Source organism: Uloborus diversus, chromosome 4 (assembly GCF_026930045.1).
Source record: "Uloborus diversus isolate 005 chromosome 4, Udiv.v.3.1, whole genome shotgun sequence".
Lineage (NCBI taxonomy): Eukaryota > Metazoa > Arthropoda > Arachnida > Araneae > Uloboridae > Uloborus > Uloborus diversus.
In genome coordinates, this window is record NC_072734.1 from 119030988 (window position 1) to 119143313 (window position 112326).

Consider the following 112326-nt stretch of genomic DNA (forward strand, 5'->3'; position numbering starts at 1 on the left):
TCAATAGTTTTTTCGTAACAAGTATACTGATGACGCAGACTAAAATATTTTATTGAGTTCTACCGGTAGAATTTTCGGAAAGGGAGAGAGGGGGGAATCCACGTGGCGCCTCGTTGGAAGAGTATTTCTGTGTTTTAGTGCAGATAGGAAGAAATAACTGAAATGGAATTTGGTTTCCGTATTGCCTTTTTCCTCTCGCTCATTTCTACCGCAAAAAGAATTTTAATTTGTGGATGGTGAATTTTTATGCAGTTAGTAAATTAACTTGTAAATCGATTGAATTTGTGTTTGTACTATATGCCTATTAATTAAACTCTGCGTTTCCTTGATGTGTTATGATAACTAAACATCAAAGTAGACTCAACGACTTATTCTGCGATAACGCGTGTTAAATAATACTTTGCGGCGCTCGTACGCCGAAGCTATTTATTTTACGAAAGAATTGTTGTGACATAAATTGTAGGAAATTTTCTCTAGTTTAATTTTGTAAATTATGTTTTTATGGTAAAATAAGTCAGAACGGAGATATCATCAAAATACCGCTTTTAGACGCCATTTTTTCAATATGGCGGAGCGAGCGGCAAAGATACGAGGTGGCAAAGTGGAAATTCGAAAAGAGCACATCAAAATCTATAAAATTATCAATTTTCAAAACTCCCGGAAAACTTTCCAGGTAACCCCTTTTTTTTCGACCAAATGACTGGACTAAATTCAGATTGCTAAAATATTCATCCAAATTATTAATTCGGAAATATTCATCATTAAATATTCTTGCACTTACAAGAATATTTTAATCTATTATTATTCTCTAAATAATAATTTAAACGCTGTATTTCCCTTCACTTGATGTGTCCCAAATGGTATGGTGGTCAGCAAAGCCTGCTCACACGAAGATCCTGAGATTGAACCTGCTGCTCGCCAGTTGCATTTTTTGACTCTCGTTCATTCTCCCATAAAATGTTATCGTAAGCTTTACCGTAAAATAGGACTTTACGATAACAGTTACTGGCAACATGGATGCCAGTAACTTTTACCGTACAATTTCAGGATTTTCTTTACAGTGTAGATAAAGAGATTCCTTGAAACTCCGAAACACGTGTCGGCAATCAGTAGCTATTTTGTGCTGTATAGCGTTATGTTTCCTAATGTTATAATGTTACTAAAAATGTCTGGTATAAATTAGTAGAAGCGTTAAAAAAAAACCATACATAATACAACTTTCACAAGTTAATTTATTCTTATACTATCTCTACAGCATTCATTCCAAATCTTGTTTGATCTAATTTGCAAGGGTCAAAATAAACATAGTCAAACGAATTCGCTATACTTTTCAGAAATGAATACACCGAGATCCGTTAACCAAATACTTGAACATCATAAGATTAATTGTGTAAACATGTCGTCTCTTTCCATTGTGTTTGAAGTTGCAAATGTTGCTTTCTCGCTCACAGCATACTAGATCTTTCAAGCTACTTACATTCTCATCAAAACTGCACACCTAAGAAAATCGAACATTTTTCGGAACAGCAAAACAGAAAGTGACCGGTGATCGTTTCTTGAACTATTAATCAGTTTCGGATACGAGAAGACCCTTGAGCTAATGCATTTGTGATTGGTTGTTTCACTAAGCAACAATGATGACGTCATACCAAGCGCGGATACAGAAGGGAGGGGTCATGAGGGGGAGGTCCGCTTAAGCTACCAAAGTTTGCCTAAAGCTGCGTTTTTGAGACTTACATTTTGAAAAAATGTCCCAGACTCCCCCTTTTACATCCAATGTACCGACAGAACTATCATCACATCCAGAGACTGCAATTTAGGCCTTGTTGTGGACTCATCAGTCTGGAGTAGTGAGTAACTGAGCTGGGGAAGATGTCATCTCCTCCTTAATTCGCTCATCTCCTATTTTACTTGAATATTTCACTTATTATGCCCTTTCCCGAAAATGATCACCTTCAAAATCAGGAGCAGCGTCATACAAACTGATTATCATGCTTATATAAGCCATCAACTCCAATTAGTCCTAGTATAAGAATCATATACGGAATCGAAGCTTAAATGATAAGCAATGTTTATTGATTTAAAAAAAAAATTGTAGATCGTTTATGAAATTCTAGCATCTAGATCAATTATGAACTAAAAATTTATAAATAGTCTACAAGAATTTAACTTGTCCCCTTATAGATCTCCCGTGATAGAAAAAGGATGTGAATACTATAATTTGAATAAATACCTAAGTTGGTAATATTTGCTTCTGGCTAAATTCATTTCGTTTATCCTTCGAAAAGGAGTTTTTTTTTTCTAGCTATCCCAACACAATAGCATGACTCCTGTGTTCTTGCTTGCAAAATTTAAAGTCCAGCATAAATAAAGACAAAATTCAGCCAGAGTGAATTTTGTTTGACCGATTTAGCAAATCGAGATTGCTTGTATGCCAGGAAATTTGGCGCTCTTTAAAACTTCAATTAGCAACTAACTTGCACATTTTTATCACTTCTCGTTGAGGTCGTTAAAAAAGAATAAAATTTTCATAAAATAACTTCCTGCCGTATACATTTAAATAGCAAACTAAAAGTTGTGACTGAGCTGTTTAAATGTATAAAATGGTAACACAAGTGATGTTCAGCAAAGCAACCAATCACAGACGCCTCAACTCATTCCGAGTTCTTGTCAATATGAGGAAAGGATATACGCGTGTTGACCGCGACCGACATCTTCATAGCTTCAATTAAATCCATGTTTCGTGAGTCCTGCGTGTATTATACTTGTAGGGGCATCTGTGTTCGAAGAATCATTTCCGTGTTCGAAGTTGAAATCTTGGTGTTGAGAGTATAGTGCTTGGTGCAAAATTCTTTGATACGCTCGCAAGCTTCTGCCATCAGCTCATCGGGAACCGTCAGGACGATGCGGAAATAGTTCGGAAAATCAAAAGCCTGAAAAGTAAGTAAAACTTTTGTCAACGTGATAAAAATGAATCGCAACATAAACTGAAACTATGAAGGATAGATTGCATTAAATATGGGAAACTTCAAAAACATTAGGTTTTTACAGCAACAAAAATTACAAAATGTCTACAAATCGCAGCTTGAAAAGAATAGTGACACAACTCAAAAAAGCAGTTTTTTTAGGAAATATATTTTTTTTAATTGCTGCGATTTGTGATTTATTGTTTCATTCATAACAATTCCAAATTATTGTAATGCCCCTTAAAAATGGTTAATTATTTCACGTAGTTTTTGTGCTAGCCTTTAAGGTTTTCTAGAAGTTTTAATCAAGTTTAGGTCAAATTAGGTTTTAATCGAAATTGTCCGTCTACCGACAACTTTGCTATCTACGACTTGTGTCTTTAATCCGTATAAAATCCGTATGAATTTTTTTATACTATTTTCAGATCAAAATCTCATTTTCGGTATTTTTTTGAGTTCACTATTCTTTTCAAGTGACGAAATATAGAAATAATTTTTTTTTTTTTTTGTACTTAGGGGTCATTCACTAAATACGTAAGGATGATTTGGGCAATTTTGGCTCTCCTCTGATATTCCCCCCTCTTGGCGAGATTTTAATTTTTCGCTCGATACGAAAATCGCCAATAAGGCGATAACTTGGCAACCCTGGTTTTGCAACTTGAACGCTGGAAAGTAGTTTCTCGAAGTCTGTCTTTTTGCACGTGTCTGTGTGGTAGGAGGTAGGTGCTCATATGTTCCGCTCTTAGGGAGATTTTAAGTTGAATACTCTAAAATAAAGTTTCAATTCAAACTTTATTTTAGAGTATTCTTTTTCTTGTTGTTTTTTAATGTTAATTTAGTTGAATTTTCTATTTTAATTATGAGTTCGGTTTGTGATGTTGTCCAAATGTATCAATTGAAATTTTTGAATGAATCTTCTTTTTCTTTTTCGTCAGGTCGTCCAACGTTTGGACGTACCGGAGTCCTAAATAGATTTTTTATATTTAAACTAATTGAAAATAAAGAGGTTTTTTTAGAATTTTTAAGGGAAATTGGTTTACTTAAGAATGAAATGTTATGTTCTAGATGTAATTCTGTTATGAAAATTAAAAAAACTAAAAAATGTTCAGATGGGTTAATTTTTTTTTTGTAGAAAGGTTATTGGGGGTGTTGTTTGTGGAAAAGAAGCAACGATCAGGAGTGGGTCATGGTTTAGTTCTAGCAAGTTGAAAATAGAGGAGATTTTTTTGATAACATATGAGATTTTAATTGGGACCAAAACTGCTGATATTGAAAGTCAATATTTTTTTTCATCACAAACTTTAGCCGATTGGCGAAATTATATTAATGAAGAAATATTAAATTACATTGAATTAAAATCCGAACAAATAGGGGGGTTTGGGAAAGTTATTGAAGTTGATGAATCTAAATTTGGGAAAAGAAAATATAATCGGGGACATGCAGTTGAGGGACAATGGGTTTTTGGGGGGGTTGAACGGGGTTCGGGGAAAACTTTTTTGGTTGCTGTTGGGGATAGGGGTAGGGAAAACTCTATTTTTGGCAATTAAGCAGTGGATACTACCAGGCACGACGGTGCACTCCGATTGTTGGAGGGCATATGATACATTGGGGGAGGAGGGGTATGAGCATTTAACAGTCAACCATAAACTTAATTTTGTAGATCCAGAAACTAAATGTCACACTAACACAATTGAATCCACATGGAGACACGTTAAAAGTACTCTACCAACATATAATAGATTAGGGGATTTTAAATTTTATTTAGCTTATTATTTATACAAAAAAAATTGTGAATACAAAAATGAGGATATGTTTGTAAAGTTTTTGGAAATAATTCGCGAAATTAATTGGGTGGAGTACAAAATACAAGTAAAATAAGGTTGTTTTTTTTGGAATTTTTTTTTGTCAAAACAAACATAATTTAAATATTTTTGTAAAGTAATGATAATAAAAAATGGGATAATTTCCCTAAGAGCGGAACATATGTGCACTGCCTCACGTGAGGAAGTAAAAGAAAAGTAAAAAAGGTAAGTGAACATATTTTGAATTATTGTGTTTTTAGTGTGTTTCTGGTAGTTTGTATTTTGGTCTGGTTGGCATTTTTGTAGCACAAAAATGGTGTTAATTTCACATAAAATCTGTGACTTTATTGTATACTGAACGGAGGAGATCTGTGACTTATATCCGACTGTGATGTATATTAAAAGTCGGAGGGATAACGGACCGAGCGGCAGCGAGGTCCTGGCGAGCCCGAGGTCTCATAGTACTTTCGTAATGAGACCGAGGCAGGGCCGGCGAGCCGAGGTCTCATTACGAAAGTACTATGAGACCGAGGGCTCGTATCCCGGAGAAAACAACGGAAAAAAATTAATGCATTAATTTCATTAAATAATTAATGACATAATTTGAATTTTTCCTGTTGGCGCTAAAAAAGCATCGCTAAGAACGATGTATGACATATGACGTCATACATAGTTTTCTTGGCGACGCTTTTTTGGCGCCAACAGGAAAAAGTCGCCAAGAGGGGGGTATATCAGATTTGTTCCGCAATTTTTGCCCCCCCCCCTCCCCCCTACTTTATGAAAGGGTACGTAAGATTTTTTTCAAACCCCTCTCCCCTATTCTTAAGTAAGATTCCATTTCGTTTTTCAAAACAATAAAAAGTTCTTAGAAAAGGATCAGTTACACTTAAACTCCCAGTTTGAGGTAAATCAGCAAATTTTCGTCAAGGGTGCTATACTAAAAAAATATTTTTATTTTTCAACTGATGAGTTATAATATTTTATTTCAGTCAACTACATATTACCATTGCATTAGATAAATATCCAGTCTTTGGAATGCTATTTTATCAGCAGTTAAAAGTAAGTTTTTAAATAATCTTAAACATAAATCAGTTAAACAATCTGCAAACCAATAACAGTTTTAAAATAATGATCGACTAGTTTTTAATTAATTTCAAAGAAAATCAATTAATTCTGTTAATAGAGATCAATTCAGATCACCTAAACTGAATGTTTTCTCGACTTTTTTTTTTTTTTTTTTTTGTCGCCTATGATGCGACATTAACAAAAAATAAAAACATGCCATACATGATTCGATTCTTAATTATATTTTACAGTATTCATTCTTTGTAAAGCACAACTCTTCCTAATACGTTTTTACCTCTTAGACGCAAATGAAATATAATCCCTGCTTCAACTCATTTGACAACGTGATTACTATTATAAAATATAGACTTGAAAAATGTTAAGTACGAATGGGTTTGACGCCCCACCCCCCTCCGCCAAAGTAAGAGCATATAGAGATTTCCCTAATCCCCCTTCCACCTCGGGACCTTTACGTAATTGATGAATGGATCCTTATGTAATGTATGATGGGTGTGTGTGGAATCGTGCTAACGCTCACCGTTCTTAGATTTTACCCATGTTTGCATCTGTTGAGTCTTTCTACATCTTAAGACTTTTTTGTGAGTGACCCGGTCACATACATTCAGGAACATTGAAAATAGCGCCCCAAGAAAAAAGAAGGTACAATCGCGAAATTTTGCATATAAGAAGAGTGACATCTAATAGACAAATGATCCAAGTTTGGTGCCAATGCGCATAACCGTTTACCCTACAGTGTTGGTGAAATCGGGAAAAAAGTGCTATAAAAACCAGTGCATAATTTAAGATTTATAAATGTTAAGATTACATCCAGATTGTCAGAGAACCTTAATGAGTGAAGGATGTCAGGTAGATGAGAAAGCGTTTCTCACGCAGTTAAGCGAGTTTGAGGGAGGTTTGATAATCAGCATGAAAATTGCAGGCTGGTCGACGAGCTGTGTTACTGCACATCTGAACCGTTCAGAGTGTTCCGTTAGAAACTTTTGGAGGCAGTAGACACGAGATAATACCAACATGCAAAAAACCGGATCTGGAGCGACCGGGAAGACCACGTGGAGAGAGGACGGAAGGATCGTCTGGCAAGCACTCGTGGATCCCACAGTAACTCATTTCACCATACCAGCAGACGTAGGGGTAGCAGTTGTTCTCCGAAGCATTTCTAAACGTCTTGCGAAAAGTAAATCTGCCGTCCAAGCGTCCTTTTAGTGTACGCCCTTTAACACCAAAACATGGTCACTCCGTCTGCAATGGTGCGATGCCAGAGCGATGTGGGATGTCACTGATTGGCAAAAGGGGGTGCTCAGTGATGAATCCCGATTCGTTTAGGGGTCAGATAGTATTCGCGCACGGATGTGGAGGTGCCCTGTAGAAAGCTACCACTCCACCAATTGTATCGCACGACACACTGCCCGCATAGCGGGCATAGGGGTCTGGGAGGGTATAGCCTATGACAACCGGTCCATTCTAGTTGTGGTACGTGGAACCTTGACAGGTCCCAAGTCACGTGACAGATTTTAATGCAAAGCATTGTGGGAAAAAATCAGGTTTCTCCAGTTTCACGCAAAACCATTCGTAGTTGTTGAGTCACATGACTTGGCGTCTTTGCCCCAACTTGCTAAGCCAATGATTGGACTTTCCCCCCATTTAATAATTCCTACTTCACCAAAGGCTACTTCACCTGAAAGCTACTTCACCATAGCAGACATCGAAGAATCATTTAGCCCCAAGATGGTGAACGTGTCGTTACTTTATTCTACCATTCAAGGCTTAAGTCAGCACTCCAGTGAGCATGCGCTGACATGGTAGAACTGAATCTGCTGGCAAACAAATCAATGCGCTGTCCGGGAAATGGGAGGATTGTGCATTGAGTCGACTTCTACCGGTCGAGTCGTTTCTGCCATCCATCAGGCCCCCTGAGCTACCCTCGAATTTCAATGGTTCGTAAGAAGTTTAAGTCGATGCTTACCGATCCTGGCAGGCAAAAGACTGATTGTTCCGACATCAGGCATTCGACGAAATCCAGATCGTGCTTGAAGGACGGGAAGAAAGTTTTTTGTATTCCTACCTGAAATTTAAAACACCATTATTCCATACTCTTATTTTGACTGAATGTACGAATAAAGGGAGCTATAACCTAACCAAAGCTGATAATTTAGAAGTAATAAAATTAATGCTTAAATATTTCAATCGTAATGAAATTGTAAAGATTTCATTTGCTCACCATCATGTACATAGCTCCTGATGGCATTATCGGACACAAACCTGGAACCTCTGCAAGTATAGAATAGGACAGCACGGCATTTCTCTGAAACAGAAATTATTTTTGACTGGGCACATCATCGTTTCAGCGTCAAACAGCAGTAACTACATAATCAAGAGACGTACAGAATTACTTTTGATTGTCTGTTTTGGCTAATACCTTTAAAACTAGTAAATGCATACGTGGATTAATGGATGTGGCTTTACTATCAATTTACTAGTTGAACCGCGCCAGGCTGCAAGCTCTCGCTGGTGAAATAAATACGTGCCTATCTTTCCCGAGCGAAAAGTGAAAGTTAATAAACTTTATTAGAGTAACTAAATACTCCTTAAAGGCAGAAATAAAAACCAAGAAATTGAAGTTTTATTCATTTGTTTCAAATAAATACACAACGCAAAATAAACACAATCTAATTACAAAGCTGCTTTAATTTCTTCTTGATGCAAACAATCCACATGATTTCATTAAGCACAAAGATTGACTGTTAGATTGAAAAGCTAAAATATTAAAAATATATCTACTAACTACGAAACAAGATGCACTTGAGAAACATTGTGCATTTGCTGCAAACATTTAGTAAAACAATAAAAGTTACAAGAGGAAGAAGAAACGTGTCCTCGCGGGAATCGAAATTCAATTTTCTTTAAAAAGTATGATTCGCTCCATATTTTTATCACTTGAATAACAAATATCGGACACACGTTTATATATATATATATATATATATATATATATATATATATATATATATATATATATATATATATATATATATATATATATATATATATATGAATCAAGAAAAGGAACCAATATTTTTTTTTTCCTTTTCTCCATGTTTTTTTTTTTTTTTTTTTTTTAATTCATTTAAATATACAAAATCCATATTCTCATCAATGGAAAATATACAAATATTGGTCGACTACGCTAAATTTAATTTTTTTATCTTTGGACAGTTTCAATTTCAATCCTTTTATCAAATTTTCATCCGTACCATTTTTGAAATACATCGGTCCGGACAATCCGAAGGACAATGTCCGATAGATATTGCCTTTCCGGCAAGGTGTTACACAAATACGCCTTGAAAATTCAATCGTCGAACACTCGAATACCGACGTATTTTAAAAATGCTATCGATGGAAATTCATAAAAAGATTGAAATTGAAACTGTACAACGGTGAAAATTTTAATTTTAGCGTAGTCGACGAATATTTGTATATTTTCTGTTGATGTGAATATGTTTTTTGCATATTTTAATGAATAACAAAAAAAAAAAAAAAATAGTGGAGAAAAGCACAAAAAATATTGGTTCCTTTTCTTAATTTTTATTATTTTTAATATAAATATATGTCCAATATTGGTTATTTAAGTGGTATAAAAATATGGAGTGAGTCATACCTTTTAAAGAAAACTGAATTTCAATTCCCACGAGGACACGTTTCTTCTTTCACTTTTAATTTCTTTTGTTTTTCTAAATGTTTGCAGCAAATTCACCATGCTTTTCAAGCGCATCTTGTTTCGTAGTTAGTAGATATAATATTTTTAATATTTGAGCTTTTCAATCTAACAGTTAATCTTTGTGCTTAGTTAAATCATGTGGATTGTTTGCATCAAGAGGAAATTAAAGCACCTTTGTAATTTGATTGTGTTTATTCTGTGTTGTATACTGTATTTGAAACATGAATAAAACTCTAATTTCTTGACTTTAATGTGTGGATTTAAGGAGTATTTGGTTACTGTAATCAAGTTGATTAACTTTCGCTTTTCGCTCGGGAAAGATATAAGTACGTGCACTCGCGTTAGTTTATCAGATCCTATCAAACTTTTTTTTTTTCTTTGTGTGTTTGCGACTTAAGCCACCAGTTTGTTGGCACTCTCTGCTTCAATGCACTGACATCTGCATCCAGCTCAGTTAATCACTATTTCAGACTGGTGAGTCCACAACAAAGACGAAACAGCAGTCCCTAGAAGTGGTAATCGGGCTGTCGGTATATTGAATATAGTTCTGCCCAGGCCCTGGTTCTGTCTTAGCCCTGGTTTAAGGGCGGTGACTATCTGTCTAATAACGACTAAGTTCTTATAGATCAGATTCCACTTTTTGGAAAGATAGACGCACAGAATTTGCACTTAGCGCTTGGCGGCTTGTCTACTATTTTTTTTTTTTTAATCTCGGGTGCAGTAATAAACTTTGTACATATTTGTTTGGAATTTTTTACATATAATGTAACTTTTAGTGTTGTTTAATGTTTTGTTTAATTTGGTTGCTGGATTATTTCAAATTTTAATGGAGCTTCAAACGTTTTAATGGTTTAATACGGTTACTTTTAGCACATCGTCAATTTTTAATGACTATTTTGCGAATTATTTAGTTAATATTTCAAACATTAATGGAGCTTTTGATGTTATTTAATGGCTTATTTTACTTAATTGACGCATTTGGGACACTATACTAGAGCAGTAAGTATACTGTTGAGCGCATTTGGGCTACAAAATAAGAAGTTCGTGTTACGTAGTATAAATAGATAAATAGCTGTGCAAAAATGATGTCGCAAATGCGTCAATTAAAAAAAAACTAATAGTTTTGTTAAAAGACAAAATAATGTATGACATTACCAAATAAGCAGTTTCTATTACATTTTGACGCAACATAGCAGCGAATTTTGGGGTCGTATGCAATTGTGGGATGTGGCCAGAGTAGGAATTTATTTTTTCAAAGAGACAGATCCAGTATATTGGGAGGTTGATTATTGACTTAAAACATCAGAAACTTCAAAAATTTCTTGTTAATGTGAAACATTAATCAATGTTTGATTTTTCACAACAGTAACAATTTCTACAACATTTTAGTGTATATGAAGCTCAATTTTCATAACAATAAATAGTTGATGTAAAACATCAACAACCATAGTTGCTGATGAGAGAAACATGAATAAGTATGATTAAGTACCTGGACTGTTTCGATGTTATTGTCAAAGAACGACTCAGGCGTGTCTTTCAATATATTTGGGAGAGCCCCTTGCACGATTGTGTTGCTGCCGATGATTCTTTGACTTAGCGCTTGGAGACCACGACGAACCTGAAAAATTTTAGTCATGCATAGTCTGATAATCTGAAACATATCGGGAGGCACGGCAGTGCCCCCACCAAGTCGAGCGCGAAGCAAACACTGCCGTACCATCCTTTACTGGAACCATTTCGCCGCATTTTCAGGCCCCTATTTGAGAACCTTCTGATGAGACCAGAACGCAGAAATTTTCGTCATCCAGTAAGCTATAATCACATACTTAAAATCCGAAATTTCAAGTCTGTAGGTCATTTAGTTCCGAAGTCAAGCGAAAGCAAAGTTTCGCATTTATGACACTCACTCACTCACTCACTCATGATCATCAAAATAGAACTAGTACTTCCCATAAACTCAGAGAGGTGAAATTTGGTACAGAGTTAGGGTTTAATGGCCACATAAAGGGAAACTATAAAAACTAGGCTAATCGAAGATCTGGAGTGACCCTGATTAGAAAACACAAGAGCCCAACCAAACTATTAGAGATCGACATACCGCCTTTACAAAAAATATTCAACTTGGTGGGCTACTTCATTTGATGTCAAAAATCGAGTCTGAAGTATCTAATGAAGAACCCTCAGCTGTATTAGAGATATGGTAATGCCCCCTTCTACTATTGGTGCATTAAAAAATCGACTGTCATTGCAAAAGTCCAACGTAGTGGGACACATTTTCTAATTTAATCTAGCCTAACTTTAATCTACTCGAACATTACACAAATTAAATGTTTCTACAAAAAGAAGTGAAATCCCACCAAAAACATTCTGTAAAAAACTAGCCAAGTCTCGATGGAGCTGCTTGTTTATCTCTAAAAAGTAATGAAATCTAGACAAAGTCATGACAAGTCAAAGGTTCCTTACTGCGATTTCTTTATTATTATAGTTAATGTTGTGTGACTTTTCCGTTAAAGGGTACACAAGGGTACAAAACCAGGTGCTCCATGACACCATTGCACCAATCTGTCGCCAGAACCGCTACCCGTTGCAGATGGAAAATTGCCACTTGGAAAATGTGTATAAACAAAATTGACTTGTATCCACTAACGTATAAAGAATATTTAACGGCCAAGTCACACAACATTAACTATAATAATAAAGAAATCGCAGTAAAGAACCTTAGAGTAGTCATGGCTTTGTCTAGATTTCATTACTTTTTAGAGATAAACAAGCAGCTCCATCGAGACTTGGCTAGTTTTTTACAGAATGTTTTTGGCGGTAGACTTTACGGATTACGTTTGACTTCTGCCAAAAAGAAAGCCTGATGTTTTTATAGATTAAGTGTGAATTTGTTACTTCTCTGGCGTCACTCCTCTGGCAATTTGAAAGCCGATAGTGTAGCCCCCTGAAGGAATATTTTCCCCAGGTGCCTATAAAACTCAAAAAGTTCAAACATAATCTGGCTTATATCTTTGCAATTACAAAAATAACGACAAGTAGTGAAATTGTGAATATTAAACTAAACAGAAAATTTTTCTTTGGGAACGCAAAAAATTAATTTACCGTATATTCACCCGTACAGTACTTCTTTTCGGAAATATGATGACTTAATGTAAATGTTATTAAACTACCATTTCTAAATTTATTTAATTAGAAGTGTTTGTCTTTTTTCAAACAAAAATGTTCAACAAAAGTGAAACATTCTATTTTTCTCAAATTTGCAGTTTTTGTACTCAGCCGAAGATATGATACGCATCCACTTTGCCACCGGAAGAGGAATATTGAATTAGAAATGTTCTACCTGTGGGTACGACAAAAGCAATGCAACAAAAATATTTCTTCTTACCTCTTTGGCAAAGATGCCTTGACGGTCGTGTATTAAGATCCATCCCATTCTCCATCCGGGGACTAAAAATCTGTTAGGAACACAACACAATGACGTCATAAATTGATAAGAAAAACCAAAGAAGCTAAAATACAATTATTTTAAACATTTTCAGGAAGTAATAAATGTTAGTCTGATAGCATACCACCAAAAATTAAAATTAGAGCAATCATTCAGGGCAATTTTGAGTAATGTCGATTAACTTTGCGCTACTTAAAAAATTTTTAGCATTTTCACTTTTTTTTTTAAACCAAAAGACCTAGTGTTGCACTCCCTTGGCAAATCTATAAAAATAAATGTTCTACTCTTTACCAGTGGGGTCGGTTCCGGAAGCGGGGGTTGGTCCGCCCGGATGTTACCCGTCTGCGGGGCACACCCAAAGTGGAATTGCAAGTTTTTGAAAGAAACTAAAATGCATTTTTAAGACTACAAATTTAAAAATTTGCGGTGCAAAACCCCGGACCCCCTTCTTTTCACCCCACATCATGGTACACACATGGGGCTCGAGGGTTTCTCCCCCGGAGAAAATTTTGAAAAATAAATATAAAATTCTGCATTTTGAAGCCGTATAATATGTAGTTGGAACTAAAATAATATCAAGACAGAAATAGGCAAGCAAAACTTTTTTAAAGTTATATGCTCTTTCGAAAATTAAGATAATACACAGTAAAAATTATTTATGACAGGAGAGAAAGAGCACGAGAAGAGAAAAGACAATTGTTATTTGCTCACATTGGCTTTCGGTGCAATCAGGGTTTTTAATCACCCCTCCAACAACCCACCGACAAATACAACAATGAATTAGATTGTAGATGATCAATAGTAAAAAATGCTTTAAAATAAATGGTGTATAGTTTTAGAAAATATGTAACAAGCGAGTAACATATTGCCCATTTGAGCAATTCATAATGTTATACACTGGATAAGAAATAAAATTGCAGTCCACTTTGCTTAAGATTTTCAAGGACTTATTTAATTATTTTCAAGGACTTGGGAACAACTAAAATTATTTACCGCACTTCATTTGTATTTTCCAGTTTCTGAAATTTTAGAACTTGATTGTACATTTTTACAGTCTAGGTCTAACTTTGTTTGAAAAGCTATTTTAAATTTAAAAGAAAAAAGAAACTATAGATTTCTTATGACAACAACTTCGCTTCAGTTGCAAGTGGGGCAGAAAATGAAAAGGAATAGAAGTAGTGTTTTTTTTCCCCCGTGCTGGAACAAATTAACAATATACAGAAGTAAGCTGAAAGAAAGCAATACTAAAAGAATTTCCAAAAATACTGCATTCGGCGTTATATAAATAGCAAGATATGAAACATTGTGAGTCACAAAAATTTGTAATTTGTTTCAGAAACGTGAGAACCGTAGTTTTTACATTTTTGGTGCAGGATGTAGCAAGGAGCTGAATTTGACATATATTGGCATTTCTTCTCCCTACCCCTCCAATTTGTGGTTTGTAGTAACTTTTCAAAATTTTCAAGCACACGAAAATAAAATTTATTTTTTCAAGTACTTTTTTTTACGAATCATGCTAATTTCTGGGAGTTGGAGGCCCCTAACCAAGCGGGGGCGCTAAGCTATAGCTTGCTTAGCTTGTACGTAAATCCAGGCCTGCTCCCGGCTAACAATAAAACCATTACATGAAATACACCGCCAGCTCAGTCAATTCCAGTCGAGGACTGCAGTTTCGTGCTTATTAGCACTCATCATCAGCCCGGCATGGGAGTGACTGAGCTGGAGGTGGAAAACCTCTTAAGGAAGCAATTGCTTCCTTAAGGAATTGACTGAGCTGGCGGTGTATTTCATGTACTTCTGCCTTAGACACTGGATATAGGGCGGTAACTTACCGAACAATAAAACCATTAGACTACTTGAAAATCGCCCGTCATAGTATGACGGGTGAAAATTGCTTCTACATTTGAACGAAGAATTACCTGTTTGGTGGTATTTTGATAGTTTAAATTTTAACCCTAACTCCAGTAGGTTAAGCCTTATGCCCAGTAGATGGCGTTCATTGTTGGACCAATTTTTTTGTTTCTTCATTCTCTTAAAATGAGTCTTACCAGTAAAACAGTTAAGTAACCGGATCTAGTTGAGCCTTGTCAAAATAAAACATTTCCCTGCATGTGAAATTTTGCTAAAAAAGTACTATCAAATTTTAAATAACTTACTGAATTTTTGGTGCTTTAACAATGAAATAATGCTGTCACGCATGCTATGGCGCAAGTTTCATTGTTGATGACGTCAACGTGTTTACTCGATCAGCGAAGAGGCTATTATATATATGAGGACGAGTGGTGCAATTAATGTAGAGGAATTGTAGCTCAAAATCGCCCTGAATGACTGTACCCAAGTTTTAGAAACTTTTTTTAAAAGTCTTTAGCAGTAATAAGTTGAAGAGATTAACTTACTTTTTTGTTAACCCTCCACAAGAAAGGATGGGCACTTGGGTTGATAAAGTAGCTATGGGATGAAATGTCTCCCCCTTGAATACCTGAGGAGAATAGAACACTTTTGATGAAACAGAATTTCCTTTTACCGGTGAATTATAAACTGATTTACACTTTTTCATAACTCTAAGAATGCTTGAAAATGAGTGAATGTCTCATAAGCTTAAAACCAAATAATTAATAATTTCTTTTGAATTTATCTAAGGAACCTAAAGAAAGTTGCAAAAAAAGGTCTACACAGTAGACCCTCGTTTTACGCGGGGGCTAAGTTTCATGGAAATGCCGTGTAAATCGAAACCACGTAAATTGAGATCTAATGCTAGTGTTAAAATAGGGGTTTGGTTCCGTAGATAACAAAATACTTCATTCTAGTAATAACTAATTGTATAATAAGTTTAATGTGTACTTATATCGACTTTTATGCACAACATGTATAAAGAAAACATAAATTAATTTCGTGCCCTGTTTATAAAGAGGAGCTAACTGTGATAGTCTTTTGGCAGTCATTAAGAATTTTTTTCTGTAATTTTTTTGCAGAGCATTAACGCATCCATGATCACTTGCATCATTTCCATAATAGAATCTTCCTTCACTAACAAATCAGAAAGATCATTTCTATTGTCTAGGAATCAGGGTTGGCCGGATTGGACCCAATTGGGTTGGACCCAATGGGTTTTTTTGAAAAAACCCATTTAAAAAAACCCATTATTTAGCCCACTTTTGGGTTTTTTTAAATTTTTTGAGAAGTTTCTTAAAAAAATAATTAATTTAAATACTTTTACAATTTAAACTTCTATTTTATTTGTTCTTCACCACAGACAATGGACATAAAAAATGAATTTTGAACTTTAATAGTATTTCTTAACTCTTAACGGCATTAAAAATACTTCAAAGATTTAAAAAATATATATTTAACTTTTATCTTTAACTGGTCAATAAATAACTCAAATTATCTTGACTAAGTCCTGTCACGTCTGGTTTTCTCAATATTTGTAGATTGTACAGAGGAAACTACTCTAGCTAAAAGGCTTTCATGTGAATTATTTTCTGCAACCCGACACGTCACAAATTTTGAATTAACAAGTTATATTTTTTTTAGAAATTAACAGGTTTTACAAATGGTCGGACAGAAAACAGAATAGGATGTACAGTATTTTCATTATCTTACAAAAAATTTTAATATTTCTTAATCTGTACACAGAAATAGAAAAACAGGCAACATAAAATTCAAAGAAATGTCTTGATTAAGCTGGAATTCAGTAAATAGGGATTTAAACTACTTGAGGTTCTACAGTAGTTTTGCATAAAAAAATGAAATACAATAAAGTAAAATGCAAAAAAAATAGTAGTAATTAAAAAAGAACAATAGATTTTATCACTCGAGAAGTAATTTTGCCTTAACTGTTGGTAATCATGGAAACTAAAAAATCTGAAACTTCACCATTCTTGGGTTTCGTCGTCTTTCATACTCTTCTTCAGAAAACGCTGAATTTTAACTAGTTTTCCAGCTTTTTTTACCCCAAGACAATTCTTGTGCTTTGTTCATATACTTATGCTACAATATGCTACAAGTACCCTACATTTTCCCTAAAAAAAGACAAAAAAAACCCACATTTCTTTAAAAAAACCCAGCTTTAGTTGGTTTTTTTTGGGTTTTATTTAAAAAAACCCAAAAAACCCTGGGTCCATGGGCTTTTTTAAAAAAACCCGGGTTTTTGCCAACCCTGCTAGGAATGGCTCAAAATTTTCAATGTGAACGTTTTTGGTTGTGCGTCACCGACGTCGGTATCCTCGTAGGTTTTGGCCTCCTTTGTCACTCCTAAAAGCTCTTCTTCCAGTGAGTTCTAAACTGTGTGAGTTTAATAACTTTACTTCTCGAAAGAGCTGTGGAACCAATCGCATAAAAGGTCTCCAGTGGCCCAAGCTCGATTATTAGTACGCAAAAATGCAATTGATTACGCGTAATCTGCAATCTTTAGGAGTTTGGATTTTGAAAGAGGGGAAAAATTTATCTCTTTGCATTGCCGCATCCGCGTAAAACCGAAACTCATCCGCGTAAAATAAAATAAAGGTGTCAAATCTTAAACCGCGTATAATCGAAACCGCGTAAAATGAGGGTCTAGTGTGCTGACTATTCTACTGCTTTTGAATTTTCTTCTGTCTCTGTTATGCCTCCTTTTGAAAATGGATGTGAAAATTCAGTAAGAGCATGAAACTTAATGACGTTGAAAATTTTGAATTGAAGAAATTCTTGCTTTTGACTGAATGTTTCTCAAAACATGAATGCTTTTTGGTCGATGTAATTGTGCAGGGTGCGACAAAAAAAAAAAAAAAAAAAAAAACACGGACTAAGGTTCAATCACCGAATAATGTGCGTTCATTTCTTTTTATCACTTTAATAAAGAGATATTTTATAACGTATCTAAGAGTATTGGTTTATATAATGATTTTTGAATTTTTTACAGTGACTTTTTTAAACAATTCAAAGGATCTATCCTCATTGGTGAGGAGTTGGTGATGGGGGCAGGCTTTAGCGAAAGTAGTTGTAATGAAAGAGGAAAACACAGGGAGGATGTAGTTTGGCAGATACTTGGCAGGAAAATTGAATGTCATAATTTTTTAAGGCAGAAGGTTTTTGGGTTTAGGATGTGTGAAGATGAAGGCCTTCTTTTTTGTGGGGAAGAATTAAAAATTTTTATAACAGGGTTGTTTTTGGTGATATATTTTAGAGAACGAATCTTACGCTTGTTGCAAAAAGGATCACTGAGAATAACTCAACTCACAAAGTCTTCGTATATTTCGTCTGCGATGATGGGCACGCAGTTGCGGTTGGCAAGCTCCACGATGGCTCTCAGGTGTCGTTTGGAAAACACCGACCCACAGGGATTGGATGGGTTGTTGATGATGACCGCTGCAGTTTGACTATCGATCTGTGACTCCAGATTTTCCAAGTCTATCTGCCAATCGAGGTTGGGCTGTTTGAAAAAGAAAAGAAGGAAAATAACTCACTGGAATATGACTCAATGATGATTTTTAAATTATGTAACAATTCAACGTCGGTTAGTATAATTAATCAACTCTTCTAAAAGCATTTTCTTAAACAAAATTAAATGTTAGAATTCACATTTATAAAATTTATAAAGGCATCTGAAGTTCTTACGGTCAAAATTTCAATATGACAGCAACAGGGTTGGTGAGCAGGGGGCGTTGCCACCTAGTAATTTTTGAAGCTATGCTTCTTTTGACACGACGCGACGGTGGAAAATTTTTAATGTAGAACAGAAGTTTGCGCCAAAGTAGGAAATGACAAAGTCTAGTGTCATCTCAGCTATATTGGCAGTATTTATCGAGATTCCAAAAGTTACCAGCAATAAAAAAAAATTTAGGTATCTCTGTCGATACAAAAATGCTTAAACTTCGCTGATTTCTTAATTTATTAATGAAACCTTTAAAAGTAGTTTAATTATAAAAATCTTTATTGTGTTTTCTTAATTTTTAAAAGAAAAATATATATACATATATATTTTTTAAAACAACCGAATCCGAAAGTTTTCCCATGCGGTAGATACACCTCTAATAGCAAGACACTGAGGTGAAACGAAACTTAAATTTATAGTACAGATTTCTTTCAGACTTCCCATCCGATCTCAAAAGACCGTACACTTGAAATAAGTCACTTGTCTATATTGACAGCCATAATCATAAAACGTGAGCATACCAGTAGGTTATAAGACCTAGTTTCAATTCCGAAGGATTCGGCAATTGTCTTGTATATTGAAAAACCAGGTCTTGGAATCAAAATATTTTGTCCTGGATTCGCTAATACCATAATACTCATCTCCAAAGCGTGGGAACAGCCGCTCGTCAGAATCACATCCTAAAGAGAAGGAGAAAGGACATTATAACATGACACGTACAATTTATAACTTTTTGATCTTATTGCAACTATTAAAGAATAAATTCAAGGAATGTTTTTCATGTGTTATTTATTGTTCAAATCCAATCCCTCCAGTGAGTTTTTTTTTTTTTTTTTTTTTTTTTTTTTGATGAAACTGCATAACTACAGTATTTGAAAATTCCAGAGCAAGTCCAATTAATTACTTTTATAAATTGTTTTGAACATCATCAAGAAACTGAGCTTGATGATTTTTTTTTACTTCACCATATTATAACTATTCTAATGCTTCAATTCTAACTTTGCTCCTAGTTTCAGTGCATCAAACCTATCACCGCAAAAACATTTAACAAAACGTGTGAACCAACATTTTGGCATTCTGCGAAGGAGATGAGCGAGCAAAGGCAAGTTAAAGCATATTTTCAAAAAGCAAAAATGTTGATAAAAGGCGAAATGTTTCGATGTTAATGTGCTTATAAATAGAAAAGTAGGCTTTTTAGCTTTTTACAGAATGAGTTTATGAAAAAACACAGTTTAAAATACCTTCTGAAAATGTATTAAAAATGTTTATTTTCACATCATTTGTATCATTTATTAGTACTTTCCCCATCATAGTTAAAATTAGATTTTCTTCTCAGAGAAAAAATACTTTCTCTGGCGCAATTCCTTTGAGTTTTGTGGGGTAAGAAGTGTTACTTCACATAAACACCAGGTAACTTTTTCTAATTAAATTAGTTTATCAAAACCGGGAAATGAGGTTCATAAAATTGCCAAAATCTACTCCTGTATATGAAATACCATGTTTCTAGGAAGTCTTCATGTTTTACCGGGTCTCCAGTCACGAACTTATTGTATGTACAGATCACCAAACTTGATTATGTGTACAGATTTGCAATAAAACTTAAATACGCGTAGTGTATGAAATGTATAGTTTTATATTTCGGTTAACATCAGTAAGGTGTAAAAAGATTTACCATCTTTAAAATAAATAAAACTAAAAAAAAAGGATTTATTGCCTGCAAAAAAGAAAAGCAAATGAATCATTAAGATGCAAAAAGATTACAATAACTAAATGGAACGGATAAAAGAAACAAAAATATAGTTTGCTAAAATATTAAGTTAATCCCTGTTTTTGCTCTAAATCTCATTCTAAACCATTGTACCCATTTTACCCCACCTATAGGTCCTAATGAATATAAAGCAGGTTTTGGAGCAGTAGATTTTTTATCAAGAAATACTAACCCTTAAACGCATAATTTTACTATTTCCCAACATACTTAATTTAGTCTTCTGAAACGCTATAAGAACAAATGGAAACTCTGTAATTGCCAATAACCAAGAAAATACTCACTGAAAGTGCTATTAAATAAATTTTAAACTTGTAAATACCACCGAAGTGATGAAAAACAAAAATTGATTTCCATTTCCGAAATTCGCAAATGTGGGACTTTTTTTCTTTCTTAATTTAGTGCGCTTGAAAATGCTTACTTATATTTCTATGACGAATAAATTTTCTACAACTTGAATACAGGGCCTGATTAGGCCTGGGCCTGCGGGGGGGGGGTATTTTTCAAACACTTATGCATAGCATTAAAAAATTATAATTTTTTGTTAAAATAACAAAAATTAATGATTTATTAATTGAAGACACCCCTCTTTATTGCTACACATTATTTTAATATTATTTTTCGTAGACTTAAAGGGGTAGAATACAGAGGGGGCTTCCAAAGCACTGTGGGTCGTTTGCCTCACTTTCAGTTAGTCGGGCCTAGCTTAAATAGTAAAACACTTTTTCAATTTTACTCATGTTTTGGGACGTTTCATGGTAAATTATTTGCTGTTTTTTCCTGTTCAAACACGATGTTGCCAAGTGGTTGTTTAACCATAAATCATTCTTAAATTAAACTATGAATTTTTTAAGTATTTTTCTCATGACTTGTACAGAAATTCAAAGTCGAAGAATATAATTTAAAGTGTTTTTAAAATTTTATGCCTTTGAAGTTAGTTATTATAACTATGTGAAGAGGATCATTCAAACATAAAAACATACTAATTGAGTTTTGCTTGAGGGATATCAAATTCAAACAGTTTAATATCAATTTGAAGAATACCTATTTTTGAGTTTATTTCACCCACCTGACTCTCCAAAACTTAAAAAAAAACATGCATTTAATTTTTATGAATCCTTTAATATTCGTCTCAGTAGATATCCTCTTCTTATGCTTCAGACATCAGGTAACGCTATTTTTGAATTAATCTCCAAACCTGAATGTTTTTCCTTCACGACGCCGCACGTTGGAGTATTTGGCCAATAAAACCGGTCAAAAACCAAAATTCAAAAGTTCGATGAAAGTTGTCTTAAATCTATTTTACTTCAAGTCAGATAACTATTCCATCAGAGGATAATAGTAAAAATCTCACCTGATGCATTTCCGTTGCTGTACGCTAGTCGGAACTTAGACATTATTGGAATCTCTCGCTTTTGTTTTCGACGCTTTTCATGCTAAGTCTTCGTTTTCTTGTTATTGTATTTGAGTGTGATGGGATGTAGTAAAACAAACTTTTTAATATGAAAGAGGGAGATATGTAGCTCAATCTAAAATCTTGTTTCGTTGAATTACTTTAACATTTGTCATTTTTTTAATGTGCGAAATTAAGTCAAAATTGGATGTTTATTTTTCACTAAAATTTTTTGACATTAAGATTTTTTTTTAATTTCCGGGACGAGTCGGGCTATACTTTTGCTATGGGCATAAAATTTAGACTGTCTGCTATGATATTCTGTGAAAACATCTTCCGCCTATTTCCGCCATTTTGTTTTTTTAGGAGTTTAAAGTTGGTGAGTAAAAAATGCTTCATAATTTCAAGTTCGGAGTTTTTTCTTATTTCTTTATAAAATCTTCTGAAACTGTTAAGTATTTTACCAGAATAGGATTATATGGTATCATGAAAGAATTCAAAGCCATGGTACGTGGGAAGTAATAAAAATAATAACAAAATCAATAACCCCTAGATGTTCCATTGCAGAAAATGTTTAGAAGGAATGTTACCTAGATGAGGATTCAGTATACGAGTAACAGATACCTTCCCTGAAATTCAGCTTCATGTACTGCTGGACCACAATGGGTTGAGAGTGCATAAATATATATATTACAGGGTGTAGGAATGTCTTCAAAGGTAAAAATACAAAATATGGTACTGATATATAAAAAGGGCTATGATGGATAACAGCATACACAGTATAAACAAAAAATTTTAAAACATTACCGAAGACGATGAAATAAACACAGAGCTGCTTTGTTCCTTTAGTATACTAGTTGTAATTATTGATGGTGAAGGAAACAAAACTACAAAATACTATTCCTTTCTCTCTTAGATTTTTCGACCCATACGAATATGGGTATCATCTTATGCCTACAAGTATATATAATTTTTTAATGCCGGGTGCTGAAGTTTACCTCTCTAGCAATCTAACCAATTGTTCAGTTTTCAGAGAAGGCAGCTGTAACTCGCAATAAACCCTTCAACATTATCGATTACATTTTCATGATAATTTTCACGAGTAGATTGTACACAGACTTACTACATAGACACTTAACAAATTCTAACCCCTACTTAAGAAGTGGTAGTAGACCACGCAACTCTAAAAAACAAAGTCGTTTTCCCTAGAAGCAGTAAATATAATGATCGCAAGACGCAAGCACGCAGTAATAAATACCACAACGAGCAATTATTTAATTGCAATAAGTGTGTAAAAGAGAAAAATGAAAATGATTTTCTAATAAATGTCTCTTTTTCTTGAAATAAACACCTTATTTTGATCGAGTAGCACGTTTCAAAACATTATATGACAAAAAATCGCATCAAATAATTTTGTCCGGTTTTTGGATACAAATACTCCTATGTGCGATGCCAAGCGAGAGGGAATTAAGCCAATTTTTTTTCATTTGTAGTATAAAATTAATTGAATTAATAACAAGGGGGAAAAAATTAGACGCCAAGTGATCATGACGACAAGTGAAAATAATGCATTCAAACTCCATTTATCGACTCCTTCATTCTAAACGACCCAAATTTAAAATCAACATAAATAATTATATGCGGTTTTTATAACTAAACACTTTTCTGTGGATTGACCCCAAAGGAAATTTTGCAATCGGTGAAGGCGATAAAGATCACAAAATAATCAAACATCATTGGTCTCTACAAAACTCAATTCCTTCCATAGGAGATCTATATCGATTAGATGTATATTGATGACTGAGAATCGATGAGAGATAACGGCTAAAGGTCTCGAATATTATCGACGATTAAGGCAGATAATTTTTCAGACGACTCATATTTCCTTCAGCTGAAAGGACACAAGACATGTCATAGTGTGACCTTGGTAAACGTTCAGCACTTAAAACCAGTATATACCCTTGCAGAAATTTTTATCATCATTTATTTTTTAAAAAATCCCGTTTTATTATGTTTCTGAATTGGTAACATAATTTTGAAATTAGTTTAATACTACCATTCAAAGTCATGGATAAACACAATATTTCGATGAGATGCTTTCACATTGAAGCATCAATCAAAAACACCTCTTTAAGAAAGTGATTGAGATACAGGACTTTCATATCTTAGATTAAATACTTAAGACAAACTTAGAATATTTACTAAAAATTCTTAGTTGAGACTATTTGTATTCTTATAATCGATTTCTTCCTTTAACAAGCTCTAACGTCGTTCAAGTCAAATTTGAGCAAAAAATGAACCTGAAGTCACCACCTACAACATTTTTTTCTATGATTCTACATGGTTCGAAGTTCTGACGCAATTCAAAAATGAAATCTTTACTAATAATAAAGCTGAAAGTCTGGATATCTGGATCTCTGGATGCCTGTTACGTACATAGCGCCTAGACAGCTCGGCTGATTTTCATGAAATTTTGCATAAAATTAGTTCGTAGCACAGGAGTGAGCACCTCGAAGCGATTTTTCAAAAATTCGATTTTGTTCTTCTTCTATTCCAATTTTAAGAACATTTTATTGAGCAAATTATCGTAACATGGACGAGTAAGTTATCATAACGTGGGCGAGCAAATTACCATAACATGAGCGAGCAAATTAACGTAGCAAATTAGCCAGAAATTCATCATCCATTATATTTAAATACACAGGCAAACCAAATGGCCTTTTAATTTTCTACTACGGGCAAAGCCGTGTGGGTACTGCTAGTGGAAAAATAAAATAACATTTTGTACTATAATAAACCGCATGTCAGCAGTAGTTGGTTTAATAAAACTATAATGTTTAACGACATAAAAAAATTTCCTGTGTTGGTAGTCGTGAAGGCATATTCTGCTTATTACTACCACAATCACAAAAGCTTATTTCGGATGCCTTTTCATCCATAATCACCCTATTTTTGCATCGAAAACGGAGTTTCTTGTAACCCCGAAACACGTTATGCAGAAATCTGCAATTTTGTGCAATTAATCTTAGTTATTTTACCCTCATAGATGTTTGAGCAAACTTGACGCCTACGAAACTGCACCACTCACAATTGTCTTGCGCTGTTTTCAAATTAATTTTGTGCTCTGATAAACTTCAAAACTGTCATAGCAGCGAATGGCACAATCTCATAATCAGGTCCGAATCTGCGTGTCCGCAGACCTCGCGTTAGGGGTAAATATATGGAAATGGCTTTTCTGGGTCAGAATAGACAATTTAAGTACTCCTGTAGTTTTAAAAAATTCCAAGAAAATGACACCGCAAAAAAAAGAAAAGTGTGGCTCAAGTTATGAAGAGAATTTCTTATTATTATCTAGCTTTCAATTACAACATGCATATTTTTGCATTAAACATTATTGGGAAGGTTTGGTTTGAAATGATTAGAAACGCATATTTCTTCGTTTGTGGTGTCATTTTCTTGGAATTTTTGAAATCTACAGGAATACTTAAATTGTCCTTTCTGACCGAGAAATGTTATTTAGTCCTTTTGAGTGCATTGTGAATAGTGCTTGGTATTTTTTAAAAAATCCTGTTATTTTATTCGTTTTAGCATATTTCAGAAATAGATGTTACTATCACGAAACTTCGCCTTATTTTTTCATATAAATGCTCCGTACTAAAGGGAAAAAAAACCTATATACGTGTCTAAAACTTTAAGCAGTTGGCACTGAATATTAATCCTTATTCCTCACTAGGATTTATTTGTTTGCTAATTTAACTAAAACCATTTAAATATTAAAGATTTCCCAAACTAATTTATGTTTCAAAACATACAAGTTACTCGTAATAAGATCCTAATTATTGGCATAGAAGAGAGGGAATACATTTCATGCTTGCTCCAGACAAGCCTTGTTTCCAAATTTTCATTATGATTACTATTAACATTACTGTTGCAAGGCAACAAAATTTGTAACAAAGTGTTTTATGTATTTAAACATTTAATTGGGAAATTACATGAAATTTGCTGTTTTCCATCCCAACCGAAGTAATTATTTTATTTTAGAATTTTAATTTTGCAGCGTTAAGTTGTACCATAAGGTTAAGCAAATCATATAGTGAAATACCGAAGTCTATAAGTGGTCTAGTTGCTGAAAAATAAGCAAAAGCAGGCTTCAGATTTTTTCCGTGACTATTGGGCCAAATATAATAAAAGTGCTTTAAAAACTAGCACTAACACTTATTAACGTTGCAAATATGCACTGTTGGCCTCTGGGGAGGGACCCTGCAGATTTTGTTGCAGGGAGGGCCAAAGTTTATAGATCCAGGCCTGCTTATAACTCAAATTTTCGTTTCCTTGAAAACCATGACGCCGCTTTTGTATCATGCAATATGCAATTCAATATTGGTCTTGTTTTAAATTCTAATTCAAATGTAGAATAAAAATTAGTTTCGTTCATAGTCATTTTAATGTTGTTTTGAACTCTATTAGGTAAATAAAATGAATATTCTGGCATAAAATAAATATATGTACTTTATTGCAAGTGTTTTCACTTAAAAATTTTCATTGAAAAAATAAAGAACTGACTTTGAAATGAGTCGATTTGGATTTTGAGGAACATATAAATTCAAATCTTAATACATAAAAATCAATGTCCTGAGATAATATATATATATATATATATATATATATATATATATATATATATATATATATATATATATATATATATATATATATATATATATATATATATATATATATATATATATATCAACGTACAGCCAATACCGCTGAAGCCTCTGACTTGAAATTTGGCAGGCATGTCCATATGATTACGAAAGTATCCACTAAGAAAGGATTTTTAGAAATATCAATTAGTTCGGGAGAAATTAATTAAAACCCCTTAATATCTGTGAAATTAAAACCTGTCATTGAAATTTAAATCCCTTATTTTCAGAGTCTTTCCTCCATTCAAATCATTATTCAGTACTTCATCTCAGCTTTTGGTTGATAGCGAATTTTGAATTCGATATTGTTTTTGTTTCTCACGTGATTCTTCGAGGCTTTTCTCAAGTCAAATAATAATGTTTCTGTCTTTTGCTTTTATTTTTTCAAAACTCGAAGCGAAGTTTTTAAGAACATCATCATAGGCGGACTATCCTTTTGAATTTAGAAGAGCCAGTTTCCTGTAAAAGTTTGCTTTGCAGTAACCGTTAATAAGTCACAAGGACAGACATTAAAAGTAGCAGGGATCAATTTAAGAGAAGACTTCTTTTCACACGGGCAATTTTATGTAGCTTGCTCCAAAGTCAGTTCATCAAGCAGCTTAATAATTTTAGTACCACAAAAAAAAAAAACTAAAAATGTTGTATACAAAGTTCTTGATTAAACATAGGTATAACAAAAAAATGTGGATGGCCTGTGTTTGCAAAGATAATCAATACTTTAAAAGGATCGTTAATAACAGTTAAAGATGATCGGTTAAGGACAAGGGCATATATATAAGGTGTCCAGAGGCCCCGGGATCCTCCCAAAATTAGAAAAAAAATATAGGTAATAAGTAATTATTACAGGGGATTTTCGAAACTAGGTGCACCAAGCACTGTTAACCCCTGCTAATTCCATTACCCGAGCAATGCCGGGTACGGGAATGCTAGTATGATATATCAACTTATATTTGTCTTTTTCCTCTTACAGTACGTTGAGCATTTTGTGAAAACACAGCAATATCGTTATCAGCCTGACCAGATCAAGTTTTATTCAACAACTAGCTGCGTCGCCCGGCTTTGCACGGTCCACCTCGAAAATAAAAGTTATGTCAAGTGACGTGAATTCAACACACAGGCTTGAACCAAAAAAAAAAGTCAGTGGAATTTTGCGGCAGATTGCGGAAAACCCCCAAAAAGTAAACATTTTAAATCCCCTGATTACAGGAAAAGCCTCAAATCAAAAACAAGAATTTTAACTGTTCATATTCGAGAAAAAAAAGGCAACAGATCTTTCATCTCAATGATTTTCTTCACCGCTATACATTTTAATAAAAGCGTTGTTGCAAAAAGTTGAGATGAAGCACTGAATAATAATTTGAATGTAGGAAAGTCTTCGAAAAATAGGGATTTTATGTCGAAATCCAAGCTTCATAATTAATTCGCAACTCCAACAAACTATAGGGGGCGCTGCAGCCACTGTCTAATGGCCGATGAAAAAACTAAAACAAACGCACGCTGTAACATATAAATTGCTTCTAAACTTAGGAAATGATAGATATTTTTGTTCGCATGTATGATTTTTTGTTTTTTATTTATTTGAAAAGATATTTCAAAGTCTTTTGGTTATTCTGATCCATGTAGAAAGAGATTAGAAATCAAAAAGTATTACGAAAGTAAAAAGTTATGCAGAACACACAGTAAGTTGTTCTGAAGCAGCCATTTTCACGATGTTGAATTCGGAATTCATAAATTTTTGGTTCGCTTCGAACGGCATTTTCATTTTGTACCGTTTTTTCTATACATTAGTACATATTAAGTTCAGTTTCGTAATATTTCCGGCATTTGTTGACATTTTTGTCACATAGTGCACATTAGGGTGGGGCGAAAAATTAAAAGTTTTTCCGATCAACTAGTAATAGTTGCCAAAAGTTGTCTTATGTGATAGTTAGCTAATGTGCAAAATTTGACGAAAATCGGTTAATATCTTCAGGGGGCGCTGCGATCGCAAAGTTTTAACATTGTTTTTTTCCTATAATATCATGGTTTCAATGTAAAAATCATGCTTTTTTCTAACTTTAATTTCACCTTTTTTAATTCTAAAGGACATGTATGTATTAAGAACATATAGAATAGCTTCCAAAAGAAATTTGGTCACTAAACGTTAGCATTAAAAGAATCAATGCATGGTTTTGTTGTAAAAACTCCGTAATTTGAAGAGACACTGCCGTCGAGCTCTTAGAATCATGTGAAATGCCATTTAAATACGTCATACAACCTTTAACCGAGAAAAGTTCCAGACGCATTTCTACAGCATCGAGTGCACAGCACAGTGTATGTTTATATTTTCAGTGCATTGAAACGCCATCTCTAACACCATAATGAGCGGAAAACATTCGAAGGATTATTGTGCTGGATCGAAAGTAAAAACAAGGAAAATGTTAAAAGATTCCATTTTCGGAACACCAAAAAATTTGTCTGATTCTGTGTTACCTACGTATGAAGATGTATTTAAGTATTATTTATTTCTTGCACACGAAAAGAAACAGTTTAGTTCTTCCAAAGAGCCCACAGTGACTGAGATAGCAGAAGACGTAGCCACGAAGTTAGAAGAGATATGGCATCGTTCCTCTATTCCTATAGTTTCACGTAAACGAATCGTTCAAATGATTCGACATTTTCACGGCAAATATAAAAACCTGAAGAAAACTATGAACAAAAAATCTGTTAAAACAAATGCGTTTAACGCAAAGATGCAGTTATTTTCATCCGAAGCTCGAGAAAAACTTTTCGACATCGCTTGTTGTAAATGCCGTTTCAGTGCGTGTAACTGCGACAAGACTCGCAAAGTTCCTTCCAAAGAACAACTTTTTCTTTTTGATCAGCGTGGTGATAGAAAAATGTTTATTGGAAACATTGATATTCAAACCACAAGAAAATTAAAACTGAGTTTTGAACGAAAAAAGAAAGAAGAATCAAGAGCGAAGAGGGAAAGCATAGTTAATACCCGTGAAGAAGGTTCTGAAGAAACAGAAATTGATAAAGAATATTCAATAGAAGGTACGGACGAAAAGGATCCTGAATTTATAGTTATAAATTATAAAGCAAGCACTTCGCAAGCAAGAGTCAGTCTGAACAAATTTTCTAAAACGTGTGACCGATACGGTGTTTCGAATAGATCAGCGGCCGCGTTGGCATCATCCATATTAGAAGACGTGGGCTTAATTTCTCCTGAAACATCTTCAAATATAATCGATCCAAGCAAAGTGAAACGAGAACGTAAAAAAGTGAGAAAAAATCTGCAAGCTCATCACCAAGGGCCAAAAATGTGCTGATGTACAAGGTCTGTACTTTGATGGCCGAAAGGATAGTACATTGTTCTTGGAACAATCTGTGTCCGGCAGTTATCATCGAAAAATAATTATTGAAGAACATGTAACACTGGTTATGCTGCCAGATAATAAATACTTAGGACATATTTCGCCAAATCGATCAAACGCAGAAGGAATTGCAAACGGCATACTGGATTTCATTGTCGAAAACAAAATTGATATTACTCAGTTGTGCGCCGTCGGATGTGACGGTACTGCAGTAAATACCGGAAGAAAAAGTGGCGTGATTTTACGCCTTGAAACATTCTTTCACAGACCATTGAAGTGGTTAATATGCCAGCTTCATGGCAACGAATTGCTGCTTCGCCATTTAGTAGAATACTTGGATGGACCAAGTACTAATCCCCGAGGATTCAGCGGTCCTATTGGCAAAATGTTGATAGGCTACGAATCACTACCGATAGTGAAATATAAAGCCGTTGAGTGCAATATTCAAAACATGCCAACTATCGACCGAGGGGACCTAAGTACTGACCAGAAATATCTACTGGAAATATTTGAAGCCGTTATTAGTGGCAACTGCTCCGTACACCTTTCTGAAAGAGTACCTGGTTCCTTGAGTCATTCTAGATGGCTCACGACAGCCAGTCGGATTTTGCGCTTGTACATCGGCACAGAATATCCAACAGCAAATTTAAAAATGCTTGTTTCATTCGTTATTAAAGTTTATACACCTTGCTGGTTTCTAATTAAGTGCAACTCAGCATGCAAGGATGGTGCACGAAACTTGTGGCACGTTATTCATCAGTCGCGTTATTTGCCAGACGACCTGTTACATGTCATCGATCCAGTCATTCAGCGGAACGCCTTTTTTGCACATCCTGAAAACATCTTGCTGGCGATGTTAAATGATGATCGAAGGCATGTACGGCAGTTAGCTGCTCGTCGGATTTTGAGAGTACGAGACACTAATTCTGTGAACAATAATGATATCCGTACTTTTACCATCCCTGAGCTTAACTTTTCTTCTTCCGACTATGTCTACTTGATCAATTGGCAGTGTGAAGAAGTGCTTATAACAAAACCTCCTATAACAAATATACTAACTGAGGACGAGCTACATGACTTAGTGAAAACCGGAGATGTTCCTCATTTTCTTCAAAACATGTGCAAATTTCCTTGTCATACTCAATCTGTGGAGCGCTGCGTAAAGTTGGTGACGGATGCATCTCTGGCCGTAAGTGGAATAGAAGCCAGGGATGGTTTCATTCGTGCACGTTTAGAGGCTCGAAAGGAACTGCCTTTCTTTGAAAGTAAAAAAGACTATTTTCGTAAAAGCTCTAACTGTGACACATAAATTTGTATCACGTATGTAGTGTAAATTTTTACAGATTTTTAAAATTGTTTATTATTGTTTCAATAGTGCTGTTTAATTTTATTTGTCTAATATATTTGCATTTTCATAATTTTTGTGTCACATTTTGTAAAATTCATCAGTTTTTACTTAGTATTGTCCTAAAAGTCACTATTTTTTACTTTTTTGTTTCTTTTTAAGATGCTGGAAATATAAATAAATAACATAAAAGAACTTTTATGGGTTATTTCATATGCTTTCAGTGCATAAATAAATCTTATGAAAAAAAAAATGCAATGATATAAGTTAACAGCATTATTTTTCGTATTTTAACCATGAAATCCGGGAAAAAATCTATAATAAAACTTTGTGACCACAGCGCCCCCTGAAGATATTATCCGATCTTCATCAAATTTTGCACTTTTGCTAACTATCCCCAAAGACAACTTTTGGCTACTATTACTAGTTGATCGGAAAAACTTTTTATTTTTCGCCCCACCCTAGTGCACATACGTGGCAGACTGTCAAGAGTAACATTTAACACTAGATAATTTATTTCTATGACTATATGATTGGATATCAAAAGAAATCATGCATTTAATTCATTCGTCATGGAAATGATTTACCTGATATGCGAAATCTTGACAAGATACATTATTCTTTCACACAATTTTAAAACCATAACCCTATAAACAGATTTTTGGCGAACCTTTATTTTTTATTGTTCAAATTCTTAACGTTCTCTTTCTGGATTTTTCAATCTGTTCTGCGATAAATATTTTCAAGAAAATTTATTTGCATACTGTCTATTTCAGTAGGATACTGTAGTAACAAAGGTTATTTAAATCATTTATGTGGAATTAGGTTAAGGAAAAGTGTCCAGTCAATGTTGTTAAGTTCGTTTTTTTTTTCATCGAATTGAAAAACTGATATTTATTCAAATTCACTCAGAACAAGATAAATAAAATATGTACTCACAGTTTGTATCAGATTTTTTGATGTTACGCTGTTGCGGATGACGATTCCAAATGATGAATTACGCAAATAAAAAAAATACACATAACAAACTATTCGGAACTCCAGCGCTCGAATACGCTACGTTGCGGTGATTTACAAAACTGCCGATGAAACTAAAACATTGCCACGTTGCGTTCCACGTGTGTCTGTTGACGTAAACACAGGCAGTTTGTTCTGAGTATTTATTAACGCAATCGATGAGTCTTAGTTTGCTTTCAGCTACAGAAATTAATTCGTCCCTTAGTAGTATTCTCGAGCTTCTCAAAATAATGTTAGTTTTCCTTATTTCCTTCTAAAATATGAGTTGATTGAAAATGGTGAAAGCGAAAACTGGATTAACAAACTTGGATAACGTTATACAAGGTAAAAATTTTTATTGTTTTGTATGACTTTGTAAGAATATGAGTTTTTTTTAATCTTAAATTAATTTAACTAACCATCTTTTACAGCAGCATTTAGTTGGAATGAACGGTATGCAAAATATTTTCTTGAATATATTATCGTAGAAAAAAATGAAAAATGTTTCACCAAGAAAGAATTTACTTTATTCCTTTTATTCTCAGCTGAAAGGTTTCGCCAAATTTGTTTAGGGTTATAGTTTTAGTATTGTGCGAGCAAAGTAGCCTTGGCGAGATTTCGCGTTTTTAGTTAAACCATTTTTAATTTTTATCATGAGTGGAATAAAATGGTAGTAAGATTACAGAATTCGATAAGTAAAAAGAAATAATGGTCAATCAAGTGAAAAGAAAACTACCACCATATATCCGTAAGAATTCTGTAGATGATTTGCATAACTTGACATAATTAAATCGTAACTCAGAAAAAAAAAAGTCGAAACAGAAAAATTTTAAATTAACCGATTCGGGAATTCGAGAGAAATAACTCAGCAACAAATGCAAAACAATAAGCGCTACCCAAGCAAGGCAAAGAAGTATCATCTTCTCTCGATAATAATTTGTAATGTCATATTGAATTTTCTAGCATTAATTGTTGTTCTTGTCAGGCTACAATTATTATTTAGTTTTATCAAGAATTGATAAATATCGAATTCAACATCGTGGAAATAGCTGCTTAGAACTACGAACTACGTAGTTTGCATTAATCTTTGACGTTTAGTAATGCTTCTTGAATTCTCATTTCTTTCTACGTGGGCCAGAATATCCACAAGACTTTGAAAATTAATTTAAAAAGAATAAAGCGAAAAATATCATACATACGAACAAAAATCACAACACTTTTAGCATTTTCTTCGTTACCACATGCGTTTGTTTTAGTTTTTAAGTCGGCCATTAGACAGTGAATGCAGTGCCCCCTATAGTTCGTTGGAGTTGCGAATTTGTTTTGCCCAAAATGAATACATGGAACGCAATGTTTTAGTTTTGTCGGCAGTTTTGTAAATCTCCGCAAGGTAGCGTCGTATTCGAGCGCTGGAGTTGCGAATAGTTTTTAATTGATGTCTCCGCTAATTATTATCGGAGGATTATGTTAAATAGCCAAACATGAAGACGGGAAGATAACGAATCCATCGATACCTAGTTAGATGGTCAGTTCACTGTCGTTCGGGAGAAGAAGCTTGGACATACATAGATACACACAGTTTTTAATTATATAAGAGATATTACAGTAATATACAGTGTCTCCCAAAAGTGTTCGTACACCTTGAAATTTTGTAGTAAAACCAAAATAACGCAAAATTGAATTCGAATATGAAGTTCAATTTTTTTTTCAAACCATTCCTATGCCATTTTGAATAAAACCTAGTAGTTTTTTTTTAAAATATTGCCAAATTTTATTTTTGAAATTTGTCAAAAAACGACGAAACAGAGAAAAAATACGCCACAAAAGCCATCGTACACTGAAATATTTTCGAATAAATTCATGATTAAAATTACCATCTGTGTTTTTTTTTTATTATATTTGCATTGTAATGACACTGTAAAGTCATTTGCCTTTAATTTTTTGTTTATTTATTCCCTAATATTCTGCTTATTAATGGCAGGTATGCGTAGAAAACAAACACGATTCGAAATTTAATTTTTTTCCTTCACACTAGCCATAAATTGGTTTGAAATGTCTCTAAATTAGTTAATCTATAACATTCTATAGTCAAGTGCTAAGACAAAAATCGGATCGAAAACAAGGTAAGTAAAGGTCAACTGGCAAGGTTAACAAAGCGTGATCGGAGGTTTACAGTTAAAAAAATTACGAAAAATGCACATTTGAGCGCTGAAAAAGTTTCTTCAGAATTGAATGAAACATTTCACCTAAAATTGTTCGCCAAGTTCTCTGATTAGCTGGATTAAAGGAGACCTCTTCCCGCAGAAATTTTCTTGTAACAGTAAACTTACGTTTTCCATCGTAAAATCAATGATAAATAAGCTCAAAACTTTTGGAATTACGTCTTACTTATAGATGAAAATAAATTCAGTATTTTGGGTTAAATTGTTGTATAAATGTCAATCGAAGAAAAAATGAGGAATTCAATCTTAAGAACTTAGCTGGATCAGTTAATCAGGACGGTGAAGGTGTTCTTGTGTGAGGGTGCATAACAGCATCAGGACTTAGAAATTTGAAATTTTTTGATGAAATAATGAATTATGATGTTCAGTTAAATATTTCAAAAAACAATTTTAAACTATTAGCCCAAAATTTGTCAATCGGAAACAACTTTGTTTTTTTTATCAAAATAACGATAAGAAGTACACGTTTGCGTTTGGTGCCTCAAAAATTGTCCTTAAACTTAGAAATATCTCCTCAATCTCCAGATTTAAACTTAATGGAACATATTTGGAGATATCTGGTGACTAGATTACGAAAATACACCATTGAAACGAAAAGCGAACTAGAAACAGTAAGATAAAAAAAGAAACAAAAAACAATGAAATCTATTTCCAGATGTTTAAAAGCTGTTGTTGATACTGCATAATATTCTACTAAATAATAATTTTGTAAAAAATTAGATTATTTACTAATTTTTTGGCTTTTTTTTTCAAAGTGTACGAAGACTTTTGTGAGATAAAATTTCCAGCGCTTTTTGGTATTTGATTTTTAAAAAATTAAGTTTTAATGTTTTATTAAAAATTTTCGTGTAGTTTTGTTAAAAATAGATCATAGATTTTATAATTAAATACCTATTCCGAAATATTAATTCTAATCAATGCATAGGGGCCTATTTAATTGAAAGTCGTAAGTGTACGAACACTTTTGGGAGCCACTGTATTAGGGGAAAACATTAAGTTTTCCCTATCGATGTTGCTTGGGTCAATGTTTTTCCGACTCCGATGTTTTGTATTTCAACCAAAAACAAAAACATCAAAGCAAAAGAAACTTTAAATATGCTTAAGAAGGTACAGTTCTGATGAATGTTATATCAATAACCAGTGACGGAAACATGTCACTGGAAACGCCATGTTTGTACTGCTGGTTTAATATGAATTGCAATTAAAAACTAATTGTGCGGTGCATTTATTTAAAAAAAATGTTTTGATAAGGCATAGTAAGGATAAGTTTTACCTCGGCTTCTAAAGGTGCTTCATCACGATAGGAATATTCGGCAACAGCTTGCCGCGCTTCTCGGTATCCTAGAAAGGAAAAGGATAGCATCAAAATGTTGTCTGGAGTAAAAACTATATATATATATATATATATTTTTTTTTTCCCCTCATTCGTGAGGCAGTGTTATTCGGGAAAACGTAAAGGGAAACATGGTTATAAACTATTAAGAAATGTAACCTTAATGTTTATCATCATAATTATTATTAGTATTATTTTCTGGAATTGTTAATAAGACATGTTCCTTTCCTCAATCAGCTATCAGTCGTTGGGGACTTAAAAGACCGGTGACATGTGCTCAAGTCTTGACCGTTCACGAATTGTTAAAGTCGGACAGTTCCGGCTCATGTGGAAATCTTTCATTACTAAAATTTACAATGATCGTTTATTACTGTTACAATGATTTCAGCATTCAAACTTTTGCCTGCGTTGATTTCCAACTGTCATAACCTGAGTGTGTTAACCACCTTATTTTACTGATTCCAAATAAAATACTCGTGTGCCCAGCTGACAAATCCCTTTCTTTGTTTTCTCGTGGAAAGTTCCTATTAAAGCTCAGTCGATTTCCTCAAAATTGAATTTCCTTTTTCGTTTTCTTCCAAGCGTCCAATATTGCATCACACTTCTTCAAATTGTTCCGCTTTTTATATTTTTTTCTTTTAATTCTTCGGTTCTTTCTTTAGTTAATTATTTTTCTGTTTTTAATTTTCATGATTAGTGCAAAAAGTTTCGACTCTTTACTGATTTTAGTTTTTGTTTTTCCAATCTTCATTTCCACCAAACCTTTGAGTTGGCACACAAACTTAAATCTTTCGTTTTTTTATGCCATTTTTTTTTACTTCTCCTAACTAAAATGGAAGCCCAAAACAAGCCAGCATCGAGCTACGATGCTTAAACTGCATTTCCATAATCTTAAGTAGTGTTTGATTGGTCAAAGTAAAATCTCATCAAAAAAAAAAAAAAAAATGCTTTAATCAAGATCTCCAATATTTTTTGTTTGCTTTAAGACAATCTTCGGCTTACGTTATTTATTTATTCATTGGAAATACGCACAGTACTCCAGCTAATATTTATATATCGTTTCTTCTGTATTGCAAGCTCATTCATTTATTGGGCGATTCTCGAAAACATTTCTCGTGCGTAACGCTAAGTTTTTTATTTTATTCAAGTAACTATTAATTTATTGTGGCATTAACTGTTATGCTTTGATAGTACATTAAAGCATGTATTATTCCAAAACAGTATTATTTTTTGAAGGCTTTGGTTAGCAGAAAAAAATAAAAAACTTAGCGTTACACACGGGACATTTTTTCGAGAATCGCCCGATTAATCTGTTTTCATAGTATGCTGTTAAAATGCTGATAAAGGAGCTTACCTGTGGAAGGAGCATATCCGTTATGTTGCAGGGACAGAACACTTTCTACAACAGCGGAAGTGGTTTCGTCTGAAGCATTTAAATTGCCGAAGACAGTAGGGTCGCCTAGAAATAAAAGAGGAACCTTAAGGCTACAGTGGAGTATGATAATCATTTTTTTTTTTTTTTTTTTTTGAGCAATCACGATTGCTTATTGTTCTCACTTAACTGTTTTGATGTCCTATCATTTTATTTTCAAACCGCCACCCTCCGCACCATCACCGTCGACCGGCTCCTCACGATGCTGCTCCTATAGCGAAAGCCGTTTCCAGGTTGCATCCATGTCCTACACACACACGCATACATACACAACTACACACACACACGCACACATACACACAAATACATACAGACACCTACACATACACACATACGCACAAATACATACAGACACCTACACATACACACACACAAATACATACACACAACTACCCACACATTCATGCTTTCACGCATACACAAACACATATGCCTACACACACTTACACATACCCCCCACACACATTCATACACACAACTACCAGCACACAGCACAAACACACATACCCCCCCCCACACACACACACCACATACACACACTCGTGATTGCGAAAAACATAATTCGAATTCAAAATGTCAAAATTTAATTTTTTTTTTTCAATTTTGAAGATATAGTTCTGAAAATTTTATGAGTTATAGACCTTTATGAAGAGAAGTAATATGTAATATTTTGTTGAAAAATTCTGAATAGAGTTTTTAAAATACAGTGGATATTGTACTTTTTTATTGTAAATATTTGAGCCACAAAAATCACTCCATGAGCACCATTTTTTTAAATTGATTTTCTCTATTTCTCTTGACGCAAATTTCATACTTAAAGAAAACTTGGGGAGCAAAACTTCATTAACCACAATATTTTGTACAAAAAGTGTCAAAAACAGAGTCTTAGTTAAAATTTCGAATTTTTCTGAAAAAAAGTCAATAAAATTAAGATTTAAACCTAATTCTAAAAAAGCAAAATGATGGTATTGAAAATTTGCTCCCTAATTTTTTAAATTTGTATCTCATTATCAATCTGAAAAAAACGCAAAGTAATGGAACAAATCCTCATCTGCAGGGAGCATTTGAAAGATACACATGAATTGCAATTTTACGATTATGAGATATTTGCATTTAAATGAAACATTTGTTCACGAAAAAAAAAAAAAAAAACACTGACAGAACAGCTTATAACTTCTACAAAAAAAAGTTATCATTAATAATCCACAGTTCAAAGATTAATTTTCAGAAAAAAATAAATATAATTATAAAAATTTTTGTATGGTTTTTCGCATTTTAAGACTCCATTATTACCTTAAGGAATTAGAACTATCACTCATAACATCCGTCGAACGGTGATGCATGACGGTAAGACTAGAGTACAGGAAGCTGCATGTAATTTCTCGATAGATGAGAGATCATTCATTTTTTTAAATAAAATTATCCATTTTGATTGGTTCTAATTCCGAATCTTTGGACCAAGAATCAATTTGGATTTCAGATAAATTTTCAGTGCTGAGGAAGTTAAAGAATGTAGCTATGTTTAATGTATAGTTCAGAATAAATTAAGTTTAAATGATTCCTGAGTTATCCACACACAGTGATGTAAGATGGATAAAAATGACACATAAAAGAAAACAAGCATTTTATTAAATTCTTTTGTGCAAATAGAAAATTGAACATTGTGCGCAAAAAAAGGTATAATGTCTTAATAAGAAATATATTTCATTGGAGGAGAGAGGTTCTTATTTCCTCTAACGGTCAGAGCAACTGTGAAAAAGAACATCTATTAAGCATGGAGTGTTTATCAGTAAACAATGAACGGCTTAGGAAATCGGCTAAACTGTTCCCGAAAAAATATTTTCAGTTATAGAACCGGTTTTTCAGGAGATGGACTCTTGGCAGTTTGTCAGCCAAAATTTTCCGTCCATGTTGGATCGTTTGCATGTTGAGGGTACATGTTGGCACATAATTTCTTAAACCTTTTCCAGTGGAGGATTTACACATTTGGGGACCCGTCGTAATGATTTTTGAGAACCCCTTTGTCTAACAAGCAGTTTTCATCTGCAGTTCTGGATTCCTTTCGGGGTTCTTAGGGAGTGAGTCCCTTGCAATTGCGACATTAGTGACAGAATAAATTTGCCACTGATGCTTTCCTTGAAAGGGAAATGGTGGCTAATTCGCGTAATCTGATCCGCCCCATTAAAACTAAACTAGCTTCCATCATTCCAGTGCAAGATATTACAGAAGACATACTTTTTGTAATATTTTACCTAGTCTCCATACTTTATAAAGTGGACGTCGGTGAGAACGGTAATGGATGGAGGTATCACTCCAGATTTGCACACCAGCCACTCCAAATGCAACACTTATTTGCACAAATGCAGGAATGTCTTTTGCCTTAAGTCGTAGGATCCTTCCGGATGAGAAAGAGGCTAAGATGGCCTGAAAAACGAGACTCTCTGCAGAATGTGACTTTGCTCCTTTCATGTCTTCTCTAACAGATATGCTGTAATGCCCCTCACGCTTCGTACCATTGTGGGAAGCACCGTAAGTAAAGGATAGTGCAAAACAACAATAAGAAATGAATCTCGTAAGTTACGACGTGAGACTTTTATGCTAGTAGAACGAAGGTATTGCTGGAGAAGCATTTAGATTTTTTTTTTTTTTTGTCATCAGCTTTAAATATTCTTCATAATCAGAGCTGATAACAAATTAAGAAAAGATTGGTTTACTAAATGCCGATTTACTGACACTGAAATTAACCACAGGTGGGCAACTAAATTACAAAAATTGCCATCAACAAAAAAATAAAAGACAAAAATCATTCCACGGACTACTCAAAGAATTTCAACAGTTCTAGTTTATGAAAGAGTACGAAGGAAGATTTGCAGATCATGAAAAACTTCTATTTTTTTGATGCGAAGAAATCGTCAGAGATTAAGAGGTAGGTGTAAATGACGATGCTGAGTATTTTAAATGTAAATAGTATGAAGAAATTTACTTTAAAAAAAGGAAGAGCACAACTAAAATTACGAAAATTTGTTGACAGCTCTAAATATAATTTACGTTCCGAGAAACAAGGAAACATTTTTTTTATACTTATGTTCGTTTCAAAAATAAATGTGTGACTTTGAGGTCAGATGATGAAAATACTGCTGCATGCCATTAGTGAAAATATACACATTGTAAGCATTTGGTGGCGTGTTACCACCGAAATTGGAGGTAACATTTCCCCAAATACAGGGTGCGGAGCAAAAAACCAGGACAACCAATTTTCCACGTAACTTTTTAAAAAAAAAAATAAATTATTAGCAAAACAAAAAATAATAATATGAGTAGACCTTTAGCATTAAATAAATTTAATTAGTTTCAAACTAACCGTCTTTTGCACTGATACAGAGGTGCAACTGTTTATTGAAATTTTAAGCCAAGGGCCGCAAATCTTTTACCTTTAATCAATCCTATTCCCTTTAAAGCAGTTGGTTTAGAGAGTCTCTAAGGTAGACCTTTGACTCTAAAGTAGGCCATAGAGTGTAATAAATGGGATTGAGGTCTAGCGGGTAGAGTGTCCACTCTACAGATGATATCATGTCAAAAACAATGTGTCTTGAACCACTCTTGACTTTTTAGCCATATGAACTGGTGTGGAGTCTAATTGAAATGTCCAGTCAACATTTCTGAAGTGCTCTTTTGCCCACAGAAGTACGACAGCTTCTAAAATGTCCTTCTGGTACACTTTGTGATTCATTTCACTGCCATCATCCCCCAAAAAAAAAACGAATATTTATCGCTTGTGCTGTTCCATCACAGACTAAGCCTGACTTCAGATTTTGGAGATGTTTAATATTTTGTAAGGTGCTTGTCGAGTGTCTGCAGACCAAATAATATCGTTTTGTGGGGTTATGAGTTGGCTGAATGGTAAATCAGTGAAAGGTATCTCTTCCAGCTCGGATTTGAGGCCCGCCACAAAAAGTTTCTGGAATCTTTGGAGTCATACGAATTTGTTTTCTTAAGAAATAGGTTGAACTTTTTGGAACTGGTAAAGCTTCTGTCAGAGCTCTAGTTTTGCCCTTAGTCGCACTTATCGGTCACAAATTCCCCCGTCTTATGAACGACTTCTTTCGTGGAAAGCCAAGGATTTTTCTTAAACTCACTTTTAAATCGTCTGATGATTAACGGAAATGTTCACTGTTCGTTTTTGTACACTTCCTGGACGTCGACTATCATTTCCAAGCGACTTGAAATGGCATACTGCATCAAATACTGTTTGCCGAGGCACAACAAGCACACGAACTGTGATTCTTCTTGATTAAACAACTCTAAAATATCAGGTGTTTTGATTAAAATTGTAAGAAAACCGAAAAAACAATGCATAAACTAGAAGATATATTGTAAATTATTTTCTAATAAACTGAGAGACAAAAATAAATAAAGGCACTCATTAAAAAAAAATTAGTTTACTTCCATTCGATGATGCAAATTTTGTCGAGCTTTTTTGCCGCAACCTGTATACCATTACCCATGTGCCTCAAAAAATGGTTTTTAATTGAGCATATTGCACCAAAATGTAGCAAAATTAAGTACCATCCTTTGTAAATCGACACCATTTTTGGTAGAACAAACCATCGAATTTTCCTCTATTGTCTTGACTATGTGTCTCAAATTTATGAGTATCAATTAAAATGTACATCAGGCGATCATTCGGGAATTCGTTCCATTTAGATACCATCATAGATTGTTGCTGTGATTTGCACCTCCTTTAAAGCAATTCGAAGCATTTCGCCTCAAAGGATGTTTTTTAACTGATAGATGTGGGATAAAATAAACCCGATGGTCTAGCTTTATCTCTTTTGATCTCACTTGTTTATGCATAGAAAAGGGTTGCATATTCCGCGATAATCCTTCCTTGAAAGGATGATGGAACGCGGTTTCCGTGTCAGTTGAGGGGAGCACATGGCAACGAGACTGATTGAATTTCATATGATTTGGCCACATTATCGTAAACTGTTGTGTGTACAGAGTGTATTGGTAAATACATACAACTGTATTAGTTTTAAGCCGAAAGTGCTTTGTGAAATTTCAATAACCGAATAATGATTGGTAAGACTGGACATCACAATATATGCTTATTTTACGTTTACCCATCATGTTTTATAAACTTTTTTTTTTCCAAACAAACACATACGCTCTCCTCCTCTGTCGCACACAGACACATATTTTTCTTCGTATACTCATACAAGGAATAATCATGAAAATCTAAATAAATATGAACAGTAGATACTTACAACAAGGTTTTATATTAAATACTTAGCGCTCTTTTTTTTTCTGCATCATTAACTGGAAATAGCACGTTTATTATTCTAAAACAGCAGGCTAATATGAAAACTGGTGTCTTGCTTTCTACTTCTAGTAGGATCCGGCCCCTGCTCGCAACCGCTCATCGACCCTCCGAAGATTGCTTCGCAATCTTGCTTGACTCACGAAGATTTAAAGCGCCTGTTAAGAATCATATTGAAATGCGCAATACGATTAGAACAAAATAAAAATCGCGCTCCTTACCCTGTAGAAAATTGAGTTTCAGCAAAGAGCTCATTAAGTTTAATTAAACCTCACTCCAACCGGGAGACAAAAATAGAACTTGATAAAAATACGAAGAACAATATTATTTTTAAAACGTTTCAAAGAATACCCCTCCCCTGGGGTCCAAACTGACTTGTACCAAATTTCACAACTCAGCTGTATGTGTTAAGGGATTCCCGAACATTGAAAATCGGCCGCCTTGTACGTTTGAAAAGTCGCGTTCAAATTCGTGGTCTCTAGCAGTATGTTACTCTTCAGCTCCGGGCTTGATTTGAGTTGAGCCAAAGAGTTTCGCTAAATTAGAAACCCCTATCCATGCTGCTCTAATTAATTGAAAAATAAAAAAAAAACAAGCTTTATCTGATGGGCTAGTCTCGAAAAAATGTCCCGTGTGTAACGCTAAGTTTTTATTTTATTCAAGTAACTATTAATTAAATATGGTATTAACAGTTATGCTTTGATAACATATGAAAGCATGTATTATTTCCAAACAGCATTATTTTTTAAAGGCTTTGGTTAGCTGAAAAATACATTTTTTTTTACTTCCTTTTACGAAGTAAAGGAAGTATTGTATTCGCGAAAAAATTTTCACCCGAAAATCGGCTTTAATTTCCATTTTGTTCGCCCCTGAATGAATATTGATTCTTTTTTTCAACTCGACCATACGTGGATGTATGCCTAAAAACATATAAACACCCGAAATATCCATTTTGACTATCCCCGAATTAATTAAGAGTTTTCTCGTGACGTCTGTATGTACGTATTATGTGCGTATATATCTCGCATAACTCAAAAATGCTAAATCCTAGAAAGTTAAAATTTAGTACGCAGACTCCTAGTGGGATCTAGCTGTGCACCTCCCCTTTTGGTTGCATTCGAGTGTTTCTAAAGGGATCTTTTGCCCCTTTTTAAGGGGAAATCATTGTTCATTTCGATGCAAACTCAAGTGGTGTTATAATTTGGCGAACACTTGTCGATATATCGCCAGTCTTTTGGTCGCCAAGTTTTGTCGCCAACTTGGCGAAAAATTTGGTGTTTTTTTTTTTAATCTGGCTTCAATTTGGCCACTGTTGGTGATATTTAGAGAGTTAACTATTGAATCACATTAAAATTGACAACAATGGTTAAATAACATTTAAATTGGTATAAGAGGAAGTCATGTGATCCAAACATCAGCTTGTTTTTAGGTTAGTTTATAGTTAGGTAGGGCACATATTTGCTGTTGGTTTTTAAGTGTGCACCTATTTTTGGAGATAACAGCTACTCTTAGAAAGAGATAGAGAAAACAAAAGACCCTTAATTATTTCATTTTCAGCTATTCGATCAGATACTACTTTGTTTTATCAAGACTTATCTCGTTGATGAAATCGATCCATGGAGAAAATCTAATGGATATGCCTGGTACCTCCATGGTAAATAACAATCTAAGTACTAGACTCACCAATGGATAAAGAAATGACTGGTTTGTCAGGATTGGGGGTCACGTGCAGGTTTTCCACTATGGACCGAATTGGGTTGACCGTGTTTGCTGCTATCTTTGATGCTCGCACATTCCAGCTCCGTTTCGTTTTCATGGCCCAGCAGCTTTCAGGCAGGGGAGGAAGAGAGAACCTTAGAATTCAAAAAGAACACCTGCAATAAAGAAAACAATAAATAGATAAATAATAAATAGCTCTTCTTTTTTACTTCATAACCTTACAAGATTTCTGTCATTACGTGATAATATTGCAAGCAGCATCATCTTACAGAAGGAATGATTTCGACAACTTCAAAAATTATCTTTTAAACAGTAATTTTAGAATTTTTTGTCGATGTAACTAACTGCATGCAATGCTGACAACGTTTTGTTTTTGTAAAATAAAGAGTAGAAATCTTGTTTCATCACCTTGCCAGAAGCGTGCACTAAAAAAAATAATAAAGTGTCACAAAGTTAACCGAAATGGTTTAAATTTACTCTAAGTGAATGTAGTTCCACTCCATTGCCCCAAAATTGTTTTTCCACTCTCGATAGATTATGTGTTAAAAATTCAAAAAGTGAATAAATAAATAAAAATTATTAAATTGGATGGGGTTTTTCCTCGCTCACGGGCGGGACAATTTGGACTAAATTTTCCTCGTGATTTGATATCTGTACTATTAATTTCTGTGCCTCTCTTGTGGGTTTGTAACCCTATCTCTTTCGGATTGGCAATGTCTACCAGGTGAATAATAGTACTGTTGGATACAGTACATCCAAGGGAAACCATTTTGCTCTGTCTCATCCCTCTAAACCTTAAAGTGTTGGAGACGACGGCCGGACATCTAGTACTGAACATGTACTCAGGACATCCAGGAATATCCCGACACCCCTGGATGTCTTCAGGATATTCAGGGTTGAAAGCATGAAAATCCTCATTTGTCACCCGCAGCAGACGGAATAGAGCCACCGTAGGTGGTTAACAAGCATTGGCGAGCGAAGCGAGGAGGGGCGGAGTCCCCTAGTATATACAAATTAATATGTGTTAAAGGGTTAAAGTTTTGTCGGCCTGGTAAAAGAACTTCATACATGTGATTTGTTAAGCAAAACAATCAGGAAAGGATAAAATAAAGGGAGTGAAGACTATCATTCGAAAAGCAAAGACACCAAGTCACGTGATGGATTTTAAAGCGAAGCATTGGAAGAAAACGGGTTTCTTTTGCCAGTTTCACGCAAAACGTGTCAGCTATTCGTCGTTGTTAAGTCACGTGACTTGATCTCTTTGCCTAAGCTTTTACTGAGCCAATAATTGGACTAGCTGCCGCCGTTTACTAATTCCTGCTCTAAAAGCAAAACTTTTTTTGCTCACTTCTTTTTTAATTGCTATAATTTTAATGCAGTTTACCTGTCACTTGTAGAACTCACTTTTGGAGATCAGCTTAAATTTTTTTGAAATTAATTATCGCTCTGTCATTTGATGAACACAGTGTTTCCTTTTTCGTGGAATGGCTAAAATATATACTTTCAAATCAAGGTTTATCCTAATAATCTCGGTGATTGAATTTAGTCCAATCATATTATACAAAAAAAGGGCTAAAATCGCAAAGCACGATGTAGTTCTGATTTTTTAATATGTTGTTTGGGTCAGTTGAGGTAGTGTAAATCTATGTTTGCAGTTTTCCTAAATCTATGCTCGCTGCGTAATTCGCGGAAAACTGCGAAATTTTCGGACTTTTTTTAGTTTTTCCTTTTTAACTCCGAAACTATGCATCTTTTGACAGTAAATATACATACCTGTTTCGAAGTGCATTAAATTTCGAACAATTTAAGCTCAAATAGCACTCTGTACGATCAATAGTTTAGAATATATCGTCTTCAAAAATTGGCCATTTTTGGCAAAAAATAAAAAAAATCATAATTCGATCACATTTTAGGCCAATAATCGACATAAATTCCTACTCAACAAGAAGAAACTTGATATGCTGTTACAGTAAATTGGCTTTCATTTAAACCAAAAACAAAGCCTGTAGATTCAATAGTTCTTTTACAATTGCAAAACAAACAAATAATCGGAAAATTCGATTTTTTAAGAAATGAAGCAATTTATTTTTCAAGACATTATGAAAGATCCTATTCTAAAAAAAGGGGGCAAAGAATGATATAATAAGACTCTAGTGTGTGTTTATGTAAAAATATTTATCTGTGTTGGGGAAATATGCCGGTTAGGAAGAAGAAGAAAAATAGGCCAATAGTTGACAGCCCTAAGCGGGTAACGCAAACATTCTTTCCTCTACGTATCCATACCTTTCACATTGATGAATTTTAGACCGCATTCTGTTTATCGACTGGAAAGTTACCTATCGAGTTTTATTTTAAATAGAGAACATTTTTGATATTAGACGAATTTGTAATGGGATTAATTATCTGAAGACGGACGAGCAGAGAAACAAAGAATAAATGAAAATGAGAGTTCACTCATTCTTTTTGCAAAAAAAAAGGGGAAACTGTTCAGGTTCATCATATAAAACGTAAAGCTTCTGTGGGAAACCTAGACTGAAAAGGACCTCCCTGTGCATTTTGAGTGCAACATTATCAAATGACTGTACTTACTGAAAACATCATTCAAGCTGAAAGAATGAAAAATAGGGGTTACAAACATTTTTATTAAACATCAACCAAAATGCTTCGTTTTTTCACCAGCAGGTCTCAATTTCTAAGTAAAAAATGCTCGCCTTTATTTACAACAGATCTGAAAAAGGTAAAGTATCAAAAGATTTTTTATGTACATGTAAAAGAAACTTCACGGATTTTGCAAATCAATCAATTTTCGCCTAGTTTGTAAGCATACTTGTGTAATGAGCAGATTCTAATGAATCTAATGGAGAGCCTGGAAGAACTAATCCGTAGTTGTAATGTGTTAAGCAATTCAGCTGTGTGCTTTTTTTGGTGAATTTAATGAATTGCATTCATGTTAAACTTGATAAGAGAACTGGAATGACTCTGGGACGTTTGTACTGCCTTTGGATGTACCAGAACGACTGCGCGCTAGAGCAATATGATTATATTTGGCTTCAGAGTGCTTCAGAAGAAGCGGTTTTCCAAATCGTGTAATAAACGACACCTCAATAATGAATTGCTCTCTAAGTTTGGACTTGAAAGCATTGAAAAAAAAAATTAAAAAGCAACAAGAGAAACAAATTGAAACATTATCCCATCTGCCATCGAAAATAATACATATCAACTGATCGTGATCGTTAATGGAGAGCATGTGGATCTCTACCTTTTTTTTTTTTTAATCTTAAACATTCAAAATATTTACTTCCCGGAAAGTGACAAAGTCCAGCTAATTTGTATTTATAGCTATACAGTGAAGCACCGTTTATACGTTTCTCTTTTATACGTTTTTATTAATTATACGTTTTTAAAATTGGTCCTTGCAAAGTCTAATAACATTAACCTATACCTATTATACGTTTTTTCGTTTGTACGCTTTTTTCATATAAAAACGTATAAACTTCAAAACGTATACCCTTCAAAAACGTATAAACGGTGCTTCACTGTATATATATTTTTTTTTTCAACCGTGGAAAAATGGAATAGCTCTTAGATTCGTATTTTTTCTTCACGCAGCTAGTGGATGTGATAAAATATCTTCCAATGTCTGGCTAAGAAAAACAAAACTAAGCAGTGTTTTTCAAACGAACTGGTGTTGGATTGACTGGGCCACCATAGCTTTCCTTCTTGAAGTGAGTCACGAAGCTTTAGCCGAAACTGTAGAGATGGAGCTAGTTGATCTGTATGGAAATGAGGCATCCACTGACATCCTGCAACAGTATTCAATTCCATCTGTTCGTCAAAGTAGCATGTAAGCATGTAAAGCAACTGTGAATCGTCTTTGTTAGCCTTCAACAAAAAGAGTAGCTTCTTTTCGTATCGCAGGTACTGACAAGTAAAAAATTGGTTGGCAGAGGAGAAGGGTGCTTCAGAGTGGAGTTGGTCAAGGACCAACATACATTTTGATATTGGTTCGTCACCAATCACAGCACTAAACGAAACGGCTTCATCAGTCTTTTTCAGATTTCTCTCATGTTTGTGCAAGAAGGGATATATGGGAGTATGCTGTTGTTGCAGAGCTGTCCTTAGCTGCTCAGCTTTGTGCAATCTGCTCTTTGAAAAGAATTCCCACAACATCTTTGCCATTCTAATCGACAAAAATGGAAAAAAAGAAAAATAACAAAATGGAAAAAATCATCCAATCACTATCTTTTTTTTCAGTTCAGGGGTAAGATCGTACCCATCAAGGACACATTAAAAACCAAGACATTAAGTGTAGTTAATTATTGAGATACGTTTTAATGATAAAACTAACATGGAAATACTGTTTCACCCTTTCGAAATCATTCAGTTTTCTTTCTTTTGTCCAGATCTCTCTTATTCTGATGGGAAGTTTTTAATTTGTTTGTTCAAAAACATTATCCATTCAAAATCAAACATGGTAGGTAACATTCAAGTCGAAAAACGAAGTACGGCCAAAAAATTTTCATTGTGAATGGTATATAGATACGTGGGGGAAGGAATGTTGCGTTACCTGTGGATAGAGCTGTCTATTGACGTATTTTATTTTTTCATAGCCGCAGTGTTTTTCCAACACACATAACTTACATAAACACACATTAAAGTCTTATTATATAATTCGTGACCCCTTTTTTTGGAATAGGATCCTCAATATTGTCTTGAAAGTTGTTTTGTCTCATTTCTTCAAAAATCGAATTTTACGATTTTTTTTTTTTTTTTTTTTTTTTTTTTTTTTTTTTGCGATTGTAAAAGAACTATTGAATCTACAGGCTTCGTTTTTGGCTTAAATGAAAGCCAATTAAATTTACTGTAACAGTATGTCAAGTTTTTTTCTTGTTGAGTAGGAATTTATGTCAATATTTGACCTAAAAGATGATCAAAGCACGATTTTTTTTTTTTTTTTTTTTGCCAAAGATGGCCATTTTTTAAGTGCGATATCTCCTAAACTATTGGTCGTACAGAGTGCTATTTTAGCTTAAATTGTTCGAAATTTAATGAACTTTAAAACGGGTATATTTAAAATGGGTGTATACTTACCATCAAAAGTTGCATAGTTTCGGAGTTAGAAAGGAAAAACTAGAAACAGTCTAAAAAATTTCGCAGTTTTTCGCGAATTACGCAGCGAGCACAGGTTTTTGAAAACTGCAAACTTAGATTTACGCTACCCTAAATGACCCAAACAACATATTAAAAAATTAAAACTATATAGCACTTTGCGGTTTTAATGAATGGACTATTTGCTTATTTATCAAAACTAAAAATTAAAAGAAAATATAGAGAAACATGGGGCAAAGTGAAAAGATGAAATATTTAATCTGCTTTTAGTTCCACCTATCTGGTATTATTTTAACTATATACTGCCATATGTAGTCTATTCCAGTCAGGAAAAAAATACTGCCGAAGATAAAAGCATTTGGTAATACAGGAAATTTTAAAAAATTGATACTCATATTGTAATATTTTGTTGTAAGTCAAAAAAAAAAATCTTACTATATAATGATAAAGTTCTCGTTATTATCATTTGAACTACTAATTGAGACCTCCTAATATTCAATGCAGCAAAAATTTAGTTAATATCGAGCTTATTTGTATTTTAAATAATTGTGCAGCTAGTCAAGTACATATGGGGCAAAGTGGATGGGGCAAAATGAAATAGTTTGTTTCATCACTTCATCATTTAATCTAAATCACTTACATTTCATTAATTAATTCAATTACATTCCTTCATTTAGTAATTCACTTATTTATTCATCCATTCACTTATTTTCTTATTCATTCATTCTTTTTCTCGCTCATTTATTTTTCTTCATGTACCAATTGATTTATTCATTTCATTATTCGTTTTTTGTTTTATTATCTTTTCATTAATTCATTCAACCTTTTATTCACTGATTCTTTTGATCAATAACATGTTTTATAATCAAATGGAAAATATTTCATTAGAAAAATATTTTATTTTTCACTTTGCCCCATAAAAAAAAATGAAAATTTTCCACTTTTTTTTTTTTTTTTTTTTTAACTTAAATTTACTGCCAAAAATAAAAAGTATTGTTTCAACGCAAGTTTTATTATAAAATACAATGTTCTTTCTTCATGTACTGTAATTTTCAAAACAAATTTTCGATTTGTTCATTTTGAAAAAACTTAGTCCTCTTAACCATTTCACTTTGCCCCACATTCTCCTACTTGGAAAAAGGTTTTCACTACAAAATCGCAAATTTGGATACAATACAATTTAAAATCAATCCTTTTCTAGTATTACAAGTTCCGGTTTTTTTTTAATTGGGAGGGGGTCCCTTTTCTACCTTATCCTCGGCAACTGACCCCGATTTGCATTGTCTGTTATCGAACAGCTGAACAGCTTTTCTAAGACAAATTGGTAGGCTGCCTGAATGTGAGATGAAGAAATGATGAAAAGTAATATACCACATTTATGTTACTTTAACTGATTAAAAGTAATATTTAATTATGAACAGATTTTACGTCTAATTTTCGCAAAACTGACAAAAATTAGGAAGTATGGATTAAGTAGAAACTTATGTTTTTTATTGTAAATAATTATTACCTGAAAAAGTTAAGATTAAGAGGGGGGGGGGGGGCAATTTAGCAAAAAGATTGCGCCGACTAAAAACTAGTTTAAAATTTTAAGAGCTTTTTTTTCCTCTCTCTCCTTTCCCAACAGGACTGCTATTTTTATTCTACAAGGCCATAGTTGTGGGTGGTTAACAGCGCCATAACTTCTTAAAAGTTTTCAAACCTTGTGATAAGAATCTTATCATTGTTTGTTGCATGAAAACATCTACTTGAATGTAGACACCCACTTTCATCACTTGGAAAAATGCATGGCTCAATATTCGAAATGTGCAGATTTGGAGTTTTTATCGACACGAAATTTTCTTGGCGCATGACAAGAAGCGCTGCGACTTTGAATTTCAGCTCGAAAGATCTCTTGACCGTGACCATGATTGAGTGATGCCTTGGTTGCGCTTGAAGCAAAGTGTAAACAAAAGATTTTCTAAAATTATATTTTAAAACAACTTTGAAGCTCATGACATGGAACTTTTTTTCAGCCCTCCTCAGAACAATGGTGGAAAAATAAAAAAATTGCAATAAGTCTTCGTCTTTTTTTTTTTCTCTCTCTCTCTCTTTTAACACAACATTCAGAACACACATTTTCTAAAACAGTTCTCACTAAGTTTCACACAACCAAGTTTCATATAAAGTTGTTCTAAGTTAAGAGAGAAAGCTGACTCGTCATTTCAAATTTTACAGGTGAAGGAGACGATGAGTAGGAATTTAATGCGTATATGAGGGGTTTGTTGACAGATTTTGTAATATGTTTCTCACTTTTTAGCATACTTTCCCAGTAAAACTCAGAGAAAGAAGTAAAATGCATGATAGAAGGCTTAATGCATCTTAAAAATATCGCGAAAAACAAAAGAAATCAATAATAAATAAAAAAATTAAATAATTGTCGAAAAGTTATAAAATTGGAAAGTAGGGTACTGAGATGGGGGAAAGTGCCTGCCTGTCTGTCAGTCGGTCTGTCAGCTCACCCCCCCCCCCCCCCGCCCCTAATAACTTTTAAGTTAATTGTAAGCTTCGAACTTTTTTTTTTGGAAGATCTCGGCGAGGAAACCTCATTACCATATTTCATTTTTTGACTTGAATACTTTTCCATTCAGTTTTGAACAGTTCAAATTCTTTAACATTAGCGCCTACGGCGAAACTATAAGTCAATATAGAGCCTGATCTTAAAGGCGGATTTACTTCAAACGAATTTTGTTGGAAAGAGCTCTTGATGACCAACTTCCGGCTCCGACACCTAAAATTTTAGGGCAATTTACTCCGACTCTTATACCCGAAAATAAATCGGACTCTGACTCCGAAGCTTTGGCAAAAATTTAAAAACAGAGGGAAAATGACTGGCTCTGACTCTGGGAAGTTCAAAGTTTTCGACTCCGACTCCTTTATCTCAAAAGAAGTCCCACTCCGATTCTGCAAACATTGGCAGAGCTGCGGACTTTGAGGGAAAATGAACGACTCCGAGTCTCTGAACTAAAAACCTTCGACTCCCGACTTTGACTCTTTTACCCGAAACTGAGATTGACTCCAACTCCACAGTCATGGATTTACAGTGAAATAATTATTGCTGATAAGATTTGTTTTTATTTTCGCTCTGAAGTTTTAAATTCATGTATTAAGTTTTTGGCGGAGAAATTCGGAATCCTTTATGTTTCTACATAATGATATGCTCACTACGCAGCCGATTTGTTTTTTCTTAATAATAAAAATTATTTCTTTTAAGTTTACAATATGCTGATTTTTATTTATTTTTGAAAGTACATTTAATCACTTAAAAAAAAAAAAATTGGCAGCAGGGGGAAAAAAACTTTTTTTTTTTGGTGAATTTATTTTAATGAGTTTTTTCCTTTTGAATGCGATTAAACATTTTTTTAATGAAAAAAATAGTTGCTCGTGAAAGGTGCTACTACTTTGTCTGATCTTTTATTTACTTTTTGCGCATTTTTCTTCAGATAAGCAAAGCATATTTTATTTCTAAATATCAGCTTGAAAAGGTATGCTTGAAATAATCTGCGATTTTAGCTAATTTTGAGTATATTGATCAGAAACTAGAAATTTGATACGGTAAAGTAGTAGGCTCGTTTAGGTCTAGACAGAACTTCTTGTTGGTTATTATCATTGCTCTTGTGAGACAGAAACTGCAAAATTATGTCATAGTTGTCCTGGTCTGTTCAGACTACTCACTATGTATACTATATTGGAGCACTTCGCTGCTTTTCGCATGTCGATTTGTCGATCGAACCTTTTTGTACAATGCACGATATTTTTGAGCAATCAAGATTGCTTATTGCTTTCATTTGACTGTTTTTTTTTTTTTTTTTTGGCGTCCTATCATTTTATTTTCCCACCGCCACCCTCCGCACCATCACCGTCGACCGGCTCCTCACGAAGCTGCTCCTATAGCGAAAGCCGTCTCCAGGTTGCATCCATGTCCTACACATACGCGCATACATACACGCACGTACACACACACACATATATACACATACACCTACACACACAAACACACACATACACAAACACATACACACACACAGATGCATACAGACACCTACACATACACACACAAAAAGACATACACACTCACATACACACAACTACCCACACATTCAAGCCTGCACACAGACACAAACACATATGCCTACACACACATACACATACCCCCCCCCCACACATTCATACACAAAACTACCCACACACTTATGCTAGCACACAGACACAAACACACATGTCTACACACACATACACATACCCCCTACACACAAACACACATACCCCCAACACACAAACACACACGCCTACATACACACACTCGTGATTGCGAAAAACATAATTTGAATTCAAGATGTCAAAATTCAAATTAATTTTTCTTTTTCTTTATTTTATTTTTCTCATTTGATTGATAGCTATTGTTACATTTTATAAATTAACATCAGTTTTTTGAGTACTAACTCAACAATATGCTGCTAAAATCTCGTATAGAGAAGAACAAGTTTTGAACGAGAGAAAAAAATCTTTTACTAATTCATACATAAAATAAGCTGTAATTTTGTTTATAAAAATTTTTGCCTATTAAACTTTTAATGAATTAAAATATTTTAAAAGCATGCATATAAATTCAATTTTTTTAAAACTTTAATTACACATTCGCATTAAAAATTGCTGAAAACGAACTGTTTACATCATATTTCTGATACTTGCATTGGAAGATGTTAAGTATATAAAAATGCGTTAGATAAATGAAACTATGTTTCAAAAACATCGATAGAGAACTTTTGCAACGAGTTATCACACTTCAGTCATCGATCACAAGGGAATCCACATACGTACGGAGCATGTGATTTCTTACGAAATTCGCGGTCATTTTGTGCACTGGCCTACGGTGATCTGGCGGAAAACAATTAAGGATCGCCCTCAGCCTTCACCAAACGATAACCATCAGCATCTCATGATAACAGGGAATCAATGAAGATGACATTTGGAATAAGAAAAATTTAAGACACAGTAACGTGGCGCAGTGAAAAAAATGTCTTTTTTTTTTCGAGGGAGGGGTGAGGGGGTTCTCATAACGCGTACATACTGGGCCTGCGCCGTCCATGTTTTCATTACAACATCTGTGTTTTAAAGTCGATGTTTCTCAAAACATACAGCCGCTTTGCTATGCCCAGGAGCCAGGCACGACGAAAGGCCATGTCAGCCTTGTCGGAAACTAGGGTCCGGCGCCTTAATGGGGGCCCGGCGAAACTGACGAAAAAAAGAAGGAAAGAGAAAAGAAAAAGGGGGACTCCAAATAAGAGAACACGTAAAGATTAAGTAAAATTTATTCTTTTGGTATTTATTGTTATGGTACATAAAATCGAGTTAATTGTTTTTTAGTAAGCAGTTTTGATTTTTTTCTCCCCCCCCCCTCTCCTTTTTCGTTTTTACATTTTCTTTTATCCCCTCCTCCTTTTTCCCCATTTCTCTTCTTTTTTCTTCTTCCTTTTCTCTTGGGGGGCGGGAGGGGCTCTGCGACATAACTGAAAAGGGGCCCCCTTGGCTCTCAGCAACACTGCCAGGAGCCCCCTTAACACTTGCAACCTTATCTTTTTCCTCCCAGTAGAAGATGGGGCGCTCCGATGGGAAGTCACTGTGACCTTCCAAAAATTCCTTTATTCGGCAAATTGTGCCTAACGATTCGGAAACATTATCATCGTTCGGCAAAATTTGGAGTTCTATTTGGCAAAAATATCGTCATTCGGCGAAGTTTGGAGTTCCGTTCAATAAATTGAGAATTTCCGCATTCCCAAAAATTTCACTTCGGGGCGTCCCTGAGTGGGAACAGGATTTTCATAATGGTCTAATTTTAATTAGTGCTTTATTTAAGTTATATTTTCCACTGAAGGCGGAAGAGAATTTTCACTTTATTAGTGCTTTATCTTACTACTATTATATATGCGAAAGTTTGTCTGTATGGATGTATGGATGTTTGTTACTCTTTCACGCAAAAACTACTGAACGGATTTTGATGAAACTTTACAATAATATAGTTTATGCATCAGAATAACACATAGGGTAGTTTTCGTCCCGTTATGGGCTTCAAAACCCCCTTAGAGGGGCAATAAAATACAATTTTCGTATAAATTCTCTAATATGGGGATGAAAAAATACTTGCACATATTTACATTATATGTCCATCGAAAGCTCTGATTTTTCTGCTGAAGACGGCACCTATTCGAAATTTCTAAGTAGAATAAAAAACGAGCTATGAGCTATTTAGTTCCATGTTCGAAGGCTTTCCTCAACTCAATACAGTATTTAGTGTATCATCTCAACTCCCTGTCGATAGCGGCAATTGTTGTATTGTTGACTATCTTTGCTTTTTGTGACTGTTCAAGGCTTTTCTCAAGTCAAATCTTGAAGTAAGATTTTTGCACAAGATTGGCAAATAATACATGATTTGGCTGATCATTTTCCATTTAAACGGAACTTTAATGTAATTAATGGTTTTTAATATTATTTATGCTGATTGAACACTTACTCCTTATCCAATCAATCAGCAGATCGCCAAAATTTTTGCAGAAAGATTTCCGTAGCTGATGCATTTGGCAGTTTTTTTTTTTTTTTTCAACGTCGCTGTTTTTGAAGCCGAAGACTACGTCATAATGTTTCTCAGCTTTCACCATGTAAACAAAATATCGCCAATCAAAGAATCTTTAAAAAAACTTTTTTTTTACTGTGTTAAATAATCCAGCAACTAAATTAGGCAAATCCACAAACAGCACAAAAAAATTCCTTAATTTTCCTTTTTGCATAATGTCAAACAATCCCCAAATTTTATTACTTATTTTGGAAAAATTTCGGATGAAACTCTTTAGCGCCATTTTATGGTGACCAAAAGTATTTCAGCACCTGGCGATAATATCTCAATGAAAATTAATATATCGTTTTACAAAGTAAGGAAAGAAGAGGGGAGCATCATCGAAGGTATTCCAAAACGATTCAAGCAAATTCGGCAAAATCGCACCAAGAGCCCACAATGATTCAAATTTCCCAAAATAACTAAAGCAAGTATAAGGGGATTACGAGCGCGGCTGTATTTTTTTTTAAACTTCGTACTTCAATAGTTATACAGAAAAGGTTTTAAACTCCATGTTAAAAAAAAAGTATCAAGAGATTAATCTTTTTAAACATGAGAAGATTAATTTCATGTTTTGGAAATTTGTGTATATGCTTAAATATAGTGATTTCGTTTCTAAATCAGTACTATTTTGTTCTTTATACTTATTGCTATTTTAGTTTTATGGGTAAGGAAGAAACTCGATTTTTAATCACGGCAAAAAGATGTGTTTTAAATTTTTTCACTTAAAACAAAAGCAAGTAACGATTTTTTCTCATTATTACTGACCCAGGCAACGCCGGGTATTTTTGCTAGTTAGAAATGTAAATTTCCAAGTATCAAATGAACGAACTCTATTCGTGTCAACATATAACTGTCCATTCAAAAACACTGGGCGTCGTAATAATAGTACGATTTTCAAAAAAGGTAGACTTTGTGATTTGTTTATGGTTAAGGGCGGTGCATAACTGATGTCACACTTTTCAATATTTTCGACTCTCTCCCCCTTTTGTCACAATGTTTTGTACTTCACTATACCCCCTCATCCCTTTGCAACATATCACTATGTTTTTCATAAACGTTCCTATTAAAAAAAAGGCTTGTTTAAGTTATATTTTCGGAAAAGAATTTTCATTTTGTTCTAATCATATCGCATGTTTTAATCAAATTCTTCTTACCAAACAATTTATCTGTTCGCGAACCAAATAAGATTGCAGCACTATCTTCGGGGGCCAGTCAGCGCTAGCGAGTAGGAGGCGGAGACTCCTAGTAATTTAAAAGAAAACGATATTTTAATGAAATATGAAATATTTCCTGGAGTTCTAGAACACATTACTTCCGTATAACCATATTTACTCTATTGTAATTTTCTGTTTAGTTTATAAAATTAAGCATTTTGTAAACTGCTTATTATACCTGTTATTTCAAAGATGGGCTCCCAAATTAACCAAATTAACTGCTTCGACTCTTTTCTTTTTTAAGGTCAGCATTGTTGTTGGTGTTCCTTTTGGTGATTTGCTTTGCAGTTCAAGTGTCCGCATGTTTGCAGGTTAGTTATTTTATTCAATTTTGTTCAATTAATTCTTAAAGCATCTCGGGAGGAGAGCATGTTTTTGGGACTTTCCCTCGTGCTAACCTCGAGGACTAAGAGATTGGTTCTCCCCCGATGACGTATTAGTCTCTTGTTCACGTTTTTCACTTTTTCTCCTTTGGTGTGGCTTTTAATTTTTGTATTTTGCATTTTTTATTACTTGTTTTTTCTTGAATATATCAGGGTGAGTTTGATCGAATCTGCCATACGAAATGGAGTGATAGAAGAGTCCAAGCGGAGCATAGAACCACCCATTATCGTGTCCAATCCTTAACCGTAACCGATTTGTGGTAGATATTAGGAAAATGAGTACAAAAAACAAAATTCTGAGAAAACGACCTATTTCTGAAGTTTTTGTAGAACCTACACATAAAATATGTACATATTTAGAAAGAGCAGACTAAATCCTACAAAATTACACTTTTCCCATCGAGATAGTCCCATTTTACACCGAGCTACAAGACTTGAAACATTGGATACACGCAGAATTGAAATGGTACCAAAGTTTTCAATCGACACTTTCAGAAACATCCATATGAGCTAAATCGAGCAAATCCACAAAAAACAGACCCATTTCACTAGCTTTCAAATGATGCAACAAAAATTCATATTGGGCTTCAAGTTCAGCAGACATTTAGGCTTTTTTTTTTTTTTTTTTTTTTTGAAACAGTGTAAAAATCAGAATTCGTTGAAAAAGGAAAACCAGCGAAGAGTCAAACTTTTCTGTTTTACATTTTCTGTTTCACGTAAGTATGTTGCATTATTTTTTGAAGAAAATGATATTTTTATATCGAAATAATAGCTTTAGCACTTAATTAAGTGAAAAAACACAAGAGATAGTAATAAGTAGAAATAAAGGAAGCATTACTTTCCCGTGCTTTTCACAAAGAAAAAATCAATAATATAAAAGTTACACTGAAATCACAATGAATACATTTAATCAATCTTCAAAATTGACATTCGATGCTGAAATTGGTCGCGGCTAGACCTGATATATATCCTTACCTTTCTGGGAACGGCAACAACCGTTGCTCTAAGTGAAACTTACATTTCTTAGTTTCACCACTGTTCCATCAAGCCGGTTGCTCAATTCCTGCAAACTGGCTACTTCTGCTTTGTAAACTTCTTGCTTTAAGAATCCTCAAACAAAGAAATTCACTGGAGTCAGGTCTGGTGGGCTAAGTGGCCAAGGAATGAGGCCCGTACGACCAATAAATTGGGGATACTGTTCAGTCAGAAAATCACGAACGGCATTTGAAGAATGTGTAGGGGCTCCATTGTATTGGAAAACTATTTCTGCTCTCTCTGGAACAGAAAAGTATCAAGTAAGTCAGACAAATGATGTTTAATGAACTCTAAATATGTGTTTCCTGTTAGGCTACTTTGAAACACATACGGACCAATCGAATGATCTCCGATTGCACCAAACCAAACATTTAAGCTGAATTGAGTTTGGAACAGTGAGCTTCTGATTAAAAAAGGATTATACACAGCGTAATAACGCCAGTTTTGCATTTTATGACGCCCCCATCTAGTAAAAAATGACTCATCTGTCTACAATATGTTTCTTAGAAAATGGTGTTCTTCAATGTCTCGGGCTAGTAGTCGTCTACAAAATGTTACCCGCTTTTCTAAATCTGAATTGCGCAACTCTTGTACTAGTGTTAAATGGTAAGGGTGATACTTGTTTTGGTGTAATATTTTCATAACTTTACTTTGTGAAATTTCACCTTCTCTAGCAATCGTGCATAAACTCACATTTGGGTTTTCCACTACTCGGTTCAGCACATACTCCTCAACATCGGTAGAACCGTGATCCTGGCCCCTTTCCTGGTTTGGAGAGAGCGGAAATCGTTTTTCAACACGAAGATAACCCTAGTCATCGCAATTTTTCTGACTGAACAGTATCCCCAATCGATTGGTCGTATGGGTCCCATTCCTTAGCCACCTAAATCGCCAGACCTGACACCAGTGGACTTCTTTGGGGATTCTTAAAACAAAAAGTATGCAAAACAGAAGTGGCCAGTTTGCAGGAATTGCGCAACTGTCTGAATGGAGCTGTAGAAAAACTAAGAAATGAAATGTCACTTAAAGCAACTGTTGTTTCCGTTTGCAAAAAGGCAAGGGAATGTACCAGGTGTGGTGGCGACCAATTTCATTATCTGTTTTAAATTTTGAAGATTGATTAAATGTACTCATTGTGATGTTAGTGTAATTTTTTTTTTTGTTATTGATTTTTCCTTTGTACAAAGCACGTTAAAGTAATGCTTTTTTTATTTCTACTTATTGATATCTCATGTTTTTTTCAAAATGTTGAAACTATTACTTTAATATAAAAATATCATTTTCTTAAAAAAAGAAAGCAACATGCTTACGTGAGACAGAAAATTTAAGAAAGAAAAGTGCCCCTCTTCGCTGGTTTCCTATGAAGTGAATTTCTTGGAAGATTCTTAAAGCAAGAAGTTTACAAAACAGAAGTAGCCAGTTTGCAGGAATTGAGCAACCGGCTTGATGGAACAGTGGTGAAACTAAGAAATGTAAGTTTCACTTAGAGCAACGGTTGTTTCAGTTCCCAAAAAGGCAAGGACATATATCAGGTCTAGCCGCGACCAATTTCAGCATCGAATGTCAATTTTGAAGATTGATTAAATGTATTCATTGTGATTTCAGTGTAACTTTTATATTATTGATTTTTCCTTTGTGAAAAGCACGGGAAAGTAATGCTTCCTTTATTTCTACTTATTACTATCTCTTGTGTTTTTTCACTTAATTAAGTGATATAACTATTATTTCGATATAAAAATATCATTTTCTTCAAAAAATAATGCAACATACTTACGTGAAACAGAAAATGTAAAACAGAAAAGTGTGACTCTTCGCTGGATTTCCTTTTTCAACGAATTCTGATTTTTACAGTTTCAAAAAAAAAAAAAGCCTAAATTTCTGCTGAACTTGAAGCCCAATATGATATGTTGTTGTATCATCTGAAAGCTAGTAGTGAAATGGACCAGTTTTGGGTAGATTTGCACAATTTAGCTCATACGGTTGTTTTTGAAAATGTCGATTGAAAACTTTGACATCATTTCAATTATGAATGTGTGCAATGTTTCAAGTCTTATAGCTCGCTGTAAAACGCGACAATCTTGATGTGAAAGATGCCATTTTGTAGGATTTAGTCTGCTCTTTCCAAAAATGTACTTATTTTGTGTGTAGGTCTTACAGGAATTTCTGAAATCGGTCGTTTTCTCAGAATTTTGTTTTTTTACTCATTTTCCTTATATATACCATAACTCAGTTACGTTTAAGGATTGGAAACGATAATGGGTGGTTCTATGTTCTACTTAGGCTCTTCTATCTTCCCCTTTCGTATGGCAAATTTGATCAAACTCACCCTCTGTATATTTATATATATCAACATTGTATAAAATGAAGTCCCCAAAAGGCGTCTGTGTGTTTGAACGCTCAAAACTCGAGAAATACTAGGCCGATTTAGCTGAAATTTTCAGTTTATTTTTTTTAATCCGGAAAAGGCATGCAGACCGGTTCGAAAAAATCCAATGAGTAGTTCTTTTTGTATTCCAATTTAGGCCCAATTTTCACATAAACTCTCGAATATGGGGTTGAAAACTTACTTGCACATATATATTTTACTATTATATATCGTTGGAAAGGGTAGAATTTTCCACGTTCTACGCAATTTGTTTCAATGCTCTAACTTAATTACGACGGGAGTTATTTGCGTTTCGATTTGTTTAGGCTTAGTTGAAATTTAGGCATTACTTTCTTCATCAAATGTATCAATAAAAAGTGAAGGAACTGTCCCACAGTTTTCTTTTTGACCCCATTGGAAAAACAGACGTTTTTTACTTTAGATCTATCTCGACCTATGCTCGAAAAACTAAACTTCTATCTTCAAAGGAAAAAAGTTACAAGCCGTTTTAAATTAAGGTCGAAAAATCTCATGTCCATTCAAGATGTTAACCATTTTATTTTCTCGTTTTCACGGTTACGCTTCTTTAATCCATTGTTTCTTTCTATCTTTCTCATTTTAATTTCTTTAAAAAAGTATTTTAATATCTGTCGTCATTGTTTGGAAATGAAATATTGCATGATGTTTTTTTTTTATATTTTATTTAAGCTTGATTGTTGAATATACGTCACTTGACACAATTTTTATTTTCAAGGTAGACCGGGCAAAGCCCAGCATCGCAGCTAGTATATATATATGTGTGTGTGTGATAGATAAAACAGATCAATTTTATAATTTGACACCATGTTGAACAACAACAAAATTTTCACTTATAGTGCTTCCCACAACTATATGTCTAGAACAAGAAAGTATGCTAAATGAGTTTATTAACAATTAAACGAATGTAATTTTGTTCTACATTAGAAAACACGCAAAATAGTAACGATAATTTTAAAATATTGAATTTGAAGTTAGTATTTGTGTAATTAATATTTATGTACTACTAAGATAATGTTTGAAGTGCTCTGGCCAACTAACATTCACTGACAGTGCTAAGTTAAGATACGGATGTGCCGTCCAAAGGGTTAATTCCAACTTTCCGAATTATCGCTCATCATCATGTACGGACTAAGCGGTTGCAGAGGTGGTGACTGCCAGTCCGGTTTCATCCGCAAATACCTCTTCTCTCCTCCCCCTCTTTTCCTGACGACAGGATATATGATATGATATATCATTCTGTAAGCCATTGCGACCTAGGCGGCTCGTACAGGGTGGGCAAGGGGGAAGGGGTGACCGCCTCCTCACTTTCAAAAGTATAGGGGTCTTTCCCCTTCACTTTTTAGAGTGAACTCTTAATGATTGACTCTGAAAAACGATCTTTTTCGGGTGGATAGATTTATTTTACGAAAAAGAAAACTAAAAATTCGAAACAAATGGACTTCTCTAATTTTATTTCATAAAAATGGAGTTTAAAATTGGAAAATGTCAAAAAGAGAGTCTGCGGTGGCCATCCGTCCCGATTTTTGAGGCCATATTCTACATTTTTTTGGAATCCATGTTAAGAGCCTTAATGGAGCCCAATTTTACAAAAAAAAAAAACAGCTTGAAGGATCACGCCCCCTAACTCCACACACCTTTTTTGACCCCCCCCCCCCTTTTTTTGGTGCGCCAGCTGCCTATACATTGCGACAAAACTAATAAAATTCAGGAAAGCTTTTTTTTTTCTTTTCTCAGACGATAAAATTTTTCGCATCGTATATTGTTTTCTTTTTTGTTATATTCATTTGCTTTTTCTTTATTACTTTTATATATTTGTTTCATTATTTATTTTAGACGATAAATCTTTTCGCATCCAATTATTGATTTTTGTTTTCCCCGCAAATGTTATTTTCGAGCGTTTGTTGGAGCTTAGAAAGTTTAAATGAAACCATTTGTACGTAATTCAAAGTACATAAGAGTTGTGATTCTTTTTGTCCTCTTTTGTAAGCGATATTTTCTTTGTAGGGGCTGTCCATAGATGATATTGCGCATTTTTTTCAATGAATTTGACCCCCTTCCTCATGCCAGACTTTACCTTACCGCTCCCTCTATCATATGTCAGGCTATTTTTATTTAAAATAATTTATTTCAACCGAAATGTGATATCACGTTCGTTTCCCCCTCCCTCCCTCTTGCCACAAGCTGTCACAATTTCACGAAAACCTCCCCCGCCAAGCGTCACATCATTTGTGAATGAGTCCATGAGGTTCTTTGAGGAATGCTATCCTGCTTCCAATCTTATTTTATATATTACTAGTGGTACCGGCACGGCTTTGCCCGTAATAGAAAAATTAAAAGGTATTTTGGTTCGCCTGTATATTTACAAATAATGTATGGTGAATTTTCTCGCCATTTTGCTTGTACCCATGTTACTAATCCACGTTATGATAATTTCGTATCTCGCCAATTGGCTAGTGCCCGTGTTACGGTTCCACGTTATGATAATTTCGTATCTCGCCAATTGGCTAGTGCCCGTGTTACGGTTCCACGTTATGAAAATTTCGTAATTTACTCGTCCATCTTATGATATTTTTGTTCTTAAACTTTGAATAGAAAAAGAATCACATCGAATTTTCGAAAAATCGCTTCGAGGTGCACACTCCCATGTAACAAACTAACTTTGTGCCAAATTTCATGAAAATCGGCCGAACGGTCTAGGTGCTATGCGCGTCACAGACATCCAGACATCCTCCGGACAGAGAGACTTTCAGCTTTATTATTAGTAAAGATTTTTATTTTGGAAGTGCTACTCACGCCCTTTCGCTATAATTAGTCAAGTACTATGCGGTTGAAGTTGAGAGAAAATCGTGTGAGTGTATTTTTTATCGTTCTTCGAAAGTTTTTTTGTCATTTAAAAAGTCTGCAATCGGTCTTGATTGCCATATATATATATATATATATATATATATATATATATATATATATATATATATATATATATATATATATATATATATATATATATATATATATATATATATATATATATATATATATATATATTAAATTACGGATAGAAAAAATCCTCTTATCTGTTTTAAGTTAATTGAAATGTGAGCAGATTTAGAAAGAAAGTTCTAGAGCTGAGAATAATACTAGCAGGTTGTTAGCTATTCCTGAGTTCTGGGAGCGCCCTATCCCGCAACTAATAAATGGATCTAAATGAAGTTTCGGGTTTTCAACATTGAGCTAGGTTCCGATTTTGCCCTCTTACATGAAATTCTAAATCCAAGAAATTAAACACAGATTAACACATTAAAGCCACGTGTTGCAGGGAGTTACGTGAAACCCCTTCCTCAATGAAGGATGTTACTGTAAGCTTTTAAAAACAGAAGAATCTATGAGATGCCAACATAATTGAGTATAAAAAGAGAAACATTTTCTTATCACTATTTAGACAGAAATGTTTAAAATCCTTAAAATGATTTCACGTATGATTTTAAAACACAGCAAAAACTTTAAATGACTCAATTGGTTTAAAAATTCTACTATCCAAAGAAAACAATAAAATGCATTTGATTGTAGTGGTGACCACTGCTTGTACAGAGCTTATATCACCTTATCAATCGCTTGATATTGTAAGCTTTCCTTCCACGTATTTTGTTTTTGAAATTCTATTTTTCACTCATTATTTCCAACGCTCGACGGTGGTGCCGCTGACCCGTGTGTCTGATAGTCTGAATACGAATCATCTAAGAATTTTTGGGAGTTGAAAATTGGTTTGGAATTTTTGCCAAGTGCTGGCTTTGTAATTTCCATACGTCGAGTTCTATCTGGTTGTAGAGATGAAGCTTAGACTATTTTAAAACTTAAGTTTATCGTTTTCACTGTATTTTTCGATTAAATTATTTTCGTGGGGTATTTTATGCTTTCAAAAGCCACTCTCTTTTCTCATCTACCCTAGAAGTTTTTAAAATATTTATTAGTTTTATACCACGTGACGGAGCTTCTTTCGGGTAGCTTACGCTTTAGATCCATCATTTTTGCTCAGCTTATACTTTGATAAAATTATTTCATTTTTACACTAATACTTTTCAGAGGAGCAGGAATTTTGCTTCGAAACTTTCAGCTTTACAGTACAACTCTCCCCTCCCCCCTCCCCTTGATTTTTTAAAAGGATTACCATTGGGTTAGTAACTTCTTCCTATCTCACGATGATCAAGGCCTGAATAATCTCTGAAACTAAGGGGAAGATCAGTATCATTTCTTGACCCCTCATTTTTTTTTTTTTTTTTTTGTTTGAGTAATTATTTTCAAATTTTGCGTATTTACACATTGAAAATAAAATCACAAATGCTACAAATATTATTTCAAAAAGTAGAGGAGCAAAATTCATAGTAAAGTTTGCTCCCCTCTAACGCTCAGATTTCTAAAAATTTTGAATATTATAAAAATGGTTGCATTGCAATTCCACTGTTATTTATTGAATCGGATTACTAGACTGGTTTTTTAGTTTAATAGAAAGTTACTAAAGCTCACGACATATTTTCTCCAGCGATCTCTGAAAAAATAAATGAAACTAAATAAGATAAAATTTGATTAAAAATGCATTTGAAAACCAGGAATTTTTTTTCATCAAAGCTTTCCAGTCATTTTGGGCTTCATTAATAAAACAGCACTAGATAATACTTCAGCTACAGAATTGAAATTTTCAAATAAATGTTTTACATATTATGTACTTACCAAACTTAGTAACACAGATCCAAATCAATCAGTTGTAATAGTTTTTGAAAACTATAACTTTCACACTTCAAGCTTCCCTTTCAAGTGGTCCCTTGCATAAATAAATTAATATTTTCCAAATCGCTCCAACCTCGGCGGGAAATTATATAAAAAGAGTTCGATACGAAATGTTGAAAACGTTGACGAAACTGATTACTGATGAATCTGGAAGTCTGTTTTGATTATATTTTAGAAAATGACGTCACCACTATCAATGGTGCATCGGGCCAATTGTAACGTCCATTCACTGAAGAAATTTCACAACTCCCAAGCGTCGTCTTACAGATTCTACAGGAAGGAAATCACTCAAAGATCTCTTTTTCGTAGAGTTTAAAGAATTGAGGAAAAGTTAATTTACCACGCATGTTGTGGCCTATGTGGCAGTAATTGCATGCGTTTATTTCATAAACTAGGGGACTCCGTCCCGATGTTTGAAAAAAAAAAAAAAACCCAGATGCAACCTTCTGGTGTTCGAAGTAAACTTTGTACAAAATTTGAAGGCTGTGGGGTCTCTGGACGCAGGTCCATCACAGACAAAATTTCCATTTTTTTTAATATATAGAGGGGGGGGGGGTATTTTATTTTTAAACATTTTCCGAGGAAAAAATTTAAAATAGGAAAAAGAAATTCAAAAAAACATGTTTTAAAATTTTGCATTAAAAATCCCCCTTCCTCCTTTGTTTGTGTGCGAAAAAGAGTTGTTTTAAATTTTCAGAATTCTTCATTTGATCTAACCTTTCTATCAACCATTCAAAGATTAATTTAACCATTCCACGAAAAGTATAAGGAACTTTTATTACTATTTCTTTCTTTACTACTTTTCGCAACTTTTTCATCACACAGAGGAAAAAAAAGGAAAACTCACTCTGCATTTTTTTTTTTTTTTTTTGTAATGTGTTTCGTAAAAATTTTTCATTTCTAAGCTTTTTGGTAAAAATGTTGGGCTTAACTGTTTCTTTTAATTGGCACAAGATACTCACTTACAAGGGATTCAGTTTCTGATTTTTAATCAAGTCATTACGAACAACCACTAAATTGGGGTTCCGGGTGAGTCATTCCTTACCGGCCAAAAAAAAAAAAAAGGGTACGACTCCAGTCCTAGGAAATTTCAGGTGTAAAGCACACTTTTAAATCGATCATCGAAAACTATATATTTCTTATAAAGGTATTATTTATTTTGAGTGTGAATGTGCAAAAACATATTGCGGTCAAACGGCATATGCATTCTGAAAAATGCCGATGTATTTTTCTGCATCATTTAAATTGGGGTTTCTCAATTTTCCCGGCTTTGCACCCCCCTATGAGCACTAACCTAAGATCACGCCCACCCCCTATGTGATCAATGTAAGTAGTACAATCGGAATTTGACTGGTTAGGATAGCTGAAAGGGATAATTCAATTAAAATATAGATAATTTCGTACACAAAATTTAATATTATTTCTGTTAACTTTATTTTGAACTTATTTTTATTCGAACATATGAAATCAAAGAATTAAAAAACCAAATAAATTAATTTGAGGCATTTAGGGGAAGTTGCTCTTGAATAAATGTCACTTTGACTAAATCAATGGAAGGGCTGCGGCGGAATCACTGGTCACTGCTTATCCTTTGGTTTCTTATAGGTTGTGACTATTATAAAGCATAAAACTCAAGCCAGTTTCAATGATCAGCCCGATACTTTGACTTTAGCTGTGCGAAAGCAGAAATCCTAATTCAAAGACATGTGGATGAAAAACACACTAAAAGCCTCAAAAGGCGAAGATATAAAAAAGATTATTGGACTAAAATATGTATTGAGTGAATAAGTAAATTATAGTTAGTTTTACGATTTAAATTCCTTATTTAAAACGCCCCCCCCCCCGGGGTGAGAACCGCTGATTTAAATGCATGAGCGGCAATGATAGACAAGGGTTTGTCCAACTCGCACTTATATGTATGTTGCAGATTAAGACAGCATTTTAAAAAGCCTTTGTTGGAATTCAGTGGTGGTAATCCAAGCTCGGCTGCAATTTTAATACGAAAGACTTTTTTTTTTCTGCACGAAGGATGTTGTTGTAAGAAAACTGCATTTACCTATTATAGATTCGTAAGCAAGGGCGCCCATATGCAAAATTGTAGGGGGGAGGGGGGCTCAGGTACTTCCCCCATGGTTTAGCAGGGTATTTTTTAAATGGAAACCGATTTCGGGACGGATTAGAGTTATTATAATTTATCATTTTTGATAACTTATTCATTAACGGCTGGAGAATAAATGTTTTCACATTATTACAAAGAAAAGAGTGCCAAAAGCAAGGAAGTTCGAATTTCAAAGGGGGGGGAGGCTCGATCCCCCCTTTTATGGGCGCCCTTGTTCGTAGTAATAAATTACGGTAATATTCCTCAGATTCATTATTAAAATAAAAATTAACAGTGACTTATCTATTGTACATTAATTATGTCCATAGGAAAATACAATAAAAGAAATGCATACTCTGCCCATCTTTCTAGAGGAAAAAAAACATATTTTACGTCATCAACAGGGAAAAATATTTATCTTTTTAAAGAAAAGTTTTGGGGAACACACGAACTTTTCTGGTAATCATGTTTACAGAAATTTGACATTGCAACACGCTAAAGTAGAGAGATTGCGCTCAAATGCATAACAAATCTTGATAACTCTTCTAAAATTATACCGAAAGCTTGTTGTTTTTTATACACTTTGGAAATATAACAGTAGCACTAGACAAGACCAGATTAAGGCATTAGCCTAGGCGCCTTGGGCACCAAATCTGCAGCTAAAATGTTAAAGTCCAGTGATCGCGCTATTGCAAGTTGAACGCATTAAATGTGGAAGAAAATTTTTTAGGTGTATAAATATGTCCCTGAAATTATCTCTTTCACGAATCCCAAAGCCACTCCACTCCGATCAGGGAGAGGGGGGTGGTCGCACACCCGGCACAGTGCTGTAGATTGGGCACCACTGTCTTACTGCAATGATGCTTCAACAAATATATTTTAGGCTGAGTGGTATGTATGTGAAACTGCTCACAGTACGCTGCTTGACCTATACATGGGGCAATTATACGAAAAATTTCCTTCAACGACCCTTAAATTAAGAGACTTTAACAAGCCTTTTCCAGGCTTCAGTGGAATTTCAAAACAATTCCAGAGGAGGGTCCCGGAAACACCCCCTTTCCTAAATGTTACTGCCAAGGATAGTCTGAAATTGCGTCTTTAAGATTTCAATTTTTCAAAATTTCAGATTGCGTTTTTCAATTTCGAAAACTTTTCAGGGGAGGGTCCCCGAACTCTTCCTGGTTCTAACCTTGGTCATATTGTCCCCTCCTAAATAAAAACATATACGTCAATTGTCGCCGTAGTCACCTTTGCTTTAGAATAGTAGCAATAGTCGCTTTTTTACTTACCAATGGCAGCCCTATATTGCAGTAACTGATCGAATTGTCAAAACTTTAAAAAGGCTGGAAGTATCCTTGCATTTGAATTTGAACAACTCACAAAATTTCCAGATTTCAATTTTTACTTCCTTTTACAAAAAAAGGAAGTATTGTATTCGCGAAAAAATTTTCACTCAAAATTCGGCCTTAATTTCAACTTTGCCCACCCCCGAATCAATGTTGAGTTTTTTTTTCAACTCAACCACACGCGGATAAGTGCCTAAGAACGTATAAAAACCCGAAGTATCCATTTTGACATTCCCCGAGTTAATTACAACGACTTTTCTCGTGACGTCTGTATGTTTTTTTTTTTTTTTTTTCTATAAGAACAAAGTTATTAAAATCTTTCTTAACTATATCTTTGGTAAGTTAAGGTTAAGTTTTTCAAATGGTGTTGGCTTAAATTTACTCGGATGCAACTGGATGAATTTTCAAATGGGAGTGATTAAAAGACAAGCACACAAGTCCTCAGCCGAAAAAGAAGGAAAGGCGGCTGAAAGTAATAGTCAACACAAAGTTATTAATGCTTAAGCTTCAGAACTGCATAGCAGACAAAAATGAACGTGTATTACGGGAGCAAATGCAATTGGATTTAGAAATGCGCAAAAAAAAAAATCGGGATTGGGGCGTAAAAGGGTAATAACTATTATAATGCGCAAATTTTACGCCTAATGCATCAAAGTTGGCAGGTATGTAAAAACCTTTTCGGGAGCGAGTACTTACAGGAACCTTTATATGCTTGGAGAAAACTTCTCGATCACACCAACAGCTTTAATATGCAACTGCCACCTTTAGCGTACTTGAATAGCTTTGGCTCGGTCGATGCCAAAACTATCATTTCTCTGTGCAACATTGTTGTATATATTTTCAGAGGTCTATGCTTTCCACCGTTTTAAACGTTCCTTCTTGGTAATTAACAAGCAGTTTTTAAAGAAACCAGAATTTACAACATTCAATCCTTCACCTAATTAGGAGTCAAATTTCAGTAAACTCATTTGAACTTGTATGAATAAAATATCACTATCGTTACTCAAAGAAAAACAATGCAAAAAACATACAAAAATAAAATGTTTTTATTACAAAAATCATTTATATCAATAATAAAATGGTTTTAAAAATCTTCTCTGTACATTGAACATCTTGAGTTTTATAAGTTTGTTCTGGTATTGTGCCCAAGTGTCCCCCCTCCTCCCTCCCAGTTTTTGCTAATGGTCAAAAATAAATAACATATACAAAACTCTTGAATGAAAAAAAAAAGTTGAAAGATGAGACTCGCGTAAGAGTTTTGTTCGAAGCAGATGATCTTCCAGCATTTAGTGAGGCGGGGGGGAAGGGGGAGGATCAGACACAATGTGCTTCGACCCAAAATCTCGTATATCCTATTTTTAAATTTTAAAAAATCTTAATATATAAAAATCTTCTGTGCAGACGTTTGTCACCATAAGGCTTTTAAACGGCTGGACCGATTTTGATCAAATTTTTTGTGTGTAATTAAGTTGTAGCAAGCATGGTTTCGAAGAGCGATGGATCGAATCGGAAACGTTTTTGTTAATTAATTAATTTAAACATTGGATGTTTATATCTCCCAAATGATTAATATTTATTTTAACCTATTGTTGAGCGAGAATTGAAATAAATATTTAACCCGTTGCCAAAGAACAATAAGAAAGACAGCTCTGCTTTTTGTAATGAAATTTCCTACTGTGACATGTCAATTGAAAATAGATAAAACGTAGAGAGAGAGTGAAGCTTTTATTTCTTGAAAGCAACGATTTTAGGTCCAGTGATACATTTTAAAGTAAAGTACTGGAAGAAATCGGTTTCTTTCACTAGGTTCACGCAAAACGCGTATTTTTCGTCGTAGTTAAATCATGTGACCGGTTCGGTGCTTTAGGTTTTCTTTTCCTAACCAAATAATCGGATAGTACCGTACATAACATTTGTTTCTCGGTTCAAATCGATTTGGTACCAATGGCAACAGTACTTTAAGGATTATCAAACTAATCAGTACATTATTAAAGGAAAAGATGGTGAAATTTTAAGACGAAACAAATTTTATTTTCGTCCAGATTAATTACAACAGGGTAGTTCTGTACACACATGATCAGGGCAATTAGGCAAATATATAAAGTTTTCATTCAAAAGATGGGACCGCTAATCGGTCGGAGTTCGCTTCGCTCACTGATCAGCTGGATTACAGGAACGTGGTGGCTTGCCGACCTCGGCCATTACAATACAGTTGCGTGATTATTTGTTTACTACTGTTATTGTAATTTATTGTATTTTTTGTTCATTTGGTGAAATATTTTAAATTGCAAAGAATTGTTTTTGGTTTTTAAAGAGTGTTTAGTCATTTTAATTGAAGAACGTGTTTATTTTACATCGGGAAGGGGGGGGGGGAGTGATTTTCACTTATTCAGGGAACTGTTTTTACATTTATCATTTTTTAAACGATATCCATTCGATTGTTTTATTCTTTTTCAAATGGGGGATGTTGCAGCGGGATTTTCCGTTTTTTCTAGATGGGTAGTGATTTTTTTATACTTAATATCTGAGGATGATTTTTATCCTTTGAGTATGGCTAAAGGAACAAACCATACAATCTCTGAAGATCTTTCAAGTACGCGAGAAAAAATCTTTACTAATATTATAAAGAGAGAGGGCGGATTTTTGTGTGTTTATATGTTCGAGGTAATCTCCGGAACCACTGCACCTATTTGAAAAATTCTTTCACTATATGAAAGCTGCTTTCTTACTGAGTAACATAGGCTATAATTCGAAAAAAATCCGATAAGTAGTTCTTTTTTTATTAAAATTTAGGCCCAAATTTCACGTAAATTGCCTATTATTGGCTATTAAAGGGGTGAAAAATTACTTCACATATTAATATTATATATCGTTAAAAAGGGTAGAGTTTTCTGCGTTCTAAACATTTTATTTCAATGCTCTAACTTTATTACGGGGGGAGTAATTTACGTTTTTAGCTCGAACTTTTTTAGGCTTAGCTGAAATTTAGGCAATACTTTCTTCATTAAATCTATCAACAAAAAGTGAAGAAATTGTCCCACAGTTTTCTTTTTGACAGCATTGGAAAAAGCGAGATTTTTTACTCCAGATCTCTCTCGACCTTTGGTCGAAAAAATTAGCTTCTACCTTCAAAGGAAAAAAAGTTACAAGCGTTTTTAAATCAATTTCGAAATATGTCATTTTGATTCAGATTGTCAACTATTTTATTTTCGCGTTTCCATGGTTACGCTTTTTGAATCCTTTGCATCTGATTTCTTAAACTTATTTTATTTCATGTTTCCATGGTTACGCTTTTAAAATCCATCTTTCGCATTTTAATTTCTTAAAAGTATTTTAATATCTGTCATCATTGTTTGGAAGGGTAATTTTGCATGGTGTTTTTTTTTTTTTTCTGTTATTTAAGTTATTAAGATTTATACCTTTTTGTTTGTTTGGCGAATCATTTATTATTGCCAAAGAAAAAACATCCGCTTCACTCGCAAAAAGGCTGGGTTCCGGTATAGCGTGGTCGCTTGGCACGTTTTAGGCACTGATCAGTTCAATCTAGGATTATTGTTTTAAGGCAACCGTTAATGTAATTCATTGTTTTAGCGATTTGTTTTGAAAGAAAATAAACTTTTGATTTGTTTTTATCCGAGTGAAATGTACGAGATTTTCTTCTTTTTTCTGACGATGATTTTTGAATGTTCCACGGGATGTTTTTTTTTTTCGTTAGACGGATGGATTATGATAGCGAGGTTGCTGGGCAAGTTTGGCGATAAACAATAGAGCTGCGGAATTATTTTTACATTTGAAAGATATTATTTGATGTCTTTTTTTGTTTATTTGGCGAAATAGTTAAAATTGCAGTAAAAACCGCTTCACTCGCTAAATCGAGTTTTAAAGCAACTGTAAATCTAATTTAATGATTTGACGAAAAGTTTTAAATTCCAAAGAAACTTAAATAGTTTTTTTTTTTTTTTTTTTTTTTTGAAAAGTGTACGCATTTTATACAAAGAAAAAACGATCATTTCACATCAGAAGGGGAGGGGGCGTCAATTTTTTTTTTATTCAATGGACTTCCATTAAATTTTTAGCACGGGCATCGCTGTGCGGGTACTGCTAGTATATATTTAATATTTTCATAGAAAACTTTACCGACTTGTTTCATTAAATTTTTATTTCAACTTTAAATTTTGATTTTGTATCCAAATTCCTTTTGACATTTAAAACACAGAAACAAGTTCAGGGAACAGTTTTTAGTGTTATTACAGTAGTAAAAGTCTTTCTAGCACAGAGAAGGGAAAAGCAAAAACTTAAAAGGAGACTGAAGGATTGTCCGGTTAAGGATAGCAGGCTGAAAGAGCTTCTTAAAATGAAGGTCAAGTGATCTGAACTGCTGAGTAATTTCAATTTTTTAGTTCTGATATTTTAAAAGAAAACTTATCCTACTTTAGAAGTTCCAAGACGTAGGGGTTTAGAAGTAGGGGAACACACTTTTTCGAAACAAATCGTTTTAGAGACTTTGAGGAAATTTAGATATCCCCAATATTCTTCATTCTAAATTCACAAAAAAATTTTAATCTATGAACAATTGAGAAAACTAGAAAATATTTATGAACTTAAATGCGTGAATTTTTATTGAAATGTATTTTACCTTTTTTGATTTTCTCATAACCGCGGTTTCAAAGTTTTTATTTACGCCAACAGCTCTAGCAAAAAAAAAAGTATAAATTCTATACATTGGAAACTTTGCAAAAGTGATAATTGAACAAATTACAGTGATATCAATCTCTAAAAGCTAATGTACATGCAATATGTGGTTCTCAAATGATGTTTAATAAAAGTTAAATGGTGAAAACTACGTTTTTCGGGAGGATGTTTTATACAATTTAGCTACAAAATATGTTTTTAGTTAATTATTTCGAATTTGGGGGGCCATATCATTAAAGAGTTAAACACAAAAGGTTTCAGAAACTACGAAAACGTGAATACATTGAAAGTGTTAACCGGCAGTTTTGAAAGAAAAAAGGCCTTTTACTAAAAAACAACCTTAAAAATTTTTTTTTCAACATATGAACAGTCAAAACTGAGTTATTCATGTCATATTAAATAATTATTTTAAGTTTAAGAAAGGTACAAAGAATACTGAAGAAAAAACATTTAGGATGTTCGCCTACCTTAAGCCATTTTAAAGAGAAAATAGGCGAAAAATGAATAAAACTCACGAATTTTTCGTTTTCTTTTGAATGAAGATTTCAGAAACTTAAGTGTTCTATGTATTCTTTTCATTAGTTTATCATCAGTTCTGATTTTTAGAGTCGAATAATACCGGCCTCTAACGCAAGCATACATCTCAATCTTTTCTTTCAAAACGTTTTTCATCTACGGATCGCTTAGAAAGATTACAATGAAGGCTTAATTTGCATGAGAGCTCAGCTCCGGTACTTCTTTTCAATTTTTTGCGAATTTTCACTTAGACGAAATTGAGGCTGTTAGCGCATGAAAATAGGTTCTGAAGTTGACAGGGCTTTCACACTTTCTTTGATAGCAATTCAGCAGCCCTGGTTATGGCTACAAAATTGTAATAAACATATAGGATTTAACAAAATAAAAATGAATAGTAAAATTACTGCGATTTTTTTAAAGTTATAACCAAGATAGTGAAAAAAATAAATACTATTTACAAGAATTCTCATCATTTAAATCCAATTTTTGAGATACGCCTCTCTTGCTTAGGTGGGCAGAATACTACTGTGGGCAGGTAAAGGACAGTAACTGCATTTTTTTTTTTTTTTTTTTTTTGTCAGCTATTGTGCGTTTGCTTCATTGTACAAGCTTGCTTATTTGGTTTCCGCTGGGAAAAAAGGGGGGAAAGAGTCCAATTCAACATTTCCCTATAGTTAGTATTGAATCCTCTTCCTATTCAGAGTCACAACTGACTACAACTGTATTTATGTCGAGGACTGCATACTAAGTGCCTTGCCTCCATTATTTTATATACCGATAGATGGCAGCACCATCACCGGATCCAACAGTTAATGAGAATTTAGAACTAGTCCAGGAGCTAATAGCTACCTAGTACTAGCACCCCCAGAGGTATCGTTTCACTTGGAGGACATTGAGACCACGAGCATATTTAACGTCGCCCAGTCCCCTTTAATGACGACGGTGGGTCTTCGACCATCGAGGATCGAACCCAGGACCCTCCGGCCCCGAATCCGACACTCTACCAATCGGGAATCCAAAACGTGTTTCTTCAACTATGTCTAAAACTCATTTCCGCAAATACTGCCGTTTACCTGCTCTCAGCAGAATAGCCCTGCAAGGCACATGCATTATTTTGTGATTTTAAACATGACATGTACAAATCATAAATTTTCCCTAAAATGTATTCCAAAATGGCTTGCAAGGGAGCCCTTCTGGTTAAAGTACTTGAAACAAACAGGGCACTGAAAAGGTTTTTCGCCGCTGTGAATCCTACGATGCTGTTTAAGATTATCTTTCCGACTGAACGACTTGTAACACACGTCACACGTATGTGGTCTCTCGCCCGTATGAACTACTCTGTGCTTGTTCAAAGATGCCTTGTAACGAGTGGTGTACGAACAGGTTTCACATGTATAAAACTTCTCTAACTTGCTTGTCCCCATTGATGTGTTGTTGAATCCTGCTGAATCTGAAATTAAATGAAACACTCAATTATTCAGAAATATACAATACAAGAAAGAAACATATAGCATTTTGGGATAGAATAACTCCCATCAGAATTCCAATGTTGAAATATTTGCATTGGATTTGTACTTTAAGCCAGGGGTTCTCAAAATTTCGGGTACTGCACCCTCCTCCTTGAACACTGATGTGAGCTTACGCCCCCCCCCCCCCTCGCCCATCAGGCATGTGGGGAATGCAAGAATACAATCAAAATTTGAAACTGAAGTCAGTGAGGATAGCATCGGGGGAGGGGCGGCTGGCTCTTTCACTTTCCTAAGTTTAAAATTACCGATTGATCAAAAAATGCTAGTACTGATGAATTCACGTACTAAAACAAAGAAAAATTGACTTGTGCGTTTCATATTTTTCTCACATTATTTTCATGAAAATTAAAATGAAACTTTGAATTGAAGGAGCAAATCTTACTGTTGCGGCAGCCGCTCTGATTTTTGAAGCCGTGTCCTGAATTTTTTCGGGAAGATCATTTTAATCAATCGTGATATAACAATAATTTTGCATAAATTTCCAGAAAAAGAAAAGTCAACTTTAAGGGCATTGCTCCACCGCCCCCCCCCCCCCTCTCGCTCGTACCTCCTGTTACATTAAAATATAGGCATTAAATTAAAATATATTACTAATTATTAAAATGAAATATCGGTTATAAAATTAAAATATAGCTAATTTTGTAAACGAAATTTTATGTTTACTACAACTTTATTTTAAACATATTCTTATTAGAACACATGAAATCAAAGAACTAAATACAAATAAATTTGAAGTAATCTAGGATCTAGGTGAGGTTGGCATGTTACACCAGTCACTTGACAACATCAATAGGAGAATTACCCCCTTTTTGCACTTGAAAAGCTTTTAATATTTGGTTGCAACTAACGAAAAAGCGCACCTCGGGTCGCTTTTAATGTACTTGCTCAATATTTTCATTTTATTCCTATTTAACTCTACAAAAACAGATTCACAGGGATAAGTGGATAAAAACTGCACTAAAAGCTTCGAAAACGGCGATTTATATTTACAGCAGGTGACCTTGAGTTATAGATAGTTTTACTTTTTACTCTACTTTTAGTTTCTTTTTTTCTTTTGGAATACATTCAGGTCCCCTTGAAATGTCATTTGTATCATATGGCTAAGTAAGAATTATACAGATTTTCTAAATGAAAATAATGCAGAGAAAATAATTTCTCTGGCCGTCACTAAGCTGAGTATTGAGGGAATGAAGCATTGAGAACATTATAATGCACAAACATGCAACTTACATATATGTAATTTCTATTTCGGCTTACAATGAGCCCATTTTCACACCGTTTACATCAAATAAAGAAAGCTTCAAAACTGCCAATGGGGTGTCTTACCACCTTTTAATTTTCACAGTCATTAATGATTTTTTTTAGGTTTTGTATATTTCTTGAAACGCAGTATTTTCATAAAAACTTTTTTCTCTCGACTCAGTTTGTAAAACAAATAATATAGCACTTTCGTTTCAGTCCTAAATACAACTATGAAATGCAACTAAATTTTGAAGCTTTCCACTTAAAACTCGTTTTCAAGTTATTCACTATACCAAAATAAATAGCGCTGGCTTTTTTAAATTTTTGTTGTCGATTAATTAATTACGTTTGATTTATTTAATTAAATTATATGACAAAATGCAACAGTATTATTATTATTATTAAAGACCAAATAATCCACATCCCTTGTAATAAAAAATATAACCTTAACAAATAATTAATTGGAAAATAATTTATTCTTAAAATGAACTAGATTAATTGAGGACTTTTTTATAAACCTTTCTAACACCAATGAAAGCTATAATTGTTCACAAAATGAACGAATTCACAATTCTTTTACAAAACTTTACAATAAGAGAAATTTTGTAATCAAATTCTATAGAATTTTATAGAATTAATTATCAATAGAAACCTCATTCGAGTTCTATAAAAGTTACTATTGTATAGAAGCAATTATCTATATAAATTTCATGGTCAAATTCTATAACAGTTTCTATAGAATTTTATAGAAGAAATTTTCCACAGAAGCTTTATCCTCAAATTTTATAAAGAAATCTATAGGAATACAGAGAAATAATTTCTATAAAAACTTTCTTACAGACTTCTATATAATTTTTTATAAAATTCTATAAGGCTCATCAACCATTTTTGTAAAGACGTTCATCCAGAAAGACTTTATGGTTCGTTAACTAAAAGCTTACCGAAATTTAAATTAAGCTACTTTTAACCTGACAAAGCTTTTGGTAAACTTCCTTTTATTGGCTTTGTATAAAAAGCAATTAAACAAATCTGAGATATTATCCTTAATCAACTAAACAAGAATTAGCCAAATTAGTTTATTCAATAAAACGCTATAGATAGATTTTGAAAATATCTATGTTATGTATACATTAATTACCGCCTTCCATTTTGGAAGTCGGTTTGAGTAAAGAAAATTTACTTACCATTCAGTAACATAATGAATTTCCGAGTCATTCTTTCTCCTTTCTAAAATTACTCTTTTTTAGATTTTTTCAGGGTGTACGACTTTTTAATCATCTCCAGTTAGAAAAGGCAAGAGAACAAAATGGCAAATATTGAAAAAAAAAAAATTATTTTTTTGAAAGTGACAAATGTTTTTAAAAAGCTCCATTTTCTGCCTTTATTTTCGCGAAATTACATTATATATGCTAGAATATAAATTCCATGGCTTAAATGCAAAATGTGCAAGTTCAAAAAACAGCTAGTTATCTTTTGTTATACAAAGGTAGATCATGACCCCAGTGACCCTCGCACCTATCATTTTCATTAGTTTATTGCGCTTAAATACAATGATAAGCATGAGCGCCCATAAGCAAAATTTTAAGGGGGAGCTCAGATTTCTCCCTCATGATTTAGCAGGATATTTGACCCATGGAAACCAATTGCTGTATAGATTAGAGTTATTAAAGTTCGATAATTTTAATAACTTATTCATTAACGGCTGGTGAAGAAATGTTTTTACATTTTTGCGAAGAAAAAGGTACTAAAAGAAAGGAGGTTCTAATTTGTAAGTGGGGAAGGGGGCTTGTCCCCTATATGGGCGCCCATGGATAAGTGGGTCACTGAAGAGAAAATGACAGCACCAATCTATCATCACCTCAACAATTTCAGCATAGTACTGATGGAGAGGAAAAATCTACCTTTCACTCAAGGTAAATGCTAGTGACCAACCCCAGTATTTTTTTTTTCTTTTTTGTATTCGCGCATATACTTGGTGAGACTTTGGCGGCATCAGGCTCTGAACACAGATCTCTTCTATTCCAACTCCAACGTCCTATCCACAAGGCTGCACTCTATCAAGGCCAATGTACAGCAGACATTACAATAATAATGTGAAATCTGTTGGTCTCTGTCTTATTCTACTCCATCACTATTTAACATGGACGCCTATATGCAAAATTGTAGAGGGTGGGGGGGGGGTAAATATTTCCCCCATGGTTTAGCAGGATATTTTTCCCATGGAAACCGATTTCAAAATAGATTATTAGAATTTGACATTTTTAATAACTTATTCATCAATGGCTGGAGAAGAAATGTTTTTACATTTTTGCAAAGAAAAAAGTACTAAAAGCAAGAAAGTTCTAATTTCTAAGGGGGGGGGGAGGGCTTGAGCCCAAACTTGCCCCCCCCCATATGGGCGCCCATGCTTCATAATGCATACATGTAGGATTATTTTAAGAGCACCAGGTTTTAACTAACTTAAATATCATTCAAGTGTTCAGATATAGAAGTAAATTAAGTGATCATACGGTTAGGATCTGCAATAAATATCAAGCATTTGACTAACAAATTTTAGTGGGATCGCTGATATTATAATAGTAATTCCATATGATGAAAAAATTGAAAACGTTGACGAAACTGATTACTGATGAATCTGGAAGTCTGTTTTGATTATATTTTAGAAAATGACGTCACCACTATCAATGGTGCATCGGGCCAATTGTAACGTCCATTCACTGAAGAAATTTCACAACTCCCAAGCGTCGTCTTACAGATTCTACAGGAAGGAAATCACTCAAAGATCTCTTTTTCGTAGAGTTTAAAGAATTGAGGAAAAGTTAATTTACCACGCATGTTGTGGCCTATGTGGCAGTAATTGCATGCGTTTATTTCATAAACTAGGGGACTCCGTCCCGATGTTTGAAAAAAAAAAAAAAACCCAGATGCAACCTTCTGGTGTTCGAAGTAAACTTTGTACAAAATTTGAAGGCTGTGGGGTCTCTGGACGCAGGTCCATCACAGACAAAATTTCCATTTTTTTTAATATATAGAGGGGGGGGGGTATTTTATTTTTAAACATTTTCCGAGGAAAAAATTTAAAATAGGAAAAAGAAATTCAAAAAAACATGTTTTAAAATTTTGCATTAAAAATCCCCCTTCCTCCTTTGTTTGTGTGCGAAAAAGAGTTGTTTTAAATTTTCAGAATTCTTCATTTGATCTAACCTTTCTATCAACCATTCAAAGATTAATTTAACCATTCCACGAAAAGTATAAGGAACTTTTATTACTATTTCTTTCTTTACTACTTTTCGCAACTTTTTCATCACACAGAGGAAAAAAAAGGAAAACTCACTCTGCATTTTTTTTTTTTTTTTTTTGTAATGTGTTTCGTAAAAATTTTTCATTTCTAAGCTTTTTGGTAAAAATGTTGGGCTTAACTGTTTCTTTTAATTGGCACAAGATACTCACTTACAAGGGATTCAGTTTCTGATTTTTAATCAAGTCATTACGAACAACCACTAAATTGGGGTTCCGGGTGAGTCATTCCTTACCGGCCAAAAAAAAAAAAAAGGGTACGACTCCAGTCCTAGGAAATTTCAGGTGTAAAGCACACTTTTAAATCGATCATCGAAAACTATATATTTCTTATAAAGGTATTATTTATTTTGAGTGTGAATGTGCAAAAACATATTGCGGTCAAACGGCATATGCATTCTGAAAAATGCCGATGTATTTTTCTGCATCATTTAAATTGGGGTTTCTCAATTTTCCCGGCTTTGCACCCCCCTATGAGCACTAACCTAAGATCACGCCCACCCCCTATGTGATCAATGTAAGTAGTACAATCGGAATTTGACTGGTTAGGATAGCTGAAAGGGATAATTCAATTAAAATATAGATAATTTCGTACACAAAATTTAATATTATTTCTGTTAACTTTATTTTGAACTTATTTTTATTCGAACATATGAAATCAAAGAATTAAAAAACCAAATAAATTAATTTGAGGCATTTAGGGGAAGTTGCTCTTGAATAAATGTCACTTTGACTAAATCAATGGAAGGGCTGCGGCGGAATCACTGGTCACTGCTTATCCTTTGGTTTCTTATAGGTTGTGACTATTATAAAGCATAAAACTCAAGCCAGTTTCAATGATCAGCCCGATACTTTGACTTTAGCTGTGCGAAAGCAGAAATCCTAATTCAAAGACATGTGGATGAAAAACACACTAAAAGCCTCAAAAGGCGAAGATATAAAAAAGATTATTGGACTAAAATATGTATTGAGTGAATAAGTAAATTATAGTTAGTTTTACGATTTAAATTCCTTATTTAAAACGCCCCCCCCCCCGGGGTGAGAACCGCTGATTTAAATGCATGAGCGGCAATGATAGACAAGGGTTTGTCCAACTCGCACTTATATGTATGTTGCAGATTAAGACAGCATTTTAAAAAGCCTTTGTTGGAATTCAGTGGTGGTAATCCAAGCTCGGCTGCAATTTTAATACGAAAGACTTTTTTTTTTCTGCACGAAGGATGTTGTTGTAAGAAAACTGCATTTACCTATTATAGATTCGTAAGCAAGGGCGCCCATATGCAAAATTGTAGGGGGGAGGGGGGCTCAGGTACTTCCCCCATGGTTTAGCAGGGTATTTTTTAAATGGAAACCGATTTCGGGACGGATTAGAGTTATTATAATTTATCATTTTTGATAACTTATTCATTAACGGCTGGAGAATAAATGTTTTCACATTATTACAAAGAAAAGAGTGCCAAAAGCAAGGAAGTTCGAATTTCAAAGGGGGGGGAGGCTCGATCCCCCCTTTTATGGGCGCCCTTGTTCGTAGTAATAAATTACGGTAATATTCCTCAGATTCATTATTAAATTAAAAATTAACAGTGACTTATCTATTGTACATTAATTATGTCCATAGGAAAATACAATAAAAGAAATGCATACTCTGCCCATCTTTCTAGAGGAAAAAAAACATATTTTACGTCATCAACAGGGAAAAATATTTATCTTTTTAAAGAAAAGTTTTGGGGAACACACGAACTTTTCTGGTAATCATGTTTACAGAAATTTGACATTGCAACACGCTAAAGTAGAGAGATTGCGCTCAAATGCATAACAAATCTTGATAACTCTTCTAAAATTATACCGAAAGCTTGTTGTTTTTTATACACTTTGGAAATATAACAGTAGCACTAGACAAGACCAGATTAAGGCATTAGCCTAGGCGCCTTGGGCACCAAATCTGCAGCTAAAATGTTAAAGTCCAGTGATCGCGCTATTGCAAGTTGAACGCATTAAATGTGGAAGAAAATTTTTTAGGTGTATAAATATGTCCCTGAAATTATCTCTTTCACGAATCCCAAAGCCACTCCACTCCGATCAGGGAGAGGGGGGTGGTCGCACACCCGGCACAGTGCTGTAGATTGGGCACCACTGTCTTACTGCAATGATGCTTCAACAAATATATTTTAGGCTGAGTGGTATGTATGTGAAACTGCTCACAGTACGCTGCTTGACCTATACATGGGGCAATTATACGAAAAATTTCCTTCAACGACCCTTAAATTAAGAGACTTTAACAAGCCTTTTCCAGGCTTCAGTGGAATTTCAAAACAATTCCAGAGGAGGGTCCCGGAAACACCCCCTTTCCTAAATGTTACTGCCAAGGATAGTCTGAAATTGCGTCTTTAAGATTTCAATTTTTCAAAATTTCAGATTGCGTTTTTCAATTTCGAAAACTTTTCAGGGGAGGGTCCCCGAACTCTTCCTGGTTCTAACCTTGGTCATATTGTCCCCTCCTAAATAAAAACATATACGTCAATTGTCGCCGTAGTCACCTTTGCTTTAGAATAGTAGCAATAGTCGCTTTTTTACTTACCAATGGCAGCCCTATATTGCAGTAACTGATCGAATTGTCAAAACTTTAAAAAGGCTGGAAGTATCCTTGCATTTGAATTTGAACAACTCACAAAATTTCCAGATTTCAATTTTTACTTCCTTTTACAAAAAAAGGAAGTATTGTATTCGCGAAAAAATTTTCACTCAAAATTCGGCCTTAATTTCAACTTTGCCCACCCCCGAATCAATGTTGAGTTTTTTTTTCAACTCAACCACACGCGGATAAGTGCCTAAGAACGTATAAAAACCCGAAGTATCCATTTTGACATTCCCCGAGTTAATTACAACGACTTTTCTCGTGACGTCTGTATGTTTTTTTTTTTTTTTTTTCTATAAGAACAAAGTTATTAAAATCTTTCTTAACTATATCTTTGGTAAGTTAAGGTTAAGTTTTTCAAATGGTGTTGGCTTAAATTTACTCGGATGCAACTGGATGAATTTTCAAATGGGAGTGATTAAAAGACAAGCACACAAGTCCTCAGCCGAAAAAGAAGGAAAGGCGGCTGAAAGTAATAGTCAACACAAAGTTATTAATGCTTAAGCTTCAGAACTGCATAGCAGACAAAAATGAACGTGTATTACGGGAGCAAATGCAATTGGATTTAGAAATGCGCAAAAAAAAAAATCGGGATTGGGGCGTAAAAGGGTAATAACTATTATAATGCGCAAATTTTACGCCTAATGCATCAAAGTTGGCAGGTATGTAAAAACCTTTTCGGGAGCGAGTACTTACAGGAACCTTTATATGCTTGGAGAAAACTTCTCGATCACACCAACAGCTTTAATATGCAACTGCCACCTTTAGCGTACTTGAATAGCTTTGGCTCGGTCGATGCCAAAACTATCATTTCTCTGTGCAACATTGTTGTATATATTTTCAGAGGTCTATGCTTTCCACCGTTTTAAACGTTCCTTCTTGGTAATTAACAAGCAGTTTTTAAAGAAACCAGAATTTACAACATTCAATCCTTCACCTAATTAGGAGTCAAATTTCAGTAAACTCATTTGAACTTGTATGAATAAAATATCACTATCGTTACTCAAAGAAAAACAATGCAAAAAACATACAAAAATAAAATGTTTTTATTACAAAAATCATTTATATCAATAATAAAATGGTTTTAAAAATCTTCTCTGTACATTGAACATCTTGAGTTTTATAAGTTTGTTCTGGTATTGTGCCCAAGTGTCCCCCCTCCTCCCTCCCAGTTTTTGCTAATGGTCAAAAATAAATAACATATACAAAACTCTTGAATGAAAAAAAAAAGTTGAAAGATGAGACTCGCGTAAGAGTTTTGTTCGAAGCAGATGATCTTCCAGCATTTAGTGAGGCGGGGGGGAAGGGGGAGGATCAGACACAATGTGCTTCGACCCAAAATCTCGTATATCCTATTTTTAAATTTTAAAAAATCTTAATATATAAAAATCTTCTGTGCAGACGTTTGTCACCATAAGGCTTTTAAACGGCTGGACCGATTTTGATCAAATTTTTTGTGTGTAATTAAGTTGTAGCAAGCATGGTTTCGAAGAGCGATGGATCGAATCGGAAACGTTTTTGTTAATTAATTAATTTAAACATTGGATGTTTATATCTCCCAAATGATTAATATTTATTTTAACCTATTGTTGAGCGAGAATTGAAATAAATATTTAACCCGTTGCCAAAGAACAATAAGAAAGACAGCTCTGCTTTTTGTAATGAAATTTCCTACTGTGACATGTCAATTGAAAATAGATAAAACGTAGAGAGAGAGTGAAGCTTTTATTTCTTGAAAGCAACGATTTTAGGTCCAGTGATACATTTTAAAGTAAAGTACTGGAAGAAATCGGTTTCTTTCACTAGGTTCACGCAAAACGCGTATTTTTCGTCGTAGTTAAATCATGTGACCGGTTCGGTGCTTTAGGTTTTCTTTTCCTAACCAAATAATCGGATAGTACCGTACATAACATTTGTTTCTCGGTTCAAATCGATTTGGTACCAATGGCAACAGTACTTTAAGGATTATCAAACTAATCAGTACATTATTAAAGGAAAAGATGGTGAAATTTTAAGACGAAACAAATTTTATTTTCGTCCAGATTAATTACAACAGGGTAGTTCTGTACACACATGATCAGGGCAATTAGGCAAATATATAAAGTTTTCATTCAAAAGATGGGACCGCTAATCGGTCGGAGTTCGCTTCGCTCACTGATCAGCTGGATTACAGGAACGTGGTGGCTTGCCGACCTCGGCCATTACAATACAGTTGCGTGATTATTTGTTTACTACTGTTATTGTAATTTATTGTATTTTTTGTTCATTTGGTGAAATATTTTAAATTGCAAAGAATTGTTTTTGGTTTTTAAAGAGTGTTTAGTCATTTTAATTGAAGAACGTGTTTATTTTACATCGGGAAGGGGGGGGGGAGTGATTTTCACTTATTCAGGGAACTGTTTTTACATTTATCATTTTTTAAACGATATCCATTCGATTGTTTTATTCTTTTTCAAATGGGGGATGTTGCAGCGGGATTTTCCGTTTTTTCTAGATGGGTAGTGATTTTTTTATACTTAATATCTGAGGATGATTTTTATCCTTTGAGTATGGCTAAAGGAACAAACCATACAATCTCTGAAGATCTTTCAAGTACGCGAGAAAAAATCTTTACTAATATTATAAAGAGAGAGGGCGGATTTTTGTGTGTTTATATGTTCGAGGTAATCTCCGGAACCACTGCACCTATTTGAAAAATTCTTTCACTATATGAAAGCTGCTTTCTTACTGAGTAACATAGGCTATAATTCGAAAAAAATCCGATAAGTAGTTCTTTTTTTATTAAAATTTAGGCCCAAATTTCACGTAAATTGCCTATTATTGGCTATTAAAGGGGTGAAAAATTACTTCACATATTAATATTATATATCGTTAAAAAGGGTAGAGTTTTCTGCGTTCTAAACATTTTATTTCAATGCTCTAACTTTATTACGGGGGGAGTAATTTACGTTTTTAGCTCGAACTTTTTTAGGCTTAGCTGAAATTTAGGCAATACTTTCTTCATTAAATCTATCAACAAAAAGTGAAGAAATTGTCCCACAGTTTTCTTTTTGACAGCATTGGAAAAAGCGAGATTTTTTACTCCAGATCTCTCTCGACCTTTGGTCGAAAAAATTAGCTTCTACCTTCAAAGGAAAAAAAGTTACAAGCGTTTTTAAATCAATTTCGAAATATGTCATTTTGATTCAGATTGTCAACTATTTTATTTTCGCGTTTCCATGGTTACGCTTTTTGAATCCTTTGCATCTGATTTCTTAAACTTATTTTATTTCATGTTTCCATGGTTACGCTTTTAAAATCCATCTTTCGCATTTTAATTTCTTAAAAGTATTTTAATATCTGTCATCATTGTTTGGAAGGGTAATTTTGCATGGTGTTTTTTTTTTTTTTCTGTTATTTAAGTTATTAAGATTTATACCTTTTTGTTTGTTTGGCGAATCATTTATTATTGCCAAAGAAAAAACATCCGCTTCACTCGCAAAAAGGCTGGGTTCCGGTATAGCGTGGTCGCTTGGCACGTTTTAGGCACTGATCAGTTCAATCTAGGATTATTGTTTTAAGGCAACCGTTAATGTAATTCATTGTTTTAGCGATTTGTTTTGAAAGAAAATAAACTTTTGATTTGTTTTTATCCGAGTGAAATGTACGAGATTTTCTTCTTTTTTCTGACGATGATTTTTGAATGTTCCACGGGATGTTTTTTTTTTTCGTTAGACGGATGGATTATGATAGCGAGGTTGCTGGGCAAGTTTGGCGATAAACAATAGAGCTGCGGAATTATTTTTACATTTGAAAGATATTATTTGATGTCTTTTTTTGTTTATTTGGCGAAATAGTTAAAATTGCAGTAAAAACCGCTTCACTCGCTAAATCGAGTTTTAAAGCAACTGTAAATCTAATTTAATGATTTGACGAAAAGTTTTAAATTCCAAAGAAACTTAAATAGTTTTTTTTTTTTTTTTTTTTTTTTGAAAAGTGTACGCATTTTATACAAAGAAAAAACGATCATTTCACATCAGAAGGGGAGGGGGCGTCAATTTTTTTTTTATTCAATGGACTTCCATTAAATTTTTAGCACGGGCATCGCTGTGCGGGTACTGCTAGTATATATTTAATATTTTCATAGAAAACTTTACCGACTTGTTTCATTAAATTTTTATTTCAACTTTAAATTTTGATTTTGTATCCAAATTCCTTTTGACATTTAAAACACAGAAACAAGTTCAGGGAACAGTTTTTAGTGTTATTACAGTAGTAAAAGTCTTTCTAGCACAGAGAAGGGAAAAGCAAAAACTTAAAAGGAGACTGAAGGATTGTCCGGTTAAGGATAGCAGGCTGAAAGAGCTTCTTAAAATGAAGGTCAAGTGATCTGAACTGCTGAGTAATTTCAATTTTTTAGTTCTGATATTTTAAAAGAAAACTTATCCTACTTTAGAAGTTCCAAGACGTAGGGGTTTAGAAGTAGGGGAACACACTTTTTCGAAACAAATCGTTTTAGAGACTTTGAGGAAATTTAGATATCCCCAATATTCTTCATTCTAAATTCACAAAAAAATTTTAATCTATGAACAATTGAGAAAACTAGAAAATATTTATGAACTTAAATGCGTGAATTTTTATTGAAATGTATTTTATCTTTTTTGATTTTCTCATAACCGCGGTTTCAAAGTTTTTATTTACGCCAACAGCTCTAGCAAAAAAAAAAGTATAAATTCTATACATTGGAAACTTTGCAAAAGTGATAATTGAACAAATTACAGTGATATCAATCTCTAAAAGCTAATGTACATGCAATATGTGGTTCTCAAATGATGTTTAATAAAAGTTAAATGGTGAAAACTACGTTTTTCGGGAGGATGTTTTATACAATTTAGCTACAAAATATGTTTTTAGTTAATTATTTCGAATTTGGGGGGCCATATCATTAAAGAGTTAAACACAAAAGGTTTCAGAAACTACGAAAACGTGAATACATTGAAAGTGTTAACCGGCAGTTTTGAAAGAAAAAAGGCCTTTTACTAAAAAACAACCTTAAAAATTTTTTTTTCAACATATGAACAGTCAAAACTGAGTTATTCATGTCATATTAAATAATTATTTTAAGTTTAAGAAAGGTACAAAGAATACTGAAGAAAAAACATTTAGGATGTTCGCCTACCTTAAGCCATTTTAAAGAGAAAATAGGCGAAAAATGAATAAAACTCACGAATTTTTCGTTTTCTTTTGAATGAAGATTTCAGAAACTTAAGTGTTCTATGTATTCTTTTCATTAGTTTATCATCAGTTCTGATTTTTAGAGTCGAATAATACCGGCCTCTAACGCAAGCATACATCTCAATCTTTTCTTTCAAAACGTTTTTCATCTACGGATCGCTTAGAAAGATTACAATGAAGGCTTAATTTGCATGAGAGCTCAGCTCCGGTACTTCTTTTCAATTTTTTGCGAATTTTCACTTAGACGAAATTGAGGCTGTTAGCGCATGAAAATAGGTTCTGAAGTTGACAGGGCTTTCACACTTTCTTTGATAGCAATTCAGCAGCCCTGGTTATGGCTACAAAATTGTAATAAACATATAGGATTTAACAAAATAAAAATGAATAGTAAAATTACTGCGATTTTTTTAAAGTTATAACCAAGATAGTGAAAAAAATAAATACTATTTACAAGAATTCTCATCATTTAAATCCAATTTTTGAGATACGCCTCTCTTGCTTAGGTGGGCAGAATACTACTGTGGGCAGGTAAAGGACAGTAACTGCATTTTTTTTTTTTTTTTTTTTTTGTCAGCTATTGTGCGTTTGCTTCATTGTACAAGCTTGCTTATTTGGTTTCCGCTGGGAAAAAAGGGGGGAAAGAGTCCAATTCAACATTTCCCTATAGTTAGTATTGAATCCTCTTCCTATTCAGAGTCACAACTGACTACAACTGTATTTATGTCGAGGACTGCATACTAAGTGCCTTGCCTCCATTATTTTATATACCGATAGATGGCAGCACCATCACCGGATCCAACAGTTAATGAGAATTTAGAACTAGTCCAGGAGCTAATAGCTACCTAGTACTAGCACCCCCAGAGGCAGGGGCGTAGCTAAGGGGGGGGTTTTGGGGACAAAACCCCCCCCGAAAAGTTAGTCTCAAAAAAAAAGAGAAAAAGAAGAGAGAAGAGAAAGAAAAAAAAAAGAAAAGGAAAAAATTCCTAGCGATTATACATACACACACACACACACACGCACACACACACACATATATATATATATATATATATATATATATATATATATATAAAAGAAGTAACCCCCCCCGAAAGTCGGGTCTAGCTACGCCACTGCCCAGAGGTATCGTTTCACTTGGAGGACATTGAGACCACGAGCATATTTAACGTCGCCCAGTCCCCTTTAATGACGACGGTGGGTCTTCGACCATCGAGGATCGAACCCAGGACCCTCCGGCCCCGAATCCGACACTCTACCAATCGGGAATCCAAAACGTGTTTCTTCAACTATGTCTAAAACTCATTTCCGCAAATACTGCCGTTTACCTGCTCTCAGCAGAATAGCCCTGCAAGGCACATGCATTATTTTGTGATTTTAAACATGACATGTACAAATCATAAATTTTCCCTAAAATGTATTCCAAAATGGCTTGCAAGGGAGCCCTTCTGGTTAAAGTACTTGAAACAAACAGGGCACTGAAAAGGTTTTTCGCCGCTGTGAATCCTACGATGCTGTTTAAGATTATCTTTCCGACTGAACGACTTGTAACACACGTCACACGTATGTGGTCTCTCGCCCGTATGAACTACTCTGTGCTTGTTCAAAGATGCCTTGTAACGAGTGGTGTACGAACAGGTTTCACATGTATAAAACTTCTCTAACTTGCTTGTCCCCATTGATGTGTTGTTGAATCCTGCTGAATCTGAAATTAAATGAAACACTCAATTATTCAGAAATATACAATACAAGAAAGAAACATATAGCATTTTGGGATAGAATAACTCCCATCAGAATTCCAATGTTGAAATATTTGCATTGGATTTGTACTTTAAGCCAGGGGTTCTCAAAATTTCGGGTACTGCACCCTCCTCCTTGAACACTGATGTGAGCTTACGCCCCCCCCCCCTCGCCCATCAGGCATGTGGGGAATGCAAGAATACAATCAAAATTTGAAACTGAAGTCAGTGAGGATAGCATCGGGGGAGGGGCGGCTGGCTCTTTCACTTTCCTAAGTTTAAAATTACCGATTGATCAAAAAATGCTAGTACTGATGAATTCACGTACTAAAACAAAGAAAAATTGACTTGTGCGTTTCATATTTTTCTCACATTATTTTCATGAAAATTAAAATGAAACTTTGAATTGAAGGAGCAAATCTTACTGTTGCGGCAGCCGCTCTGATTTTTGAAGCCGTGTCCTGAATTTTTTCGGGAAGATCATTTTAATCAATCGTGATATAACAATAATTTTGCATAAATTTCCAGAAAAAGAAAAGTCAACTTTAAGGGCATTGCTCCACCGCCCCCCCCCCCTCTCGCTCGTACCTCCTGTTACATTAAAATATAGGCATTAAATTAAAATATATTACTAATTATTAAAATGAAATATCGGTTATAAAATTAAAATATAGCTAATTTTGTAAACGAAATTTTATGTTTACTACAACTTTATTTTAAACATATTCTTATTAGAACACATGAAATCAAAGAACTAAATACAAATAAATTTGAAGTAATCTAGGATCTAGGTGAGGTTGGCATGTTACACCAGTCACTTGACAACATCAATAGGAGAATTACCCCCTTTTTGCACTTGAAAAGCTTTTAATATTTGGTTGCAACTAACGAAAAAGCGCACCTCGGGTCGCTTTTAATGTACTTGCTCAATATTTTCATTTTATTCCTATTTAACTCTACAAAAACAGATTCACAGGGATAAGTGGATAAAAACTGCACTAAAAGCTTCGAAAACGGCGATTTATATTTACAGCAGGTGACCTTGAGTTATAGATAGTTTTACTTTTTACTCTACTTTTAGTTTCTTTTTTTCTTTTGGAATACATTCAGGTCCCCTTGAAATGTCATTTGTATCATATGGCTAAGTAAGAATTATACAGATTTTCTAAATGAAAATAATGCAGAGAAAATAATTTCTCTGGCCGTCACTAAGCTGAGTATTGAGGGAATGAAGCATTGAGAACATTATAATGCACAAACATGCAACTTACATATATGTAATTTCTATTTCGGCTTACAATGAGCCCATTTTCACACCGTTTACATCAAATAAAGAAAGCTTCAAAACTGCCAATGGGGTGTCTTACCACCTTTTAATTTTCACAGTCATTAATGATTTTTTTTAGGTTTTGTATATTTCTTGAAACGCAGTATTTTCATAAAAACTTTTTTCTCTCGACTCAGTTTGTAAAACAAATAATATAGCACTTTCGTTTCAGTCCTAAATACAACTATGAAATGCAACTAAATTTTGAAGCTTTCCACTTAAAACTCGTTTTCAAGTTATTCACTATACCAAAATAAATAGCGCTGGCTTTTTTAAATTTTTGTTGTCGATTAATTAATTACGTTTGATTTATTTAATTAAATTATATGACAAAATGCAACAGTATTATTATTATTATTAAAGACCAAATAATCCACATCCCTTGTAATAAAAAATATAACCTTAACAAATAATTAATTGGAAAATAATTTATTCTTAAAATGAACTAGATTAATTGAGGACTTTTTTATAAACCTTTCTAACACCAATGAAAGCTATAATTGTTCACAAAATGAACGAATTCACAATTCTTTTACAAAACTTTACAATAAGAGAAATTTTGTAATCAAATTCTATAGAATTTTATAGAATTAATTATCAATAGAAACCTCATTCGAGTTCTATAAAAGTTACTATTGTATAGAAGCAATTATCTATATAAATTTCATGGTCAAATTCTATAACAGTTTCTATAGAATTTTATAGAAGAAATTTTCCACAGAAGCTTTATCCTCAAATTTTATAAAGAAATCTATAGGAATACAGAGAAATAATTTCTATAAAAACTTTCTTACAGACTTCTATATAATTTTTTATAAAATTCTATAAGGCTCATCAACCATTTTTGTAAAGACGTTCATCCAGAAAGACTTTATGGTTCGTTAACTAAAAGCTTACCGAAATTTAAATTAAGCTACTTTTAACCTGACAAAGCTTTTGGTAAACTTCCTTTTATTGGCTTTGTATAAAAAGCAATTAAACAAATCTGAGATATTATCCTTAATCAACTAAACAAGAATTAGCCAAATTAGTTTATTCAATAAAACGCTATAGATAGATTTTGAAAATATCTATGTTATGTATACATTAATTACCGCCTTCCATTTTGGAAGTCGGTTTGAGTAAAGAAAATTTACTTACCATTCAGTAACATAATGAATTTCCGAGTCATTCTTTCTCCTTTCTAAAATTACTCTTTTTTAGATTTTTTCAGGGTGTACGACTTTTTAATCATCTCCAGTTAGAAAAGGCAAGAGAACAAAATGGCAAATATTGAAAAAAAAAAAATTATTTTTTTGAAAGTGACAAATGTTTTTAAAAAGCTCCATTTTCTGCCTTTATTTTCGCGAAATTACATTATATATGCTAGAATATAAATTCCATGGCTTAAATGCAAAATGTGCAAGTTCAAAAAACAGCTAGTTATCTTTTGTTATACAAAGGTAGATCATGACCCCAGTGACCCTCGCACCTATCATTTTCATTAGTTTATTGCGCTTAAATACAATGATAAGCATGAGCGCCCATAAGCAAAATTTTAAGGGGGAGCTCAGATTTCTCCCTCATGATTTAGCAGGATATTTGACCCATGGAAACCAATTGCTGTATAGATTAGAGTTATTAAAGTTCGATAATTTTAATAACTTATTCATTAACGGCTGGTGAAGAAATGTTTTTACATTTTTGCGAAGAAAAAGGTACTAAAAGAAAGGAGGTTCTAATTTGTAAGTGGGGAAGGGGGCTTGTCCCCTATATGGGCGCCCATGGATAAGTGGGTCACTGAAGAGAAAATGACAGCACCAATCTATCATCACCTCAACAATTTCAGCATAGTACTGATGGAGAGGAAAAATCTACCTTTCACTCAAGGTAAATGCTAGTGACCAACCCCAGTATTTTTTTTTTCTTTTTTGTATTCGCGCATATACTTGGTGAGACTTTGGCGGCATCAGGCTCTGAACACAGATCTCTTCTATTCCAACTCCAACGTCCTATCCACAAGGCTGCACTCTATCAAGGCCAATGTACAGCAGACATTACAATAATAATGTGAAATCTGTTGGTCTCTGTCTTATTCTACTCCATCACTATTTAACATGGACGCCTATATGCAAAATTGTAGAGGGTGGGGGGGGGGGGGGGGTAAATATTTCCCCCATGGTTTAGCAGGATATTTTTCCCATGGAAACCGATTTCAAAATAGATTATTAGAATTTGACATTTTTAATAACTTATTCATCAATGGCTGGAGAAGAAATGTTTTTACATTTTTGCAAAGAAAAAAGTACTAAAAGCAAGAAAGTTCTAATTTCTAAGGGGGGGGGGAGGGCTTGAGCCCAAACTTGCCCCCCCCCCCCATATGGGCGCCCATGCTTCATAATGCATACATGTAGGATTATTTTAAGAGCACCAGGTTTTAACTAACTTAAATATCATTCAAGTGTTCAGATATAGAAGTAAATTAAGTGATCATACGGTTAGGATCTGCAATAAATATCAAGCATTTGACTAACAAATTTTAGTGGGATCGCTGATATTATAATAGTAATTCCATATGATGAAAAAATTGTTTCAACACAAAATAATCCCAAAACTTTTTTTTTTAAATTTAACTGAAGAGATTTTGCATTTTCCAGTGAAATAATACTTTAAGTACACAAAGCAACAAGATTTTTATGTTTGAGTATACTCTCATGGTTAGGTAAAGAGCAGTATTTGCAGAATGAGTTTTTTTAGATTTTTGAAGAAATGCATTTTCGATGCTGTACTAACAAGAGGAAAATTGTGGAACTTGACGTGTTTTTTGAGTTTTACTTTCAGTGAAAACCAGATAAGCAAGCTTGCACAAAAAAGCTAAAGTACAATAAATAACAAAAATGCAACAAAATGAAAAAATTGCAGTTGCTGTTCTTTACCTTCCCATGGCAGTAAAGTAAGAGATAGTAAAAATGTATTAATAGTCAATAAATGCATTTATTATGAAATATATATTAAGTAACCAAAGACAAAATTATTTTAAATGAGTTACACAATGCAATCTCAAAGTTCTTTTTAGAGAGAAGCTCTTGTGGCAGATTGTGCACTCAAATGGACGTTCCCCAGTGTGAATCATTCTATGCGTTTTCAAGTTTTCTTTACGATTGAAGCTTCGATTGCAAAATTCACAAACAAATGGCCTTGCACCACTATGCATCACCATGTGCCTTTTCATATGGGCTGAATTATTTGTTTTGTACTCACAAATAGGGCACTTAAGGGCACTGATCACTGGCATGAAGGTATCCTGCAGGAAACTTTGGCAATCTGGAAAAATTTTTAACAAATTTTACATTATTAGTATGAAAATAGATCATGCTAAAAACAGTGCAGCTATACATGGAAATAATACTACTATACTATTCATGTACAATTTTAATCGCTTTGGCATTAAAGCATACAGGCATTTTTAAAATAAAATAAATTTGGTTAGTTTTAATTGTTAGTTTAATTAATATAGTTAATTTTATTGCTAGTTAGGTGGAGTAGTCTGACCAATGAATGAATAGTTCATACATTGTGCGGTGAATGTTAAAAGTAGGTAATTAAAATTCGTGTTTTTTTTACATACTTCTTCAAAGAAAACTGAAGAAATTACTGTTTTTTGACGATTTTTTGGAAATATGAGGACTTGGTTTAAATGCTTTAGCTATCAATCCTAAACTTCATTAAATTACTATCATTTAGGAGTTCGTTTGAACATGTTTTCAATAAAAGTCAAGCTATTTTTTCACCCCTCATTTTCAAATTTGCAGTTACCTAGTTGTAGTACTAAGTCGACAAAATATACATATTTTAAATGAAGGTTTCATAAGTTTTATAAAAGGAATTGGCAAGAGTGATTTCCTTGTATGCCATTAAAAATAGGGAAATGACTAGAAAATGTTATATTTGTTCACTGATTGGATGTGTTTTTTGACAGGGTTGTTGCACCCTTTTTCACTTAAACCCCAAAAAAACCTGAAGCAGAAACTATTAAAGTACTGACATTTTTTAATAAATGAAGCACACATCAAATACAATGTTTCAATTGTTGTGCATTTTTCACAAATTTTTATTATAATCTACAAACCGTTTTTCATAAATTTTATTGGGGACATTTTAGTACTTAGAAATGCACATTTTTGAAGAAAAAAAATTTCCCAAACTCATAACAGTTTTTAATGCAGCTTAATGCAAAAACAAGATTTTTTGACCATTTTGTAGAAGATTGTAGTAATTGGGTTTGGCAGTTTTTTCGCTCCTAAGCTGGAACTAGTTAAAACAGCACAAACAAGCAACACAGCAGAAAATAACAGAAGTATAATCAATGCAGGATTGAGTCCCAGTAGACAATTAGGCAAAGTTTGGCTTTGATAGGCTACACTAACAGAAGATTGACTCAATTGATTTTACTTTTTAGAGTTTCCTTTTACTTACAGGAAATCATTGGGTGCAGCACATCTCTTGAACTTCTGACCATATTCGTTTGACTGTAATTAGATGATTGAAAACTAAGTAGGTCAGATTACTAATGACTAAAGTTGGTAAGGGCTGAAGGTAGGGTTCAAAAGTAGCACTAACCCTGAGCCATGGAGAATAGTTGTCAACAAGGTACTCTTTCAGTTGGTAGTAGCTCTATAGTATGTGGGCTGTTTTCACATGGTATGATGGACTTAAGAAACTGGACCAATCATTGAGTAATATAGTTTTCTTCAGCTACATTTGAAGCTTATGCACAGCCTTTCATGGACGTCATACGAGAGTTGTGACTTTAATAGTGACAACTATTTATTCATATCAAATACAAAAAAGATACAAGCTGCCCAGTTTTACTGTCCACCAATATAGTCACCAGCAATGGGTACAATGTGGAAGTCATAGAACACCTGTAGCAGTGCCTGATCTATCTATAGTTTGAATGAAGAGGCCTATCGTCGCAGAAACATCTGGAACAGTTCTGAAGTAATTGCTGTGAAATGGTTCCTTCATCTTGGGAATTAAATCCAGTCACAAAGGCTTATGTCTTTGATTTAAATTCTAAGATCAATAAACCTATTTGTAGCATTTGCTGCAGAGGTTCCGGCAGTTCTTCTGGGAGTAGACCTTTCCATTTGGACTAACATGAGGGAGTCTAATGACTTCCACATTGTTGGAATCGGGTTTAAACACAATGCTAGCAACCACACTGAAGAATTGTAAAATTTGGTAGAATGTATTAGGGGGTTTTGTAATAAATTCGAATAGTAGCTGCAGTTATTAAAGTTTCAACCCGCATATATACTAGCAACAGAACTTCCCAGGATGACAATGTACCTTCTCACACGGGCCACATTGTTTGATTGCTTTAAAGAATACTCTAGAAAATTTCAGTGCAAAATCACCAGAAATGAATTGAATTCAACGCGTTTAGACTACATGGCACTGACATGTATCCCATGACTTTTGGCAACATCAGTGTCAACTTAATGTTTACTACAATTCCAAACACTTTAAACTATGTGCTGTATTTTCTACATAAATACCTCAACTTAAAGCACAAAAGAGGGGGGGGGGGGTGCTTTTCTAACAAGAATACAATACTAAAAGAGGGAATATTTAGTATTATGTACTTTCAGAGATAAAAGTATTAATTTTAAAAGCATAATTAGGCTTTCAATACTACAGCTTAAGCAAACACTTTAAAAGTAAAAATGATAATCAAAAAATTCCATTCATTGTAACATCAATAAATAAATAAATAAAGAGAAAAAATTCAATAAATCAAGGTAAGGTTGTCAACTGACCTTAACATGAGCTGTTAATTTTAATGGACAGCCTAAGTCATGTTTAATAAAGAAGCACAAATTTAGTGTTTTTCAAAATAAACAACACGCTAGGACATTATTTTTTGTAAAGACGTGATTCTATGCAAAACAAAATTTTCAAAACTTCAAAATAGATTTTCTAAAAGAGCACACACAATATATAAAAGTAAAATCTCTCTAATCAAAAATTACACCAAATATTTTATTTTTTAATAGTAATAGCTTTTTTAAATTGAGGAAATTAAGATATATATAACAAAGTTTGCTAACAGAATTCTTAAGGCTTTCAGAACAGATGACATTTTAGAACAGAGAGCAACAAATAATAACATTTTTTGAAAGTTTTTGAACACAATCACTTCTGATTTTACATTTTAATTGACTTTGCCTAAATAAAGATTAATTAAAAGTTATACATAAAAATCACATAAGTTACCAACACTAAAAGTAAAAGTGGTAGTTTTGCAGACATACCAGATGAAAGATACAAAAATAGGTTTTGAAATATTTGCTTATTTTAATGAATAGTAAGGAAAAATATAAAACTTCAAATAATACAATAAACTCAAACAATAAAAAATACATAAACTTTCAGAAGTCCAGATAAAAGAATTTATATTGTAATCGTAAAGTTTGCACAAAATGGCTATTTAGTGTGAGTCGCATAATGCATTCTTAAAGACTGTTTCTGAGTGAAAGCCTTGGAACAAAGGTTGCACTTAAATGCCTTCTCTCCAGAATGTATCTTTCGATGGGTTTTCAGATTATCCTTCTGGGTGAAACCCTTGTGGCAAACTTCACAAACAAATGGTCTTTCTCCACTGTGCACAACTTCATGTCTTCTCATATGCGCAGGATAAGTGGTAGAGTAATTACAGCGGGAACAAAAAAGTAATGAATTCCGATCGATGAATTTTGAAAGCAATGCAGCATTCTGAATTTGTGATCCTGTAAAAATTAGAAAACATCAATAAAATGAAAATTTATACAATATTTGTTATAAATGAAAAACGTGTAAAAAACCAACACACTGAAACAAACATACAGCTAATATGAAACAAAACAGGTTTCAAATAGACATGTTTAAATGTTGTAAATATGTCGAAAAAAAGATTGACAGTTTATATTTAGAAAAGTACATCATTGGTTTTCCATAATGTTGCAGTTTGAGGCCATTGTTCTTGTGTATTTATTAATTTTATCAAGGAAAGGTTTTCTGGGAACACTAGCATTCTTGCGGATAATGATAAAGTTATGGAGGTTGTTGAGAATAAGGAACAAGGTAGAATCGAGATCAGATTTCATGAAGGGCCGTATAGAGTAATACATTTCAATGTCAGATATGACCAAAATGAAGTGCTTTGTTTAAAACATAGAAAGAAGCATGTGAGCTATTATTTATGGGGGGGGGACATCAATGAAGCATATACAGTTGTTGATGAGGATGCATTTAATAAAGCATGACTTTTAAATCAGCACTACAGCCTACCAAATGCAAAAAATAACAAAGACCAAGCATTTTTTTCTTTTTTTTTTTCAAATACTAGTAGAAAAAATGTTTCAATTTCTATAGAAACATGTTTATACTCTGCTTAAGTTTCAGTGAAATAGTCATCTAGTCTGAATATCAATAGATCATACTTACTGGTTCAACAGACTTATTGGGATTTTTAACGCTGTACATAGAAATACAAACGTGATGACCAGCAACAGGCTCTAGTCCCAGCTAGGCTGGTCCTAGTGAACTTATTAATCCCCCAGATGAAGATTAATGTCCTGCTTAAAACTGTCTACCCCCCTGTTCAATACAATCTCTTCTGGTAAGCAGCTTGAAGTGCCCCCCCCCCCCACACAAACACACAACCCAACTAAAGTAGTATTTTTTTCTTAATTTCCAGGTTAGCCTGAGATCTGAATAGCAAGACAATAACCATTTGTCCTGTTTCCTGTGCAAAAACTTAACCCATTAATATTTTTTATTTTGATAAATTTAAACAACTGAATCATGTCCCTTCTGACCCTACTTTGCTCCAGGCTATACATATTAAGTCTTTTAAGTCTGGTATCATATTCTAGATCAAAAGTTCTAGCCTAGTTGCCCTTCTTTGAACTCTTTCCAATAAAGAAATATCTTTATTGTGATAAGGAGACCAAAACTGAACAGTATACTCCAAATGAGGTCTTACCAAACTTCTATACAAAAGCAGAAGAATCTTCTTAGATTTGTTTAAAATAGATATATTGATAAATCCAATAGAATAATACATATGTATTAAGTCTTGAACACAAGTACAATAGTGATTTAAATTTTTATTCATCATTCCTAACAAATCAATGATGAAAACAACTATTATTCACACAGGTTATAAAAATATTAGGCATAATAGAAAAGTCATACACACAGCGCATCATAACATTGGGTTGATTTTGACTTCAAAAAATTGAATCGCATTTTGCATATGTGAAATAAATTAAGTCATCTAAATCATCAACAGTGACATCAAATAGTTGTAAAAAAGTGGGGCAGGGGAAATGTAAGACTTATCATTATAAAAGCAGACTGAAAATGTGTGAGGTTCATTTGAAAAAACATGCTTGTTTTATGGCTTAAACCCAAACTGCTGGATGACATCTATGATTTTGATTCCTCCTATAGATGGAAATGTTGACTGGAAGCTGGAAAAAGAAAGAAACAAATATTAGCAATCATATGTTCCAAGTAAATGTTTTGGTCTCTTCTCAAAAATCCGAAAGCAAAGGAAATTCTCCTTACCAGGAAACCATACATTATTGTAATAATGAAAATTTTTCAGATAAGTAAACTTTTATATAAGCTTGTAAGTGCAGGCAAGTATTGCAAATGTGAGATCGACCCCTTACGATTTGCCGCCTATCCAAGAATTATTGAAATTCAGAAATGTTGCTGATATCTCTCTAAAATTGTAAGACATTGAACTGGAATTTTATTACGAATGGGGGGATCTACTTGGGTTTTTAATTATTAAGGTTATAAATTGCTATCTTTGGTGCATGCACGGTGAAACTTTAATTGCTTAAAATGCTCATATTTAATAAAATTTTAATATTAAGTTTTAATACTATATTTCTCATGTAGGCTGTCAAACATTATGAAAGTTTGGTAAGGAGTGACGGAAAACTCGGCGTGTAATGTGCTAAAAATTGTCAAATAAAATTTGTATTTTTGAAAGAAATGCTTATATCTTCATGAATAAAAAGTGATACCTTCACGAAAATATAAAAATAAAATCTGCATAAGTGAAGTTATTTCTGAAATTTATAGCTTATTCCCAGCTATTTACAATGAAGGATGATCAAAAACCTTTTTTTTTTTTTTCAATTTGTTGCTGCTCCCCTAAATGCATTGGTAATTTAATTTTTAAGGAAAATGACAACCGGAGCATACCTTTTAGTGATAAAAATTGAAGAACAATTGCTCTATTTCTCGAGAAATCCCTAAAATGTGAATTTTTGAAAGTTTCCCAATGCTTTTAGTGATACAGTATACATATATATATAAATTTGGTAAACCAGGTAGGTTTGAACCAAACCACCCAGTAATTTTCATAAAGTTATTTTAAAAATAGAAAACAAATTATTAAAATTTTATAAAAAGACAAATATATTTATCATATAACAGAAAATAGAGCAAATACAGGAATTTTAATGAACTGTTCATTCCTTAAAAATGTTCAATCATTTAATAATTATTTCAAATGAGTCATGAAATGGACATGCATAGTTTGCTTTAGAGTAAAAGTCTTATGACAAACTGAACATTCAAAAGGACGCTCTCCAGTGTGAATCATCTTGTGAGTCTTCAAGTTTTCCTTCCGATTAAAGCTTTTGCAGCACACTTCACAAGTGTAGGGTCTTTCCCCCGAGTGCACAATCATGTGTCGTTTCATGTGGGCTGATACACGTGTGCTGTAATTACAGATAGAGCAATAAAGGACAGCTTTTCGTTGATTGAACTTCAAGAAAGAAGTAATGGTATCTTGGAAACCTATAAGAATGCAAGAATAATTATTACCTGAGTGTAAAACTAATAGTGACTAATTGTATCCTCATGGTAAAAATGCAACAGCATTGTCATAGAAAATCAACTTTTTAAAATAACATTTAAACTGACATACAGCGCTGTATTCACATATGTAGCAGAAGCATATAAAACATAAATTAAAAATAGTGGAGTATCTGTTGAAACTTTGAGAGAAAAGATGGTAAATCAACTTAAGATTAAAATATAAAAAATAGAAACTTTATACTAGGGCTGGGCGATGCATCGCCAAAAACCGGTACACATCCTACATTGTAAACCGGTTTAAAATTTTTCTCCAAACCGATGCATCGATATTGCTCCGATATACAAACCCGGTCCAGGGTTGCTGCCGTTTTAATCCCTAACCTTTCCACATTAATGTTAATTAGCAGTGTCAATCCAATCTGGTTTAACACTGAAGGTGCAAAGAGTTAGCCCTTCCTTTCTTTCAAAATATGTGAGAATTGCACATGTGTTCTTCGCTATAGACAAAAGATAGGTCAATGAACTAGGAAGTTTATCATATAGTCACTTGCCAGAAAAAAGTAAAATTTACAGAGCAAAATAGCAACAAAAAATGCATCATGTATTTTGGTGTTGCAAAAGGTGGAGTTCCTAGCAGATGTCACACAAGGCGGTAACTCGTACTGTCTCCGACCTCTCTCCCTCCCCCCTTCGAAAAAAAACGACCTTTATCAATGTTTTATGTAAATAGAAACAACCATATAGAACAAACAGTAAAGAAGTAAATACTGAAGCATTCTGCTATAATATTACGTGGTCCAACTGTAAAATAAAGGCTAAATAATTACAGTCAAAGATAAACTACTTAAAAAAGGCAAAAAGTGTTGAAATTGCGAATTTTCCTAATAATTGGTCTCAGAAAAATTGCCGCTAAATGAAAAATAAATGTAATACGTATATAACACAAAATTTACCCATACTAACTCAAAGTAAAAGCAACAATTAGCATAATCGTAATAACAAAAACAAACCCTTCACAAAAATTGCGATCACAGAAACAAAACCCTTTTGTATAAATGTCATGCATTTTGGATCTTAATGTTCATTTTCCTTCTTTTTGAAAATTGTTTATTTTCAAAAATAGAGGCAAAATCTTTCCAACTTTTCCTAAGAATCGGGGCTTGACTTATATACGGGTTTCCCTCTAAAAGTAGGGGGCCGATTTTCGCGCAGGTTCCTCCCTAAAAGTAGGGGGATTGACTTATACCCAGAATCTACTTATATGGGAATATATACAGGGAAGCTAAATTAGAAAAATTGACATTTAGGTATGTCTATTAAATAGTGCTGTATGATATTTTATATGTTTTTTTTAGTAATTAAAATACGAGACAAAACGTTATTCCTAAAAATCGGGATATTTTTAGAAACAAACTAGAAGAAATATGCTGTATACACTCCAATATAGAAATAATGGCCTCTTGGCATGGATTAAGTAATACAATTTTATTGTCTGCATTCTGGAATAGCATCTTCATCCAATGTTTTCACTTCTTCCAGGGCCATTCCAAGTACGTTCTCCTGGGTATGTAATCAATGTCCATATGCGTGCACACGGGGGTCACCAGGGGTACCCCTGTACCGCCATTAGCCCAAAGGAAAAAAGAAAGAGAAGGAAAAAAAATTAAAAAAAAGCAAAAAGAATAGAAAATAGTTATTTAAGATGCGGTAACGTCATTGCGGGAGGGGGAGGAATTGAGTGTTAATTGTCCTACCCCTAACTCCCTTAAATGACAGGCCTCAGACTTGGATGCAGTGGTACCCCTATTACTGAAGCTCTGCGCACGCCTCTGTCAATGTCTTCAGATTTTGATCAAATTTGGTGTATGCAATATTTCTATAGTGATAAGTAACTATATGAAGTTTTTCTCCCATATTTGATCTACTTGGTGTTTTACACATCCATAAACTTTTCAAAAAACAACAACATTTTTTGTCATTTACTGAGGCTAATCTACATGTATAAGTATTTCTTCAGCAAACTATGTTTTTTTTTTGACACAGAAACCTTTCAACCTCTCTAAAAATTCTCAAACATATTGAAGAAAGCATGAGGATTTAAGATATACATATATATTTGGTGTTTATATAGTGTAATGATATTTAAATAAAATAATAAATAAAACATGACTAGCAATTTTTTCTAGTGAAAAAATACTGGCTTACTTAAGTGAATTTTTTTGTACAGAGTAAAGTTTCTCACTCAAAAATTTAAATAATAGAAAAAAAAAACCCTAAAGGTGTGTTCTGTCATTGCAAAAAAGAAAATTAGTCGCTATTTTCGTTTTTCTTTTCTTTTTGATAATATTATACAATATATAAACATCAGTATTGAAGTTTTAGAAAAATGGCTTTTCTAGATTTTTTTTAAATCTAATTTTATCTCGAGGCAAATAGCAAATATACCTTAATTTTTAAAGTGTATTTTTGTCACAAAAAATTGTAATATTCCCCTAATAAATAGAATGAACAGAGTGGAATAATTTATGAGTGAAAAACTAAGTTAAAAAATCAAGCTGTAAAGATTTCTAAAAGCTTGACGAAAAACGCTGAATGTTGTAAACCAATTATCATCAGAAAAAATTTTTTTTGAAAAGAAATGCTTGCATCTTCATGAATATAAGTGAGACTTTCAAGAAAATCTAAAATATTATTACACATACCCTACTATCAAAATTTCTTGCATCAACCTTGCCAGATCTTGATATTATACTGACGGCGTCAATATTGACGTGTTTCATACTGCATAAAGATTAAAAAGCAATATTGCAATAACAACATGCATGCGACATTGCATTCATCTTAAAATACCAATATTGATATTACCTTACAATATCAGCATTGCATACATGTTGATGCCTTCAAGATGGTATTGATTTTATGCTGTCGCAGTCAAGGTAATTAGTACACAATAGAACAGGTGGACCTTCGTTGATACTTACGCACGAGCACAGTTCTTTATAAACAGCGTCCCTTGCATTGCTGGCATGTTATCCTCCTTCGACCTTTGATACAGTCGTTCCTGGAGCTCCACACTGCACGTGGCGTTGCATTCTTTAGGCTTCGGTAAGTTGATTCCTTAGTTATTAGTGTGGAATAGTATTGTTTTAGGAATAACTTATGAATGACTGATAACTGCATTTGTTTATTAATATAGTACTAGACAAGTGATATCGCAGACGATGTGCTATCAATGATAGAAATGGCCAAAAAAAGGTTTTTCATCCGTAAACTTTCAAACAAAGGACATGCAGCTCAGAATTTTGTATTAGCACTTGAATCTCACAAGTAAGATTAATTTTATTCAATGATTGTTTATGTTATTCTTTGAGATGTCAATGCTGACATCCAATCGGATTTGTACTTCATTGTATTTATTTATTATTGCTACCTTTACTCTTTAATGTGTTATAAAAACTTGCGCAATTATTCCTAACCAGGCACTTTATGTCTTTATAATACAATTAGAAGCATGAATTTAAAAAATAAGTAGAGTATTATGCAAAACGAAGGATTTTTCATTTTTTAAATTAAATTGTGAGTACAATTTGTGAGTACAATTAATATCTTTATATGAATTTCAAATCAGATGTGAGCTTTAAGAAAATATTTTTAGGATAGAAAACTAATAAGTCTTGAAGAATAACAGAAATAATTAAAGAATGAAATTTAATTCTCGAGTTTGAAGTGAAAATAATACAAATAAACAGATAAAACACCTTGCAAACGTACTGACTTCATACTGTCATGTCAATGTATCCTGACATTTTCCTGTCATATCAATCAGTGGCGTAGCCATGGGGGGGGGGGGATAGGAGGGTTAGAACCCACCCATGAGCCCCAAAATTTTACATATATATATATATATATATATATATATATATATATATATATGTGTGTGTGTGTGTGTGTGTAAACTCGAGGGCATAGCTTTACTTTAAACTTCAGAAAAAATTAACCCCCCCCCCTAAGGATTTTTTCTCGCTACGCCACTGATATCAATACATATGCAACATTACAAAAGCAAGATCATCTTGCCTAGACCTTGATTTCATGCCGTCATGACAACATTGATATTATCCTGTCATATCAATGCATATGCAAGATTACAAAAGCAAGATCATTTTGCCTAGACCTTGATTTTATGCTGTCATGACAACATCTTGATATTATCCTGTCATATCAATACGTATGCAGGATTACAATAGCAGCCTACCTTGATATTTTCCTGATCTTATGGTGCATACACCTTGTCAGTCAATATTGTGGCAGCCTGCTGACAGCATAAATGGAGTAACATAACAATACTGACGCAGCATTAATGCAAGATGATTCTTCTTGCATGTCAACCTTTATGCAATACAGAGGCAAGATATTTTGCTTACTGGGTAGTAAAATTAACTAATTTCTGAAATTTACAGCCTACTTATTCCCAGCTATTTTCGATGTAGGATAATAAAAAAATATTGTTATTTCTGTATCTTCAATTTGTTGCTGGTCCCCTAAATGCATGAGTGATCTCTTTGTTATTGAAAAATGTTAACTGAAGAATGTAACAAAAGTTACAGAGTAATTGGTCGCTTATTTCTCAAAAAATTCTTTAAAATATGAATTTTTGAAGTGTCCGGATACTTTAAGTCATATAGTGTACATTTAGAACAGGTTTCTCGTGTTAATACAAAACTTAGAATTCTAAATGCATTAAAAGAATTAAGTGGCAATTTACAAAAAGTATAAACTTATAGTATTACTAATAAAAGAATGAAGGCAAATCTTTATTCAACAGATAACTTCTTACTGATTTTCCCACTTATAAATTAAATTTTTCTGCTCATTATTTTTATTAGGGAGAAAAAGATTTTTTAGTTACGTAATAGTGATGAAAATACTCTTAAAATAAAGTTACACTTGTCCTAATGTAAAACTAGATAGAAAAACGTCTAGAAGCAGTTTTTGAAAAATTTCAATACTAATGAATATATTTGTGTCAACAAGAAAACAAAAATAGTTACTAATTTTCTCCTCTGCAGTGATAAAACGCACCTTTTTATGTATTTAAAATGCTTAAATTATTGAATTGAACCTGTGTCTCTTAATGAAAACTCCACTTAAGTTAAATTTATGTTTTTTACCAGAAAAAATTGCTGTTTCATTTATTTATTATGTAAATAAAATTAAATTATATAAACTTCAAATAACTTTTTATTAATTCCTCATGCATTCATCAATATATTTAAGAATTTTCAGAGAGATTGAAAGATTTTTAAATCAGGAACAAAGAAATCAGTTAGGCTTAGCAAATGACAGAAAATGAATTTTCTGAAATGTTTGAGGATGTGTAAAACAAACACCAGATTACATATGGAAAAAACAAAAATATATGGTTAGTTACCTCCATAAAAATATTGTGCACACCAAATTTGAACAAAATCTGAGGACATAGGTTACAAAATCTTTTTTTCCTGGGATGGATTGACCCTCCTTCTGATTTTAGCAAAGTGTTGGGTTTCGAGGTGTCTAGCAAAGCAGCGGCTATAGCAGTGGTACCCAATTTCCCTCCCCAAGAGCAAAAGATCATCCTTCCCCCTCCCTTCCCCCAAAAAAAGAAGAAGAAAAGAGGACAAGAAAGAAACAAAAATATTTTAGGAAAGAAAACGGCCACAAAAGTTTGCTGAAAACACAACCACGATTCAACAAATTACACTACACTACATTTGACGTGACAGTGCGAAAATAAGATGAGATAAACAAGCCTGAGGCTTTTCCTCTTCAATGCACATGAAATGAGCCCTCATGGCTATGTTCGCAAAGAACAGCTGCTGTCGACGCTACCTTACGGTGATTTACAAAACTACAAATGAAACTAAAACATTGCCACGTTGCGTTCCACGTGTGTCTGTTGACGTAAACACAGGCAGTTTGTTCTGAGTATTTATTAACGCAATCGATGTATCTTAGTTTGCTTTCAGCTACAGAAATTAATTCGTCCCTTAGTAGTATTCTCGAGCTTCTCAAAATAATGTTAGTTTTCATTATTTCCTTAATAATTGGTGAAAGCGAAAATTCTGGATTAACAAACTTGGATAACGTCATACAAGGTAAAAATTTTATTGTTTTGTATGAATTTGTAAGAATATGGGGGTTTTTTAATCTTAAATTAATTAAACTTATCATATTTTACAGCAGCATTTAGTTGGAATGGACAGTGTGCAAAATATTTTCTTGAATATATTATCGTAGAACAAAATGAATAACCGAGAAAGAATTTTATTCCTTTTATTCTCAGCTGAAAGGTTTCGCCAAATTTGTTTAGGGTTATAGTTTTAGTATAGTGCGAGCAAAGTATCGTGGCGAGATTTCGCGTTTTTAGTTAAACCATTTTTAATTTTTATCATGAGTGGAATAAAATGGTAGTAAGATTACAGAATTCGATAAGTGAAACGAAATAATGGTCAATCAACTGAAAAGAAAACTACCACTATATATCCGTGAGAATTTTGTTGATGATTTGCATAACATGACGCAATTAAATCGTAACTCAGAAATTAGAAAAATCGAAACAGAAAAATTTTAAATTAACCGATTCGGGAATTCGAGAGAAATAACTCAGCTACAATTGGAAAACAATAAGCGCTAGCCAAGCAAGGCAAAAAAGTATCATCTTCTTTCGATAACAATTTGTAATGTCATATTGAATTTTCTAGCATTAATTGTTATTCTTGTCAGGCCACAATTATTATTTAGTTTTATCAAGAATTGATAAATATCGAATTCAACATCGTGGAAATAGCTGTTTAGAACTACGAACTACGTAGTTTGCATTAATCTTTGACGTTTAGTAATGCTTCTTGAATTCTCATTTCTTTCTACGTGGGCCAGAATATCCACAAGACTTTGAAAATTAATTTAAAAAGAATAAAGTGAAAAAATCATACGTACGAACAAAAATCACAACACTTTTAGCATTTTCTTCGTTACCATGTGCGTTTGTTTTAGTTTTTAAGTCCGCCATTAGACAGTGACTTCAGTGCCCCCTATAGTTCGTTGGAGTTGCGAATTTGTTTGAAAGGTGAAACCCTTTTAAATGTCGACTTTTTTTGTGGAACTGTGTTTTTCTTCCCTGTCTGGAAATGAAGAAATAAATGAGTACTTTCCTGCAGAGAAATAACAGGATTTTTAGCATAAATAAACAGATTACTGAATACACGTTTTTTTTTGTGTTTCCAGCAGGAACCCCTTTCTGTGATCTTTTGGATGTAAAGACATCCGGTAAAAGCAAGGAAAATGAACAGCAGACATCATGCAATTTAGGCTCTGAGATCCATTTTATCATTTGTTTTTGTTAACTGCTATTTAATAAGCTGCCTGCTGTTCATTTTCGTTGCTTTTACCGGATGTCTTTAAAAATATCCAAAAGATCTCAACTTTGAATTGAAATAGATAGGTGTTCTGGGAAACCCCGAAACACGTGCATTCAGTTGCAAATGGTTCTCTTTATTTGCGTTAAAAACGTTGGATATTTCTTGTTATTCTGGGAATGGTTTGTTTTCAATAAAAGTGCCCCCTCCCCCCTTTTTTTTATTGTTAAAAAAAAAATGTTTCTCTACTTAAGGGGGGGAAATCAGCTTTGGAAGCCGAGATCTTAGTATTTTCGTGATTTTTTTAAACAGAAAAGAAATACATAATCAGGATGTGTTTAAACTTGGAGGATATTTTATTCATCTTTTAAAGTACTTGTAATTCTTTCCAAGTTATTTTACCAGACATAGTGGAGTTATAAGTTGCTGTCCAAGGGCGGTCGCTATCGGAGCTTTTGTTGCTAGTGGGCATTACCGTAGCCAATTTTTATCTGTAATCATTGCAATTTTTATTTCTCATAAACAACATTAAGAATATGAACCTAATTGGGATCAAAAAAGTTGAAAATTGTATGTTTTTGAGGTTGATTACAATGTCATGTTCATATATATATATTTTTTTCACTTGCATTAAAAAAAGTATTTTTATCAATAATATCATTCCAGAGTTTGGTTCTTATAGAGTATAACTGAATAAAGAATATTCACGCAAATTTTCAGAGCGATTGATCAATAACTCTATGAGGTAGAATGCTCACCAGTTAAAAAAAAGTTTCGAGAAAAACGCGTTAGAAAAAAAAAACTGCTCTGATCATTTTCTTATCTCCACAGACACTAAAGTGCTTCTTGCATCGAAACTAATTGGAATTTTTAACTGAGATTCGGACAATATATTGATTAATAGTTTTACTAACATTTTATGACGTAAAAAAAGTGGATTTTTTGACCGTCAAAACTGGTTTCCCTTCTTAAAAAGAAAGTTTTAATTTCAATAATGTGAGTGATACCTAATTTTACTATGGCAGATACGTACTTAATATGAGACTTTATGGATGAAAGTTGCATTCCCAGGTCAGGTTCAGCACTGAGTCTGTTGTGATATTTAATTTTTGTCTACCCATTAGTAAGGAACATACATTTAGTTACAATTGGTAAAAGTGTTAACAAGGAATCTCGTGATAGTTGAGAACATTCATCAGTTTAATTGCACTAGAATTTCACCGAGTGGCGTCAGTTTAAATTTCTTGTGCTAGGAAGGATCAAGTGTCAGTTGAATAAAAGAATCGTATTCCAAAGTGGACGTAACTGAAGATCATACATTGGCGATAAATGGTTTTTTTATTTTACTATTGATATTTTCTCCGCTGTTCATTAGGAAAATACTTGTTTAACACTTAACTCAAATCATATTTCTAACTGACTAATTTGAATGTCTTGAAAAAACAGAACAAATGTAAGTTTCATCGAGCCCTTCAATGATCTCCATGGAACCCTGGGGTTCCACAGAACACAATTTCAGAAACAGTGCTCAGTGCAAACACAACGCGCATGGCTGGTTAGGTTGCGGTTATCAGCTCATGGGTAATTTTCTGGTGATCCCAGTAGAATTAGAGTTCCTATTATATGAAAACTTGGTTGCAGCAGTTAGTTCTAGTTCAGCAGCAGACAAGGCTCCAATCGAAGAGAGAGCATAACTTGAAGCATGATCGAGTAGGCCAAAAAATACCATGTGATCTCGCTAATTATGTTTTAACCTTGGTAAGGGATGGATGAGAGTAAGGCATCTAGGTGGGAGCGGTTTGCCAGAGCATTTCCGAATGCTGGTAATCGACGTCAAAGAACAGCCGTTTACCTTTTCTGAATGCTTGTGGTAGCACTGGTCGGTGCAACCATTCCGTTTAAGAACCCACACTAACGAGGAAACCACATGGTTGCGTAATAATGAAAAAAAAATTAAGCCAACAGCATTTGCTACAATACTGTAAAAGATGTTATGGGACGCTTAAATGTTTTGCCCTTGTGTCCCCATTGTTGAAATATGTCTTGTGTTTGAACAGAACAATCAGTTTAACTGGTTGGTTGATCACATGACAGCTAATGACAACAGTATATAATTGCCTATTGTTCTGCTATCCTATTGCTCCATCAAACGCTTTTGGGTTTTTTTGTGGTTACTTGAGCAGACGAATACCGCGCAGGAGAAAAATTATTTAAATTGATCAAAAATGTCACGTGGTTCTATCAATCTGCTTAAATTGCAGTCAACCAGTGAAGCTATTAGAACTTCGGCAACGACCAGTTAACCGGAGCTCTATTAGAATGATCCTGGTGAGTCACCAGTTAATTGCGGTCAACCAGTAGCTCTATAAAAACACAAGGATGAGGTCTTATGCCAAAATTTTGAGAAAAGTCACCAATTAAATAGTTTCAGAGAGAATATGAGGACATCTTTCACACAATTTGTCAATGGATGCAAGCGGTGAAATTGTGTACTCAATTTTTCGCCAAGTCTTTAGATTTGACCCTTTTTTTTTTAAATTTCTAACTGAATATTCCGAAATTGCAGATTTTAGGACCTTACATCTTGGTAATGATTAGTCAGGCATAAAATGTTATTGATCTGGGTGTCTTAAAAAGTCAGGACTGAAGTTTAGTCAATAGTACAGCATTACAAGTAACAAAGCCAACAGAATGCTTCGGTTTATCAATAGATCTATTTCAAACAAAACTAAGGTTATACTGCCATATAATTCACCACTGCCATTCATATAGAAGTTTAGTAAGCAGGCCCGGATCTGCGTACCCGCAGACCCCGCAGTGCTGGGAGGCCCACGTTCTTAATGGGCCCAAGAAATTGAAAAAAAAAAAAACCCAAGCACTAAGACTTATTAAAATTGCAATACATACACTGCTGGCCTCTGGGGAGGAGCCTTACAGATTTTGTTGCAGGGGGGGGGGGGGGGTCCCAAATTTATATATCTGGGCCTGTTGGTAAGACCTCATTTGGAGTATGCTATTCAGTTTTGGTTCCCTTATCTCAAAAAAGATATTTCTTTATTAAAAAGGATTCAAAGAAGGGCAACTAGGTTAGGAAGGGGGACTTTCAGGTTTCGATTAAGACGCCAGACTTAAAATATGTATAGCCTGAAGCAAAGGAGAGACAGAGGATAACTCAGTTGTTTAAAATTATCAAAATGAAGATGTTAACGGATTAAATTTTTGCATGTAAAATAGGATAAGCAGGGGTTGTTCTTTTAAGCTATTCTAATATCACTTTAGTAAGGTTATGGGCATTTGGAAGAGGCTGTAATGAACATAGGGTAAATAAAAGTAAAAGTTATAACAGTTTAACCAAAATTCATATATTTACAATTTAGACTCAGAATGAAAATAGTAACCTTATTAAACATACTTTTTAAACAGGCAAAAAAAAAGCAAAAAGAAATTAATTTAAATTCTGAAATTTTGAATTCAAATTATGTTTTTCGCAATCACGAGTTGCGACAGGACCCTACTTATTGGTTACTACCCTAATCACTTGTCTCTAGAAACTGCTCCTGTCCCTCCTCTTGGGCGGTTACGTGTGTACAGTTGTGTAAGTGTATGTGTAGGCTTGTG

General features: G+C 33.8%; 1 protein-coding gene across 1 annotated transcript; it reads right to left on the reverse strand.

Moving 5' to 3' along the window:
- Positions 1-1220: 1220 nt before the first annotated feature.
- Positions 1221-65892, reverse strand: LOC129221614 (tyrosine aminotransferase-like). Its single transcript, XM_054856136.1, has 12 exons — positions 65756-65892; positions 44201-44391; positions 37120-37224; positions 35706-35773; positions 19168-19326; positions 18233-18424; positions 15411-15493; positions 12955-13024; positions 11059-11187; positions 8073-8156; positions 7818-7916; positions 1221-2933 (listed from the first exon to the last, which is right to left on the reverse strand). The coding sequence occupies exons 2-12, from the start codon at positions 44331-44333 to the stop codon at positions 2760-2762; spliced, it is 1296 nt and encodes a 431-aa protein (XP_054712111.1). The 5' UTR covers positions 44334-44391; positions 65756-65892; the 3' UTR covers positions 1221-2759.
- Between the last annotated feature and the right edge of the window lie 46434 nt (positions 65893-112326).

Excerpts from the sequence above, each read along its gene's own strand:
- LOC129221614 (XM_054856136.1), bottom strand. The coding sequence starts at position 44,333 with ATGAAAACGAAACGGAGCTGGAATGTGCGAGCATCAAAGATAGCAGCA. Across the intron at positions 19,327-35,705 it reads AAGCACCTTTAGAAGCCGAG|GATGTGATTCTGACGAGCGG; the intron begins GTAAAACTTATC and ends CCTTCTCTTTAG. Across the intron at positions 15,494-18,232 it reads ACGAAATATACGAAGACTTT|GTATTCAAGGGGGAGACATT; the intron begins GTGAGTTGAGTT and ends TATTCTCCTCAG.